The 144,179-nt window shown below is 40.8% G+C and overlaps 1 protein-coding gene across 1 annotated transcript; it reads right to left on the bottom strand.

Moving 5' to 3' along the window:
* Positions 1-63,552: 63,552 nt before the first annotated feature.
* Positions 63,553-123,495, bottom strand: FOXO1 (forkhead box O1). Its single transcript, XM_060786668.2, has 3 exons — positions 122,823-123,495; positions 69,452-70,810; positions 63,553-68,086 (listed from the first exon to the last, which is right to left on the bottom strand). Exons 1-2 carry the CDS (start codon positions 123,360-123,362, stop codon positions 69,461-69,463), a joined length of 1,890 nt encoding a protein of 629 aa, XP_060642651.2. The 5' UTR covers positions 123,363-123,495; the 3' UTR covers positions 63,553-68,086; positions 69,452-69,460.
* Between the last annotated feature and the right edge of the window lie 20,684 nt (positions 123,496-144,179).

Raw genomic sequence — 144,179 nt, 5'->3', positions numbered from 1 at the left:
CTTATTCCTGGAGCAACGTACAGGGAACATACCACACCCTGCTATGTCAGTTCCACTGGCTGCCAGTCCAGTTCCGAGCACAATTCAAAGTGCTGGTTTTGGCCTATAAAGCCCTATTCCAGTGGTTCTCAACCTGTGGGTCCCCAGGTGTTTTGGCCTACAACTCTCAGAAATCCCAGCCAATTCACCAGCTGTTAGGATTTCTAGGAGTTGAAGGCAAAAACATCTGGGGACCCACAGGTTGAGAACCCCTGCCCTATACGGTTCCGGCCCAGCCTACTTGTCCGAATGTCCATCTCCCTCTATGATCCACCTTGGAATTTAAGATAGTCTGGGGAGTTCCTGCTCTCAGTCCCACCTTCTTTGCAAATGCAGTTGGAGGGGACGAAAGACAGGGCATTCGTGGTGGTGACCCTCCATCTGTGGAACTCACTCCCCAGTGAAATTAGGTTGGCGCCATCTCTCCTTTCCTTCAGGAAAAAGCTCAAATCATGGTTTTGGGACCAGGCATGTGGACAACAGGCTTAGCAGCAATCACAGTTGACACATGTGAACAGATAATGAACAAGCATTGGACTAAGTCCTTGAATGTTGAATCGAACTTGAATGCGGCCATATTATTGTTAATAATGATTTTAACTGCCTATTTAAACTGCCTATTTAACTGCCTATTTATTTATTTGGCGGGGACGAGAGACAGGGCCTTCTCAGTGGTGGCCCCTCGGCTATGGAATGCCTTGCCGGCAGACATCACACAGGCACCCTCGCTGCTGACGTTTCGGAGAATGGTCAAGACCTGGCTTTATGAACAAGCGTTTGGCTAAGCAATGCAACTAATTAAGGAAGACGGTAAATGAAACATAGGAACGGCACAACGACTATGAGAACGGATCTGATTTCAATTGAGGCGTTATATATGTTGTTTGTTGATTTGTCCTGTCTGATTGTTAATTGTTGTGGATCGACGTTGTCGATCCTGTTGTTGTATTGTTGTGTTTTAATTGCACTGTAAACCGCATTGAGTCGCCTGTTAAGGGCTGAAAAATGCGGTATAAAAATGAAGCAAATAAATAAATAAATAAATATTTATATTTAATGTTTTAACCAGTGTTTTAATTGTGTTTTATTGCTATGTTGTGTGTTGGCATTGAATTGCTGCTGATTGTAAGCTGCCCTGAGTCCCCCCTTGGAGGTTGAGAAGGGCGGGGTACAAATGTTTGAAATAAATAAATAATAAATAAATAAACCATAGAAAAGCTACTCATTCAAGACTACAACTTTCAGCATCCCTCCAAAACACACACAAGACTTTAGACTTGGGTGCAATTGTGAACAATTTGTACTACTGCCATGTTTTCAAAACAGCTGTAAGGGATACCTGACATTGTATTGGGACAAGGATGTAGTTAACAACAAGTTTGTGTTTTACTTAAAGGCCAAATTACAATCTTGGCTCCATTTAGCTTATCTATGTGTTTCTCTGTCAAATCAATGCATTATCCACATTCTTAAGGTACATGATGCACATATCTTTATGAAGGGCCTGCTTCCAAAAACTGTAAGATCTCTTGCTATCTTGTTCAGCTTTCCAATCCTCCATAGGAGACATCTGCCCAACCCATTTGATGTTTTCTGACATCAAATAAGTGACATCCATATACTTTGCAACCTACCTGTTTCCAAGATCCAAATAGCTTCTGAGTAAGATGTTATTCTGCTATAACTAGTCTTTAAAATAATGTTGCTGCTCTGATTTAAAGCAATCTTCTCCAACATGGCATTCATCAAATGCATTGTGTTGCGATGCAAATCATCCCCAGTCGGTGGCTGGTGACATGGCTCAGAACACATGGAAGTCACTGCGAATGAATGCAGTTTTACACCACTTTTATTGCCATGGTTAAGTGAAATAGACTCCTGGGATTTGTAGTTTGGTGAGGCAGCAACACTCTTTGGCAGAGAAAGCGAAAGGCCTTGCAAAACTACGGCTCCCAGAATTGCAGTGTTGAGCCATTGCAGTTAAAAGTGGTTTCAAACTGTATTAATTCTACAGTCTAAATTGAGGGAGCCTAAACTCAAGTTGGTAAAGAATTTTATTTGGTAAGAGCTGTCTGTAATTACATATTTGCAGGAGCCTGCAAAACCATGGCTCACGGCTCACCAAATGCTATTCAGCCACCACAAGCTCAGGGATCATCTGAATCAGCACAAAGAAATCCTTTTTCCATCTCGCATGAAGCTCCCTTATCTACCTCTGCTGAAAATTTGATCGTATGGAGGCAGAGAAAAACACCCCAGCTAGGTGACTGGGCCGACCCATCCCAGCAATTATAACCCTTGCAGGGATTCATGTTTGTTTTTTTCTGATAGCATTTTCTCAGCTGGTCTTTTAAAAACTTTATATCTTCAGACTGAATGGATATTTTTAGGTTAATGCAACTTTATCCCAAAGAGGACTCCAGTGCCACACATAAAACTATTGCTTTTAAAAAGCAGTATAATAATGCTCACTCATTAAATAAAATGGCTAGAATTATGTTAGGGCCTTGTTTTTTCGCAAAAGGTCTTACATCTGCAGGAATTAGAGTTGTGTAGTTGAATAACTTCTCTATTGGGTAAAGGCGGCTGTTATATTACTATGGGGCAAAGCAAGCAAAATGTCCAGTACACATTGCTGTGTGATATACATTGGTGTGCATCACACTCTGCTGTATATTTCACACTAATATCTCATTATACACCCTTGATATTCAGTAAAGGAATTCTTGGGGTGCATCTACACTGTAGAAATTATGTAGCTTGGCACTATTATTTATTTATTTATTTATTTGATGCACTTATTAACCGCCATTCTCAGCCCATAAGGGCGACTCATGGCGGTGTACAGTACACATAAAAGACAATTACAAAAAAGCCAGTTTCAACAACATATAAACTATACAACAATTACAGACTACACTAAACATCCGCTTCGTCTCTTAGTGGAATCATAGCCAGTCTCATATTCCTTGTTCCATTCCAGTTCTCATTACTGTATTGTTTAGCACTTAATTAAATGCCCTCTCGAACAGCCATGTCTTAAGGCTTTTTCGAAAGGACATTTCTGGCTCAATGCCCTCTCGAACAGCCATGTCTTAAGGCTTTTTCGAAAGGACATTTCTGGCTCAATGCTATGTAATCATGAGAGTTAGCATTTTACAAATTCTTAGCCTTTTTTGCCAAAGCGGGCTAGTGCCTCTCCAAACTACAAATCCCAAGATTCTATAGCACTAAGCCATGACAGTTAAAGTGATGTCAAATAATAATAATAATAATAATAATAATAATAATAATAATAAGAAACAACTGGAAAATCTGACACGATATGAGGACTTAAAGATTGAACTTCAAAGACTCTGGCACAAGCCAGTAAAGGTGGTCCCAGTGCTGATCAGCACACTGGGTACAGTGCCTAAAGACCTTGGCTTGCACTTAAACACAATAGGCGCTGACAAAATTACCATCTGCCAGCTGCAGAAGGCCACCTTACTGGGATCTGCACAGATTATTCGCCGATACATCACACAGTCCTAGACACTTGGGAAGTGTCCGACATGTGATTCAATACAACAGGCAGCAGAGTGATCTTGTTTGCTGTGGACTCAACTTGTTGTGTTTAATAATAATAATAATAATAATAATAATAATAATAATAATAATACACTCAGGGGCGGCTCAACCCATTACGCAAAGTAAGCATTTGCAGTATAGTTGGTTTTGCCCAGGGGCGCTCTTGGAGGAAAATAGACCTTGACATATGCGAGTTGTCGTTACTAGGATGTATAGTTCACCTACAATCAAAGAGCATTCTGAGCCCCACCAATGATGGAATTGAACCAAATATGGCACACAGAACCCCCACGACGAACAGAAAATATACCTCAGTGATTGGTTGGGGGGTGGGCGCGCCAAAATACTGTTTGCTTACCTTGAAAATTACCTAGGGCCGCCTCTGAATACACTTTATTATATTCTGCTCTATCTCCCTGAGGGGACTCAGAGCGGATTACAGTATACACATATATAGGCATACATTCACTGCTTTTTCTACAGTAACAACAATGATATACAATAAAAACAAAGACAAAGATTAACCTTTCCATCTTCCGGCATCTGGAGGCGATGCTCAACTCTGGCCATGGGAAGGTGCTCCTGTTCCATTTTTCCATGCTGTTTCCGTAGACCATCCTGGTCGTGTTTTGCCAGCATGGCTGCATGGGTGCCTTTTACTTTCCTGCTGAGGTAGTACATATTGATCTACTCACACGGCATGTTTTTGAATTACTAGGTTCGCAGAAGCTAGGGCTAACAGAAGGAGCTCACCCTGACCTGCAGCTTCGCACTGTCAACCTTCAGCAAGTTTTTTGCACCTAGCAGTTTAACCCGCTGTACTACCAGGGCCCATTATAGAATAGCTTCATTCTACAATGACTGAAGTGCCTCTGCTACATGGTTAGGTATATGTAAAGGTATTTAACAGTGAGTGGTTTTGCCTTGCTGTAGAGAGATGTATATTTTTTTTAAGCAAACAAGCCTCTTGTAGGAATTGAACCCGCACACTGAAAATCTTGTCTAATACTTTTTCTTCACTTCCAAATCTGCTAATAAAAATAGCTATATGATTTGAAAAAAGATAACTTGCACGAGAGTTATCTTAACTAAAACTTGTCTCTCTGTACTTGCAAAATATTCATCAGCTTAGACACAACTTGCTTTGTTTAATTTTTTGTTGATGCCCTGGGGGTTTTCACACCACACAATTATAGTGCTATTATTCCACTTTAATTGCCATGGTTCCACCCTATGATATCCTGGGACTGGTAGTTTGGGGAGGGATATTTAGACTCCTGAGCCAAGAAACTCATCTGGTGCCTTTGACCAAAATACAAACCGCACGATTCCAAGGGATGCAAACATGGTGGGTAATGTGATATCAAAGGGCTGTATATGAAAGCCCCCATGTATTGTGATCAGTCTCGCCATTCATTCATAGGAAGCCATCAGTTCTGCTGTCTCCCACATTCAGTATTTGAAAAACACAAGTCCTTGTCAACCGATACATGAAGACATCTATTGCTCTTCTTTTCAAATGGATAAAAAAGAAAATTCTCATATATCTGCACTAACAAAATTGAAATAGGGACAGCTATCCTCGCAGGAAGCAGACTATACATTACTTACTGTTAAAGATCAGGAGTTGGTCAGAAAATAAAGCAACCTAATTCAACACTACAAATATCTGAATATCCAATATTATAAAAGTTGTGGGTTAAACTCTTGTGCTGCTGAACTGAATATTGGCAGTTCAAATTCATGAGATGGGGTGAGCTTCCATCTGTCAGATCCAGTTTCTGCCAACCTAGCAGTTCAAAAATGTGCAAAATGTGAGTAGATAGATAAGTACTTCTTTGGCGGGAAAAGGCAAAGAGACGCTCCAAGTAATCTTGCCAGACACACAACCAGGAGGTGACAACACAGGCTCCTTGGTTTGAAAATGGAGAAAGCATCTTCCCAAAGTCGTAGATGAGCACCGTCTCCAGAAGCCGGAAATGAAAGGAGAAGCCTCTACCTTTGTGCTTGTGTCATTGTATATGATTGTACAAGACACTGAATATTCACCTATGTATGTAAACGCTGTAATCTGCTCAGAGTCCCCTAGGGAGAAGGGCGGAATATAAATAAAGTGTATTTATTTATTCGTAAGTACCTAAAATGAATCAATCTTTTGGTTTGGGTTTCTCCCAGATTTGATTTTTTAAAGATCTCTAGTATTTTAAAAATGCAAATTTGGGGATGTTCTTGCCAAACAAACAAAAAATAGACAAAATCTTCATGTTTACACCTTTTCTTGGCCTAGTTAGTATCACTCACTTCTACTGTCTACAGGTCAGAGGATTTGAGGGGATCTGGGTGCAAGTGAACAGTGACGGTTGTAGACCAGTGCTACTTAAAGTGGTGATCAAAGCCATTCATCAAGCTACTCAAAGCCATTAACTATTGATCAATGGTGGAGTTTCCAGCTAAGAAAGGAACACTTGATAATAATATGACAAAGATGTTACTGGTCCCTGGAATATAGATGTGTATGGAATGGCTTGAAAACATCACATCTCCCAAGTTTTTGTGTGTCTGAGGGCAGTCCACACAGCCATATAATCCAGAATATCAAGGCAGAATAACCCACAATATCCGCTTTGAACTGGGCTATCTGAGTCTACATTGCCATATATTCCAGTTCAAAGCAGATAATATGGGATTTTATTCAGCTGTTTGGAAGGGGCCTTAAAGAACGTTTCCCCAGACTGCTGCCCACCATATATTTTGGGCTGCAACTTTCATAGTTCCTTACTATTAGCCATGTTGCTTGAGAGCTGTAGTTCCAAACATTTATGAGGCACCAGGAAGATTTGGGAAAATACTATCTTTTGTTTATTTCTGCTTGGAAAGTAGCAATGTTCATTTCTAAGGGACTTGATTTACTCCTAATGAAGTGCAACTGTAGATTGCTTAGGATGGCATCAAAATGCATGTGACATGACATTTTCCACTTATGGTTGTACAAAGAGCTGGGGGAAGTCTATGTGCTGCATCTTGCAATGACATTCATGCACATATTTGCTTTGCTGCATGTTCAAACAGTCTCCACCACCAGCCCACGCACAGCTGTGGTTAAGGAGAAGAACTTCCAAGGAAGATAGCATGACCTCCAGGTAGAATGGGGCCTCCATTGCTCTCGTTTTAGAAAGCAGACGTGCCAAAGGCTGCTGGTAATAGTAAAACAGAGGCTTTTATCTTAAAGTCTTGGTACAATTATGTTTATGTAGCCATGAAGTTGGGTTTTATGGATGTTATCCCATAAAAGTTGGGACGGGATGGGACAGAAGACGGAGAGAAATCATCTTCTGATCTCTGTATCTGCATGAAAAAAATGTGGGATGGGATCTGTCAGGTTCACACTCATTGTATCATTTTGGTGACGTAGATTAACAGACGGATCCTACAAAGTAGCGATGGCCTGGAAATTTCCCCAAATCCAGTTGCCGGATCCATTTATCTTTTTGTTGTTTTTTAATCTACTCCATAGAAATTATGCTACTCCAGGAGAGCCCTACTTTGCTTTTGCTTGATTATAACCTTTCAAAATTGCACATTTGGTGCCATTTTATTCCACCTTTTTAAAAACCTTAGTAATCCATAAAAATTCCATAGAGTAATAAGTCCTTTGGCACTTCTTTACATTGAAAAAAGATAAAATATCCCATATTAATTGGATTCTTAAAGTGTTGATTTGAATCGTGATGATTACATTTTGTATTATGAAACATTAATTTTTAGAACTACTGTTATTATACTACTTAAGGGTTTTCCTGCCTATTGTAAAGTTCTCCCTTAACAATTAATGCAATGGGCTATCCTTAATAACTGAATTTGCAAAGCTGACCCAGTTTTCCCTAACATCATCGGGATGATGGTTATTCCAAATCCATTGTTGTGTCTCATCATGCATTGATAAAGGGAAAAGAGAAAATGGCAATAGAAACAGGGCCATGAAATCAAGTAAATGGCAATAGCATAAACTGCAGAAACAATACAGATGATGATGGTGATGATGATGATGATGATGATCATAATAATAATAATAATAATAATAATAATAATAATTAAAAATACATCACACAGTCCTAGACGCTTGGGAAGTGTTTGACTTGTGATTTTTTGATACGAAATCCAGCATATAGATCTCGTTTGCATTTGTGCTTTTGTGTAAATAATAATAATAGTAGTAGTAGTAGTAGTAGTAGTAAAGATTGAACTGCAAAGACTCTGGCACAAACCAGTCAAGGTGGTCCCAGTGGTGATTGTCACACTGGGTGCAGTGCCTAAAGACCTTGGCCTGCATTTAAACACAATTGGTGCTGACAAAATTACCATCTGCCAGTTGCAGAAGGCCACCTTACTGGGATCTGCACGCATTATTCACCGATACATCACACAGTCCTAGACACAGTCCAACACAACCGCCAGCAGAGTGTCTGCTGTGGACTCATCTTGCTGTGTTTCAAATAATAATACTAATAATAATGCTGGTTGTTGTATTGGATCACATGTCGGACACTTCCCAAATGTCTAGAACTATGTGATGTATCAGCGAATAATGTGTGCAGATCCTAGTAGGGTGGCCTTTTGAAGCTGACAGATGGTAATTTTTTCAGTGCTGATTGTGTTTAAGTGCAGGCCAAAGTCTTTATGTACTGCACCCAGTGTGCCGATCACCACTGGGACCACCTTGACTGGCTTGTTTGCCGATACATCACATAGTTCTAAACACTTGGGAAGTGTCTGACGTGTGATCCAATACAACAACCAAAGTAGTGATCTTGTTTGCTGTGTACTAATCGTGTTGTGTTTCAAATTATTATTATTTATTTATTTATATTCCTCCCTGAGGGACTCGGGGCAAATTCCAACATAACAATGGCAAACATTCTATGCCATTCAAACCATCACACGATCGAATAAATATATGCCGCAATTTGACATGACACCTCTACAACTAACATAGTATAGGCCTTTTGTGCCTTTGAGTATGCATTTTAGATGCAATTCTTGCATTTATTTGGAAAATCAAGATAGAACCATTAGGTAATTTGAAGTAAGCCTCTAATTTAACTGTTTTTTAATTATTTGTTATCCACATGAGGTGCTGATTTATCAGGGATAGAAGAGGAAAGGGTGTGGGAATACCAGGAGGCCACTGCGCTTCCAACTGTGTTGTGACCCTCAGAACGTTTATTTTCCATTTTGTCTGTCTCCACGTGCAGGCATCATATGACCTAATTATTTTCCAGATCAGAGAGACCCAGTATCTCTAAACACGGATTAAGCCCACGTTCTGTTTTTCTTTTGAAACATAACACAGTCTCTAGCAATTTTTTCAGGAACGATAGGACTCATTCCCTCTAGCTGTTGATATGTGGCTCATAAAAAAAAATCCTCATACCTATAGGACAACATGTTGGTACAGCACAGTTATCAGAAACGTGCACTCTTTACACATTTTAAGATAACACAGAAAGCAAAATATATCCCTTCCTCTCTCAAAAATAAATTTGCCTGCATATATGTGGACAAAGGCAAAATGTGTTTGAGAAGTTGATACAAGAGTGCAAAAGCTAAGTTGACCTATATATACAGGAAGAGAGTGCAAACATCTTAGCAGAAAAGGATAGACATTGATTTTGAACAGTTGATTGAGTATCAGCAATGTCAATAAGAATAAATATCTGCAAAAATCAAAACCTAAGAAAGCAAAGACTGTTCTTAATTCTTTAACATGAATAACAACCGAAAAGCTTCCTAAAGTGAGCTTGCCCATGTAGACAGACACACCCTGATCTAATTAGATTTCAACCCAGACTCCTCTAGGTCTAAGCAGATCTGTGGTTTTGTTGTGGGTGGTGATGCTGGTGAGGAAGCCTTGTGGCATGCAGCACAATCTCTCTTCGCGCCTTCTTTCATTCTCTTAGCCTACCAAGTAGTCATCCCAAATACTTTGAAGGCACCAGATCCCATCTGGTCTCAGAAGCTAAGCAAGATTGAGTTAGTGCTTAAATGGTGGTCCACTGAGGAACACCAGATGTTGGAGCACATTTTGCATGAAGCCAAATCCCCTTTTGAGCATTCCTTGCCTTAAAAACTCTATGAAACTCTATGAGGTCACCATCAGTCAATGGATTTTATTTATCGTGTCATCAGCAACCATACCATTGGATGACTTGAAGGCAGAAAAGCACACCAACTGCCCATCCTTGCAATCATATCCACAGAGATGAAAGAAGGCTAGGGCAAGATCTGTGGTGCTGTGGGAGTGAGAAAGCAAATCCACTGCTGATTTTACCACGCTTCTCTGAAGCTAGGATACAGCACCAGCACAGCTTCCACTCAGCTTGAAGCAGCTATGGATAGACTGGCAGGAAAATCACATAGAATCCTAGAGTTGGAAGAGACCTCATGGGCCATCCAGTTCAACCCTCTGCCAAGAAGCAGGAAAATCGCATTTAAATCACCCCCGACAGATGGCCATCTAGCCTCTGTTTAAAAGCCTCCAAAGAAGGAGCCTCCACCACATTCCAGGGCAGAGAGTTCCACTGCTGAACTGCTCTCACCGCCAGGAAGATCTTCCTCATGTTCAAGTGGAATCTCCTTTACTGTAGTGAAGCTATTGTTCCACATCCTAGTCTCCAGGGCAGCAGAAAACAAGCCTGCTCCCTCCTCTGTATGATTTCCCCTCACACATTTATGCATGGTCATCATGTCTCCTCAATGGAGTTTCCTATTATCAATGGTTTTGCATATGCTCATAATGTCTCCTCTCAGCTGTGTCTTCTAAACATGCCCAGCTCTTTAAGCCACTCCTCATAGGGCTTGTGCTCCAGACCCTTGATCGTTTCAGTTGCCTTCCTCTGGACACATTCCAGCTTGTCGACATCTCCCTTCAATTGCAGTGCTGCCCAGAATTGGACACAGGATTCCAATCAAGAACAGATCTGCTACCTCCATTTTCTTCAACACCTTTTCAATTTAGGAAAGAAGTGGCTGATCAGAGAAGGGCTTGTGTTGAAAGCTGTGGCAGGACATATTCTGCTTTAATTTGGGCCTGTTAGGGAGAGTGAAGAAAGTGTTTCAGGTGACGGTTGCTGTGTTTGACTGGCAGCCCCTGGCTTTGGTCCTCATGTAATAGTGAATTGAGCCCCTTATATTGGCTTATGGCTAATAAGTGCGCATTGGGGAATGCAGGCAGATTCTACTGCCATTCCCATCAAGTTTCTGCAATATGGGGTAGTTGGAGGGGGCATCTTGTCTTCTACCTCATTCATTTGACTGCTTTTTAGTGAAATAAGCCACTTTCAGTCAGTCGTGACACTAACACAACTCAATTTTTGAACAAAGGATAGATTATTTGGGTATAATTTAGATAACTGGAAGATCTCCTGCCATCGATGGGAGGTTTACAATGAAGAGGAAAGTTTTCCAGTGGCTGAACCAGAAAAGGGGATTTTTGGCTGATCTCACTCCTCATAATATAGACTGGAATTCTGTATCACCAACTTAGCTCCCAAAACACCTTAGCTATGTGACTGAGTAATGTCTCACAGTCTGGTACATAAATGCTCTCATTTATTGGGCATCAGCTGCTGAGAGCAACAGGATCCTGTTTCCCTGACAATTGGGAAGCAGCTGACCCCCCCCCCCCCCAAACAATCTTCAGGACGACAATCAGAAGCACGGCCACTTTTAGGCTTCCCTTGCATTTGAGAGAGATCCTTATTTACCAGTAAATGAGGATTAGGAGACTTTCACAGACCTACTGCATGTGTTCTCTATACTAGGGAATAAATAGGAATCACACATGTGAACCAGTCCCAAATACATAGGTAAAGGGAAAGGTTTCCCCTGACATTAAGTCTAGTCATGTCTGACTCTGGGGGTAGTGCTCATCTCCATTTCTAAGCCGAAGACCCAGCATTTTCCGTAGATGCCTCCAAAGTCATGTAGTCAACATGACTGCATGGAGCACTGTTATCTTTCCGCAGAAGTAGTACCTATTGATCTACTCACATTTGCATGTTTTCGAACTGTTAGGTTGGCAGAAGCTGGGGCTAACTGTGGGAGCTCAGCATGCTCCCTGGATTTGAACCGCTGGCCTTTTGGTCAGCAAGTTCAGCAGTTTAACCCGCTGCACTACCAGGGGCCCCAAATGCATAACTCCCATAAATTCCAGCTGTGATACCCACCAGTATCTCCTGTAAATCTCCCCCAAGGACACTGGAGATGGAGAGAAGTGGCACTGTTTGCTCACATCTACCTTCTTTTCCCACCGGTGTGTGTGGGATAGTCTGCAAACAGCTTCATTTGGGGAATGCTGTTGCTAGTAGAAAAAGAAACTTGGATCCATCCCAGTGTGGTTCACCAAGAAATCAGTGCACAGTTTGTTTTGTGAACTATTGGTTACAATGAGACCATTGATTGAAAATCAGCTGTTTTGGCTGGTGATTTAAATTAGAAGTTTTAAAGGATTTTTTGGCACAAGGACTCCGGAGTCGCATTAAAGCTCAGCAGCTACTTCATGATGGAATTCATGACACAGGAATTAGACAGCATTTTCATGTTAAGAGCTGCTAACCAACGGCAAGAAGAGGCAACTGGGAGTATGAACTGGACTAGAATGTGGCGCAGCAGAAAATGACGTTCATAATATTGTATTGCGGAAAAAGAAAACTCAACCCACCTTGGCTCAGCTGTGTTGCTGCCCAATTCTAAATGCTCGATTCTCTGCACATTTAGCACAGCCAGCTGTTTTTGGAAATTCTGTTAAAAGTCATACTTGCTTCAAGCTGTAACAGGCACCAAGTCTATTCTGTTGGCAAGTGACACTGCTTGAGCATGCCAGCGGCAAACCAAGAGCAAAAGTCTCTGACTGCACCTTGCTACCTTTTCATATTGGTTTTGCGTGTGTTTTCAAGATGTAAGGGAGAGATAGATCAGATGGGCAGATCACCTACTAAAATATGCTCACCAAAGTGGGGATCTGGAAAGCCCACTTTGTCCTTTCCAAGGCCACTTTGTACTTTTCAAAGGTACACTCCTTTGGAAGGAGACTGGAGACTTATTTGTAGAGTGTGTTTTGTAAACAGAGTAGTGTGGTTCAGTGGTTTGAGTCTTGAATTAGGGCTCAGCGAGCTCAGAATTTAAATCCCCACTCAGTCATGGAAACCCTCTGGAGATCTCGAGCAAGTCACACTCTTTCAGGTTCAGATATTGAACCCTCTCTAAACAAATCTTCCCAAGACAGAATCACTTTATTATTTATTTTAATTTAATTTATCATGTCAGAAGCAAATTGAGAATACAGTTATAATGTATTAAAAAAACACAAAATTGAAAACTTAGCATTATACTAATTCTCCCCCAACCAGAAGTGCCCCTGGTGTCGCTGTGAGAAGGTCCTCCATTGTGTATATGGCAGAGCTCAGACTGCATTGTGGTAGGTGGTCTGTGGTTTGCTCTTCGCCACACTCGCATGTTGTGGACTCCACTTTTTGGTCCCATTTATTAAGATTGGCTCTGCATCTCGTGGTCCCAGATCACAGTCTGTTCAGTGCCTTCCAAGTCGTCCAGTCTTCTGTGTGCCCAGGAGGGAGTTTCTCGTCCGATATCAGCTACTCATTGGGATTCCAGGTTTAGACTGCCACTTTTGGACTCTTGCTTACTGAAGTGTTCCTGTGAGTATCTCTGTAGATCTTAGGAAGCTGCTTCTTGATTTAAGTCATTGGCATGCTGATTGATATCCGTACAGAATATGTGCCGGAATCATTTTATCATGACTTTACTATAGTTGGTTGATTTACTCATACTTTGGAGTCTGGATGTTGTTAGGACAACGAACAGCCTCATTTTAAAGCCAACACTCCAACTAAGTGTGGAAGCTGTGAGACACAACTCACAGCTTCCACATCAAGTCTTCTCCAGGTAAGCAGCCAGCACCTTCAAATGTTGTTTGCTTCAGGAATCCAAAAGCTCATATTTCTGAGCTTTGCAATCATCAATTCAAGGTAGTCCACCTTAAATATTTTGCATCATAACAGGGACAGGGTACAACATATTGACGCTGTGAAAATCAATTTTACTTCCAGCTGCTCTGAGAATTGCAATTTATCTCAGAAAGAAGAGGGAAACCTGAGGGCAGGGAGACGCTGATATATGTGGAATTAATCAAAAAGTCACACTATATTACTGTGTGCTTACCAGATGAAAAGGTTTGGAAATCCTGACCTAACCAGTTCCAAACTTCAAACTATTGAAAAACAACAGACTCCAAAGAGGCATAGGCCCACGTATACACTGATACCCCATATCAGGATTATCTAAGGTTATTTTTGAACCAGGTTTTCCCCTCTTGGAATATATATGTTAATTTTACTCAAAATTAAATGCACACCTAGTATTTATTTATCATGTCAGACACGAGTTCAGAATACAGTTATAATGTATAGGAAAAACACAAAGTTAAAAACTTGGCGTTATACTAAATGTCTTTTGACCAGAAGCTGGCCACTTGGTGTCTCTGGTGTCACTGTGAGAAGGCCCTCCATTGTGCATGTGGCAGGGCTCAGGTTACATTGTAGTAAGTGGTCTGTGGTTTGTTCTTCTCCACACTCACATGTCGTGGACTCCACTTTGTAGCCCCATTTCTTAAGATTGGCTCTGTATCTCGTGGTGTCACAGTGCAGTCTGTTCAGCACATTCCAGGTTGCTCGATGTTTTGTGTACCTAGGAGGGAGTTTCTCATCTGGTATCAGCCACTGGTTGAGGTTCCGGGTTTTCGCCTGCCACTTTTGGACTCTCGCTTGCTGAGTTGTTGTGCTGAGTATCTGTGCTGGGGGAAATGAGAGAAGCCTCCCCATAGGAACATAACACATCCAAGCAGAGGTGGCCCTAGGTAATTTTCAACGGTAAGCAAACAGTATATTGGCACACACACACACACACCCCGCCCCAACCAATCATTGATATATATTTTCTGTTCATCATGGGAGTTCTATGTGCCATATTTGGTTCAATTCCATCATTAATGGAGTTCAGAATGCTCTTTGATTTTAGGTGAACTATACATCCCAGTAACTACAACTCGCATATGTCAAGGTCTATTTTCCCCCAAAAGTGCCTCAAGAGCACCCCTGGGCAAAATCAACTGTACTGCAAATGCTTACTTTGCGTAATGGGTTGAGCCGCCCCTGCATCCAGGCATCCCCTGGGCAACATCTTTGCAGACGGATGATTTTCTCACACCAGAAACAACTTGCAGCACATCTGCTCTAGGTTCCGGGTTTTGGCCTACCACTTTTGGATTCTCATTTGCTGAGGTGGTCCTGTGAGTATCTCTTTTGATCTCAAGAAGCTGTTTTTCAATTCAAGACATTGGCATGCTGACTGATATCCAAACAGAGGATGGGCCGGAAATGTCAATGCTTTGTCAATGCACTCCTAGTGGAATAGCCTCCCTTTGTTGGTCCCTCTCTCTCTGTATATAGTCCCTCTTCTCCATCAAGTTTTTGGGAACATATACCCTATGCTGTTGACTTGATATGTAAGAAACAGAAGGAGAGTGGCTTCTTGCCTTCATCCCACATACCAGACATGGTGCAGACTGAAGAGAAGCAATGTGGTGCTGAAACTCTACGGTTGGACCTTATGGCTCATAGGGCTTCTTCCAAATCGATGGTTCTGTGATTCTATTATTCTTAGACTGAAGTTTGATCATGCAGTATAGCTGCTTGAACATCGAACTACAACTCTAGAGACTAGGGTTCAATTCTCCACCTCCAGAAAATCCCATTGTGGGGTCAATTTAGGAGACCCTTGAATTGGAAACAACTTGAAAGTAAACAAAAACAAGAATTGAGGAGCAGAACCAGGACTAAGATGGATTTCTGTGCCCTGCGCAGGTGAGCCTGAATGCATTTTATTTCCTTTAGAAACATCTGAGTGTTGACATCTAAATAAATAAATAATCTTTTAAAAAGAAGGGCTTCCTTTCAGAACTGAGTTAATGTGAAACCCAGACCAATTGATCATTTCCCCCGAGAGAAAAATGCTCAGCTGGAATGTTAGTGTGAAAGTGGAGACTTCAAAAAAACGGAGAGTTGCCCTCTACATCCTCTCCTGCTCCTCCTTCCAATATGGAAAACATGTGTGAATGGCTTCTGCACAACTTTGTAGACTGAAAGCTCTGATGTCATCATGGTGTCTATTCCCCTCGCTTTGGGAAAAGATGTGTAATGGCATCAGATTATATTAAAATAGCTTTCCTCTGAACCTTGCTTTTGTGGAGAGAAGCCTAGGAGGAGGTGTCGCCTGGATCCCCGTCTCCTCTGTCGTTTTTTAGTTTGCTTGCCCTGTTGCTTGATCAGACGATTGGTAAACAAATCAAGGTAGTAGTAGGCTGCTAACTCTTTTCACCGGAATTTACCCAGTCTGACCCTAGAAGGGAGTCTGAAGGGGAATCTTGGTGTAAAGAAGCAGCTTCAAATGCAGCAAAACAAGATCCTCACAGCCTCTCAGGGAGCAATTGTGCCCATTTCCTGCCACACCTCCAACAGATACTAGAGTTTAAATCATGTATTTCCTGTTAACTGTAGTGTGCTAAAGGCCATTCAAACTTAATTTGATATATGTTTCCTTGAGCATATATGCATGCATAGTAGATGTTTTGGAATATGATCTCTGAGCCACTTCCAAGATTCAGCTGTTATCCTAAGATTTGTATCTTTCTCCTTATTTGACATCTGGAGACAATCCAGAATAATAATAAAAAAGCGCTGATGCAAAATATAAGAGGCAGACAACACATATCCGCCCTTCTCTCCACCTCCATGAAATAGTCCTGAGGGAGGAAACAGTGATCCTCCTGCTCTGTGCTCCGGATTTGGTGGAAGGAAAATAAAAAAGAGTAAAGCTGGAATAATTTGCATTATTCATGTACACCTTCCAGTTGCTTCAATCTGCCGGAGACAGATCTGATCAATCCTCTGCCATCCCCCTTTTCAGCTGCTTTAAAAATGTCCTGGTTTCTCTCTGCCCTCCCACTTTTCCTCTTTGTTCCTAGCTTGCAAACTGAATTCAAGTGGAAAAGTAATTTGCATCCAATTCACTCAAGGGCAGGCATGAGTAGTGGGCAGAAGCTTGCCCTTCTCTGAAGATTTAGGCAAAAGCAAATTGCCGCAGTCTCTCTTGGCTTGAAGGTTCTTTCCCATTATTAACTTTTTAGACAATGCTTTTGGAAAATGAGTTAACAGGAAGTCATTGGTGATTATATGTTTTTAATGATTTTACATGGTTTTTATAATGTGTGTTAAATGTTTTTAATGATGTTTTATGAACAGTGTGGCATCGAATTGTTGCCAGTTTGTAAGCAGCTTCGAGTCGCCTTTGGGCTGAGATTGGTGGCATAAAAATGCCGTAAATAAATAAATAAACTTTTGCAATCTTGACCACACTCTGATGTTGCTTAGCCATGTGTATCCCTGTTTCCATATGTGAAATGTTGGAAACTATGTTCATGCCATAACGATGAGAAGCTGCAATCTCTCTCTCTCTCTCTCTCTCTCTCTATATATATATATATATATATATTGCCATTCTGCATTGCTAGTAGGACTTTCAGGGGACCACCTCTGTTGCCATATATATAGATAGATTACAGCTTCTCATTGTTATGGCATGAATATAGTTATAGATATATGGCTTTCTCATGGCAACAGAGGTGCCCCCCTGCAAGTCCTATTAGCAATACAGAATGGCAAGGATAGTACAATTTTTGTTTTCTCAGGGCCCTTCCAGACAGGCCCTATATCCCAGAATCTGATCCCGGATTTTCTGCTTTAAACTGGACACGAGTCCACACTACCAGATAATCTAGAATAAACAGAAAACTTGAGGTCAGATCCTGGGATATTGGGCCTATCTGGAAGGGTCCTTAGAGTGGCATTCTAATGGGGATTTAAGAGTGCTGTTATGTTGGTAATAACAATAGAAATCTTGTTATAATGATGGACCTATTTACACTATAGACATATAGTGTTATGAATCCACTTTAATGGCCACAACAATGTCTAATACCTCACCAAACTACAAAGCCCAACATTTTCTGGGATAGGACAATGGTAGTCAATAGTCTTGTGCATTTGTATAGAATCACTACCCATTTCTGTTTTTTTCATTCGTAAGGCCCCGTTTTCATTTTTGAGCACCTCTCCCAAAAATGGACGCCTTTCCAAATGAGCTTTTTCATCCCAGGTCCAAAAAAAATGAATATTTTTTGTCTTATTGCAGTAATGGATGGGCTTCCCATGCTCCCCTTCCCCTCAGTTTTAGGCGCTGGCAGGCATAGGTGCCTTCTGGGCTTGCATGCCACGCACGCACTCTCTTTCCAAGGAGAGTGTGTGTGTGGCTTGCAGGCCCAAGTGTCTGCCAGTGCCTGCAGCCAAGCGCCGAAAATCAGGCGACCCAACGGTTACCGTTGCCACTTTCCTTTCGTTTCACTAATATTTTTTGTACAAGAGGGGAATGTACCGTTTTGTGCCAAATGAAACAAACAGTACAAAAACACAAATTAAATGGCTGAAACGGTTACTGGGCCCATGACTACTAGTTAAACTGGGATGAGCGTTATTATTGTGTTGTGTGAATGCACCCTCAGTCTTCAAGCATTTTCTGCTTCCTCCCCTGCCCTGTGCCCATGAAAATGCTTAGGTCACCTGGCAGGGTCTTCTTTGTTTCTGCAAACTCTTCCACCATTCCATCTGAGGACAGCGCACAAAATATTGTGACTTCAGCATCAAGTCAGGGGGTTGTTTTCATCCTTGCGTTCCCCTAACTTATCAAGACTCACTTTTAAAATAATAATAAAAATAATAATCTCACCTCATCTGGAGAGTTCAAAACCTTGCACATATTTTTGTGCTTTTTGGACTGCTACACCTTTAATATATTGTCTTTTAGTCAATACAGCTACATCTGTTTTTTTTATTTATTTCTTGGCCATTAGGGAGTAGGCTGGAGCATCTCCTCAAGAAGGCTCCTTGGAAAATCTTTGGAAAGCAAGCAATGAGAATGAAAAAAGGGAAAAGATCTCTTAGGTTTAAATAGCCTTTGGAATGCTGAAATGTATTTTATGAGCTGCCTCAAAACAACTGGCGACCTGCAGCTGTGACTCACTCATTGACCATGATGTGAGCCACTGTGGCTTATTTAAGAAGAGGGGCAGGAGGGAAAGACATTTAGCAAATAGACTTTTTGTCTTTTTTTTTTTCTGATGCCCGCTTAAATTTCAAACAACAGGCTGAAAACAAAAGTTTCACAGAAACCAAGTGCTTGATGGGCTTAAATGTCTTAGCCTTTGAGCCTGCTCTGTAGCAGCCTAAACAAAGTCAGTTTGCACTGGCATTCTCTTTTGGCAGGCATCGCTCAACCATTAGACCTGCAACAGAAATCAGCAAGCTGCAGCTGCTGTGCGGGATCAGAGTATGCTGTTCCCAGTAACATCCTGGCTTGTGCAACGCAGTCATGAACCAAGATACACCAGCAGCAGCCTGAGGATCAGCAAAAAGAGGTGATGGCCAAATCAGGGTTTATTAGGGGAAACCATGGCAGGAGATCCTGGAAGTTGTTGCCTCCCAAAAAGTAACTATCTGAATACAAAAAAGTTCAGGCTGCAAGAATGGTATTATAGACTTGTGACTTGAAACAAACACACAAGAAAACCTGCCCTTCCAATAGGAAACTGAGATGTTCTACTCATAGTCAAGGAGAAAATCCTGCCTTCATTGGCAGCTTCTGTTACTTGGAAACAGAGGGTGTAACACCAAAAAACTGCCAGGCCATCAAATGCTAATCAAGGTGGTCAGTTGAAACATTCACACCTAGCTCCAGCAGACAAGAGTTCTTTCTCCCACCCTGGTCATTCCACAGATATATAAACCCAATGTTAGTAGTTTCAACAGACCTCACTACCTCTGAGGATGCTTGCCATAGATGCAGGCGAAACTTCAGGAAAGAATGCCTCTAGAACATGACCATATAGCCCGAAAAAACCTACAACAACCCAGTGATTTAAGCCATGAAAGCCTTCAACAATACAGAGTGTGTAATAGTTACTTTTTTGCACTGTAGCTCTCAGAATCCCTCCATTAGTTATAGTCAGATTCCAAGAATGGGAATCTGAGAAAAAGGTCCCTCTGGGCCTGATATTCAATGATACACTTCTACAGCTGTTCCCCTGTGGACACTTATTTTGGGAAAGTATGAGCTATTGTAGTGGATCTCTCAAATAGATCATCTGATGCGCTAGTCAGAAGTTTAGTTCATCAGCCCATTCCATACTACCCACATACATATTTTCACTTTTATTATGTATAATAATAATAATAATAATAATAATAATAATAATAATAATAATAGATCACATCCTCAGCTGCTGCAAGAAGATTGCGTAGACAGATTACAAGCAGAGGCATAACATCATTGCTCGGATGATTCATTGGAACAACTTATGCCACAAATACCATCTGCCTGCAACAAAGAACTGGTGAGATCACAAGCCGGAAAAAGTTACAGAGAATGAACATGCCAAACTCCTCTGAAACTTCCGGATTCAGACAGACAGAGTTTTGGAGCATAATACTCCTGACCTCACAATTGTGTTAAAAAACAAAATATGGATTGTCGATGTCACAATCCCAGGTGACAGCAGGATTGCAGAGAAACAACTGGAAAAGTTGACACGATATGAGGATTTAAAGATTGAACTGCAAAGACTCTGGCACAAGCCAGTCAAGGTGGTCCCAGTGGTGATCGGCACACTGGGTGCAGTGCCTAAAGACCTTGGCCTGCACTTAAACACAATCAGCGATGACAAAATCACCATCTGCCAGCTGCAGAAGGCCACCTTACTGGGGTCTGCATGCATTATTCACTGATACATCACATAGTCCTAGACACTTGGGAAGTGTCCGACGTGTGATCCAATTAAACAGCCAGCAGAGTGTCTGCTGTGGACTCATCTTGTTGTGTTAATAATAATAATAATAATAATAATAATAATAATAATAATAATAAATAATCTATACACAATATAGATGTGTGTGTGTATGTGTGTGTGTATTCCCCAGTGTTTTTAAAACGAATGAGCATTTTCAAGCTCAATGTATTTCCAGTCTTACACAGAGTCAGGCTAGATGTTAAGGAACATGCTTATGTCCTATAGTAGACCAGTTTTTCCTCCTACAAAAGGATTCCCCCAGAATTGCTTGTCTCAGCAAGCAGACATGCAAATTGAGCTTTTGTTTATCTTCCACAAGACAAAGCACACTAAATTGGGCTTAATCCTCCCTTCTTATGGTGAAGCCCCAATAAATTGAAAAAAACGGATATCCTGGCCAAAGCAATTATTTGTATGGGAGGAATTAGTTCTCATTAGTGCCAGTGGAAGCTTCCATTCTGGGGCTGATAGCAGCTGGGGAAGAGCGACCCAGGCACTATTCTTGAGATTATATACAAGCATATCTCACTTAAGAAAGCTCTTGGCAAAGAAGCCTTGCCCATCAAAAATGAACGCAGCGGCTACATCTACATTGCAGAATAAAGGCAATTTGGCGTCACTTTAACTGCCATGGCTCAATGTTATGGAATCCTGGGTTTTGTAGTTTGTTGATGGACCAGGATTCTTTAGCAGAGAAAGCTCAAGATCTTGTAAAACTACAAGTGGGGTCAATCTGCATTCATTCTGCAGTGTAGATCCAGCCAGAGACTTCAGGACAGTTGCCCTTTCTCTCACCCTCTCATGGTAGTTGTTGTGACAATACATGGAAGAGAAAAGAAGAGTGCTATGTAGGCCACTTAGATATCGCTGGTATAAAGATGAATATGTATGTAGAATTTACCAAAGGAATAAATCAGTTCAAAGATTTGGTCTTGCCTCTTTCTTCTTTTCGTCTGAAGTTTTCTTCAGAATGGTGGCTTGTGTTTCATACTCAAATATACACGGAGATACTGCTCAGAGAGCTCTGCCACCATTCACTTTCCATTGGGACCACAAAAACTAGTAGAATGTTGATTAACACACACACACATATAAATAAAAATGTAATGTTCATTTATGGGATTAACATAACTCAAAAACCACTGAACAAATTGACACAAAATTTGGACACAAGACACCTATCAGGGCAACAAGTGACCATCACACATAAAAACACTGAAAAATACAGTAGAAGAGACTTAAAAAGCCAGAAAACAAAAAATACATTACAACGCATGCGCAAAACCACACACACACATATACAAACACACATATATACACATATACACAAATATATACACACAAAAACATATACACAGACTGGGCCACAGCAACATGGCAGGGGACAGCTAGTGTGTGTGTGTGTGTGTGTATACACAAGATAATCAACATTCTACTGCTTAAGTTTTTGTGATCCCAGCTGAAAGTGAATAGTGACAGAGCTCTCTGAGAAGTATCTCCATGTATATTTGAGTATGAAACGTGTGTGCGTGTGCTTGTGTGTGTGTGTGTGTGTATGCATGTATGTGTGTGTGTGTGTTACCAACGAAGGAGCAGGAGGAAGAAAGAAGAAGAGGAAGAAGAAATGGAGGAGGAGGAGGAGGAGGAGGAGGAGGAAGCAGAACAGTGTAAAATTACATAACTGAGGATGCATCTGCACTGTAGAATTAATATAGTTTATATACCACTTTCTGGAACAGATTTGAGGATGCAACATGCTTTGGTGGCATGCATTATATAGCATGCCACCAAAGCGTCAAACTGCATTAAATGATAAATGGTCAGTATAGATCAGTTCTGGATAACTGTTCCAGGGGAAAAGTCATCTTTTCTGATCCCTGGGTAGCTTTTCTCAAAATGAGCCACTCTGAAAAGGTCATCATCATGGTATCTGTTGCATTACGTTACCTTGGCTTGGTTCAGTAGCTTTCGCATCTCATAAGAGATATTTGTGAATTTACAAGGCTCGTTGTGAATTTCTCTTTGGCTTCAACCGGCGGTATTGTTTTGACGCACCACCGTGTCTCCCTGCATGGGAAATGAGCAATAAAGCAACCTGATGACGACGGTGCATATAAACTTTGTATAAAGCTGACTAAAAGAGCAAGTAGTGTGTGCGTGCCAAGCCGAGTGATGGATACTGAGCTCATTTGCTGACATGGCTGGTTATATACACTCAGTCTGTGATACCCTGCATACAAACACAAACTTCAAAAAGGTCTTCCTACTGAGATTAGACTGAACTTGTGAACTTGAGAATTTAAAACACAGGCAAACAAGATAGACACCTTTTTCCATGATAAGTCTTCCAGGAGTGAATTTCCCTTCTGAGAGGAAATTCCAGTTGTCCTATCCCGTTCTTAGGTGGTGCAATGAATTAAACCCTTGTGCCGGCAGGACTGAAGACTGACAGGTTGGAGGTTCGAATCCGGGGAGAGCACGGCTGAGCTCCCTCTGTCAGCTCCATCTCCCCATGCGAAGACATGAGAGAGGCCTCTCACAAGGATGGTAAAACATAAAAAAAAATCCAGGCATCCCCTGGGCAACGTCCTTGCAGATGGCCAATTCTCTCACGCCAGAAGTGAGTTGCAGTTTCTCAAGTTCCTCCTCACACACATGTACAAAATCCTATTCTTGACTAGCAGTCATTTGTAAGTCAGATGTTTGTAACTCGAGGGCTGCCTGAAACTGAATGAGGCAAAACCCAAAACTGACACAGATTTGTCTATCTGGACCCAGGTTTCTGAGTATTTAGCTCTTTTTTCTCTCATTTCAATTACGTGCTTTTTCTCTTATTTTTCACACCTACATAGCAAAATACTGCAAGCATTTCTTATGGTGCATTGAGTGTGGAGGTAGAATGGAAGATATACATCTAGTTAATAAAATAAAAGCAGGTAAAAAGCAATCCTATTGTTATTTTCTAATACAATTTCTGAGAGCCAGGATGGTGTAGTGGCTTTTGTGTTGGATGAGGACTCTTGGAGACAGGAGGCACATTTATACTAACTATTCAATGCAAAGAGAACCTGCACACAGAGTTGATCCAAGGTAATGCAGGTAAGACCACCTTGAACATGGCCTTGACCTGCACTAACCCAGGGGTCCTCAAACTAAGGCCCGAGGACCGTATACGGCCATCCAAGGTCATTTACCTGGCCCTCACTCAGGGTCAACATAAGTCTGAAATAACTTGAAAGCACACAACAACAACAACAACAACAACAACAACAACAACAACAATCCTATCTGATCAGCCAAAAGCAGGCCCACACTTCCCATTTAAATACTAATAAGTTTATATTTGTTAAAATTCTTCTTCATTTTAATTATTGCATTGTTTTAAGTAGGGTTTTTTTTTTGCACTACAAATAAGATATGTGCAGTGTGCATAAGAATTCATGCTTTTTTCAAATTATAATCTGGCCATCCAACAGTTTGAGGGAATGTGACCTGGGCCTCTGTTTAAAAAGTTTGAGGACCCCTGCACTAATCAAAGTAGGAGGTTGCTTCAAATTCTGCTGCAGAATTTAGAGCAACCCGTGACATTGGGAGCATGTAAACACTAGGACAACTATTTACATGGGCATAATGTGTTTTCCAGGTCTGGGCAGTCTATGGGCATGGGATGGAACATACCACCCCCTTCTTTTCTCCTTGTCATGGTGGTCTCCGGGCACAACATGGGTCCTGCCATCCATTCGCTGTTGCAGTGACATCAACCAAGACAGTGATATCAACCAAGACAACTGGGAAATTGGGAAATTTGGAAAATGAAGGGAGAGAAGAGTGGGTGGTTTGTCCTCCCCCCCCCCCCCCGCCCCAGTTGACATCTCTGCAGACAATGAGGGGCCAACAGGACCCATGTTGTGGCCAGAGAGTGCTGTGACAAAGAAAACAGATGGGGATGGTAAGGGTTTGTTTACACTGGGTGGTGGAGGTGGCTATGTAATCCAATCCTGGGGCTGATTTGCTATTGGACAAGCCAGATCATCCTGGGATAATAAGAGGTCAGTGTAGATCTATCCCAGCATTCAAATTTCCACCCAGCCATGGAAACCCATTGGGAGGACTTGGACAAGTCACTCACTCTCTCTTTGCCTCAGAGGAAGGCAATGCCAACCTCCTTTGAGCAAACCTGGTGAACAAAACACTATGAAAGAGTCGCCATAAATCAGAGTTGATTTAAAGACATGTAAAGTTGTTTTTCCCCATAGTCACCCACAGATGTGAGAGCTGGACCATAGGGAAGGCTGAGTGAAGGAAGATAGATGCTTTTGAGCTGTGGTGTTGGAGGAAAGTTCTGAGAGTGCCTTGGACTGCGAGAAGATCCAACTAGTCCATACTTCAGGAAATAAAACCTGACTGCTCATTGGAGGGAAGGATATTAGAGGCCAAGATGAAGTACTTTGGCCACATCATGAGGAGACAGGAAAATTTAGAGAAGACAATGATGCTGGGGGAAATGGAAGAAAAAAGGAAGAGGGGCCGACCAAGGGCAAGATGGATGGATGGCATCCTTGAAGTGACTGGCTTGACCTTGAAGGAGCTGGGGGAGGTGACGGCCGACAGGGAGCTCTGGCATGGGCTGGTCCATGAGGTCACAAAGAGTCGGAAACGACTGAACGAATGAACAGTAACAACAAAGTTGTTCACTAAAGTAAACTACTGGATCCATGAAGTTTACATGGGTGTTAACTTACTGTTTAGCAATTTAATTCAATGGGTTTTCTTAAGTATGGAGTAACTAATAGGATGCAGGCTTAAATATTGTAATATTTAAATCCCTGCTGACTGAACTTGAAAGAATCTGCAAACTTGTGTTCAAGAGTTTTTTTATATAAAGATGAGCAAAGCTCAGATTCCCACAGAGACCATAATTCACCAAATTATGTTTAACTGTGTGTGGTATGATGTCAACTACGCTAATTTCTAGACCACTAGAAATGCAAGCCATCTTGTTTCCTTCAGAGATTTGCTTTTTCTTAACCTTGTTCCTTGACTTCAGTTTGGTTTCCAGAGTCTTCTCTTTGCCTCCTCTCCAGCATTTTATACATTTGGACGAGAATGCTATCTAATTCCTTCTCAAAAAGATATTGTCCAGGATTGTAACAGAACATTAGATTGATACCTCCCTAGGAGTTTGAAAAAAAGAGAAAATGTTATTTTTGTTGCCCTCTGATGTGTCAGCAGAGCATATGGTTAAATCTCCTAAGATGATAATAGGGAGAGAGGCTATATTAAGCAATTACAGTAATAGCAACCTTGTTAAGAATGAGTTACTTGATATGAGACAGGAGCAATAACAGTGCCCACTTTCAGGTACGTGTACAGGCTTGTGTTGCTGCAGAATAAAGCACCTGCAGTTTGCCCACGGGATTAACCCACGGATTCCTGGGAGACAATCGAGTGGCGTGTTTTCCATTGCCTTCTGACTCCTCCAGAGCAAGGAAACCTCCATGTGTTAGTATAGCAAGCACAGAAGCAATGCAGAATTTTAAAATGGAAATGGGGCTGCAGTGGTTCTCAACCTGTGGGTCCCCAGATGTTTTGGTCTTCAACTCCCAGAAATCCTAACAGCTAGTAAACTGGCTGGGATTTCTGGGAGTTGAAGGCCAAAACACCTGGGGACGCACAGGTTAAGAACCACTGAGATAGGGGATGCTTTTTTGCTTCACCATTGCATGTAATGGGACTTCAGCAGCCACAGATTTTGTGTCCATGGAGAGTTTTGGATCCAAAGCGGATTCTGAAGCCACACTGTATGTTCTTTCCTTTGGGATTCAGGTATATTGGAATAATCTAATAATATTTGCCTTAATTCTTACAAGCATGATAATAATAATATAATAAACTTTATTTCTACCTCGCCACCATCTCCCCAAAAGGAGAATCAAACACAGTGGGCGGGCCAAATGCATGACATAAAATGATAAATCTCTGTATGAGACAATAATATAATAATAATAATAATAATAATAATAATAATAATAATCACTTTATTTGTACCCCGCTACCATCTCCCGAAGGGACTCGGTGCGGCTTACATGAGGCCAAGTTCACAGCACATCAATAAACAAAGGCGATAACAAATAATCAATACAAAACAGTTAAAATAAATTAAATTAAAATAAAATAAAAATTCAAAAACAAAAAACACAATAAGCAATAAGCAATATCAACAACAATAACATACAGCATTTAAAAACCAATGGCCAGGCCAAATGCAATAATTAAAATTTTAAATGCTGGGCATGAACAAGGTAGGTAAGCTAGGATAGGGTTTTCAAAGAAAGATGAGGGCGTGCAGACAATCCTAAATCAATATTAAAGTGCATTTGAGGACATATTGCTAAGAGTTTTCCTATTCTGGGAAGGCACACTGGAACAACCACGTTTTCAGGCTCCTCCTAAAGACTGCCAGTGTTGGGGCATGTCTAATGTCCTTAGGGAGTGAATTCCAGAGTCAAGGGGCCACCACCCAGAAGGCCCTCTCCCTCGTCCCAACCAATCGCGCCTGCAAAGAAGGTGGGAGCATGAGCAAGGCCTCTCCAGATGATCAAAGAGATTGTGTGGGTTCGTATACAGAAATGCAGGTAGGTCACGCAGGTAGGCAGGTCCCAAACCGTTCAGGGCTTTGTAGGTAAGAACCTGCACCTTGAATTGGGACCGGAAAATGAACGGCAGGCAGTGGAGCTCCTTCAACAGGAGGGTTGACCGCTCCCTGCAAGAAGCACCAGGTAGTAACCTGGCTACTGCCTGTTGTACCAATTGAAATTTCCAGGCCGTTTTCAAGGGCAGCCCCACGTAGAGTGCATTACAGTTACAGAGTGCATTATAGCAAAGGGTATATTTGTGGGGGAGGAGCTCTTAGGGGACGGAACAGTGGACTTTCAATAAGGTGGGGGGGGGAAGTGCAATGTGAGGAAAACACTGTGGGTGAAACAACAGGAATGGAATATATGGTCATGATAACACACAGAAGGCATAAAACTGTATGGAAAAATACAAACTATCAATAAACTGACATTCCTTACACATAAAGTACAAACATTGAAGTGATTTGCCTTACAAGTAAAACTCATTGAGGTTATTTATTTACAATAAAAACACAGTGAATGGAAGAAAATACAAGAGAAATGTAATCAATAACATAAAAACAAATAGGAAAAATCAGCAACATAAGTATGGATCTCCTTATCGTTAAAATCCTGGGACTTCATCACATGCAAGTTCCACCCCATTTCCACACACTTCTAAAACAGTTCATAGACGAAGTACCATGGAGGACATCATATGATGGAGACAGACTTCTGGCTGTCATCTGTGGTGTTTCGTCAGTGAACTGTGTCAGACGTGTGGAGAACTGGGGGGAACTGAAGCTGGGGCGAAACTGTCTTCTGAGCTCCAGATGTGCTTGGAAATGAAATAAAGTGATTCAAAACACATGGAATGGGCTCTGTCAGATTTGCCCGTGTTGTATCGTTTCAGTGACGTAGAGGAGTGGATGTTCCTATGGGCGGTCTCCCATGCTCTACTTCTTTTTCAAAATCCTTCTGTATGAGTCTGGAATAGTACTTTTTATTTAAATAACGTAATCTTAAGGAATAGCTTAATTGTTAGATATCTCCATTTTGCTTTCGCAACATTTTCTCCTTCATAACAATCTAAGCTTTCAAAGTTGTGCTATTACTAGCTTTTTAAACATTTTTGTCCCTTTTTGTTTTACCAACTACACAAGTCAACAAAATAAAAAAAGAGCAGTACAGTTTAAATCAAATTTTATGCTGATTTTAAATATGTCTTTATTTTTCCATCCCAACAACTTTTAAAAATATGACAAATGGTAAATTACAGCAGACTATTGTAAAGTCTGCACATTTCACACCATATCCTGTAACACAAGCCAACAAGCATTTTTCATCAGATATGATTTTAGGCCATTCTCATATAGTTTTTTGCGCTGAATTCGGATTTGTTTTTATTTTTCTCTATTATGTAGATTTTGCAATGTGACTAAACGAATAATTAATGCATTTACGGACTGATATCAATTAGATTCTATTGATAACAGTGTGTAAATGCATTAAACCTGGGAGACACTAGGCTGGAGAGAAATGCAAGGGAATAGTGGGAGACATGGATTCATGTCAAGCACTATGCTGGGTTTTTGTCCATATTAAAGATCCCCAGTCTCTCCCTAGGACTGAAAATACTCAGTTTCATCTCTGCCATTTCTCAAAAGACTCTCAGTCTCTTTCCAATCCCGTCTCCAAGATAGCTCATTATTTATGTATATTCCAAAATCCAAGAAAAGCCTCAAAATCCAACCTACTTCTGGTCCTGAGCATTTTGGGGGAAAAAGGAATACTCAATCTGTACCACTGAAAGAGGGAGACCCCCATATGATCATTATATGCAGACACAAAAATCACCTAACTGTATCATTGCTAGCACGAAAAGAAGAGCAGCATAAACCCAGAGTAACGTCTGCAAAAGTACGCTTTGCCAGCGATGATTAATTTGAATAGCAACCACAGGGTGTGAGTTTCTCATACCCTGAGAGAGGAAGGAGGGAAATCAGACCTCTCATCAGCTGTGGTTGCATTGGGGCAGGGTTGCTTTGAGGGCATTATGCAACCTTGTTGGCTTGATCTTCTTTTCTGATGAACCTTTATTGTTGATCTAGATGAAAACCGATTTCTACAAGTATAAAAATAAAACATCTGCAGCAATTTGAGAGCTGTTTAACTGCAATGTTAGAATGAGAAACAGAACTAGTTTCTTTTTTCTTCTGAGAATACTTCATTGGATGCTCTTAGATTGTAGGTGAACTATAAATCCCAGCAACTTCAACTCCCAAATGTCACTGTCTATTTTCCCCAAACTCCACCGGTGTTCACATTTGGGCATATTGATTATTCATGCTAAGTTTGGTCCAGATCCATTATTGTTTGAGTCCACGGTGCTCTCTGGATGTAGGTGAACTGCAACTCCAAAACACAAGGTCAATGTCCACCAAACCCTTCCAGTATTTTTTGTTGGCCATGGGAGTTCTGTGTACCAAGTTTGGTTCAATGCCATTGTTGGTGAAGTTCAGAATGCTCTTTGATTGTAGGCTAACTATAAATCCCAGCAACTACAAGTCCCAAATGACAAAATCAATCCCCTGCCAACCCCACCAGTATTCAAATTTGGGCGTATTGGGTATTTGTGCCAAATTGGGTCCAGTGAATGTAAATACATCCTGCATATCAGATATTTACAGTACGATTCATAACAATAGCAATATGACAGTTATGAAGTAGCAACGAAAATAATTTCATGGTTGGAGGTTTCCCCAACATGAGGAACTATATTAAGGGGTCATGGCACTAGAAAGGTTGAGAACCACAGCTCTACTGCGACTCTATGGCCGACTTCCTCCTATAGCAGTGGTTCTCAACCTGTGGGTCCCCAGGTGTTTTGGCCTACAACTCCCAGAAATCCCAGCCAGTTTACCAGATGTTAGGATTTCTGGGAGTTGAAGGCCAAAACATCTGGGGACCCACAGGTTGAGAACCACTGTCCTATAGAATCATGCTGAAAGACCTACAGATGCCTAGAGACATATTCTCTCTGTGAATTTCTAAGTCTGGTGGATGATGAATCTAGGGTTGTGCTGGAGAACCTAAGATTCCTAGAGAGAATATATCAATCAATTACACTACGCAACACAATTTTTGTTCCTGGGTTATAAATGTCATTTCGTAAATGGTTCTCTCATAAAAACATTAAAACGTTCTATTAAACTGCAAAAACTTTGCTTTTGTGGAACATACTGCAGCATATGTTGTTATACTTTTTCAATGAATATCTCATCAAGTCTCAATCAATTCAACATAGTTTGTGGCAGCCACAAAAACAAAGTTTTGGAGTATAAAAACTACTTTCAAAATAGGAACAGAACATTTTTCAAATTTTGTTACATAGTGATATGTGAATGCAGTGTTCCCTTGCTACTTGGTGGTTCGGTTTTGCGGTTTTTCAATAAATATTAATTTAATATATATATCGCGGTATTTTTGATCTTTCACGGGTTTTTGCTGCTGCCACTCTCCAATATACTTTCCCTCCTCAGTCCTCCCTCCCTCCAGCCTTGAGAAGGGCAGGGTACAAATGTTTGAAATAAATAAATAAATAAAACAGAAAAAAGGTTTATTTTAAGTTTATAATGACTTTAAAATAATGTATAAATTTTAAAATAATATTAAAATAAATATAGTGTGATTTACACTTATCGCGGGTGGTCCTGGAACGTAACACCCACAATAAGTGAGGGAACACTGTAATTGATTTTGTAAAAGTTCAAGCTGCAAATGTAGAAGGTTGGCTGTCAATGCTTAAGAGATCTACGTAATTGATGGTGACCACTGTCTAGGAAGTTTTCCCTGTTTTAGATAGAGTTGTTTCATGTATTTTCCTTGTTCTAGATATGGTTGTTAGTATGACCATGGTAAGATCCAATGCTGATAGATCTAGTTGTGTTTCATTGGCTTTACAAGCTTTTTAGCTTTCTCTGCCAAAGAGAACGGGTGCTTCACCAAACTACAGCTCCCATAATGCAAAGCGCTGAGCCATGACAATTAAAGTGGTGTCAGACTACACCAATTCTATAGTGCAGATGCATGCAAAAAGACGTTTCAATGACTTCACACTCCAAGAGTTATAGTTTAATTGCACTATGCCACTTCATTGCAGAATGATGGCTTTGCACAATCCAATACATACTGTACATTCATTTATAATGTGCAACACATGCAGCTGTGCAATTATGTACAATGTACAACATGTTAGTGCTATGGTGTGCAATTAATTTCCTGACCATGCATCAGTCAACACAATACATCAACATGCACAAGGGAACCTGCACATACTTAAGACACCAAGAGAAAGACAGACTAGAGTTTTGCATTGTATTGTACTGCGTTGTGTTCATTGTATTATATTGCATTGCTGATAACTGATAATGTTATTAGCATATATAAACCCATTTTGTTTTGATCAGAATGCAGTTCTCTGTAACATGAATTATATCATGTTGAATTGTTTGCTTTTTCTTTCTTACTTGGGTTTTAGCCAAAATCTCACAAATTGGCAGCCTCCGTACTTTCCCCATCCCTTGGTTGCCAGATCCCTTCAATGTGCAGGCTTCCCCTGCCCCTCAAATATGTCGCTTAGTTGGCATCCACTGGACAATTTTGAATAAAATGCTTCTTAGCCAGTTCTGAATCAGCATTCCATTGGCAACTGGGATTAAGTGACATTTACCCGGGAAGAAAGACAGTGAATCTACATGACAAATGCGGTCTTGTTCCCATTGGAACAGAAAGGGAGAACCGAATCCCAGTTCAAAACAGCTGCATCAAAGACAAATGGTGACATGGCTTGGGAAATGTAAGCCATGCCAGCCTAGTTCTTACCCCAAGGGATGAAATACTTCGCAGAAAAATACTCCACCCACATGCCATCCAAATTAATGGGTGAAAGGTTTTGTAACACTGGTAGTTAAAAGTTGTACATCTTGAACATTCATTTGCTCCTCTAATCAATATGCTACAGTTAATATCTCAGCTTTTCACTGAATCCACGAGAAAAGACCAGTTATACAGAAATACAGTGTATTTTTCTATGCTGCATATTTGGTAGCTTCAAATTACTCTCCAACTAATCACAGACATTGCAATACCTGATCTGACAGAAAAATAAATTAGAAAACTGGGTTAAAATCGGTAAGTTACTGGGTTGTAGGTTTTTTCGGGCTATATGGCCATGTTCTAGAGGCATTCTCTCCTGACGTTTCGCCTGCATCTATGGCAAGCATCCTCAGAGGTAGTGAGGTAGTGAGGATTAACGCCTGCCCTACCAATAGGAAGCTGAGATGTTCTACCCACAGTCAAGGGGAAAATCCTGCCTTCATTGGCAGCTTCTGTTACTTGGAAACAGAGTGTGTAACACCAAAAAACCGCCAGGCCATCACATGCTAATCAAGGTGGTCAGTTGAAACATTCACACCTAGCTCCAACAGACAAGAGTTCTTTGTCCCACCCTGGTCATTCCACAGATATATAAACCCAATTTTCCTCGTTCCAACAGACCTCACAACCTCTGAGGATGCTTGCCATAGATGCAGGCGAAACTTCAGGAGAGAATGCCTCTAGAACATGGCCATATAGCCCAAAAAAACCTACAAAAACCCAGTGATTCTGGCCATGAAAGCCTTCGACAATACATTGGTAAGTTAGTTTCTGAACTTGCTGTCCTCTTAGCTGACAATGTTTTGAAAGGGTCTTGGAGAACTAAAAATGAATTTTTAAATGTACATACTGTCTCATTGGGAACCCCCAGTGGTGCAGCGGGTTAAACTGCTGAGCTGCAGGTTGAGCTCCTGCTGTTAGCCCCAGCTTCTACCAACGTAACAGTTCAAAAACATGCAAATGTGAATATATCAATAGTTACCACCTTGGCGGGAAGGTAACAGCACTCCATGCAGTCATGCTGGCCACATGATCTAGGAGGTATCTATGGACAATGCCGGCTCTTTGGCTTAGAAATGGAGATGAGCCCCCCCCCCCCCTCCACCAAGAGTCGGACACAACTAGACTTAATGTCAGGGGGAAACCCTTACCTTACTGTCTTATGTTGTTGACACACTGGCAAGATTCAATAGTCAAGTTGGTACATTCTGGTTTACTGTGTTTGACACTGTCAATTCAATCTAATCATGGTGTGTTGTCCAGATCCAAACCATAACTAGGTGTCAAGTTTGCAGTTGGCGTATAAAGCCTGGTTGTTGTTGGGTTTTTTTAAAAAAAAAACAACAACATTTTTTTTGTTATCTCTGAATCCCAAACTATGTCTGGGCCCAAGCTTATTTACTTAAGCTGCTTGCTCTCAAAACAGGGGCTGCCAAAATGAGTAGAGAAGAGACCACAAATGGGGAAACAAATTGTGTTTAGTAGCTAGTTTAATCATCATCATCATCATCATCATCATCTTTATTTATACCCCGCCACCATCTCCCCAAAGGGGACTCAGGGCAGCTAATATGAGGCAAATTGACATACATTACGATTTATAATAGTAGCAAAATTGCAATAATAATAATAATAATAATAATAATAATAATAATAATAAACTTTATTTATACCCTGCCACCATCTCCCCCAACGGGGACTCGGGGTGGCTTACATGAGGCCAGACCCAAACAACAAATCACAGCAAAGTAAAAACAAAAACATAAGCAACAAGCAACAACATATAAATACATTAGCAATATAAAATTACAATCACAGTGACAATGGGCAGACCACATGTGCAGAATAAAATGATTAAAAACTCAAATGAGATAAAAGGAGAAGCAGGTTATTTGCAAGGGGAGCTCATTAAAAAGGGGGTTTTGGAACCAGGCTTTCCCATGAAGTTTATGGGGCAATTCATGGAAAAACAACAAGCCATGCTTAAAGTGGGTATAGTTTACAGGAGGATTTGAATGTGCCAATAATCTGTGTGCATATGCACATGATTGTGTGGGCACCCTCACATCTTCAGCAGAAAAGCATATCAAATGTGGTAATCTAGCTATTAGTCACAGGCTGGGTCACACAGCATAAAACCTAACCTCCCATCTCTTACTTTGCCTCGTACCAAACCTCCTCACTTCCTTTCTCAAAGTGATAAAGGCAGGAGACCTTGAGAAAACCCTTTGGGACAGATGTTCTCTTTCAGTCCAGTCCTTCAGCAAGTAAAAAGCAGGTCTGCCAAAGGACCAAGTACATATTGCATGCAAGAAGAGTCAGGCCAAGGGGTGGAGTGACTGATACAATTGCAATTCCAAATCCACACTTTTCCATATACAGGACACAACTGTATAGAGTATTTTTTTTCTTTTTATCCTTAGTATTTTTATACTTTTTGGCCATCCTTTGTACTTTTATAATTTTTAGTTATAGTTGTTGTATTATTTTATTTATTTATTTGCCATACTTGTACCCCACCCTTCTCAACCCCAACAGGGGGACTCAAGGCGGCTTTCAATGGCACAACATCGTGCCTCAACAACAATTACAACAATTTCAAAAATTGCAAACATATTAAATAGAGTTAAAACAGATTTAAGTTTTAAAAACTTAGAAAACACGTCATCCAAAGTTCATGGTCTGAGTCCGTTCCAGGTCAACTTACACAAGGTTTTGATTCAGAATACTGCATTGCCCTAGTTGGAGCCCCCGGTGGCGCAGTGGGTTAAACCCCTGTGCCGGCAGGACTGAAGACCGACAGGTCACAGGTTCGAATCCAGGGAGAGGCGGTGAGCTCTCTCTATCAGCTCCAGCTCCTCATGTGAGGACATGAGAGAAGCCTCCCACAAGGATGATAAAACATCAAATCATCTGGGCGTCCCCTGGGCAACATCCTTGCAGATGGCCAATTCTCTCACACTAGAAGCGTCTTGCAGTTTCTCAGGTCGCTCCTGACATGACAAAAAAAATTGCCCTAGTTTCCAAAGGCCTGTTCACAGAGCCAGGTTTTGACTCTTTTCCTAAAGTCTAGGAGGGAGGGAGCTGCTCTGATGTCGCTAGGGAGGGACTTCCACAACTGAGGGGCCACCACTGAGGAGGCCCTGTCTCTCATCCCTGCCAGCCATGCTTGTGAGGCCAACAGGATAGAAAGCAGGGCCTCCTCAGAAGATCTTAATCTACATGCTGGTTCATAGGGGATGATACGTTTGGACAGGTAACCTGGGCTGGAAGCTTTTAGGACTTTATAGGCTAAAACCAGCACTTTGAATTGTGCTCGGTAGCAAACTGGCAGACTGTGGAGCTGACACAACAGGGGGGTTGTGTGCTCCCTGAGTGTCACACCAGTGAGCAACCTGGCTGCCGCTCGCTGTACTAGGGCAATGCAGTATTCCAAACAGTCTTCAAAGGCAACCCCATGTAGAGTGTGTTGCAGTAATCTATACGGGATGTAACCAGAGTATATAAATTTTGTCAGTACAGATGTATTGTTGTTGTATTCGGGCATTGAATGTTTGCCTTTTATGTTTGGAATCCACCCTGAGTCCCTTTGGGGAGATAGAGAGGAATATAAATAAGTAAATAAATTATTATTATTATTATTATTATTATTATTATTATTATTGACCACTGTGGTGTATTAGTTTAAGATACTTATTTATCGTTATCGTTATTGTGTTTATTAGAATGTTATTTTATGACTGCATTTTGTTTGTTTTTTTAAAATGTAATATTGATGATGTTGTTGTTATTTGTTGTTTATTTTTTGATTTTATTGCTGTAATGTGTTGTCCGGGCTTGGCCCCATGTAAGCCGTTCCGAGTCCCCACAGGGGAGATGGTGTGGGGTATAAATAAAGTTTATTATTATTATTACTTACATTTTCTCTTTTGTTTTTCTGTAATTTTTCCCTACGTGCTGTTTTATACTTTATACAAACTTTTTGTGGTAATAAAGTAGTTAAAAAAAAAGAGTTACTCATAGTATCTGTCACCAAAAGTAGGAGGCACCTCCTTCAAGCCTCACTACTCGGACTCACCCTGATAAGCTGATATGGGGCAAAGCACCCAGCTTCTGAGCTTTCCAAAAGGGTGATCTTAGTACCCTGTGAGGGCGTCATGATAGGATTTCCCCCTCTATCACTCAGGCAGCAGAAGACTTTGACCTTTCAAAACAAATCCCCTCCCTTGTGCCCAGAGTCTCTGTCACTGATGACAACTACAACCTATTTCCTTATTGCTTCACAAGGCTGACTTCATCTATCAGCAGGGAGGTGGTGATTAGTAAAACCAGGAAAGCTTTGAGGGATTGCCTGAAGCCCTCGGGGACAGCTCCCTGCCATCCTAGATAAATCATGCAAAAGCAGTGCGGCTTTCCCATTCTATTTTTATACCTTGCAGGTAGAGACAAAATAGTTTCCACATTCAGAAATGGGACACAGAATCAGAAATCCCATTGCAAAATATGCCCTGGTTGTTTGTTGGGTAACAGCAATGATAATGTGGGGTACGGGCTCAGAGTTCGGCTGGCTGAGTTTTAGTTTAAATTTTTAAGAAGTTATGAAGCAGATAGGGTTCAGCCTCTGGATAGATCTTTTTAAGTTCAAACTTCAGCTCAGATTCACCAACTCACTAGTTTTGGAGCCATCAAAGTTTATTGTGCAACGGACAGTGGCAAAATGGCGCTACCTAGAAGAATCCTCCACCTTCTGCAACTCTGGAGCAGAGCAAACAACTCTGCGTCTGTATGCTTGCCCACAATGCCCTGCCTCATGCACAGAACTATTTAAAGCTATAGACAATGCCGTCGCTCTTGCCTGTTTTTGGTCTAAAGTTATTTAGCCTCTTGTGCTCCCTCTATTTTATCAGTTTTATACTTATTTATGAAATGCTTTTGACAACAAAATGAAGTTCAACAGTGACAAATGCAAGATACTCCACTTGGGCAGAAAAAATGAAATGCAAAGATACAGAATGGGGGACAATGCCTGGCTCGAGAGCAGTACGTGAGAAAAAGATCTTGGAGTCCTCGTGGACAACAAGTTAAACATGGGCCAACAATGTGATGTGGCGGCAAAAAAAAAAAGCCAATGGGATTTTGGCCTGCATCAATAGGAGCATAGTGTCTAGATCTAGGGAAGTAATGCTACCCCTCTATTCTGCTTTGGTTAGACCACACCTGGAATATTGTGTCCAATTCTGGGCACCACAATTCAAGAGAGATATTGACAAGCTGGAATGTGTCCAGAGGAGGGCGACGAAAATGATCAAGGGTCTGGAGAACAAGCCCTATGAGGAGTGGCTTAAGGAGCTGGGCATGTTTAGCCTGAAGAAGAGAAGGATGAGAGGAGATATGATAGCCATGTATAAATATGTGAGAGGAACCCACAGGGAGGAGGGAGCAAGCTTGTTTACTGCTTCCATGGAGATTGGGACAAGGAACAAAGGCTTCAAACTACAAGAAAGGAGATTCCATCTGAACATGAGGAAGAACTTCCTGACTGTGAGAGCCATTCAGCAGTGGAACTCTCTGCCCCGGAGTGTGGTGGAGGCTCCTTCTTTGGAAGCTTTTAAACAGAGGCTGGATAGCCATCTGTCAGGGGTGATTTGAATGCAATATTCCTGCTTCTTGGCAGGGGGTTGGACTGGATGGCCTATGAGGTCACTTCCAACTCTTTGATTCTATGATTCTAAGTGGAGTAGGGATATTCCTGTGCAATTTGGGAGTAATGAAAGCTGTGTTGAAAGGGAGGGAAAGAGCAAAGTTAGTGGGTGCAATTCTTGGATTGAGATGCAGAAGTGGAGAAATGCCAATTCCTTGGATCAAAGAGACAAGGCAGCTATTAGAAGGGAAAAACAGCTTTTCTAGCTGTTTATCAGTAGAATCTACAGCTCTTCCATCAGTAGTTGCTGGTGGCCTCCAAGTTGGTATCCAGGTTCTGAGCCTGGCATTAAAAGAGTTCTCCAAGGTGCTGAACCCTGATATGATGGGTCCAGCATCTTGGATAATTCCTTTAAATGTAGGCATTATCCAAGATGCTGGAAATAAGGAATGGATTCACTTTCCCACTGACATAGGAGACATCAGCCACCACTGGACACTACTCTTGACTGAGTCTAAAAGAAGGGTTAGAAAGTTGAATTCAAAGGTTATAGTGGCAAAAAAGAGAAGGCAGTTCCAGATAATTGCTGGCCATTATTAAGGTGCTGGTTCCCAACTCTTCTGATATTTGATGTCATAGTCTTTTCACTGACTTTGGAATCTACTCTCAGAATAAAAACTAAATTAAAACTTGTGCGCCCGCTGCGTCCGTTCCTTGGGAAGTCTGACTTGGCCACGGTGGTCCACACTCTGGTTACATCCAGAATAGACTACTGCAACGCTCTCTATGTGGGGCTGCCTTTGAAAACTTCTTGGAAGCTTCAATTAGTCCAACGGTCAGCAGCCAGGTTGTTAACTGGAGCGGCGTACAGGGAGCGCACTACTCCTTTGTTGCGCCAGCTCCACCAGCTGCCGATTGGTTTCCGGGCACAATTCAGTGTGCTGGTTTTATCCTTTAAAGCCCTGAACGGTTCTGATCCAGATCACTTGTCTGAACATATTTCCTGCTATGAACCATCACGAAGCTTAAGATCATCAGGAGAGGCCCTGCTCTCGATCCCACCACTCTCGCAAACGCGGTTGGTAGAGACGAGAGACAGGACCTTCTTGGCAGTGGCCCCCCGTCTATGGAACTCCCTCCCTAAGGACATCAGGCCAGGCATTTGATTAGATGAAAGTGACAATAGGAAAGGAATTTGGGTTTGTGACATTGCATTTCCCAGCTTGATTCTTGATTTTTGGTTTTACTGGCATTTGAATATCATTGGTAAATGAATTTATTGACTGATGTGTACGATGTTTTAAGATTTTTTTTACTGTTTTATTTTATTCATATGATGTATATGTTGCAAGCATCGTTGATGCCTTTGTGAGGCCGCCCTGAGTCCCCCTTGTGGGGAGAAGGGCGGGATAGAAGTGTACGAAATAAATAAATAATAAATATATTATTTATTATTGCTTCAATACTGATGGTCTTTGCTTCTTCCAGCACACTGACATTTGTCTGCTTGTCTTCCCAAGAGATTTGCAGGATTTTTTGGAGGCAATGCTGATGGAATCGTTCTAGGAGTTGCATGTGATGTCTGTAGATAGTCCACGTCTCACAGACGTATAGCATATATGTACCAAGGAACAGAAAAGAAATGGGAACTGAATATAGATGGGCAAAGAAGTGGACTGACTGATAACCTCTCAAATCCTAGATCCTGTAGATCCACACTCTTCAATGTCAACTTTCATGTTTTAAACATGACATAAATTCACAAATCAGGAGAGGAAATGTAAGGAGATTATATAACATTTTGTAGATGATAGAAATGCAATTCCACTTTGCTGAAAAAAATTGATTAATGCACTAATTTGGTGTTCATTCTTTTGAGGCACATTTATAGTAGCTCCAACAGCAGTAGGCAACTGCGAGAGGGTTTGGAAGCAGCATTCCCCCTCCAGCTGTATATATATATACCACAAAAGGCTGTTGCTAGGTGAAGTGGCCCTCTGTGATGTCACTGGAATGGCTATTGCTAAGTGAAGTGGCCCCTGGTGATGTCATAGTGAAGGAAACTGACATGTGTATGAGGGAAAGGAAAGGAGGAACAAGAGTGGGAGGGGAAAAAAGAATAAGGAAGGAAGGCAGGAAAGGAAGGAAGGAAATAAGGAAGGAAGGAATCATAGAATCAAAAGAGTTGGAAGAGACCTCATGGGCCCCTGCCAAGAAGCAGGAATATTGCATTCAAATCACCCCTGACAGATGGCTATCCAGCCTCTGTTTAAAAGCTTCCAAAGAAGGAGCCTCCACCACACTCCAGGGCAGAGAGTTCCACTGCTGAACAGCTCTCACAGTCAGGAAGTTCTTCCTCATGTTCAGATGGAATCTCCTTTCTTGTAGTTTGAAGCCATTGTTCCGCATCCTAAGGAAGGAAGGAAGGAAAGAAAGAAAGAAAGACTGGAAGACAAAGGCAAGGGGAAAGGTATGAGTGGAGGGGAGGAAAGGAAAGAAAGAGAAAGAAGGAATGAAAGTAGGGGAGCAGTGGCCCCTTCCACATCCATCAACACCCGGGCAACACCAGGTATATACAATAATCATGTATGAAAATAAACTTGAATATGCAAAGGCATGTGCATATGTCCAGTAGCGCAGTAGGTGAAAGCACTGAGCTGCTGAACTTGCTGATCAAAAGGTTTGAATCCAAGGAGCGGCGTGAGCTCCCGCTGTTAGCCCTAGCTTCTGCCAACCTAGCCATTCAAAAACATGCAAATGTGAGTAGATCAATAGGTACCACTCCGGCAGCAAGATAACAGTGCTCCATGCAGTCATGCCGGCCAAATGACCTTGGATGTGTCTATGGACAATGCCGGCTCTTTGGCTTAGAAATGGAGATGAGTACCGACACAACTGGACTTAATGTCAGGGGAAAACATTTACTTTTACTTTTACCTATGTGCAAAAGGCAAAGGAATCCCATCCTGAACTGTTTCAGTTTCCCGGTTGTCATAATAATACTAAATTTTGGTGGTACAGGGACATAAATTCCAACCCAATTACACTTTGAAACAAGGTATATGGAAATCATGTGTCTTCTTTTAAAGTCAAAATATACCTTGCAACTCCATGCATGTTTACTGAGAGCAAACATCATTGATCTTATTTCCGAGGGAAACATTAACAGAATGGCACCATGTGGCACTTGTGCGTTTGTGTGTGTTCGTTTTATCTTTTCAGTTTAGTGCTTCCTTTCTGTCTCACTTTGTGGATATTAAAAAGGCATTATGAAAAGAGCCTTCGCAGTCCAAGCCTATTCAGCATTCAGGTTCGATGAAGTATTACCAGTTGTTGAAAGAACGAATCCTTTCTGCATATGTCAAATGCATATTGTAGTAACAGAGAAACAGCCAACGTTCGGTGACTGTCTTTGTGACTCAGTGTATATTCAGCAGTAAAGATACTGGGCTTGATCCAGAGTGGATTAGTCATGCATTAGTGCCACAGAAATTAATGGAACTTCCGTTAGTCATACTAAACTGGCCCATTTGATTTGATGGGATGAAAGCATGAGTAACTTAGTCAGAATTGTGCAATTTTACAAAGCTTACTGAAAAAACAAATCATTATGGGACATACATACTTCAACAACATTTTATATTTTATACACGTGAATATGCAAATGTGTATGGGGGTGTTTGCCTTCCTATTCTGAAGTTCCAATAAAACTAAACTGCATACGTTAAATCATGCATTTTTGCTGAACTGGAAAGTATTCATAGCTGTGTGATGTAAAGCCCTAAATGGCTCTGGCCCACTTTATCTGTCTGAATGTGTCTCTCCCTATGAACCATCAAGGACTTTAAGATCATCCCGAGGAGGCCCTTTTCTCAGTCCTGCCACCATCGCAGTCGTGTTTGGTGAGGACGAGAGACAGGGTCTTCTCCGTGGTGGCCCCTCAGGTGTGGAACCCCCTCCCTAGAGAGGTTAGATCTGTCCCTTCCCTCCTAACTTTTCATAAGACACTTAAGACTTGGCGTTCGCAGAATAGACGGTTTTTATTGGCTTAGATGAGATTGTATGGACTGCATTTTTGGACTGATTTGGAGCACATTTTAAACTTGGCGAACTGTTTTTAAATGTATATTTATTATCATTTTATGTAATTGTGTATTTTATTGGTGTTTTTATATTGTTGGAAGCCGCCCTGAGTCCCTCTTCGGAGGTTGAGAATAGGACGGGATACAGATATTCTAAATAAATAAATAAATCTACAACCTGTAAAAGCAAATGCTCCAAACTCAAATCCACGAATCACAGAAAAAGCTTAGACTGTCATAGGGAAGTTGGGTTTTAGATGGAACACATGTATTACGAGAAACTAGAGAGCTGGCAAACTGTACCAACATCACACTCATTAACTCAGGTGTAAATACTTTTGGAAAGGCATGATCTTTTAGCTCATAACCTTTTGGAAAAATGATGTCATAACCTTTTGGAAAATGGCATTCATTAACATTTGGGAAAATCAGGAATCTCCCTGAGTAGACTTAAAAACATGCTTGAGGCAACTTACTCCTTAGTGGTAAATAAATATTCACTAGTATTCATGCAAGGCAATTACGTTTCAGCTGTTAGACTGATAAACCTACATATCTCTTTGAACTGTTAGGGACAAAGATATGCCAATGCACAAAAGTGTGTGTGTGTGTACAGTGTTTGAGAATATTCTTTCAGTTGCCCAAAAAATATCTACTCTCCCTTAAAACATCTTGGTTTAAATCATACTCTCAAAAGACAAAAATAAGCAGAATTCTTTCAAAGTAACATAGTTACTTTTTTGTTTACTCACAAACTTCATGTATTAAGCATACAGGTACATTGCTATTAGTCCAGTTACAGAAAGAATTTGAAGTGGTTTTTCTGTGTAGGCATCACAGGACATTTTTCTTATAATCAGCAGTCCAAAGTCCAAAGCAACTCTCTGGTCTGAGAATCTAATAGCGTCTCTGTTCTCTAAAACATTCAGTTTCTACTGATTTCTAAAAGCATACTGTTTCTACTGACTTCAAAACTGTACTGTTTCTACTAGCATCTGAAAGCATACTGTTTCTAAAATGGAGTCTGAGTCCTGAACAATCCCAGACCTGATCCCATGGTCTGCAGCTCCTCCCACAACAAAGAGTTAAAGATAAACCACAAGCCAATACACACATATACAATACAGTAAGCAATCTGAATTACATACATAACAAATAACTAGTGGAGGCTTGAAGAAGGTTGCTATTTCCCACAAATACCCCTCTTCTTCTATACAGCTTCCCCCCCTAATCCCTAGTGTTTGTGGTAGAGGGCAGAAAGAATATAAGTAATGATTCATTCCAAGATTGAGAAACAGGTTTCCTGACAGGCACTGTTGGGAAGAATAATAGAGTAATGGAAATTTTACACAATCTTTTCACAGTATTACATTATTCTGAAGTATTGTAGAGGAATTATTTTGTAGAGAAAAGCACGTGGGTGACCTAAAAACCCATCTTTTTTTTCTTGCCAGAATTCTCTATCACAGTGTATATTGCAGTTGACCTTCCACAAAAGTAGAGGAAATTGGGATTGAGAAAAACATGTTAGAGAGTAATCAGTGGAGGCTATAAAAAAATCAAGGGTACATTTTTATTTCTATTGTCCATCCTGCCATACTGTCCAAAAGCTGCTTTCTACGCTATCAAATATCATTTGTGCCAGGTGACTTACATAGCAGTGGGAGAACAAATATTTGCATTTTAGTCTGCAGTTTAAAAGCTGAATCCAAGATGCTGAACCCAATCTCCAAATGAGGCTTAGCAGCTTAAATAGCTTCATTAAAGTTCAAACTAAACCCTAGAGGGGATTCAGCACCCCAATGGCATAGAAACTATGTGTTGCCATTGACTACCTATCACTATATAATTATAAAATCACAACAATGAATTAATTGAGTCCAATATCTACACTATAAGTTGATTTTTTCCAGTCTGATGGCCATTCATGGAAAACACAAGAATGGCCATCAGACTGGAAAAAATCAACTTATATCCCCATACCAAAAAAGGGAAATGCGAAAGACTGCTCAAACTTCCGTACAGTGGCCCTTATTTCTCATGCCAGTAAGGTAATGCTCAAGATCCTGCAAGGAAGACTCCAGCAATACATGGAGCGAGAGTTGCCAGATGTTCAAGCTGGGTTTAGAAAAGGTAGAGGAACGAGAGACCAAATTGCCAATATCCGCTGGATAATGGAGAAAGGCAGGGAGTTTCAGAAAAACATCTACTTCTGCTTCATTGACTATTCTAAAGCCTTTGACTGTGTGGATCATAATAAATTGTGGCAAGTTCTTAGTGGGATGGGCATCCCAAGCCACCTTGTCTCTCTCCTGAGGAATCTGTACAAGGACCAAGTCGCAACAGTCAGAACTGACCACGGAACAACAGACTGGTTCAAGATTGGGAAAGGCGTACGGCAAGGCTGCATCCTCTCACCCAACCTTTTTAACTTGTATGCAGAACACATCATGCGATGTGCGGGGCTTGATGAATGCAAAGCTGGGGTGAAAATTGCTGGAAGAAACATTAACAACCTCAGATATGCAGATGACACCACTCTGATGGCCGAAAGCGAGGAGGAGCTGAGGAGCTTTCTAATCAAGGTGAAAGAAGAAAGCGCAAAAGCCGGGTTGCAGCTAAACGTCAAAAAAACCAAGATTATGGCAACAAGAATGATTGACAACTGGAAAATAGAGGGAGAAACCGTGGAGGCCGTGACAGACTTTGTATTTCTAGGTGCAAAGATTACTGCAGATGCAGACTGTGGCCAGGAAATCAGAAGACGCTTACTTCTTGGGAGGAGAGCAATATCCAGTCTCGATAAAATAGTGAAGAGTAGAGACATCAGACTGGCAACAAAGATCCGCCTAGTCAAAGCCATGGTATTCCCTGTAGTCACCTACGGATGTGAGAGCTGGACCTTAGGGAAGGCTGAGCGAAGGAAGATTGATGCTTTTGAGCTGTGGTGTTGGAGGAAAGTGCTGAGAGTGCCTTGGACTGCGAGAAGATCCAACCAGTCCATCCTCCAGGAAATAAAGCCCGACTGCTCACTGGAGGGAAAGATACTAGAGACAAAGTTGAAGTACTTTGGCCACATCATGAGGAGACAGGAAAGCCTAGAGAAGACAATTATGCTGGGGAAAGTGGAAGGCAAAAGGAAGAGGGGCCGACCAAGGGCAAGATGGATGGATGGCATCCTTGAAGTGACTGGACTGACCTTGAGGGAGCTGGGGGTGGTAACGGCTGACAGGGAGCTCTGGCGTGGGCTGGTCCATGAGGTCACGAAGAGTCGGAGACGACTGAACGAATGAACAACAACATCTACACTACATTTGTTGGAAATAGCAATCTTCTATAAGCCTCCTATACTAGTTATTTGTTATATGTATAATTCAGAGTACTTACTGTATTGAATATATGTGCATTGGTATGCAGTGTTCCTTAACTCTATGTTGTGGGGGGGGGGGGGAATGGGACTGCAGACCATGTGTTGAGATCTGGGACTATTCAGACCTCAGACTCCATTTTAGAAAGACAAACACCATTAGATTCTCAGACTGCACAGACTCCACATATCTCTATTTTAGAACAGAGATATGCTTCAGACTTTGAACTGTTAAGAGCATAAGAAAGATGCCCTGTGTTATCTGTACAGAGAAACAACTTCAAACCTATCTATAACTGGATTGATAAGCAACGTACCAATACAATACAATACAATACAATACAATACAATACCTGTATGCTGAATACATGAATGTACCTGTATGCTGAATACATGAAGTTTGTAAGTAAACCAACTATGTTATTTTTTTTAACAAAGACTACTTCTATTTGTCTCTTGAGAGCATGATTTAAACCAAGATGTTTGAAGGGAGAGTTTTTGGGCAACTGAAAAGAACACTTCTAAATCTCTGCTGTTTTGTTACAATGGCATATCTCTGTCCCTAACAGTTCAAAGAATTATCCAGGTATATCAGTCTAACAGCTGAGAAACCTAATTGCCTTGCATACATACAAATGTATTTACCACTGAAGAGAAGATTTTACTCAAATGAGTTTTTGGCTTTTCACTGGAAGAGCATACTTTACAAAAGGGTTATGATTGTCTAAATGGTAGTGAATGCCAATTAATCTCAAAAAGGTCTTGCTTTTGAAAGGTTTTGAGATTCTGGTTCTCCAAAAGTTTATGATCTAAAAAGTAAAAAAAAATAGATTAGAAAACCTTCATTGATAAATCTTCCCAAATTACAACAGTCATTTTCTTATCAGAAAGGAAACTCAGCTCTTTCCTTGAAAAGTCTCTTGACAAGGTGGGGATCTGAGAGGATTCATTCGAATCCAGGAAGTGGCGTGAGCTTTCGCTTTCAGCCCCAGCTTCTGCCAACCTAGCAGTTTGAAAACATGCAAATGTGAGTAGATCAATAGATACAGCACCGGTGGGAAGGTTTTTGTTTGTTTTTTTGGTCGTGTCAGGAGCTCAAGTAGCTTCTGTTGTGAGATAATTGGCCGTCTGCAAGGACGTTGCCCAGGGGACGCCCAGATGATCTGATGTTTTATCATCCTTGTGGGAGGCTTCTCTCATGTCCCCGCATGAGGAGCTGGAGCTGACAGAGAGCTCACCCGCCTCTCTCCGGATTCGAACCTGCGATCTGTCGGTCTTCAGTCCTGCCGGCACAGGGGTTTAACCCACTGTGCCACCGGGGGCTCTTGGTGGGAAGGTAACGGAGCTCCATGCAGTCATGCTGGCCACATGACTTTGGAGGAGTCTACTGACAATGCCAGCTCTTCAGTTTAGAAATGGAGATGAGCACCAACCCCCAGAGTTGGACACAACTGGACTTCATGTCAGGGGAAAACCTTTACCTTTACCTATTGTTTTGGCAATCTGATCTACGTTGTTCTTTAACAAGGAGAATAATTTATTGGAGTACCACAACAAAATAGAACTCATGGGTTTTTGTACACAAAATTATGCTCTCATTCACTATTTCACGCATAAACACCTTTCTCATTTTTGCGATAAAATTTGAAGGGATGTATCTTTTGTTGCTATTCAAGAATTTGGCAACTGAAATCTTTTGCAATCAGTGTTGACCCATCTAGTAGATTATGATCCATATTCTGATCACTCGTGGTTCAGTAGTTCCACATTTCCAGAAACTGATCGTTTTATAGGTCAAGGAGAACAAATAGGGAGTGGGGAAATGGCTAACTCACTGTCTATACTGGTTCATTCTTGTGGCAGAAACCAATGGCTCAAATCCTGGATCACAGGTTGTGATTTGTGGCTTTATGATGATAGAGCTACATCGCTGACACAGTAGGCAAGTATGTTAGAATTGCAACATTGTGCAAGGAGCACAAAATAAAAAGTCCTGCTGTGCAATGGTGGCATCACAAAAGGTGGGAACATTTCTCCAGTTAGACTCAAGTTTCCCATGACGTTTGCCTTCTTTCCACCCTAAATTTCCAGTGCCAAACTGCTCTGTTGGGAGCCATTGTCCATCCTTCGGCTTTCCTTGCTGTGCTACGTTTCTAATGCAGAGCCAGTGTGATGTAGGCCCCTTCCACATAGCCATATAACCCAGTCCACCATTTCGACTTTGAACTGGGTTATCTGAGTCCACACTGCCATATAATCCAGTTCAATGTGCATGTTATACAGCTGTGTGGAAGGGACAGTAGGGATTTAAGTGTCGGATTAGGACACTAAAAAGCAGGATTTGAATTCCCGCTTGACCATGGAAATCCACTGGGTGACCTTGGGCAAGTCTCATTCTCAGCTTCAGAAGAAGGCAAAAGAAAGCCCCTCTGAGCAACATCCTGTGATAGGGTTGCTTTAGGGTTGGCATAAATTAATAATGACTTGAAGACACACAACAAGAACAACGATAACATTCTCAACTACGTTCCATCAAGCGGTGTCCCATTACACCTGAACTAGATATTACTAATCATGCCATTCTGCATTCGTGAGTTATGCTTTCATCAGACATGCCTAAATATGTTCAGCTGTATATTTGTTTTATTCATTTAGCTTCAAAAGTAGATGTCTGATGAAGATTATACAGAGATAATTTGCAACTGAATTATGAACCGTTATCCAAGAAAAACAGCTCAAGGCAAAACTATACTTTGGCCTAAATCCTCTACTCTGACTGGATTTGCCTATTTGTTGACATTTTATCTATTTGATAATTGATTCAGCAGGGTTTTGTCTAGACCAGCGGGATTCCAGCCATTGTGTTGAGCATCCCTTAACCAAAATACTTGGGACCAGGAATCTTTTGGATTTCTGATTTTGAAATACCTGTATTTACATATGCCTGGGGATAGGACTCAAGGTGTAACACAAAATTAATTCATGTATCATATATAGCCTGAGGGTAATTTTAATACATACTTGTAATAATTTTGTGCATGGAATAAAGTTTGCGCACACTGCAGGATCAGAAAGCAAAGGTGCCACTATATCAGCCACCCATGTGGATTGTTTTGGATTTAGAAGTATTTCAGATTCTGGACAAGGGATGCTGCAATTCTTTTTTTTTTTTGGGGGGGGGGGAGTGTAGGTTTAGTATTAATTACTTTTTTTCATGTCAGGAGCGACTTGAGAAATTGCAAGTCACTTCTGGTGTGAGAGAATTGGTCATCTGCAAGGAAGTTGCCCAGGGGGCAGGCCCATATCCAGGATTTGGATTTGGGGGTGGGGGGGCTGAGTTTGATTCAGGGGGTGAGGCTCTATCCTAGCAAACCTTTTGTATCGTTATGCCAATACCCCCATGCATATAGGATATATTGAGCATGGTGATCAGATCATGATATGAATAAACATATCAGTTTAAATAATGTACCAGCAAGGCCTTCTCACGGACCACCATGAGAATTTGAGGGGGGGGGGGCTAAATCCCCTCAAGGCTACATGCCTGCCAGGGGACGCACGGATGTTTTGATGTTTTACCATCCTTGTGGGAGGCTTCTCTCATGTCCCCACATGGGGAACTGAAGCTGACCGAGGGAGCTCATCCATGCTTTCCCCGGATTTGAACCTTTGACCTCTCGGTCTTCATCACAGTCACACAATGACACCATTAAGCCTAGAATTTGGAGTTGAAGAGACATGCCATAGAAAAGAGGCCATTTACTCTTGCCTTTTGTACCATGTTCCTAAACAAAAATGGACAACTTCTCCCTTTGGCATGCATTCAAAAATAGAGGGTTCCTCATACAGTTTGATCTCTGTATCCATAAGAGATACATTCCAAGATCTTTCAATGGATTCCTGAAAACACAAATAATAGAAAGCCTTATATTTTGACAATATTTTTGCTGGAAAGGAGACCCAGTGGTGCAGCTGCTAAACTTGCTGACTGATAGGTTGAAGGTTTGAATCCAGGGAATGGAGTGAGATCCTGTTGTTAGCCACAGCTTCTGCCAACCTAGCAGTTCAAAAACATGCAAATGTGAGTAGATTAATAGGTACCACTTTAGTGGGAAGGTAATCATGCTCCAGGCAGTCATGCCAGCCACATGACCTTGGAGGCATCTGCGGACAACGTCAGCTCTTCGACTTAGAAATGGCAATGATCACCACCCCCCAGAGTCAAACACGACTAGATTTAATGTCAGGGGAAACCATTACCTTTACCTTTTGCTGGAAGCATACCATAGGATTGCATTGGAGGGCCTTGAGGGGCACACAAACACTTTTGGGGAAAATATTTATGGGGTGTGGGTAAGTGAAACTGGCTATCAACTTCATTGATGATGGGGTCATGCTGTAGTATCAGTCAAAATGGTTGGACCTCTATTTCATTGCAACACTTTTTATTGGATTTTCTATTACCGGTATATGAAAAAAAAAGACAAGAAAAAATGCTGAGAAAACATGGATATATTACAGTTGGAAAATGACAATATCTGGTCACAGCAACCAGCATCTCTTCCTTCAAAATTCTTTGAATGAGGCAGGACCATTGAATAGAAATGTCATAATTTGGAATCAGCTTCAGACGCAACACAGTGTCCTCTCAACCTGCTTTAGCAATGAAAAATGTTGGAAACGCAGTCCGATAAGAAACAAAGAGTATTAAAATTCTGAAAGAAAAGCAGAACCTCCCTTCTGGGGATTTTCACCACCCCCACAGAATATCTAATCCAGATAAAAATAGATCCAAGAGTCACATAGCTGAGCTATGAACGATCTTGCTATTTTCCCAAATCTAATTTGATTGTGGTTGCTTCAGACTGACTAAATGGCTCATGCACACTGGGCCTATTATTGGGTAAGATCAAACTGAAAACATCTCACCGCAAAAGCTTAAATGAGACATCAGCAGGAGCAAAAAGAAACAAGTGTAGAAGAACATTTAGGTAAATATAAAGTTTAATAGAGTCAAAGTGGTAGCTGAGTTAGGATGCATTCTATACTATATAAATAATTCAGTTTGACATCAGTTTAACTACCATGGCTGAATGGTATGGAATAATTTGATACACAGTTTGATTAGGCTTCAGTATTCTTTGTTAGAGGAGGCAAAAGACCTTGTCGAACTGTAGTGTGTATCATTCAGATCAGGTATGTAGCCGGGGGGGGGGGGGCTTGAGGGGCTTCAGCCCCCCCCCCCCCCAAATTCTCATGGTGGTTCGCGAAAAGGCCTTACTGGTGCATTATTTAAACTGTTATATTTATTCATATCATGATCTGATCACCATACTCAATATATCCCATATGCATGGGGGTATTGGGGTAACGATACAAAAGGTTTGCTAGGGTAGACCCTCTTTCACTCAGACTCAGCCCCCCCCGAAACCCCCCTGAAAAAAATCAGCCCCCCCCCCCCCCCCCGAAACGAAATCCTGGCTATGGGACTGATTCAGATGTTTGTTTATTTTGAAGGAATTATATTATTTTGGAGAAATGAGTGAAGTGTTTTTTCAGAAATATAATGATAATGATAAGTAGTTAATAATGGACAGGGTCTTCGAAAAAAATACTGTTTACCACTAGCTTTCCAATTATTATTTAAGGCAAACAACACATATATTTCTGTGGGTGTGTCTCTGGGCATTTTAGGGCAGCCCAAAATTTCACTGGGTTTCCTTAGGCAAGTACTAAGAGGGGGTTTTGTAGGTTCCTTCCTCTGAAATATAGCTCACAATACTTAGTATTCATTGGTAACCTCCCATCCGAATCCTAACCAGGATTAACCCTGTTTAGCTTCCAGCATCAGGTGGTACCTGATAAATATGTGAGGGGAAGTCATAGGGAGGAGGGAGAAAGCTTGTTTTCTGCTTCTCTGGAGACTACGATGCCGAACAATGGCTTCAAACAACATGAAAAGAGATTCCATCTGAACATTAGGAAGAACTTCCCACCTGTGGGAGCTGTTCAGCAGTGGAACTCTCTGCCCCGGAATGTGGTGGAGGCTCCTTCTTTGGGGGCTTTTAAACAGAGGCTGGATGGCCATCTGTCAGGGGTGCTTTGAATGTGATTTCCTTGCTTCATGGCAGAATAGGGTTGGACTGGATGGCCCACGAGGTTTCTTCCAACTCTAGGATTATGATGCTATGATTTAGCTAATCAGCACACAGAAGATGACAATCTGTTGTGCTAATTCAATCCTCTGACAATATATCGGAACTTTGGTATTTATAGTATTTTTTTTCTCAACACTCTCTAACATGTTTTTGCTCCCTAGTGAATATTTTAAAGGTCATTCAGGGAGGTTGAAATGTTCTTCCATTACATTTGGAGTACTCCCATTTCCGATGTCAGAAATGTGTGGGTACGTTCTTTTTCTGCATAGAGGCTGGGCATAAAAAAGAGACATCAGTATCAGGGTGGATGAAAAATGTTGGCCCGATTAGGACTAATTTGAGGATTAAACCATTTTTCACACAGCCCGAGACTCAAGGGTCATCAACGCATGCCACAAATGGTGATGCCAGTCCAGAATGGGGATCAGCTGGCATATGTCTGAACTGCAAAGCACTGAGCTGGTGCGGTGGATAGATGGCATCTGCATGGCCGGAAATGGATTGACACTTTCCTCTCTCCCTTAGCTGACAATATCGTCGCTCTGGCTATCATCATGACAGGTGTCAAGCAGCTAATACCACAATTTTCATGCCTGGTAGTTATCACGAAAGCCAGAGTGAGGGAAGAAAATAAGTGCCATCCCTGTCCCTGGGCTGACGGAGCCCAAGAAAAGCAGGATAGTGGGGTGAACAGACACAGCTTCTACCAAAGCGGAAATGATCCAACTAGTGCAGTGTTTCTCGACCTTCCTAATGCTGTGACCACTTCATACAGTTCTTCATGTTGTGGTGACCACCATAAAATAATTTTAATTGCTACTTCATAATTGTCATTTTGCTATTGTTATTAATCGTAATTTAAATATCTGATATGCAAGATGTATGCAGGATGTATTTTCATTCACTGGACCAAATTTGACACAAATACCCGATATGCTCAAATTTGAATACTGGTGGATTTGGGGGCGTGATTTTATTGTTTGGGATTTGTAGTTGCTGGGATTATAGTTCACCTACAATCAAAGAGAATTCGGAACTCCACCAACGATGGAATTGAACCAAACTTGGCACACAGAACTCACATGACCAACAGAAAATACTGGAAGGGTTTGGTGGGCATTGACCTTGAGTTTTGGAGTTGTAGTTCATCTAAATCCAGAGAGCACTGTGAACTCAAACAATGATGGATCTGGACCAAACTTGGCACAGATACTCAATATGCCCAACTGTGAACACTGGTGGAGTTTGGGAAAATAGACCTTGACATTTGGGAGTTGTAGCTGCTGGGATTTATAGTCCACCTACAATCAATGAGCATTCTGTACCCCACCAACGATAGAATTGGGCCAAACTTCCCACACAGAACCCCTATGACCAACAGAAAATACTATGTTTTCTAATGGTCTTTGGGACCCCTCTGACACCCCTTCATGACCCCCCCCCCCGGGGTCCTGACCCCCAGGTTGAGAAACACTGAACAAGTTTTTACACTGTCCCAAAATGCAGGTGAGATTCAGGGAAGCTCTGGATCATCCTGCAACTTTGTAAAATACAGGACAAAGCTGCATTAATATGAATGAACTCTATGCATCATGTGGATGCCATGGAGTCCATTCACTCCTGGACCAGCTCAAATGTCTAGTATAAATGAGCCCCAGTCTCCCTTTTATGTCGAATTCATTGGACATTTCCCGGTACTTCTCCTTGTATGCAGAGGCTGGCCCCTTGCCATGCATAAAATCCAGAAAGGCATTGTGGCCAGAAGGCTACTTGGGGTGGAATGGATGTTGCCATCTGCAAATCTCTATCTTCAGAATTCTGTGGGAAGGCTGGTATCTTTTTCAACTTTTTGGCCCTTGAAAAAACTTTGCTTTCCTCGAAAGAAAGAAGTAAATAAATGTTAATCTCTCTCACGCACACACACACACGCACACAAAAGAGGAGTCTGGTCAACCATGGTTCCGCCCACCATGTGCAACATTGTGCCGCCATGCACCCAATTGGGCTGCAGATCTGGCTGGCATATCTCTCCCAGGATGGGGCTCAATGGGACCATTGTTTCTGCCTGAACAGCTGCCATCCAACTTACAGAACTGGCTACCCATTGGAAGCCGAAGGCTGCTCTGAAGGGCAATGCACAAAGACTCTTTGGTTGGGAGGAGGCCTTGTCAAAGACCAGGAAGAGATCTCGATTCACAGTAACACTTTGTTGTAGGCTGGGCATCGGGGAGACTAATGTGACCGACAGAGCGTCCCTCTCTCGTCACTGCATTTCACCTCGGGGTGCCAAAATGAAAACTGGGGAGCGCTCCCGTACTCTTAACAGTTGTGTAGAAGAAATTCAGCAAGTGTCGCTTGTTACCTGGTTGCATAAGCAACAACAACAACAATAATAAAACTTTATTTATCCCTCACCACCATCTCCCCAGGGGACTCAGGGCAGCTTACATGAGGCCAAACCCAGCAATACAACAATGCAAATATACACATCAGAATACAACATAAGGAAATAAAATACAAATACAAAAAAAAAACCCAGTATAAACACCTCAGATAATATAAAATCACAATATTTGAACGTGGAAAATTGGTCACAATGGGCAAGGCCAGTTACAGAAATTAAAAGTTTAAAAGTTTAAAAACTCTTGGTGAGAGAGCAATGTAATCTATTTGGACAGGGGATCTGAGGGACGAAGTAGGGTTTAATTGCACTAACAGGTAAAATAAAGTGCTTCCGAGGGCATTTTATGTCAGGGATTATTGTTCATTCATTCATTGAAGGCACACTGTAACAACCAAGTTTTTAGGCTCTTCCTGAAGACTGCCAGGTAGGGGCTTCCTAATTTCTCTGGAAAGCGAGTTCCAGAGCCGAGGGGCCACCACAGAGAAGGTCCACTCCCTCGTCCCCACACAAGATGCACTTGTGAAGACGGTGGGAGCGAGAGAAGGGCCTCTCCGGAAAATTGAAAGGATCATGTAGGTTCGTAAAAGGAAATGCGGTCACGCAGGTAGGCTGGTCCCAAACCATCCAGGGCTTTGTAGGTAAGAACCTGCACCTTGAATTGGGACCGAAAATAAACGGCAGTCAATGGAGCTCCTTAAACAGGGGGGTTGACCACTCCCTGTAATTCGCACCAGTTAGTAGTCTGGCTGCTGCTCATGGGACTATTTGAAATTTCCAGGCCGTTTTCAAGGGCAGCCCCACGTAGAGTGCATTGGAATAGTCTAGTCTAGAGGTTACTAAGGCATGGACCACCATGGCCAAATCCAACTTCATGAGGTCAGATTTCATTTCAATACCTTCTGAAATGTGCTCTTCTATATAACCATTAAAGATATACAAGCCCTCTTTTGATTTCAATCTGGCAAGCCATATTTTACCTGCATTTTTATGACTATTGGCTGTTTGATTTACACTTCAACCTGGTTAGTCTGGCAGATAATGCTCCTTCCTCTTTCTAGTTTGACTCCTTCCTTCATTGCAACCTTCTCACTTTCCCTGTGAGAGCCACGGTGGTGCAATGGGTTAATCCCTTGTGCCGACTGAACTGCTGACCTGAAGACCTGATGTTTGGCGGTTCGAATTCACAAGATTGATTTATTCATTTATTTACTGCATTTCTATGCTGACTTTCTCAGCCCGAAGGCGACTCAAGGTGGCTTACACTCGCACGATTCGATGCCACAATGAACATAAACAAAATTAAAACAAAATTAAAAACAATTATCACACATTATAAAAACCCTGTAAAAAGCATTAAAAGCATAAAACAGCAGTAACTTCAAATTAGCTCATTTTCCAAAGACATTGTCAAGCCGTTCCATGTTCATTTTTTCCTGGGTTCCATATTTATCCATTACACTGCGTTTTCAAAGGCTGGAGATGGAGTGAGCTCCCATCTGTCAGCCACAGCTTCCCATGGGGACAGGGGAACTATTTCCAAGCAACTTCAACTCCCAAATGTCAGGGTCTATTTTCCCCTAACCTCTGCAGTATTTTCTTTTGGTCATGGGAATTCTGTATGCCAAGTTTGGTTCAATTCCATGGTTGTTGGAGTTCAGAATGGTCTTTATTGGCATGGGAACTATACATCCAAGCAACTACAACTCAGGGTCTAGTTTCCCCAAATGTCTCCAGTATTTTCTGTTGGTCATGGGAGTCCTGTATGCCAAGTTTAGTTCAATTCAATTGTTGGTGAAGTTCAGAATGCTCTTTGATGGCACTATATATCCAAGCAACTGTAACTCCCAAATGTCAGGGTCTATTTTCCCCAAACTCCACCAGTGTTCAAATTTGGGCACAATGAGTATTCGTGCCATTTTTAGTTCAGATCCATAGTTGTTTGGGTTCACAATGGTTTCCAGATGTAGGTGAACTACTCCCCTAAATCACTGTCAATTCCTCCCAAACCCCTCCAGTATTTTTTGTTTGACATGGGAGTTCTGTGTGGAGGTCTCAGTGGTCTGTGGAATTAAAAGCTGAATCGGCTGAAGGTACTGCAAATCCCATCATCTGTTTTCCATACTCCCCCAAACATTTTTTCTGATTAATCATGATGCTTTAATTATGTTGAATTTGTAACAATGAAAACACATCCTGGATATCAGATATTTACATTACAATTCGTAACAGTAGCAAAATTACAGTTATAAAGGAGCAACAAAAATAATTTTATGATTGGGGGTCACCACAACATGAGGAACCATATTTAGGGGTCACAGTGTTAGAAGGGTCGAGAACCACTGCTTTAGGAGTTAATGTGTGGTCTAATTTTGTGACATCCCAATTCCAAGCATGCTTCCAAAGGATTGCTTGTTGTGCATTACCTGCCTCATTCACAAAAATGTATTGGGGAAGGAGTAGGATGAAGATCATCCAGACCAGGACTTCCACTTGTAACTTTTCTATGTTTTCCATTGTTTTTTTCCACCATTTTTGTTTTATAGACATGGTAGTTAAGTAGAAACAGCATCTTTAGTCAGGATGTAGAACTTCCCAGTCTTTGAACATGGTCTCAGTGATCTGTTGATTTCAGGCAACATGAAGGGAGATTGCAACAGTGCTTCCCACATGTTTCTGAAAGCAAGTCTTTCATGCATCACGCCTTTTCTAAATGAGGAACACAGATTTGACTCTACAATCAGTTACTATGCAGTATTTTCACTGATTGCGACTATGGAAAAAACAGCATCTCCAGCATCTGTTTATAGGCTCTCAATCTCTGTTGCACATAAAGTAAGGACCTGCAAATAGATGTTGGAGATGTCATTTTTTTTCCAGAATAGTCTGCAATCAATCACAGTTCTGCATAATAACCGATTACGGAGTCAAATCTAACTTTGGAAGAAAATTGTTTTTTTTGCACTTAAACTCATACTTCGTAACGAAACAAATCTTATGGTAAGGCATTCGAGCTCTCTGGCGGAAGATTCTAAACACTTCGTGAAACTATAATCCCCGGGATTTCATAGGATGTTGCCATGGTAGCTAGAGTAACAACAAATTGCTGTAATGGTATGGTGCAAAACAGAAGTTAGCGTTGATTCCTCTCCCCTGGGGGACTTCCTTGCAATTGTAAGTAGCAACGTATGTCCTGATACAGCCAATTGTTCATCTCCCCTGAGATTTAAGCCGTCCTAAACAAAGCTTTTCTTTCCTCACAATATGCACAGCTGCAATTTATTGCGAGAAGGCAATCCCAAAGCCATTCTAGGGATCACTCTTGTCCAGGGCATGTGCGGAAGTGTAGAAGGCAGGAGTAGGAAAAGGTCCCAGGGAACCCCAAACACAAGGATCCTGAGGCAGGTTATTCAAAAGAGATGTGTTAAGAGCAGAAATCTAAGTGTGGGTCAAACTACTTAGGATGTTTCCAAATAAGGTGCTTTGACTGGCCTCTTTCAACATAAAAAAGCAGGATTGCAGGCAATGGGGGGGGGGGGTGTATTACAGACCAGTGTGTAGCCAATCATTGCTCAAAATCACCATTTCCCTAGCCATGTTTCAAAGTTATTCCTTGCATCCTGGGGAAGAGGTGATGTGGGTCCCAACCAAAGTGCTGGGAGCACATTACTAAGGCATTGAATCTTTGCCTTTCTGTATGTTGGAATCCACTCTAAGTCCCCTTGGAGAGAAAGGGTAGAATATAAATAAAGTATTATTATTATTATTATTATTATTATTATTATTATTATTATTACTACTACTACTACTACTACTAGATAGACACTTTTGAACTGTGGTGCTGGAGGAAAATTCTGAGAGTGCCTTGGACAGCAAGAAGATCCAACCAGTCCATTCTTCAGGAAATAATGTCCGACTGCTCACTGGAGGGAAGGATATTAGAGGCAAAGATGAAGTACTTTTGCCACATAATGAGAACACAGGAAGATAATGATGCAGGAAGATAATGATGCTGGGTAAAATAGAAGGAAAAAGGAAGAGAGGCCAACCAAGGGCAAGATGGATGGATGGTATCTTTGAAGTGACTGGCTTGACTTTGAAGGAGCTGGAGGTGGCCACGGCCGACAGGCAGCTCTGGTGTGGGCTGGTCCGTGAGGTCAGAAAGAGTCGGAAGCGACTCAATGAATAAAGAACCAATTTTTTTAACTGACACAAAAACACAGTATGTCACAGCAAACGAGATATATATGCTGGATTTCATATCACAAAATCACAACTCGTACACTTCCCAAGCGTCTACGACTGTGTGATATATTTTTGAATGATGCACGCAGATCCAAGTAAGGTATCCTTTTGCGGTTGACAGATCATGTTTTGTCATTGTTTATTGTTTCCAAATGCTGGCTGTGATCTTTTGGCACAGCACCCAGTGTGCCAATCACCACTGGGACCACCTGTACTGGTTTATGCCAGAGCCTTTGCAGTTCGATTTTGAGGTCCTGGTAACAGCTGAGTTTTTCCTGTTGTTTTTCCTCAATGTGACTATCACCTGATATGGCGATATCAATAATCCAAACTTTTTTCTTTTCCACAGTTGTGATGTCTGGTGCATTGTGTTCCAAAACTTTGTCGGTCTGGATTTGAAAGTCCCACAGTATTGTGGTGTGTTCATTTTCCACTACATTTGCAGGCTTATTTTATTTATTTATTTACTATATTTATATACTATATTTACTATGATTCCACCAGTTCTTTACTGCTGGAAGGTGGAACTTGTGACATAAGTTCCAATTATTATTATTATTATTATTATTATTATTATTATTATTATTTCAACTTCTTTTCTCCAAGAAAAAAAGTTGTTTCAAGTAGTTTTCTAAGTTGACGTAATGTGACTTTTTCTCCTCTTTTGTGCCCATGTGCTCGTTTCCAACCCACTTTAATAGCCATTAATCTCTCACTTAATGAACTCAACATAGATTTTATTTTAGCCTCAAATTACAGAAGGAGAAATGTAGACAGGTGATATATAAGATATATCAAATCTTGTTAAATTCTATTAAGTACTATTTTGGTTGCCTACATGACACCTGTGAGATGCTAGGAAGCTATATAAGCTCCACTAGAGAGCTACCAAAAATGTAATGGTTTTACGTCAAAAGAGACTGGATGTACACGTTGAGTATGCCTCATCCGAAATGCTTGGGAGGGGAATTATTCCATATTTTGGAACACCCCTCCCCATTTCAGAATACTTGCATATAAATAATGAGATCTCTTGGGAGTTAGGATCTAAATATGCATTCATTGATATTTTATAGACCTTACACACAGAGCCTGAAGGTAATTTTGCACAATATTTTAAATATTTTTGTACATGAAATCCATATACTGAATGCTCAAAGGCAACGGTATCACTATCTCAGCCATCCATGTGGGCAATTTCAGATAATGAAGTATTCTGGTTTTGGAATTCCAGATAAGGGTTGCTAAACTTATACCTTATGTATTATCTAGGAGCCTATACCTAAATCAGTTCAGAAGTTGCTTCTAGGTATCCAGGGACTTCAGGACCATGGTGCAAGATAAAACTGGTTTACCTGGTTTTATCCAATGCTAGCTGTGCCCGCCACGCATTGCTGTGGCCAACCTTCCCTCCATCTTTCTCTTCTTTCTCTCCTTCCTTCCCTTTTTTTCTTTCGTTCTCTCCAATCCAATCTATCTATCTTATCTATCTGGAGGATTGATGGGAGTTGCAGCCCAGGAATAAGACATTGGAAATATGTAGGAATTGGGATGCTCTCAAAGAAATCCAAGGAGAAGAAAGCTTAGAGCTTGTAAGCAGTGCATTTGTATCATCCTCCTCTCTTAAAGGGCCTGGTCGAGGGGATGCTGGGAGCTGTAGTCCAAAAGAAATTGTTTATATGCTATGGTTTGTTATGTTTGCCAGGGGGAATTGTTTTTGCACATGCACTGCATCTTTTTGCTTTTTTGGCCTTTTAAGACACTGTTGTGTTTTCAGTGTTTTTATGAGTGATGGTCACTCGTTGGCCTGACAGGTGTTTTGTATCCAAATTTCATGTCAATTAATCCAGTGGTTCATTTGTTACTCCCACAAATGAACATTACATTTTTATTTATATAGATTAGAAAAAGTTGGGGAATGCTCTGGAGCTTTGGTGAAACCCCAGAAAAGCCCCACATTCTGGAGTTAGTTTGCGCACTAATTCGAACCTGTCCACTGCCCACATGGCTTGACACCAACATTTCTTTTTACCTGCCATCTGCAGCACACAGAAAAGGGGATGAATTACGGCCCTGTCATTATTGTTGCTGTAGTAGCCAGCCAGAAAGTTCTGGAGATATCCTGGCCATCACTGGGCACCTCTGCTGACATCAACAAATGTGGCAACGTGATCAAGGAGAAGGAGAGGAGATTGCACAGATACTTACTGGGTGATGGCCAGGGGCTCTCCAACCAGCTATGGCAGCAGCAAGAACAACAGGTCAAATAAGAGTGACCAAACCAACCTTAGCCCAACTGGATGGTTCAGTGGGTCGGGGCAGAAGGTCCAAGCAGCTTCATGGAATCCAAGGCTAGTCCAAAGCAGAAATACCCCAGGCCAAATTGTGCTGCACACGTAGATGCACTCTTGGGGTGTGAGGAGCCTTTTCATCATGCATTTGGCCCTCTGTGCCGTTCAGGCCCATGGAAGGAGTTTTTTAACAAGTGAACAAAAGTAATTTCCTGTTTTTTAAGGCATCTGCTGGACTTAAAATGTCCCAGGAGTTCAACAAAAAACATGATGATCCCCCACCCAATCCCCAGAGGCCATTTGGGAGCAATTTCTCTTTCCAAGAGAAGGAAAATGACCCCTGGGGCCACACAAAACAACCCTCAAGGATGGCATGTGGCCAGTGGTCTGCATCTGCCCACCCTTGTTCTAAGTCAATAGTTCATGTTGACAGCAGCCAGTTGATGTTAGGACACTTGGCTTGCTCTACTTTTATTCACAGGACTGAAACCAAAAACTGTTATTCCCCAAAACCGGCTGCACTAACACACGTTTTATGAGATCTAGGATTATTTTGAAACCAAAGAAATACTGCCTTCCCTGAAAAAAAAATAGAGGACATTTCCAAATGAAAGCCAGCAGTTTTGTCTTTATTTTGTATTTTTGTGTGCCTTAGGTTGCATACATCTAATATTTTTGAGCACAACAGCTTCTCACTGGATGTTTAATTTTTATTGGGCCAGTTTTGGTTTTACACATTTTAACAGCACAGGAGGGCTGCTCTTTAGACAAAGATATCATTCAGTTGGATTGAAGCTGAACGCAGCCAAAGACAGAAGTGATGTCAGTATGGGATTCTGGGGATCTCAACAGGCATCTGTATTCTATCACAACACTTGAAGGGAGGATCCAGAATTATAGGAGAGTCAGCTATTTTATCAGATCCAGGTTTATAGCACCCACAGTTCTTGCTTCAAATGGTTTAATCAGTGGTTTAAAACTAGAACATTTCCTCTGCAGAGGAAAAAGAAGGAAAAGGATAGAAAGGGAATTGGGTGAGGCTTGTTGGGCATTCGTGTACAACCCAATGTTCATTTGAGCTGGCGTTTACATCTGATTTGTATCAATTATTATTATTATTATTATTATTATTATTATTATTATTATTATTATCATCATCATCCCAGTTTTATTTCTTGATTGAAACACAAAGCAAGAATAATTCTTCCATATCTCTGGGGCTTTTTGAAATGAGGACACCAAAATGAAAGATAAACACAAATACATTTGGTGTCTGATTTCACTTAAGAGTGGCACAGATGTGTCGACAGCATACAATTCGGAGCTCTACAGATATTGACATCCTTGCTTTAGGCTAACAAGTACAGACAGAGTGCTGAGAACCACTAGAACAGGGATCCTCAAACTAAGGCTCAGGGGCTAGATATGGCCCTTCAAGGTCATTTACCCGGCCCTCATTCAGGGTCAACCTAAGTCTGAAACAACATGAAAGCACACAACAACAATCCTATCTCATCAGCCAAAATCAGGTCCACACTTCCCATTGAAATACTAATAAGTTTATATTTGTTAACATTGTTCTTCATTTTAATTATTGTATTGTTTTAAAGTGTTTTTGCACTACAAATAAGATATGTGCAGTATGCATAGGAATTCATTTTTCCCCCAAATTATAATCTGGCCCTCCAACAGTTTGTGGGACTGTGACCTGGGGCCCTCTGTTTAAAAAGTTTGAGGACCTCAGCACTAGAGAAAAGTACACAAACCATCCCAAGACTGGAGGTGAAGCCAAGACATTTGGCCTGAAATCTACTCAGACATGGCCTTTTTAGACAGCCTTTAGCAAATTACTCATTCTTAGTGTTCCTTCATCTTCTACACATAATAAAAGTAAACATTGTGTATGTGTGTATATGACAGAGGTGTCCACTTACACAGACAACCTCCTGCCTCCACAACCAGCTCTAACCCTCAGTGCTGAGAAGCCATCAAAGCATTTCCCCCAAGGACATTGCAGGTTACAGTGAGCACCATGAGCATGCCTCCTAACCCCTGCCAATGTCCTCTCCAAACACCATACTGCCCATCATCCAAGTGAAGGTTGTCTTTCACAAACATAATACTGCCCACCACCCAAGTGAAGGCTGTCCTCCACAAACACCATACAGCCCACCATCCAAGTGAAGGCTGTCCTCCACAAACATCATACTGCCTACTACCCAAGTGAAGGCTGTCCTCCACAAACACCATACTGCCCACCACCCAAGTGAAGGCTGTCCTCCACAAACACCATACAGCCCACCACCCAGGTGAAGGCTGTCCTCCACAAACACCATACAGCCCACCACCCAAGTGAAGGCTGTCCTCCACAAACACCATACAGCCCACCATCCAAGTGAAGGCTGTCCTCAACAGACATCATACTGCCCACCACCCAAGTGAAAGCTTTCCTACAGGGACAATTTCATCCTAGATTTCATGTGTTTCCTCCACATCCCAGTGTTTCTGACTCTCCCCATTGGTGTGTTATTTGCATGACCCCACCCACTGCCTCTCCCTTAACCCTATCCTATCCTTTCCTATGGCACACAGCACACAGAGAGGAATTGATCAGCAACTGAACATACTGAGGGGTTTTGGGGGACTGACTCCACATGATGGATGTTGTAGTTCACTCTGCATCAAGTCAGAGCACTGTGGACCCCCCCCCCTCCCCCCGACAATGGCCCTGGACCACATTTGGTACACACAACCCCTATGATCAACACAAAAATATTGGAGAAGTTTGGGAAATTCACCTTGATTTATAGGAGTTGTAGATACTGGGATGTATAGTTCATCTGCAATCAAAGAGCACTCTGAACTCACCAATGATGGACCTGGCACTAAATTGGCACACAGAACCCTCATGACCAACGAAACATATTGGAGGTCTTTGGAGAGATTTATAGGAGTTGTAGTTCACCTACATCCAGAGAGCAATGTGAACCCAAACAATGATGGATCTGGACCAAATATGCCCAAATTGGAATACAGGTGGGTTTTAGGGGGAGTTGTAGGTAGGAGTGATGTGAGTTGTAGTTTTTTTAATTGTAAAATAAAAAAAACTTGACTTTTTCAAATAACCCAAGCAATGCCAGACACCAGAGCTAATCATACATAAAATGGGACACATTATATTCATCTATTTATTTATAAAATATATTAGGACACCTTTCCAATAAAAATGCCCAAGGCACCATACAAAAAAACAAGCCAACCTACTGCACAAGATCACTGTGAAGACAAGTTAGAAGCACAGTAAAGCCATCTGCATAATTATGTGAAGGATTACAAATAGAAACAAATAAACAAAACTTTGATCAGCATACAAATAATCATATGAAAGACAACACCTTTAAAGCAGTGTATTTACATTTATGGCTTTATACAAAAAATTATTTTTTATGTCTGGAAAAACATCAGGCACTTTTCCACCAATGTCCAAATGATCATCTGCAGTGTGCAGCATTATTGTGTTCCTACAATTCGCACAAATGAAGTATTTGTAGCCTTCTCAGTAGCGCTGCTTCATCCAACGGTGGGTAGGTACAAAATTAAGGAGCTATTCTCCACTGAGGACTTTAATGCAGAATTGTATTTCTTTGCTTGGATGAACAACATTACTTTTAGTAGTTACATTTTAAAAAATACCTTATTTAAAAATTATAAATTAACAAGCCTGAAAAATCCATGTGAACTTAAAAAAAAAAGAATCGTAACACCAATTTGAACAAGTGCAAACTTAAGATTGCAATCCTAAAACACACTTACTAAAGAGTAAGCCCCACTGAGTACAATGGACATTACACCCAAGCAAGTGAACAGAATTGCGTTATAAGACAGTTAAAGAACTGGTCCACTTTCGCCATCGATTTGTCTCTTTTTAAAAGGAACTTCTGTTGAATTGTCAGCATTCAAAAGCACAGCATTAGCTTACCACTATACACAACTTGTCAGTTTATCAAAGCAGAGGTCTCATTAACGCAACCATTAATACAAGATACAATAGAAACAATACATTATACGGGAACGGTTCTATTATAGAATATACTTTTCACAAGGCAGAGAGAGGAGAGGAAAGCTCCCAAACCAGGCTGCTTGGTTCAAACCATCCACACACTTCACAAAGACATAATTTACATTGTTTTCCCCCAAAATGAAGGAACTAGAGAAATGAAGATCTGTGCAAAAGCACATTTTATCATCTGCCACAGATTTTTTTTTTGTTTCATAATACCATCTTTCATTAAATTTCCAGTTTTCTCAGTGCCTCCAAGAATAAGCCTCCTTGCTGCCCTATAAGTGTATCAGTGAACTAGACCTGAGCTATTTTCCCACTCGGGACCCTGTTTGGACTGAGAAAATTTTATGTGACCTCAGGTACATGGGTATATACAACAGGTATACAAATCAAACATTTACTGATGATAAAAAAACAGCATTTGCAAGGATTGCTAAACAAGCTGATTTTCCTTTTTATGAAGAACAGCTCAAGCACTTTCTGCAGAGTCCACTGTAAACACTGCACTACTAATATGTGTAAATGTCTAAAACAGCCACTAGGTGGCATTCAGAAAACTTTTACCATTGCCAATTTTTCAGGACCCCAACATTGAGCTAAGGGGACCCTATTTGGGGCTAGGACTCACAGCTTAAGAAGCAGTGCACTAGATCCAGGTCACATAAGTTGGGGGGTTTCAAAGGAGATGGGGGTTATTACACATCTGGACAGATGATATCAGAATCCTATCTATACACAGTTTTCTCCGATTTATAAACACAGGGGATCATTTAAACACATTTTCCCTAAGGAAGCCTTCCAGGATTGCAAAGCAGAATAATTCAATTCTGAATGTCTAATGTATTTTGAGGGCCCTTCTCTTATCACTGAGGTGCTAGGGGTAACGAAAATAAAACTGAACCTCAGAATATACTGTCATGAAACTATAACTGAGCATAAGGATGTCAAACTTTTAGGCTGCTATACCCACATCTAATTCTTTTATATCTCCTCCTTGTCCGCAACCCACCTAGAAGTCGGGACTCCTGATTCATCAAACTGATTGGAAGGAAGTTAAGTCACCAGAGCATCCCAAAGAGGAAAAAGAAGAGACGCAAGGTAACAAACAGCTGTCTCTCTGTTCTTCCAAAACATCTGAGCATGAAAATTTCACAATCCTGGGAAAATTTTGAATTGCTCAGCTAACAAGTAGGGAGAGGACTGCGAAGAGGAATGATGTCCAATGAACTAGTAGGCCAATGAGAAACTAGTAATATAGCTCACAATCTCAGAAGTACACAAAGTTATTTATCTACATGTGAGCTTGCTCATATAAACCTCTTCCAAAGGAATATAGTTTGTCCTCCACATTTGCAGGCTTAATGTTTGCAGATCTGATTATTCACGGATTTGATTAAAATGTTATTTCTAGGAATGTCTAGGTCTTCCAGTGCAATTATATGGTCAGCTTCCTCTAGTTCCTTCCTCACGCTGGAGGACCTAGATATTCCTAGATACAACAAGTCTCTTGGACTGCCTGTGTGATTCTACGGTCAGCTTCCTATGGAAGTTGACCATATAGTCACACAGCAGCATCTAGAACAGTGGTTCCCAACCTTGTTTTGACCAGGGACCACTTGACCAGGAAGCACTCTCTAACATTAGTACCAAAAGGGTTACAAATCAATTTTTGGTCAACTTTAGATTTGATTTGGTTATTTGGGGTGCCACTGCTGTCGTTCCTTCAACCCCAGCACCCCTTCCCTCCTTCCCTTCCCCATCGCCTCACAGTGAGGGGTCTGTGCACGTATTGACATGGAGCCCTGGAGGGAGGAAATTGTGGCCATGCGGCCCTGCTATGCCTGGTGCAGGCGGTGGACCATGTAGCCCGGGCACCTTCATCTCGCAGGTGAAGCAGGGGAAGAGCAGGATGTACGTGCCCTCCCAGGCACCCCTGCTTCCAGGCACCACATAGGGAGAGGGGGGAGGAGAAGCAGCAGACAGAAGGCTTCGTGTTGCACCTTTCGTGGGTAGTCAGCCTCTCCCCTCCCGACATTCCCATTGCCTCAGCACTATAAGAAGGTTTTGCGAGAGCAGTCACACTCATTCCAACGGTGTAGTAAAGGTGAGGTCGTGGACCATATTTTAGTACTTGCGGACCACTGGTGGTCCATGGACCACAGGTTGGGAACTACTGTTCTAGAAATACCTACAGAGGTTTTCCCTTAGGTTTTTTTTTTAAGCAATGTTTTCATTTGCAGTTTTTCACTTTCCCAAGGGTTCTGCAACTCTTAACTCCTGCAAATGTGGTGGGTTGACTGTAGATAATTAGGGCTTTTGTCAAACAACATGACTTATTGAAGGAATATGCCATTAAGAATCAACTAAAACTATTAATATATATTACAGAACTATATAATTATGATAATCATATAATTAAGACTTCCCTGTTTGTGGCCAAGGTTCATTCCTACAAAGTATATTATTACACCATAATATAGTTTAAACCTGGTCCTAGCTTTTTAAGATTTTCAATAAAAATAGGAGGCTGTTAATATAAAGGGAGAATGAGAAACCCTACAGTTAAGAATAAATGAAGTTGAATGTATTATTATTAATAATAATAATATTAAGCTGTGAAATTATTGTCCCAGGGTAAAAAAAGTCATGAAACTTCCACGATATAAATATGAAGACCTGTACATACAAAACATTTTAACAAGACTTAACATTTGGGGACAGTCAGTGTTAATATAGTAAAAGAATTTATCTGTACATGTATATAATTACATATAACTCTTGTGCCAGAAAAAAAAATGTTCTTTACACGGAGAAACCTTCTTTTTACAAATCTTACAGGGTGCTAGTATAAATCTCTCTCTTTCTGCTTATTAAAATATTGTATACAAAGTACTATGAATTTTGCTAGCTATCTTGGATTCGGTAAATATTAAGGAGCTTCTATAACAAAGTAGAGATGTAAAAAAATAGGTATATGGCTATTACAAAATTTTACATCAGCAAAATTTATCAGTCAATCTGGAAGTCAGCCCCACGGTAAATCCACCACATGATGAAAAATAATGGTGGCAAAGCTTTCAGCCTTTTCTCAGATGTGAAAATCTGAATTGCCAACAACTTTGGTTTGATCATATTTTAATGACATGATCTTACACATAAGGTACAGTAGTTTTAATACACTTCGGGCAACTAACAGAGCTGTACACAGCTGTGTGTGAGATGAGTAGATCAAAAGTAAGCCTGGATCAAAAGCAACTGAAGGTATAAAAGACTGCCAGAGTATTTTAAGGTTGTTTTTTTTGATATGACATATTCCTAAAGAATCCATTTTACTTTTGAAGTTTATACTGTACATAGTCACTGCACAACATGAAGTGCAAGTATGTTCTGCTTTTCTATGGCATTGTAGTGAGTTTGGCACTTTCAAATAAAGACACTTCCAACAACACATTCCTTACAGCAAAAAACAACCTGCAAGTAACTGGCAAACTTCCTGTGCAGGAAAAGCATCTATCTGGCACCAAGTCCAACAAGAAAAACAAAAATATTACAAAAGAAATGGCAAAAAAAGCGCTGAAGGACATCTTTGGACTCCCTTGCTCGGGTCTTGCGGTCAGAGATGTCTGAAGTATTTTCAAGTGTACCCTAGGAAAACAGAAAATATAATTTGACACAAAGCAACATCGTGAATGTAAGACAAAATGTTATGCATATAGCAATAAGACAAGGGAGAGAACCTTTTCCTCTGTGGCCCCCTGAATCTGGATCAGGAAAGCTTGAAAAAGAATCTCAAGACCTGGCTCTGCCATTGCGCTTTTGGAGAGTAGCCATACAATCTTATGCTATTGCTCCCCTCAACGCTTTTGTCCTTGGAGTACACCCCCCCCCCCCACTTGTACGAAAGCCTGTTTACTACCCCGTTTCCCTATGAGCTCTCCCTTGCAAATAATCTGCTCCTTTTATCCCACCCTGAGTTTTTCATCATTTTATTGTACATGTGGCCCACTCACTGTTATCGTGATTGTTCATTGCATTCTTATGTTTTGTGTTCATTGGTTATTGTATTCATCATGTTTTTTTGTATTTTACTGTGTTGTTGCTTGCGTTTCGGTTTTTATTTTGTTGTATTTCACTGAATTATAATTTGTTGTCTGGGCTTGGCCTCATGTAAGTCGCCCTGAGTCCCCATTGGGGGAGATGTTGGCGGAGTATAAATAAAGTTTATTATTATTATTATTATTATTATTATTATTATTATTAGAAACACAACAAGATGAGTCCACAGCAGACACTCTGCTGACTGTATTATTATTATTATTATTATTATTATTATTATTATTACTAGTAGTAGTAATAATAGTAGTAGTAGTAATAATAGTAGTAGTAGTAATAGTTGTTGGTTTGTTTTGGGTTTTTTTTGTCGTGTCAGGAGCGACTTGAGAAACTGCAAGTCGCTTCTGGTGTGAGAGAATTGGCAAGGACATTGCCCAGGGGACGCCTGGATGATTTTTGATGATTTTATCATCCTTGTGGGAGGCTTCTCTCATGTCCCCGCATGAGGAGCTAGAGCTGATAGAGGGAGCTCATCCGCCTCTCCCCAGATAGGAACCTGCAACTTGTCGGTCTTCAGTCCTGCCAGCACAGGGGTTTAACCCACTGCGCCACCGGGGGCTCTAGTAATAATAGTAAATGCCTAAGAAAATCAACAATGAGAGGAACTCTTTTTTCTTTATTTTTGTAAAAGAAAGGATATCAATGTTTTATCAAAGGACAGCTTTTTCCTGTAGCCCAAACATTACTGTGGAAGAAATGCCATCTGCAGAATTCTGCTCTATGATACAACATCTAAGACACCAAATAAGGCCCTCTTTCTGGCATATCTGGACTTCATTTCCCATCAGTCCTAGTGCACCTAGCCAATGATGAAGAATGATGGGAAGAGTAAAGCAGAAATGTCTGGAGAACCACAGCTTCCCCACTGATTGAAACAAGAAAACATGGGAAACTCACCTTTCATCCTTATCCTGACACCCAACTGTGTGTTGTTGTTTTGACCCCATGTGACAAACTCTGGTTAGGCAACACACCGTCAAAGTTAAAATCCAATGTTTCCTCGACCATGAGCTCATTACGAATTATTGACTCCATATCACAGTCCAATCGTTCAATCAACATATCATCCAAGTCACTAGGGAGCTTCTCCTGGTGGAAAGAGACAATCCCTACTCTCCCATAACCGTTGCAGCTGTTCACAGTGGTGTAGGGGTTGTGGCTGTGCATCTGCATTGGGTGGCTCATAGGCACTTGTGCGGAGGTTTTCGCTGGGGGCACTCGGTTTAAACTTGATGCATGAGACACGGTGCTCAGCGTGAGCGACAAAGTGTGGCTGTTGACTGCTGAGGTTGACTGGACAAGTCCTTGGTGAGGATGAGCATTGGTGGAGGCAATGATTTTGTTATGGGGCTGCTGGTTGCCATACGGCGAAATTGTGGAGTTATTGGCCATTAAGACGCTTTGTCCAAGGACTTGGCTACTTGGCTGGGAAACACGAGTATCTACAGATGTCAAGATATCATTGTGAGGAGGTGAATCAGAAGTCAGCAGTTCCTTCAAAAGTCCTACAGGGCAGGGACCATATTGACTAATGGGTCCATAGCTTGATTTGCTGTCTTGAATTGTTTGCATTGTTATCTGTGGCAAAGAATTCATGCTGGGCTGGGCATATGTGTATTTCCTGTAGTCTGAGTTTGGTGAATTTATACTCGTGCTTGGCGAAGCATATGAATAACCAGGAGATTGTTGCATCATGGTAGTTGGTGGAGACTGAGTTGATCCCGTCAAAGATGTGTTGGGGGATAAAAGATTGAGGTTATCCAAGAGGTTCTCCATGTTTTCTGAACTGCTTATTTCAGAAAGGCTGGGCAGAGTTGAAGCCATTTTGGTTGCTGATGGAGGGTACACCATGGAGTGTACATCTTCTTCTCCAAGGTCATCTTGTTCCGGCAGGATTGGAGAAAGCCTCCCACTAATTGTACTTGCATTAGAACTGGCTCTAGGCCTAAATGTACCCCAGTTATCAAAATCATCATTGCTGTGGGAGTTGGGACTTGCAGGCCATTTTGAAAACTGGGTGCCTGAGCTGTCACCATTTCCGTCTTGACTTGCCTGAAGAGCCGCTTTTTTCTTCGCAGCCCTTCCCCTGCTTTTTGCAAACTTGCTGCTGTTGTCCATGGAAGCAGCCCTTCTCCTGGGAGACTTCCCACTCTTGCCTCCCTCTGGGTTCAGCATCCACCAAGAGCTTTTCCCTGTTCCTTCATTCTGAACTCGAATAAATTTGCTGTGTAATGAGAGGTTGTGACGGATAGAGTTCTAAAAACATAAAAAGAAACAAGGTGTAAGAAAAATACGGATTCCCCCACATCCTGCCATTAATTTTCAGTAGATAAATTATTCAGCTAAATGCATGATATCTAGAGAATCTTATTTTCCTTTGCAATATTGAGTTGTCCCCATATAAAATTCAAGGTGTTTAATGTTGTTTTGAGCAAAGTGAAAAAGGACTACTGCAGCCAGTTGCCAATTAATAGGTAACAATTAATAGGTATAGAAACAGATTGGGTTACCATCATGAATGCTTCTTAAGATCTTTAGGACTTAAATACCTATGGGTTTCAAGTCACAGGAACAACCGCCTTTAAATAAAAGCTGGTGGACTCTATTGATTCTGCTCCCTGGCAAGCTTCTCAAAGGTAAAGTAGATGTTTAAACCATGCAATCCAATACATTTCTTAAGAGCAGTGGTTCCCAACTTTTATTTTTATTGGACCAGGAACGACTTTGACCAAGGAGCACTCTCCCACATTAGTACCAAAAGGGTCACAAAACCGTTTTTGGTCAACTTTAGCTTTGTTTTGGTTATCTGGGGTGCTGATTCAGAAAACTGCATTAGATATACCAGCTCTAGTTTCTGATACAGAACATATGCCATCCAGTAGTCACCATCTGCTCTCCCACCGAAAACCATATTGTAGGCCTGGTCAATCCATGGTTCTAAATGGTTCTAAAGTACTTACAAAACTAAAGTTCTGGTAGTGAAAATTTCAGAACTCCAAAAATCTCTCAAAATATCATTATAAATGGCAGTTCCTAATTGGTTCTATCATAAAAATCACCAAAAATGAAATAATAAATCAATTTTGAAAGTTTTGTTAGAGTTCTGAAATTGTCACCACCAGAACTTTAGTTTTGTAAGTACTTTAGAACCATTTAGAATCATGGATTGCCCAGGCCTAATATTTAGTTATTATCAGGCTGAAAAATGTGGTATAGAAATAAAGCAAATAAATAAATAAATAAATAGTTAGCCTCAAAACGATAAGAGGGTTTTGCGAGACCAATTGCTCTTGTTGCAACAGTGTAGTAACGGTGAGGTCGCGGACCACATGTGGCAGCTAGATGAAATGCTAAAAGCAAGGGTGAATGTGCAAAGCTACTCTTAGAAAGCAGACTGGATAACAAGTCAAGTTGGTTGCAGACTCTCAGGAGAAAAATCCTGGATGTGCCTCCTAAAATAGATCCATTGGGTGATTGGTGATGTACAAACCCAGCTTTGCTAATTGTATAAAAATATACATTTCCTTTACTTGTATCTTATAAGCAATCTGAGAGTGCCAATAAATCACAAAAGTGGATATATCCAATCATTAACTTGTAAATCTACTAAAGAAAGTCTTCCATTGTTTCCGCTCAATTCTGGGATGCTGAAATAATTAAGTCACCAGCAGTTCTTCATCTCGCTTCCTGGCAGGAGGTTGGACTGGATAGCCCACAAGGTCTCTTCCAACTCTATGATTCTATACCCATCTTTAAATAGTAACCCTCATTTGGCAATATCTTTCGCATTTACTTCAAAAAATAAGTATACGCAGGGTTCTGTACAACTTGAGAGCCTGGATAGAAGGTATAACCTGGTCACTTAAAATCCTGCCAACTCACTTCTACCACCTATGCAGATAGTATTTGCTGCTATGAAGTCCCATAATCTGTTCTGTTGCAATCACCAAATATTCAGTTTAAGAGCTGAACTAGATGAGGATGTCTATCTTAATAAACAAGCACTTTCTTATCAAGCAAGTGTATATCAAGGAAAGGGCTGGGTTTCTACATCACACATAAAACTAAGCCCACGGGACAAAGGGTCATTCTGTTGACACCCACACACCACTGCTTCTTCCTACCTGTCTCCCTCCTGATACTGGAAATGAGCCGAGAAAATTGCTTAGTATATCAGACTACAGTAAAATCAAGAGAGGGAGATATTGCTTTCTGTGTGTTCTCCTTCTCGTGTGAGGTGGAGAACACTTGCTTTATGAGCAAGTGTGTAAGCACAAGAAAGCTGTTCTGTAAAACATGCTGATTAAAAAAAGCAAATAGCCCTGTTTCAAAATATTGTTTAGTATACATCATATAGCCAACCTTAGTGCAGCTATACGGTTTAGTGTTTAGGATGAAAACAATCGTTATCTCCTGCCCACACGCGCTCCTCCAGAACTTTCAATCCATCCACACATGGAAGTGTTTAGTATTTTACAGAAGCTACAGGCGTCCTTAGTCATCAGAAAGTTACAATCTAGTATTCTCTCACTAAGGACATTCAAGGTCACTCTTGGAGTAGCGAAGCCATCCCCTAATTCTGCCAACAACAACAAAAGTTCCAAACAGGAAAAGGTTTGCAGCAAGTGCCTGTTACATAAATTCCTGTTTTTCATGCAGTCGGGAGGAGATTAAAGAAATGATGATTTACTATCTTGGAAAAAAGTGTGGAAGGGGAGTAAATATTGCAAAAATATGAAGCACAGTTAATGATGTTGTGTCTACAAAGCTTTGCCAAATGTAGACATAACCTGATAATAGTACAGCTTCAAGCACTGGAACTTGGCAACTGGGCAAGCAGGGCAGTTGCAAATTGAAAAGCTGTCACTGCAAGCAACTATATAACTGGGAATTGCATTCAACAATACTGAGAATGTGGAATGTTTATTATTTCAGTGTTTGTTCTAAAAATGAGATATTTCGTTTCGAAGCAGGACCAGAAACTCAACAGTTCCTACCCAAAAGCACACCTTAGACAATTATTTCCCAGCTGCCCAATGAACTTCTAGCATCCACACATCCAGGTTCAAAGCTTTGTATGCAGACTACCTGTCAATCAGGTAATTCTATTTACATAATTAATCTGCAAGCACAGAACCTAATTAAAACACAAAAGGACATTATCTATGCTGCTGCAAATTTGTTATTTATTCATTCAACTGCTTCCAACTCTTTGTGACCTCATGGACCATCCCAGAGCTCCCTGTTGGCCGTCACCACCCCCAGCTCCTTCAAGGTCAAGCCAGTCACTTCAAGGATACCATCCCTCCATTTTAACTTTGCTCAGCCCCTCTTCCTTTTTCCTTCCATTTTCCCCAGCATCATTGTCTTCTCCAGGCATTCCTGTCTTCTCATTATGTGGCCAAAGTACTTCATCTTTGCCACTAATATCCTTCCCTCCAATGAGCAGTTGGGGTTTATTTCCTGGAGTATGGACTGGTTTGATCTTATCACAGTCCAAAGCACTTTCAGAACTTTCCTCCAACACCACAGCTCAAAAGCATCTATCTTCCTTCGCTCAGCCTTCCCTATGGTCCAGCTCTCACATCCGTAGGTTACTACAGGGAATACCATTGCTTTAACTATGCGGATCTTGGTTGCCAGGCTGCTGCTAATGGCTTCCTTCATATCTGAATTTCAGTTTTATTTCAGTCATATCAAAATATGTGAACTTCTGTGGTTTCACATTGATGTGGTATTAGGGGTTGTGCCACAGTGATCAGAATGTGGAAGGATGGGTGCTTTGTTTTGTAAGGGCTGTATTCGGACCCCGGGCCTTAGTTTGAGGACCCTTGAACTAATGTATTAGATACATTTGTGTGTCTGTGTCAGGAGTGACTTGAGAAACTGCAAGTTGCTTCTGATGTGAGAGAATTGGCTATCTGCAAGAATGTTGCCCAGAGGATGCCCAGATGTTTACCATCCTGTGGGAGGCTTCTTTCATGTCCCTGAATGGGAAGCTGGAGCTGACAGGTGGGAGCTCATCCTTTCCCCAGACTCAAACCGCCAACCTTTTGGTTAGCAGTCCTACCAGGACAAGGGTTTAACCTACTGCGCCACAGGGTAACAAACAGCCTATATATATTTAACCCTTTCACGACTTTGTAAGCTGAGCATATGGGTCTAAGTCTATATTTTCCTCCCATGTGTACCCAGACTGAGCTGCAGATATTCAAAGATCAAGGGAGCCAGTTGTTACACGGAGCTACGAAAGCTGCCATTTAATTGTCATTCCAGGCCATGTAAACACTTTGAAAAGATCACGTTTTAAAAACCGTATTCCTTTTAAGGTCAACAAAGAAAACATTTTAAACTCCTTTGGTTCAGGCTTTGTTCCTATTTCCTGAAACCCCAGATGCATAAAACAGGAATGCAATGGTTCTTTGTGATGGGCCGTGAGCCAAGAAGTCCCATTGTTTTCAATGGAGGCAACCGAGAATTGGCATGACAAACTGGAAATGACACTGGAAGTGGAATTGGTCAGGCATCCATTCACACTCTCCCTCCCACCTTCCCCTTGCAGGATGAGTTTTCTCAAAAATTCCAGTATTGTATTACAAGCACCAAGGAGGAAACACGCTGTTGTAACAAGGAAGACAAATGCCGATTACCTTTGTCTCCTACTGAGACTCAAAGATGCTCAGAGCAGCTTTTACAGGCTGCCTGGGGTACCACTAAAACTAGCTCAAAGTGTAAAACTGGAACAGGCAGCAACTAAGTTCATCAGGCACACAGACTGTATAACAAACCAAATTTTCATATACAAAAACATAACACATAGAATTAGGATTTGTGGCACTAATTGAGCGAAGAGTTTTATTTGAGCAGCTATAAGAAGAGCACAGTACAGTAGACCCTTAGTATCTACTCAGATTTATTTCTAGGACCCCATCCCCAAGATACCAAAATCCAAGTCCCATTAGACGCGGGTGAGTCAAAAAGTGTTTCCTCCTGTGTCATAAAAACGTTACGAATGAACATATAACAGCAGAAATTGCTAGAGATCATAGCCTTAATTGTCCTCTACTCAAAACTATCGTTCAACATAATCACTATCAATTTGTAAACATTTGCACCATCATTTAACCCTAGCATCAAAGCCATTTTGGAAAAATTCAGGGTTTTGCTTTGTGACCCATGATTTTAAAGCTGTTTTAACACCATTCAAGTTATTGAATCTGAAACCATGTAGGTTGTCTTTCAGAGGACCAAACAGACAATGTACGTGGTTTCAGATTCAATCACTTGAATGACGTTAGAATGGCTTTAAAATTATGGGTCACGAAGCAAAACCCTGAATTTTTCCAAAATGGTTTTGATTCCCGGGTTACACAACAGTGCAAATGTGTAAAAATCCCGAAAAAACCTACAACAACCCTGTGTAAAAATCAGTGGTGACTATGTTGAACAGTAGTTTTGTGTATAGGACAGTTCAGGTTATGATCTGTAGCAACTTCTGCTGTTATATGTTCATTCATGTCTTTTTATGACACAGGAAGCAAAGCTTTTTGACCCACTCATGTATACAATGGCATAATAAAATGGTACCCCTTATATAAAAAGATAAAATCAAGTTTGCTTTTTTTTAAAAAAAATGCTTTTTGAATATTTTCATGCCACGGATGGTTGGTGCAGAATCCATAGGATATGGAGAATCAACTGTTACACTATGTAACATTTCCTAATTGTCATTTCCTAATTGGTTCTAGCATAAAAACATGGGAAAAGTTTATAAAACTGCAAAAACTTTGTTTTTGTGAGACATCCTGCAGCAGATTTTGCTATAGTTTTTCAATGAATATCCAACCTAGTCAACATAGTTTGTGGCAGCCACAAAAACGACATTTCTGGAATATTACGACTACTTTCAATGTAAGTACTACACAATAAAACAGGAATAACACAACCAGGAACAGAAAATATCTGAAAATATTTCAGATTTTGTTACATGGTGTTATCAATCCTTTTGTTTGGCTCCTTGCTGTTTTTTATAGTACTTCAAAGAACAATGCTACTCCTTCACTTTTCTAACCTTTTACTTGTTTATAATTTGCAAAAATTATTTGGCAAGCAACATCGTTTTCTAGTTTGAAATGTTTGTTTTTGTTCCTTCACGTTATTGTCTACCTAGTCATATCTTCTTTCCAGGCTTTTTTGAGCGGGCAAAAGGAAATTAGCAATTTCAATGTTTTTTCCACTATGGTGGGCAAAAGGTAGATTGCACTCCATTACCAACTTGTTGAATTTGATAAATCGGGAGCATAATAGTTACCCCATTACTGCAATGATGTTTAAGGAATTGATAGGTTGCCTTACAAAAATCACTATCACAGGAGGAGGAAATAATAAAAGTTAAATTTAACTAGCTATGTTTAACTGGTTTATTTTATGGCTAGTTAAATGAAATTTTTAACTTTTGCGTTTAGTATAAATGTATCAGTATCCTTTAGCTGTTGTGAGAAGCACTGTTATAAGGAGAAGCACTTCTTATAAGAAGCACTTGTAATAAGAAGCACTGTTATAAGAAGAAGCACTTGTTGTAAGAAGCACTGCTTGACTATCAAGCAAAAAGTGGGTGCTACAAAATACCATACAAAAGCTGACTGGCACAACCTGGGGATCACAACCAGATACAGCGAAGACATCTGCCCTTCCGCTTTGCTACTCTGCTACTGAATAAGCAGGCCCACAGTGGAATACATCTCGCCACATTAAAACAGTGGATGTGGCTCCTAATGAGACATGCCGCATTATCACCGGATGTCTACTCAATTTGGTGTTAAATCCCATGCTTTAATATAGCGTTCTACAAACGACACCATCCTAAACTATCAGGCAACTGGTAGGATTTTTAGTGCAATACAGGTAGTCCCTGAGTTACACACATCTGATTTACAAACGACTCGTAGTTACGAACAGGGGTGAGGCAGCAAGAATTGAGAGAAACATACTCCTCAGAAGGGGAACTGATTCCTGAATGAGTTATCATGGGAAAATGTGTCTCCACTGAAGCTCACCAATCCTTGTTTCCACGACAAGCCCATTTTTTCAAAATCCAATGGACACAGAGACAGAAAGTGAGGTGAAATACTATGAACAGGGCACAGACGACAACAACAACAACAACAACAACAACAACAACAACGCTTTATTTATATTCTGCCTTTCTCCTAGAGGGGACTCAAGAGCGGATTATGCATATAAACAAACACAGGCAAACATTCAATGCCTTTTTACAAAGAAATACAATGACACACAAATACACAGACAAAGGCAAAGGCTTCTCCTTTCATTTCCGGCTCTGGAGGCAAACAAACACCACAGGTGTTTAACCCTTCCCTATGCTATCCAAAGCTTTTATATGTGTGTCTGTGTGCACGCACACACTTGACAAATGTACCTGTAAAATGTATCATTTTTCACTTGAAAATGTACCTGTTCCAACTTACATACAAATTTAACTTAAATAAAAATTCAAAAAGAACAAACCTACAGGACCTATCTTGTTCGTAATGTGGGGACTGCCTGTACATCTGGAAAGAACAGGACAACTTATTATTTTTTAAAGAACTTTTTTGAAGGAGTTCTTTTGAAGGAGTCAAAAACAAAGCGAAGCAATAAGAGGTAGTGACAACAATCAAATATTATATTCCTTGTAAATGACTACACCCTAGCGATTAGATTAATAAGAGAAAAACAAATTCAATTCTACCTTTCCTAATATTGGTGAAAAATCTGATTTCCTCATTTCTATCTAGCAACATCTATACGTTACATTTGTTGTAAAACTAAACACTCCTATGTTTTATGGAGCACTGAGTGGTTGGCAGGATTTCAGTACAGAGAATTTAAGTAGGCACAGCAGGTTAAACTGCTGAGTTGCTGAACTTGCTGACTGAAAGGTTGGTGGTGCAAATCTGGGGAGCGAGGTGAGTTCCCGCTATTAGGTAAATCAATAGGTACTGCTTTAGCAGGAAAGTAATGGCAAGTTTACAGGTTTACAACCACTGCACATTCATTCCCAGACATGGGAGCCACAGAGAACTGCAAACAAGGGCCCAATTCCCATTCCTAACACCCTGGGGATGTGAGACACAAGGACAGAGAAGCAGCTGGAAAGGGCTAAAAAAGGGAACATTGTACCCCAACGTGTCTTACACTGAAGACGTACCAAGAGACATGCTCCCAAGTCTCTTAAATTCCTTTCTATCCCTGATTTGAAACAAGGCTGGGGTCGTTCAATTTCCAGCACCTACATGCCTGCAGGCTAAACAAGTCACCTTTGGTTAGTTTTTCAAATTAAAAAAGTGGAGAACACAATTAATTAAATAAATTAAAATATTTAAATCCTGGAAATACTGAGGACTATTAGGTGCTGTTTTTATTTTTTCTGGAAGAACTAGGAAACCCCTGATTTATGGGAAGAGACTAGTGTGGGAAAGGAAGTATCTTTACTTGTCTTCTGAGAAAAGCAAAGTGAACCCTGGCATCAACTGGAGGGAAACCTAAACTGCACCGCCTTTCACCTTTTGGTTAACAGACTATTAAGCAAAAACTGGATTGGCTATTATTTGATGGAGACAGCAACATCCAGTGCCCATGAAGATAAATTACAATAGAAAAATATTTTCTCTTGTCTCCATTTTGGCAGCTGTCAGAATGGCTTCAGAAACCAGAGCTAAGACAAATCCACAAAGGGCAAGAACGCTTCCGTAGACCAACCCACTACAATTTTAGTAATGTGGACACAAACTTCCTCAGAATTACTTGCTTAAAGTAATGATGAATCTCCAGACCCTAACAAATAGTCACCAAATCTGGATTTTCTAGGAAAACCCGGGGTATTATTAAGAGACATTTTATTTCATGCATTTCATTCCTAGAATATATATTAATACCCACTCAAGTAGAACTACTTTTCCATTAATTTATCTAGCTGTTTGAAGTGAAATCAATAGTTCTGATAATCACCATTAATAACGGTAGAATTCTCCATGTTGCTCTGTTAAGCAACCAATAGCTGCCTAAAGTTGTTTAACTGTTGTTGTTAAATGCTCTCTAAGTAACTTTTATGGTGTCCATAAGAATGAGAGACCTCAAAGATCCCTAGCCACGTTTCATTTCTGATTATTTTCAAAGTAAAAGACTTCGGGAATGGCTTGTCATTGCCTTTTTCTGTTCAGTGCTACCACGCTTAGCCAGCTAGGATGCTCCTGCTCTCCCTGTGAGATCCTTCACCAGAGTCACTCCTAGTACTACCACTGCTACCCAGTGGTTCGAAATGTAAAATAAACCACGTTTAGTTCACGTTTGATGAGCCCACACACTGCCTTGCCAGAAAGAGAAAATATGCCATGCAGGTGAACAGTAAAGAACCAGTATTTTACTCTTATTAATTCAGAACAACGTAAATACAGGGTTGTTGTAGGTTTTTTCGGGCTATATGGTCATGGTCTAGAGGCATTCTCTCCTGACGTTTCGCCTGCATCTATAGCAAGCATCTTCAGAGGTAGTGAGGTCTGTTGGAACTAGGAAAAAGGGTTTATATATCTGTGGGGAAAAAAGGGTTTATATATCTATATATTTCCACAGATATGTAAACCCTTTTTCCTAGTTCCAACAGACCTCACTACCTCTGAGGATGCTTGCTATAGATGCAGGCGAAACGTCAGGAAAGAATGCCTCTAGACCATGGCCATATAGCCCGAAAGAACCTGCAACAACCCAGTGATTCCGGCCATGAAAGCCTTCGACAATACAACGTAAGTACAATATGATCACTCACTAAATGTCCTTTTAGAAAGATTTAAAATGATCTTTCTTTCTGTGTCCATATGAGACACCTTTTATTTCTGCTTCTCTCTTCTTCTCCCTCCTGACCTTTCGAAAAAGAGTGAAAACCTGGCTCTGAGCAAGCGTTTGGAACCACAGCATGATCAGAAAAACTCAAATCAGAAAATGAACTAGGAACAGCTAAGACAATGGAACTGTTGAGGATTTGAACAAGACGACATCGTTTTTATAATTTTTATTATTCATTGCTTGTATGGTTTTTAAATGTATTGTGATTCCCCCCCCCCCTTTTTACCAATGTATGTATTTTTATATATGGCATCTAATTGTTGCCAACTTGTATGCCACCCTGAGTCGCCTTCAGGCTGATATGGGCAAGATACAAATGTCGTAAATAAATAAATAATAAATAAGACTGAACCAAAATGTAACAGTATCCAGTAGTCCCATGCTCAGCCATCACCCTGTGCATTGCCTGACCAATCAGCTTCATGTATCTTATTTTACAGCTGACATGCACACTCTCACTGATTGCTTGCATGCTCGAATACCCAGTATATGGCATATTTAGTCTACCTCCTCAGCAAAGTCCTGTCTCACGTGGGAGATCCTATCAGTGAGCAGCAGTGTCACCAGCACTTTCTTGCCTTTCAGCAGCACAAAATCCCACCAACAGAGAAAGCCAGTGACATCAGTTTGAAATGTAATGAGCACAATTAACCCATTAGCAAAAAGGAAAGTGTTATTGTGTTCCTTCAAGCTATTTTTAATTTGTGGTGACCATAAACAAAACTGATCACAGCATTTTCACTGCAGAATGCGACTTGTCTACCATCACTCAATGGGTTTCCCTAGCCAAGCAGGGAATCGAACCTTGGTCTCCAGAGTCATGGCTCAATGCGCAAAGCACTACACCAGGCTGGTTCTCTAAAGAAAACTGTTATAGCAACCTCCGGATGGAGAGTATGGCAGACTGACATATTTTGTCTCACACTCCAAAGCAGCGAAAGCTAAGCAACAGAATAGCTCGCTAATTAGCTGCTAATTAGCCGACAGAAGTCACAGAGAACTTGAGATGGCCCACAATATGTTAAGATATGCAGTGAGACTGGGAAAGACATGTTTGGATGGGAAAGATTGCGGAAGGGGAGACATTCCAGGAGGGAAAAGAATGTTCTCTTTAGGGTGAGGTCTGCATCCAGCATTGACGTACCATTTAATCAATGACATGAGAAAATTCGGGAACTGGGAAGGGGGGGGGGACACAAAAAATAAATATAAATATATATTTTAATTTAATTAAAATGAATGAATGATTTGTATTTATAATAGAAGGTGCTGGTAGCTAGTGGCTATAGCATATGGATTGGAATTATAGGTGGTCAAGAAGACTGCTTTGGACTATGCTATAACCAAAATAAGGTAGCGTGGTTATAAGATGTCAGAAAATTGTTTAGAATCTATAAGGGGATTGCAGATGTCTGTGGGAAATATACAGAGAGAGATTATATTACATCGGTTAGATATAGTAATTTGAATACTATAATAATAATAATAATAATAATAATAATAATAATAATGGGAAGTGTTCAACTTGTGATTTTGTGATACAAAATCCAGGATATATATCTTGTTTGCTGTGTCATACTGTGTATTTGTGTCAGAATAATAATAAAAATAATAATAAAGACTCTGGCACAAGCCAGTAAAGGTGGTCCCAGTGGTGATTGGCACACTGGGTGCAGTGCCTAAAGACCTTGGCCTGCACTTAAAAACAATTGGTGCTGACAAAACTACCATCTGTCGGCTGCAAAAGGCCACCCTACTCATATCTGCATGCCTTATTCACCGATATATCACACAGTCCTAGACACTTGGGAAGTGTGCGACGTGTGATCAAATACAAAAGCCAGCACAGTGATCTTGTTTGCTGTGTACTAATTTTGTTATGTATCAAATAATAATAATAATAATAACAATAATAATAATAATAATAATTCTTTATTTATATCCTGCTTTTCTCCCTAACAGGACCCAAAGAAGCTCACAACATAATACAATACAAATCAAAGCACATTTAACATAAAATACAAGACAGACATCATATAAAGCATAATAATGTCCACAAATAAGATATAAATTAATATAAATTAATATTAAGCATTAAAATATTTAACATCAATTACTATTATTGTGGGGACCCATCAAGTAAATAGTATATTTTGCTAAGCTCAGTGGTGATAAACATGAGCCAGCGAGAAAATTAAAATATTAAAATTACTGTCCCTGTTATCTTAAAAGAGTTATAGAAAAGGTTAACATATGTAGGGATGGATATTGGATTTGATACATTTATCAGATATGGACAAAAGATTTGATTGGGTAAAGATTTATCAGAATAGCTACAAAACCCATTCTTAAACCCCGTTACAATTTGTTTGTGTGGAAAAAAATAATCAGTGATTTGTCATTGATAAATAATGAGAAAAGAGTCATGGAAGAAGTGAATCTTTATATTTATAGACCGAGAAGCTATGAATAGCTGCATGCACCTGTAACTTCTTCTTTCTGTTTTCTATTTCCTTTTTCTTTTTAATTTGTGTAAGTTTTATTGAACTCATAAAATTTTCAATAAAGATAAGTTTTTTAAAAAATTTAAGAGAGCTGTTATAGGAGATAAGATATAGGAGATTGTCCCATAGCATGAACAAGACTTCATGTTAACTATGTACATTGTTGGATTGGGATCAACTCGGGCTCCTTCCACTCAACTGCATAAAATGCACATTGAACTGGATTATATGGCAGTGTGGACTTAGGGCCCTTCTGGAAAGGCCCTATATTCCAGGATCTGATCCCAGGTTTTCTGTTTATTGCTGATTATCTGGCAATACGGGACTGTGGCGCAGTTGGCTGGGAGTCAGCTGTATTAAGATCACTACTGACCGAAAGGTCATGAGTTCGAAGCCAGCCTGTGTCAGAGTGAGCTTCCAACCAATTTTTTGTAGCTTGCTGTCAGCCTTTGCAGCCCGAAAGACAGTTGCATCTGTCAAGTAGGAAATTTAGGTACCGCTCATGCGGGGAGGCAAATTTAACTAATTTACGAGGCCATAAAAATCTCTAGCAAGCATGCAAAGAATGAGGAAGTACTTTATCAGTGTCACAAATGGACGGTGAAGCGACAGCTCCCCTGGTGGCCAGAATACCCTAAAGAAAAGCTGGAATGTTAAATTGCCTCTGTGTCTGTCTACATATGTTGTGTGTCTATGGCACTGAATGTTTGCCATATATATGTACATTGTAATCCTCCCCGAGTCCCCTGCGGGGTGAGAAGGGCAGAATAGAAAAACTGTAAATAAATAAATAAACAAATAAATAAATAAATAAATAAAATCCACTTTAAAGCAGAAACCCGGGGATCAGATCCTGGGATATAGGTCCTGTCTGGAAGGTCTCCTAATTAACTGAGGCCCCTTTCACACGGCGATATAAAATCCACATTGAACTGGATTATATGGCAGTGTGGACTCAGATAACTCAGCTCAAAGCAGATATTGTGGATTATCTGCCTTGATATTCTGGGTTATATGGCTGTGTGGAAGGGCCCTCAACAACTTCATTGGGTAACCTTGGGCCAGCCTGGTCTCACTCAGGTTGGCTTTCCTCAAAGTGGGTATGGGAAGATAAAATGAGGTGATGATAGAAAGCAATTTACGACTCCTTGAGTTTACTGGGGGAAGGTAGAACAGGCAAACGTAAAGGCAAAGGTTGTCCCTTGACATTAAGTCCAGTCGTGTCCAACTCTGGGGGTTGGTGCTCATCTCCATTTCTAAGCCAAAGATAGACACCTGCAAGGTCATGTGGCCAGCACGACTGCATGAAATGCCGTTACCTTCCCGCCGGAGGTTGGCAGAAGCTGGAGCTGACAGCGGAAGCTCATGCCGCTCCCCGGATTCGAACCTGCGACCTTTCGGTCAACAAGCTCAGTAGTTTAATCCATTGCACCAGCGGGGGCTCCCAGGTAGGACAGAAATATATCTAATACATAAATCAAAATTACTAAACAAATAGTTTCCAAAAGATAAACCAATTATCCCGTGATTTGAAACCCAAGATAAATGTGAAGACATGAACTGAAATCCAAGTTCAGGGTTTAACTACTGAGTGTTACTTCAGCCATTCTGTAAAAATAAGGATCTTACACTGTAAAAAAAAGGAATGAATGGCTACAACAACTCCCAATTCGTTCATCACGAGAACAATGGCTCTCAGAGGAAGGAAGGTGGTTCTGTCCTGCTATCTTTACTGTAACCAACTTGGACTAGATATCCCTCAAATCCTTCCTGGCCGTGGCAACACCCGCTCCTCTTGGTCCTTTTGAACTGGGCAGCATCTCACAAGAAAAAGGAGGAAACATTGCAGACTTTAAATTATCAGCAATAGAATGAGTAGAGGAGTCTGCAGAAGTAACCCAGACAAAGGTTATCACATTCCTTAAAGATGCCGGAAGGAAGTAAGAGGAATTTCCCTCACCCCTGGAATGCTGATCAGCTCTGTCCCGAAGAAGCAAAAAGTGGTGGCAGGGAATTGTGCTCCAGCCCCAGCCTATTCCAAGTGGATGACGGCAAATGCGTGACCTCTCACCCACAACAGTGCGCTCATGTTCATGCCTCCATTTGTTTGAGCCTCTTAAAGGAGATGCTCAATCAGAAATGCAAGCCACAGAAATCAGATATTGTTTTATTTTACATAAATGTACTGAGGTTTTTTCAGTTAGGAAAAGAGGTGCTTCAATCAAATTTCGGGACACACACAGGACAGATACAAGGCATTTGGGGTCCTTCCCCACTTCTTAATTGTGGCATTATAATAGGGAAGGTAACAGTGCTCCGTGCAGTCATGCCAGCCACATGACCTTGGAGGGTCTATGGACAACGCCAGCTCTTTGGCTTAGAAATGGAGATGAGCACCAACCCCCAGAGTCAGACACGACTGGACTTCATGTCAAGGGAAAACCTTTACCTTTACCTTAATTCCATTTAAACTGCCACGGCTGCAACCCATGGACTCCCGGGACTGTTAATGTGGTCAAATGCTCTTCTGTCAACAACACATTCTCTGATTCCAGGGCAGATGAAGAAGAATCATTGCACTTTAATTATATAGCGTGAAAGGAATCCTGGTGAGCCAGGTGTTTTTATCCACAGATGAGTGATGTAAAGAAGATATACAAGAAGACAGGCTTCAGTAGTCCTTAAACGACTCTCCATAGATTACAGTATACATTTATGTGAAAGTTGAGGGCAAGTTTGGAGGTCAAAATTATGGCTTTTCATATGATCCAGAGATAAGGAGCCCCCAATGGCACAGCAAGTTAAACCGCAGAGCTGCTGAACTTGCTGACCAAAAGGTCAACAGTTTGAATCCAGGGAGCGGGGTGAGCTCCCGCTATTAGCCCCAGCTTCTGCCAACCTAGCAATTCGAAAACATGCAAATATGAATGGATCAATAGGTACCACTCCGGTGGGAAGGTAATAGTGCTCCATACAGTCATGCCGCCCCATGGCCTTGGAGACTTCTATGGACAACACCGGCTTTAGAAATGAAGATGAGCACCAAACCGCAGACGGGCACAACTAGACTTTATTTATTTACAACATTTCTACCCCGCTCTTCTCAATCACCAGGGAGGAGGGGACTCAGAGCGACTTACACTGGCAACAATTCGATGCCGCAACAAATATGACAACTATAACAGCAATATAAACAATAAATAAAACAATAGATTAAAAACAATAAAAAGCATTATTATCATAATCATAGAAACACTTAATAGATAGGCTGATCCGCATTTATTGGGCTTATTTTTAATAATATTTCTAGAGTTATACTGTACATTGGGTATATAGGGTAAGTATACCATCATCCCCAAAGTTCAGCTAAATATATAGTTCCTTCCACTGGTCTGCAGCACAGTAAACCAACCTGCATAGGAGATAAACGGCACGACAAATTTATCACCTTATCCCATCTCCTTTCCTAGTACGGGCTGAGCTAGTCTGACTACCACCTGTGCTTAAGGAGGTGATGCAACTGAGATGATAATAGCCAACAAAGCAGATAACAAGTCTACACAGGAAAGTCCTCCACTTTTCAAGAGATGCCTGCCTCCCATTAGTTCAAGCACCAAGAAGAACTATTTGAGTCCTTTTATTATCTGAGGCCTCCAACAGTAGAAAGCATCTGACAATCTTCCACAGCAAACCACCACTTCTTACTCCACTAAGACACCTAAAGTAACATTCAGCCGACAACGAAATCCGTGACAAATGTATCAACAACTACACAAAATAGATTTAAAATTAGGAAAGCAGGTGTCCCAAGCGCATTCACCCTTTAAACTGGGCCGTCAATGAGCATCCATCTGCTTCCTGTTACGTGTTAAAAAAGAATAACGTTCATCTCACTCAGTCAACCATGCATATTAGTCTTACAGGAAAGAAAATAACAGATTTTCAAGTAACATCAGGTACTGTGGGATCTATTTTATTTTCAACATCATATTTTGCTATTGATTACAGTGGACCCTCGGTATCCAAAGGGTTTAGTTTCAGGACCTTTAATGATATCGAAATCCATGGATGCTGAAGTCCCATTACATACGATGGCATAAGAAAATAGCATTCCATACATAAAATTGCAAAATCAAAGTTTGTTTGTGTACATGTGTATATATGTGTGTTTGCATATATATATATATATATATATATAGAGAGAGAGAGAGAGAGAGAGAGAGAGAGAGAGAGATGGGTGTATATGTGTGTGCATATGTGTGTATAAGTGTGTATATATTCGTGTATTTCTGTGTTTATATGTGTATATGTATATTGTGTATATGTGTGAGCTTGTGTATATATGTCTATATGTATATGTGTGCATATGTATATGTAAATGTGTACGTGTGCATGTGTATATTTGTGTGTGCTTGTATATATGTATGTGCGCATGTGTATATGTATATGAGTGTATGTGTATATGTATATATAGTTTATTTTGGGGGGGAGGGTTAAGTCTGTTCTGCTGGGTTTTTTGTGTGTGTTTTAGAGATGATGGACACTCATTGGCCTGATAGGTGTATTGTGTCCAAATTTGGTGTCAATTCATCCAGTGGTTTTTGAGTTATGTTAATCCCACAAACAAACATTACATTTTTATTTATATAGATTATAATTATTATCATTTTAATAATAAAATTGTAATAGTTATTATATTATTAATTATAATTATAAATTATTAATATTAAATGGAAATTTTACCAGTTCACGCATACCAGAAAGAACTAGCACAATAGATGTCAAACAACTGCAAATACACACTTTTTTTCTGATGCCAACCTGAGGGCCCTTTCACACTACACAGTTATAAGCACCATGATTCCAATTTTAACTGCCATCACTGCATCCAATAAAATTCTGGAGTTTGCATTATAGTTTAGTGATACACTACACAACTCTGGCTAAGAACTGTAAATGAATCCACAGGATCCTATAGAAGGTAAGCGGAACTGTAATTGCAAAGTGTGAAACAGACTTAAGAGTTAAACAGCAAGAAGTATAAATAGGAAAAAAGTAGTACAAGATCAAGTTTTGCTCATTCAGTCAAATACTGTCAGACAACAGTCAGCCCCTATTTTGAGTGGGCCAATTCATTAGCTGGGCATCCGTGGACCAAAGTGAGTTCCCAGCCAGTACTTTGAAGTGACTTGTTATGGGTGACAAAGGTTACTGTAACAATCAATATCAAGGTCATATTCCACCTCTAACACAATGAGGAATAACTTGTGATATATGTGTAACTATAGTTACAACATGAAGACTTGATGTACTAGTAAGAAAATCATGCTAGGGAACATGGCAGGCTGTAGGAAGAAAAAGACTGGATCACCTAATCATGGAACCTGTCCAAGAAGACAAATTGGTATGTCCACAAATATCCATGAAGTTATTAAGAGACACGGTACATTTGAATGTATTGCTCCCCATACTGAAATCAATCCACATTGCTTCATTTAATAAACAAGTAGAAAGTCAGCCTACTGACTCAATATCCTGAGCCTTTTGTCAACAGTGCAGTATGGGATGAGTTTTTAAGCACCATGTTTGCCAAAACAAAGGGAAAGGGCTTTTGCAATCTACATGGTTGATTAACGATAATCACAGACTCACAATAAATCAATAAGAAACCAAGCCTTACAATTTATTCTCCCTCCACAGAGCCATTGTGAAATGTATCACAAACAGCATCATAGAATCACAGAGTTGGAAGAGACCTCATGGGCCATCCAGTCGAACCCCCTGCCAAAAAGCAGGAAAATCACGTTCAAAACACCCCCAACAGATAGCCATCCAGCCTCTGTTTAAAAGCTTCCAAAGAAGGAGCCTCCACCACACTCCAGGGCAGAAAATTCCACTGCTGAACAGCTCTCACAGTCAAGAAGTTCTTCCTAATGTTCAGATGGAATCTCCTTTCTTGTAGTTTGAAGTCACTGTTCCGCGTCCTAGTCTCCAGGGCAGCAGAAAACAAGCTTGCTCTCTTCCTCTCACACACTTAGACATGACTATCATGTCTCCTCTCAGCTTTCTCTTCTTCAGGCTAAACATGCCCAGCTCTTTAAGCTGCTCCTAATAGGGCTTGTTCTCTGGACCCTTGATCATTTTAGTCACCCTCCTCTGGACACATTCCAGCTTGTCAACATCTCCCTTCAATTGCGGTGCCCAGAACTGGACACAATATTCCAGGTGTGGTCTAACCAAGGCAGAATAAAGGGGTAGCATGACTTCCCTAGATCTAGACACTAGACTCCTATTGATGCAGGCCAAAATCCCATTGGCTTTTTTTGCCACCATATCACATTGTTGGCTCATGTTTAACTTGCTGTCCATGAGGACTCCAAGATCTTTTTCACACGTACTGCTCTCCAGCCAGGCATTGTACCCCATTCTGTATCTTTGCATTTCATTTTTTTCTGCCAAAGTGGAGTATCTTGCATTTGTCCCTATTAAACTTCATTTTGTTAGTTTTGGCCCATCTCTTTAATCTGTCAAGATCGTTTTGAATTCTGCTCCTGTCTTCTGGAGTATTGGCTATCCTTCCCAATTCGGTGTTGTCTGCAAACTTGATGATCATGCCTTTTAACCCTTCATTTAAGTCATTAATAGAGATGTTGAACAGGACCGGGCCCAGGACGGAACCCTGCTTATGTCACTCCGCTCGTCACTTTTTTCCAGGATGAAGAGGAAGCATTGGATGGTGAACAATGCACCAGATTATGAACTTTCATGAGTTGCAATACAAAATCTATGTCATGTCTTCCAAATTTAAAGTGCAGAGACAGAAAAAGTTGAAAGGTATAGGTTTTTCAAAGAAAGCTTTGAGGGCCATCCAGAAAACATTGCAAGTGGAATCTGCAACAAACCACTACAGCACGAAATGCCCATGTTTTGTTATTTATTTATTTCACATACACGCGGCACCAGTCAGCATTCTCTAGCCATGAAACATACCCAGTCTTCCTAAAGCTATTTTTAGGGTCCCCTTTACATTTTTTAAAATTCACTTTTTGCATTTCTGCAAATTATGAGGTTCCTCCGATGCATACCAATGAATCCCTATTGTACACAGCGATATCATTTCGGCTATAAAAGTTATTGTCCTTGGAGAACTGAAGAATGACAAGGCAATTTAGGAAGATACCGAAGCTGTGAAATTCTCAGAGAATTAAAGACAGTCCCCAAGTTACAAACAAGATAGATTCTGAAGGTTTTTTCTTAAGTTGAATGTCTATGTAAGTCAGAATAGGTACTTTATGTCCCTGTGACAATTGGATTTTGAAAATTTTGGCTTGTTGTGGTGAATTTTTTTTAGTGACGACACCTTTTCTCCATGATAATAACTCTTCCAGGACTGAATTCCCATCTAGGAGTAGATTTTCCCCACTTCCTGTTGCCTCACCCTGTTTGTAAGTTGGATTTTTGTAACTCGGTGACTGCCAGAGTTATAATGATTTTAATAGCAGACATATTATGTGTGATGTTTTCCGAATCCTTAATTTGTTTGTAAAAATAATGCCCTCACAGTTTTATCATGCTGCAGCAGAAACTGTGTATAATGCGGTGTTATGCTGTATGCATGCACATATACATAACCAAGCAGAGATGCTTCTTGCTGAAAACCTCTCTGGAGTTTGCTACTGAAGCACCTGAAGCCTCCAAAGTGGAAGCTAGCAATGGCTGTTAAAAAGATCTGTATTAGCGTACTATGATTAAGAAAACAAGTCTGAGCTTTCTTTGGCTAGAACTTTAACTTAATTTTAGAAGGCACTCAGTAATTACTGAACTAAAATTTGGCGAGAACACTGGGGACAGTCATGCAATACTTGCAGAATTTTTCCAAGGGATACTGCGATGGCCATCGGGACTACCGCCTGCTGAATTAATTAGGCATCCTGTTCCATTTCCTCAAACTAAGATTGAGAAATCTGATTAGTTAAGAAGCAAAGCTTGGAGACATTTATAGCTAATGCCTCTAGTAATACAATCAGTCCTCAATATTCACTGCAGTTGGGGGCACAGGACCCCTGTAAAAATGGAAAATTGCAAATGAAGATTGTTGAAGGCTTTCATGGCCGGATACACTGGGTTGTTTTAGGTTTTTTCGGGCTATATGACCATGTTCTAGAGCAGGGGTCCTTAAACTATGGCCCAGGGGCCAGATACAGCCCTCCAAGGTCATCTACCCGGCCCTTGCTCAGGGTCAACCTAAGTCTGAAACAACTTGAAAGCACACAACAACAACAACAACAACAACAACAATCCTATCTCATCAGCCAAAAGTAGGCCCACACTTCCTATTGAAATACTAATAATTTTGTATTTGTTGAAATTGTTCTTAATTTTAATTATGGTATTGTTTTTAAGTGTTTTTACACTACAAATAAGATATGTGCAGTGTGCATAGTAATTCATTCCTTTTTTTCAAATTATAATCCGGCCCTCCAACAGTTTGAGGGACTGCAACCTGGCCCTCTGTTTAAAAAGTTTCAGGACTCCTGTTCTAGAGGCATTCTCTCCTGACGTTTCGCCTGCATCTATGGTATGGCAAGCATCCTCAGGATTTTCTTTTACCCAAGAGAATATTTCTCTATGGTCAACTGCTGAAAGCTAACCACAAAACTGCACTGGAGGACCTATGGAGTCCCAGAGAGGTAGATATTCTCTCTAGAAATGTCTAGGTCCTCCACCATGACTGGAGGAGGTTGACCATATAGTCAGTCAGACTGGAAGACCTAGGTAATCCTAGACATTAAATCAGTGAATAATCAAATCCGTAAAATCCTCATGTTAAGGAGATGACCATATTAATACATTAAAGGTTATAAAGACTTTATGCAAATCGTAAGTTATAATTATACTGCAAATCAAGGATAATTATAATTCAACCCATGACCTGTTTACACCTGCCAGGCTACTATTGAAGACTTTTTATTTCCACCCCAAAGTGCTTCTCCGTCATTTTGCTCACACACAAACTTTTGTCATATTCCTTTCTACTTTTTTATCTCAGTAAACCGTAGAAGAATATTTTCTACAACAGACAATGTGCTTTTGCAACATGAAATAAGCATTGTCTTCTCATCACACTTACATTTCATCGCATCTTTTCCTAATGAAGAGATCTGCTTAAAAGCTTACCTACAAATTTGGGGTATTTGGTTACACCTAATAAGATCAATCTGACCATGGATTTGGTTATTTTTTAGTTTATTTATTGTGAACCATCACAGCTCACTCTGCTTTACCTCTAGAGCATGGCCTATATGATGTTCAAACATGGTCTTTTAGAAATGAGAAGCATCCTGTTTGTAGCTCAACTGTAATGAGGAGGTAACCCTGGGCTTGGCACCCACATTGCTGCTCTAGTGTCCCCTTATTATGTTGATTTAAAGGGCCTGAGGGTCAGAAGGTTCTCAGTATGTCAGAGCTGAAATAATAAATGGCTTATTTTCCATCCTGGTAGAGGAAATACATCACAACCCATTGTGGTGCACTCACAGATGCTGTTTTTACAGGAAAGTGTAAAAATAACTGCATCGGCTTGCCTTGCTACTCAGATTCAAACAAAGCCCCTTACTACAATTGACACTGGAGAGAGAAAAGGCATGTTTTCAAAATGCATTCAGTAAACTTAGAAAGAAGGAGTAGCTGAAGAGAGAGAAAAGTAGATACTGGTTTAAAAAGTAGGAGGAACTCTGACAAAAACATAACTTGCCAATGCTGGACAAACCAGTTGGCAAAAACCACTGCCACTTAAGTCTAAGAAAAACCTCAGATGTAGGTTGCTCTTGCCTTAGTGCAGCTTTTTGTGTGTCAGGAGCGACTTGAGAAACTGAAAGTCACTTCTGGTGTGAGAGAATTGGCCGTCTGTAAGGACGTTGCCCAGGGGACGCCCAGATGTTTTGATGTTGTACAATCCTCGTGGGATGCTTCTCTCATGTCCTTGCATGGGGAGCTGGAGCTGACAGAGGGAGCTCATCCGCGCTCTCCCCAGATTTGAACCTGTGACCTGTCAGTCTTCAGTCCTGCTGGCACAAGAGTTTATTAACCCACTGCGCCACCGGGGGCTCCTCTTAGTACAGCTGAAATAGTACTTCTTCTACAAATCCTAATTTATGCTAGAGTACTATTGGGGATTTATGCCTATTGATCTACTTTTTAACCACTTTAAGGAGGTGTCCCAATGCTAAAGGTTTCTGGGAAGCATCACAATTGCTAAATATTGACTGGCCAAGGTGGTTTCGCTACAAAACTCTCTTGTATTTCTGCTGAGCTGGCTACCTCTGTATTCTTTCCTTGGCAACCTGGACTTCACACTCCACCAAGTTTACAAATGACCATGAACTAAGGCTGCAATCTTATACCTACTTACCCAGAAGTAGGATATGTTCGATTTAATTAGACTTACTTAGAAACACAGGGTTGGAAGACCCTTCAAGGGCCATCTAATTTAACTCCCTGCAATGCATACATGCACAACAAAAGAATTTCTGAGAAGGGAGCATCCAATGTATGTTAAAAACCTTCAAAGGAGAAGAGTCCATCATGCTATGAGGCAGTCCTAGTCCACCTTGAAACAGCTCCTGCAGTCAATAAGTTATATCATCATCATCATCATCATCATCATCATCATCATCATCATCTCTAGGAAGTAGCCCAAACATTTCCTTGTTCTTAGCCAAACCCGCTTAGACACACACACACGCGCACACACACATACCTTATTATTTTTAACTTCTTGACAAAACCTGACCTTATTCTGAGCTTCAACTTTCCTGACACTTTCCCTGTAAGTTCTTGTATTCCTTTTTTGGTGATTTCTCCCATCTTTGATTTCTTTACATGTCTCTAAATCTCAGCTCATCTGAAAATTGTTTGTCCATCTACCTGGTTTCTTTACACACTTCCTACTTTTCTTCCTCACTGAAACTGTGCCTTCAATAGCCCTCTTTTTGGAAAACTGAGAAATAGACACTGAGAACTGGAAAGCCCTGGCACTCCAGTTGAAGGTCAGCTATGACCAGCAGTGCTGCAGAATTTGAAGAGGCATGAATGGAGGGCGAAAGAGAGAAACATGCCAAGAGGAAGTTGCGTCAAGCCAACCCCGACCGGGACTGCCTTCCACCTGGAAACCGATGCCCTCACTGTGGGAGAACATGAAGGTCAGGAATAGGGCTCCACAGTCACCTACGGACCCACCGCCAGGATACTACATTTGAGAGAACCATCATCCTCAGACTACAAGGGATCGTCTAAGTAAGTAAGTTTTGGAAAACTCCCATGTGTCATGAGTTCATTTCCATTTGAGCATTTCTGATCATGGGATCATAATTTCCCTAAGCTTATTTAAATCAACTTTTCTGAAGTCCGGAGCACATGCATGATTATATTGGGCTTCCCATTTCCTCTAAATAACACATCCCAAGAAGATATGATCACTCATATCAAAGGAGTCCATAACTTCTACACCATGGACCAGTTCAACTCTGCTGCTTAGGATCAAAAGAAAATAACTGATCTCCTTGTTGCTCCTCCATTTTCTGAACAATTATCCTGTCTACCAGCTGAGTGAATAATTTGTTGGACTTGCCATTCTTAGGAGTATTCGGCTGCAAATATCAGGATCACCCAGTGCTGCTGTCTCTCTTCTTTGAATGCGTGGTTTTAGGAATTTGTCATCAAAACCTTCGGTCTGGCTTGAGGATACTACACCCACATAATTATGTCACAGTTGTTTCCCTCATGTGTAATTTTTATCCATATGCTCAACTTGCTTTCCATGCTCTAAGCCAGTGGTTCCCAAGTTTTGGTCCTCCTGGTGTTTTGGGTTTCAGCTCACACAATTTCTAACGGCTGGTAAGCTGGCTGGGATTTCTGGGAGATGAAGTCCAAAACATCTGGTGGGATCCACTACTCTAAGGCATGGATCTCTTCACTGGTATACACATCCTTGACATATAACAGCATTCCTCTTCCTTTCCTATTTGGTATATTTTTTAGGAATATCATATACCCCAGTTACTACATTCTAATCAGTACTACTTATTAAATCACATTTTCCTTCTTATAGTAACAGTCTATGGCCCCCCTTCCACACAACTGTATAAAATCCCACATTATCTGCTTTGACCTGGGTTATATGGTAGTGTGGACTCAGTTAACCTTGTTCAAAGCAGATATTGTGGATTATCTGCCTTGATATTTTGGGCTATATGGCTGTGTGGAAGGGCCCTAAGTTCATCTTGTTCATTTCCCATGTTCGATGCATACATATAGAGACATTTAAGACTGTGAGTCCTTCTCACCAGCTGCTTTCTACCCACTACTGGGCTTTTGGGTTTTCAATGCCTATTGTTAGATAATTCTCTATGCGTGTGCACACTTGTGTATGCATCTCTGGTCCCTTCTATACAGATGAATAAAATCCCAAATTGTCTGCTTTGAAGTGGAATATATGGCAGTGTGGACTAACCCAGTTCAAAGCAGATATTGTGGGATTTTCTGTCTTGATATTCTGTGGAAGGTCCCATAGACAATGGATGGATGGAACTGCCTTGAAAAGCAGAAGTTTCACGTAATGCACGACACTGTACTATCTAACCCATCAATGGTCTTTCCCATAACAAATATTTTGCTGTTTTTAAAAAACAACTCGCTTTCGATGAATTTTCTTTGCATTATTCTTCCCTGCAGGCTTACTTTATTCCACTGTGATAACTACTGATTAGAAATCAATAGTTCTTCAATCAGCAAGCTTCTTTTCTGTGTGAGGATGATTACATATTTGCATGTTTTCTTTTATGGTGAAGTAATACTACTGTAGACTCCCAATTAACTGGCGCCCATAGGAAATGGTAGATGACAGATAAATGTTGTTTCTACTTGCTTGAGAGTTACTATTAATAATAAGCCTAATGAATACTGTGCACCATATCAAACCATTCCATAAACTCTGTATTAATACTGAAATACCATAATTAAGGATTATGCATTTATGGCCATAATTAAGGAGCCCCCAGTGGCGCAGTGGGTTAAACCCTTGCGCCGGCAGGACTGAAGACTGACAGGTCACAGGTTCGAATCTGGGGAGAGCGCAGATGAGCTCCCTCTATCAGCTCCACATGCAAGGACATGAGAGAAGCCTCTCACATGGATGGTCAAAACGTCAAAACATCCAAGCGTCCCCTGGGCAACATCCTTTCAGACTGCCAATTCTCCCACACCAGAAGCGACTTGCAGTTTCTCAAGTCACTCCTGACACGAAAAAAAACCCCAAAACCCCATAATTAAAAGAAAATTAAAACAAAGACAAATTTAACTTAATGTAACTTAGTTTTTACTGCTTTACTGTATCATAAAAACAGATTTTTTATTTAAAGGATTATTTCTTCAATTTGTTTGCCCATTGCTTGAATTCTAATTAACCGAGAGTCTACTATATTCTGATATTAAAGAAAGAAAGAAAATAACACAAGGAATCCAGTAATTCACAGTTCCCTATCCCATCAGCCTGCATATATATATGAGTAGAAGACAAAAGCACCTGGACTGATCAGGAAGCAATAAAACTGGTAGAACCTACAGACCACAACTTCATTCGAAAACAGTAATCTTTCAAGGACTTTATAATGTTTGTTCTGTTGTGCAATGCATTGATCTTCAGGAAAAGGGAGGAGGAAAACAATGCAGAATACATTAAATATAATAATTTGGCACCAGTATCATCTGAGATATCTGCAAACAAAGAAAACCAGCTGCAGAGAAAAAGAGCTAGTGTGGTGGCAACTACAAAGGTGAATGGAAATTAGTTCAGCACTGATATTCCCAGATGCTTTTGAAGGAATTCTTTTATGATGCCCTGGAGTGTGGTGGAGGCGCCTTCTTTGGAGGCTTTTAAACAGAGGCTGGATGGCCATCTGTTGAATGCAATTTTCCTGCTTCTTGGCAGGGGGTTGGACTAGGGGCCCTTCCAGACAGGCCCTATATCCCAGGATCTGATCCCAGGTGTTCTGCTTTAAATTGGATTATATGAGTCCGCACTGGGTTAAACAGAAAACCCGGGATGAGATCCTGGGATATAGGGCCTGTCTGGAATAGATGGCCCACTAGGTCTCTTCCACCTCTATGATTCTATGAGCATGTGTAGGAACTCAGCATTTTTTCCCTGCCTTGCCCAATGAGACCCTTGACCCTTAATGGGTTTCTATCCATATAATATTCTTGCTCTTGGCTGCTGCAGTGGACTGAACTCCCATTTTTTCAACCACAATTACTTCTGAGCTGTAGGAACAAAGTGGAAAGGAGCTCATGAGTCAACCACAGCTGGAAAAAAAGAACAAAAATCAAACTAATCATAAGAGGGACACTACTACTGATGCAAGGGACAAAACGTTTCGAAAGAAGAACTCCCCCTTTAAAGACTAAGAGTGGGCGAACTATGAACCAGCTATACATTTTTTTCCCAGCATAGAGATGAATGGGGCAGAGAAAACTGCAAGCTTTAGCTGGTTACAAAGGGGAGGAAATCATCATTTCCAAATGTTACCAAATATACTGAGGACATGAAAATGTGTGAAATCGTTAGGAATCAGAATTCCATAATATAATTACATTACTTTTTTAAAGGATAAATGATAATGATAATAGGATTTAAAAATCAAACTGCAAAGACTCTGGCACAAGCCAGTCAAGGTGGTCCCAGTGGTGATCGGCACACTGGGTGCAGTGCCTAAAGACCTTGGCCTACACTTAAACACAATCGGTGCTGACAAAATTACCATCTACCAGCTGCAAAAGGCCATCTTACTGGGATCTGCACGCATTATTTGTTGATACATCACACAGTCCTAGACACTTAGGAAGTGTCCGACATGTGATCCAATTCAACAGCCAGCAGAGTGTCTGCTGTGGACTCATCTTGTTGTGTTTCAAATAATAATAATAAAACTTTATTTATAGACCACCTTCTCTCCCCAAGGGGACTCGGGGTGGTTTAAACACAAAAAAGGCAAACATTCAATGCCCTACGCAAATACAAACATATCAAAAATAATAACCATAGGCTTATGAAAACACAGAATTTAACATCAAAATGAAAAATAGAAAAACAGGGTTACTTCATCTCCCTGCCTCAAAAAAAAAAGTCAACTTTCTATCCTGTAAAAACAACTTTAAAATGTATATTATTATTATTATTATTATTATTATTATTATTATTATTGGAGTCCCCGGTGGCGTAATGGGTTAAACCCTTGTGTTGGCAGGACTGCTGACCAAAAGGTCAGTGGTTTGAATCCGGGGAGTGGGGTGAGCTCCCGTCTCTCAGTTCCAGCTTCCCATGCAGGGACACCAGAAAAACCTTCCACAGAATGGTAAAACATCCAGGTGTTCTCTGGGCACCGTCCTTGCAGACAGCCAATTCTCTCATACCAGAAGCAACTTGCAGTATATTCTCAAGTCGCTCCTGACATGAAAAAAAATTATTATCATTATTAATGTTTCTTTATATCCCACTTTTTCTCTTCACAAAGGCGGCTCCATGAAATGCTTTATTTCCTTGGTTTAATTGACAGCAAGAAGAAACCTTATGGTGGGAAGAATGACAGGGATGGCATTAAGGACAGATGCATTTTCAGCAAACAAGTGGGTTGATTCATTCATAGTGCTCAATCAGGGTTTGGCACTGTAAGAAAGGACATTGTAGTCACATGCATCCTTTTCTTTGGTATCCTTTTTATTTGAATCTAAATCAACAAATAATGGTTTGCATTTGTCCTAAACACCAGAATTTGATCCTTGACTGAAATCCTAGTTTGTAGGACTCAGACAAGAATTAATAATGAAAATCATGAAATAACCAATTTGAGTAGGAAAAAAATGAGAGGAAAAGAATGAAAGCACACAGATTTTGAACATTTTATTGCATTTATATTCCATAAACTTTATCAGGTATTTGTTGACACAAATCAACAAATAAAAGATAAATACAATAGCAAAAATTGTCTTGATTTTGTTTCCTACAACTTATGGATAACCTATGCATGTCAGACCAAGAAGATTCCCAGACATCAACTGCCCTGCTTAGACCTTGCAAATCAGAGCATTTTTGCCTTTGTTGGCTAAATCAATCCACTGTACTGTGGCCTCCCTTTTTGTATTGCCTTCTGCTTTACCAAGTATTATTCTCTTTTCCAATGACTCACATATCATCCCATGATACGCCCAAAGTATGAATGCCTCTGGGGAGCAAATAGAGCAGATAGAATTAAAAAGGTAAAGGTTTTCCCCTGACATTAAATCCAGTCGTGTCTGACTCTGGGGGGTGGTGCTCACCTCCACTTCTAAGCCAAAGGACCGGCGTTATCCGTAGACACCTCCAAGGTCATGTGGACAGCATGACTGCATGGAGTGCCATTACCTTCCTGCAAAAGCATTACCTAATGATCTTCTCACATTTGCATGTTTTCGAACTTCTAGGTTGGCAGAAGCTGGGGCTGACAGCGGAAGCTCTTGCCTCTCCCCGGATTTGAACCTGCGACCTTTCAGTCAACAAGTTCAGCAGCTCAGTGGTTTAACAAGCTGTGCCACTGGGGGCAGATAGAATAACCAATCAATAAATGAGGAACAGTTTTTTTTTAAATAAAAACATACATGTAAGTTGATTTTCAAAGACTAAAAAAAAATTGGAAACCCATGAACTTACCAGGGATGCTAACCTGGGGCAAGTCTACACTTGCTGCTACTCTGCCTGTGCATATAAAGTTTCAAATGCACAGGTGCAAATATCTCAAGATACAAATTTATCTACATAACAATGTTATTCCTCATCTCAAGATCTTCTCCAGGTTCTCCTGACATGCCTTCTTTAGTATGCTGGAAGAAAACGCATCAGAAAGAGGGCCATTTTGGTCATAATGCTTAGAATCTGCATCAGTTTCTCAGGAGAGGTATACTAACCACTTCACTGGTCCACTTCAGGCAAACAGCAACAACACAATAATAATAATAATAATAATAATAATAATAATAATAATAATAATAATCCTCTTTCTCTTCTTCTTCTATGCCAGGGGTCCTCAAACTAAGGCCCGAGGGCCGAATATGGTCCTCCAAGGTCAGTTACACGGCCCTCGCTCAGGGTCAACCTACTTCTGAAATGATTTGAAAGTACAACAACAACAACAATAATAATCCTATCTTCATTTTAATTATGGTATTGTTTTAAAGGTTTTTTTTGCACTACAAATAAGATATGTGCAGTGTGCAAAGGAATTCATTCATGCTTTTTTCAAATTATAATCTGGCCCTCCAACAGTTTGAGTGGCTGTGACCTGGCCCTCTGTTTAAAAAGTTTGAGGGCCCCTGATCTATGCAAACAGGAAGTAAAATTATATATGTATATAGCTATGATCTTTTTCAATGTGTGTGTGTCCCCATCACTACCACCACCTTCATTTTGCAGATATTCACCTCATGGGTGAAGCTGTAGACATCTTGCAACAGGCTTCTTTTGGCATTTTTGAAAAGGTGACAACACATAAACTAAAATGTATTCCAAACAACACAGCAGCACAGTGTGTAGGAAAACAGGTTGTTCTACAAAGAGGAGTCCAACCAGTTCTAGATTGGATTAAACTCTCTCCAAAGGCTACCTTCCTAGCTTGCGGGTCCCTCCTGGACTCACTCTATGTGGAAACACAGGTGGCTAGAAGTGTTGTTTCATCATTATCAGCTACTATCCCTGTCCAGCTACAATAGATCTTGTCACAGTTACTCATGTCCTAATTGTATCCAAAGTAGCCAACTCTGCTCCTATAGGTGGTTCAGATGCTCCAGTTGATATAGAATACATAGCCTCTCTACATCAATCCAGAAGTTGCTCTTGAGCATCCAGTCAACATCTCAGGACTTTTGGCCCCTAATATGGGGTTAACACAATTTTACTCAGCATTTGCAGAAGTTGGGAAATAGCCCAGAATTTCTGCAAGACTCCAGAGCAGCCCCACACTTTAAGGTTGGTGTGAAAAGCTGGACCAGTTCAAATTCAGAACCAGTGCCACTGTTCATATGAATCTGTTTCATATGCACATTGGCTCCAGACTGTACTGCATCAATTCCACACTGGCTAATACACACACACACACACACACACACACACACACACACACACGACATTTATATGCCGCACTTCTCACCCCGAAGGGGCAGAGCGGCTTACAAGATATATATACATACAATATATTATATTAACATAGTACAATATCAGTATTATATATTACTATATTGTACTGTAACATTATATTGTAATATTATTAATAATATTACATATAATATAAAATATATAATTATAATATTGTATTATTATTATATTGTATTACATTATAATATTATAAATACTTATATGTATATACAATATATTATATTATTAGTAAAGGAAGGAAACAAGTAACATAGTCACTTCTATTTCCAATTCAAGACATTGACATTGATCCTTAATACACTCAATAGTTTGGGGTCAAGTTGCACATGGGGTCCTGCACATAGTCCCTGGAAGGGAAATTATTTCTGTGAAGGGAAATTATTTCTGTGAACAGGAGAGAAATTGTCTTTTTGGTCTTGATCCCCATACTTATGGAACAGTTCCTCTGGGAGATATAATTGTCTTCCCTTTCCTGTTTCCTTTAAGTAAGGCCATTCCAAGAATATATATATTTAACATTTCAGACTGCTTTTAATTGAGAGGACAGCTTAGGTTTATGTGCTTTCCTTGGGTTCTCTTTTTAGATCTTACAACTACCTGAAATGAATTATAATATCTCTCTTTCTTCTCACTGCCTTCCTATTTTAACACTGATTTGTTTTTGATTCAAATTATAATATATTCCACTGTATTCCACAATATTTTATATGCTACTTAGAGAAAATATTGCATTTTGAAAGGCAGCTTTGAAATAAAATAAACTGAAAAGTTTTGATACACTGCATTTTATATATATATTAAAATCTTCCCTTGTCTCTTATTGTCACTATCTGCCTTCACTCAAACTCTGAAACTCGTGGTTTGTAAACAGATGCACCCTCTGATAAGGCATCTGAACTTGCAGAGCAGAGGGCAAAGAGGCACGTTGTGTCCTCCCAGGCCTCATTCCACAGGCAATCTATTTGTCCTCTCTGACCGATTGGAGCTGGAACTTCAGTGAGTAATAACCAGATTCTCTGTTCCTCTGCGTGTGTCTCTTGCCTTCTGCTTTGAAGACATGTCCGTGACCCTACCTATGCTTTACTGACTTCTCTCCTACCTGCCTTCCATCTCCCTTGCTTACCTAGTTGAATGTCTATGCCAGCATTTTCACAATGGACTTGTGCTGTCGCACGCTGGGCCTGTACATTAGACTGTACACAGGACATAAATTCTCTGTGCCCAACGGGACGCCGGGGCTGCCTCAGAATAAAGGCCCTTAGATTCCCCCAAACAGAGTCTTTAGAATGCTTAAAGTAAGTCCAACAAAGTTCTTTTATTAAGGAACAAACAGGAACAAACAGGTACTTTAACGGTTTTCTTAACAGACTATAGGCTCTTTCAATCTTGTCCACTAGGAACAGGCACTGTCTTCTTAACTGTAACTAACTGATGGGGAAATCCTAGCTTCTAATCTGGGCAGTCTGTACTTGCCTCTGTTGACGTGGAGCCCCTGCACCCGGTACCAACTGCGTCTGGCTTCCGCGAGTGACCCTTGCCTCAACAGAGCTTTGTAGACCTCCAGGGAAAAAGAAGGAGTTCAGGTTGCTGTGATGGCCGGCTGGAGTCCCTCAGCCAAGCTGTGGCTGTATGTCTCCTGGCCAAGCCGTAGGGCTGTATAACCCCGGCCAAGCTGTAAAAGATGAAGCTTTTCTACAGGAGCCACTTTGTTCTATGTCCTGTGCGAAAGGCTTCTCTGTGAGAACTAACTCAAAATGGCTTTTTCCCCTCCAAAACTCAAAAAGGGGCCGGACCAGGGAACCAGATATGAATGTTGCAAATGGCCACCTTGATTAGCATTTAATGGCTTTGCAGCTTCAAACCCTGGCTACTTCCTGCCTGGGGAAATCCTTTATTTGGAGGTGATTAGCTGGCCCTGATTGATCCATGTCTGGAATTCCCCTGCTCTTTATTTACTGTTTCAATTTTAGAGTTTTTTTAATACTGGTAGCCAGATTTTGTTCATTTTCATGGTTTCCTCCTTTCTGTTGAAACTGTCCACATGCTTGTCTATTTCAGTGGCACATTTAACACATTTAATTATGTATTTTTTAATAATCATATATGTAATTCTATTTTACAGTTTATATACTATAGGTTTTAATTTACTCATTGTTACCATTTTTAGCGTTAGCCACTTTGAGTCTCCTTGACAAAAAGCGGGAGATTTTATTTATTTATTTATTTATTATGTTGTGTCAGGAGCGACTTGAGAAACTGCAAGTCGCTTCTGATGTGAGAGAATAAGTCATCTGCAAGAACGTTGCCCAGGGAACGCCTGGATGTTTTAATAAATAACAAAAAAATAAACACAATGACTCAGTAGTCACTGATTTATTTATTGTTATTTATTATCTGTATTAATCTCCCAACCGTGTATATTTAAATACAAGGTTGGTGTGAAACCAGTAGAGAAGGGAGCGATTTAATGTATGGATGATTACATCTATAGTTCTGGAACTGGTTTGAGAACTAGGTAGTGCCTATCCCCACTAAAGACTGGCCTCAAAACAGTTCAAGAATCTATAATATCCATGGCTTCATGGCCACAGAGAAAGCCATGGATATTGTATTTTCCCTGGCTGCAATGTGCATGTGTGGATTGCCAATTCCACCATGCAATATCATTTTCACTTAATAGTAACAATAATAACAATAATAATAATAATAATAATCTTTATTTGTACCCTGCTACCATCTCCTCAAGGGACTTGGTGAGGCTTACATGTGTCAATTAGGTGTGCTGATGTACATTGAGACTGCATTACATAGTTTTTCTTGACTTTGCCTGCCTCAGTTTAAAGCTCTTAAGGCACACTGCTGCCAGTGTTTGCTGCATGCATCATCTAAACACCATGCATTAAACTGCATTAAGTGGTCAATGGACTTGCTGACCAAAAGGTCAGTGGTTTGAATCTGGGGAAAGCAGATTGAGCTTCCATCTGTCAGCTCCAGCTTCCAATACAGGGACATGAGAGAAGCCTCCCACAATGATGGTAAAATATCAAACATCTGGGCGTCCCCTGTGCAACGTCCTTGCAGACGACAAATTTCCTCACACCAGAACTGACTTGCAGTTTCTCAAGTCACTCCTGACATGAAAAAAGGACTCCATGTGCTCACCTATCTACAGCCCTGTGCTCACATTTGCCCATAAGAACCTGCCAGAGTTTTACTATCTTCAGGAGAAAGTTTTCTCTCCATCATCACTTTTCCAGGCTCATCTTAAATAGCTCTTGGCCTATAAAACTCCAAAATGGGAGAGGTTCTCACTGGTTTCTTTTTTGTGGGCAGACAAAGGTCTTCCTACTCCAAACAGACTACAGACTTTAACTGGTTGGGATAGAAGCCTGTGCAGAGGGGTTGTTGTTAATTAATATTTGCTTTATTTATTTTATTTTTCAAGTAATGATTGTTGGAATGATTGTGGAATGCTTTTTCAACATTTGGACCACATACCATTCCAGCTTTTTTGTTTTAAGCTATATTGCCACCCATTGTTATCAGAGTTCACAGATCTCTTGAAGTTCATCCATGGACAGCAAGGGTTTGTGGACCAAAGGTTAAGAATCACTGTGCAGCACTCTTTTCTCAATGCTCCACCCTTCCATAATATCTATTCTTAATGAAGTTCCATTCAATAAAAATCATTTTTTTTAGACTTTTCAATTGCACATTAGTTTGTATTCTATCTTCCGGGTAATCAGGGCTAGTTTAAATGCCCAAGAGCTCCTGATTTTACCCTCCCCAAAACTAGAACTTTCCCAATGAGTCAGGAAGGAGGGGAAGAGAAATGGTCTTTATCATCTCTGCCTTCAAGTCTCTACATTGGAAACCATAAGCGATTTCCCTTCATTTTTTAATTGTAGAATGGCACTGTTATTACATCCTTTTAAAAAATGAGAGGAAATCTATTCACCCTTCAAACAGGAAGAAAAACTGACACCTGCAATTTAGAAAGGCCATTCAACAGTCAAATCAGAGGCCATTCATTAGTAATCCCCCCCCCAACGCAGCCTAACAGGAAGAAACACAAAACACAAAGCCAAACAGCAGGCATAGCATCTTATTTAAAGGTACAGAGTTTCAGACAGTAGTAATATTGTGTTGTCGAAGGCTTTCATGGCCGGAATCATTGGGTTGCTGTGAGTTTTCTGGGCTGTATAGCCATGTTTCTTATGTTTCACCCACATCCTCAGAGGTTGTGTGGTTTGTTGGAAACTAAGCAAGTGAGTTTTATAGTGTCTGTGCAATGTCCAGGGTGAGAGAATGAACTTTGTCTGCTGGAGGCAAATGTGAATGTTGTGAATTTTGCAAATGGCCATCTTGATTAACATTTAATGGTCTTGTAACTTCAAAGCCTGGCTGCTTGCTGCCTGGGGGGAATCCTTTGTTGGGAAGTGTTAGCTTGTCCACCTTGACTAGCATTTAGTGGCCTTGTAGCTTCAAAGCCTGGCTGATTGCTTCCTGGTGGAATCCTTTGTTGGGAGGTGTTAGCTGGCCCTGATTGATTCTTGTCTGGAATTCCCCTGTTTTTTGACTGTTGCTTTTTCTTTACTGTCCTGATTTTAGAGGGTTTTTTAAATACTGGTAGCCAGATTTGGTTCATTTTCATGGTATCCTCCTTTCTGTTGAAATGCTGGACCACTCTAACAACTACCATGGCAGACTACACAGTGAATCCATTGAAATCCACAAGCATGACAATTTCAATAAAAAGAGTAACATTAAAAAAAACAGAGGAATTCCAGACAAGAATCAATCAGGGCCAGCTAATACCTCCAAACAAAGGATTCCCCCAAGAAGCAATCAGCCAGGCTTTGAAGCTACAAGGCCACTAAATGCTAGTCAAGGTGGACAAGCTAACACTTCCCAACAAAGGATTCCCCCCCAGGCAGCAATCAGCCAGGCTTTGAAGCTACAGTTATTATTATTATTAACTGCATTTCTATACCACTTTTCTCACCCCTGGGGGGATTCAAAGCGGTTTACAACATAATAAATGGCAAATTCAGTGCCTCACATATATACAAAAATATCACATATCCAAATCAATAACATATAACTGTAGAAAATAACCACCAAAACTATAAAAACATCAAGCATAGACATAAGCATGAAACATATTATTGCTACAATTAACAATGTAGACCCCTTCTCCCCCCCCCCCACTCTCTCTCCATTGCGTTTCAGCCCTTCTTTTTATACCCTCCCTGCTCCCCCGCCATCCCACCAGACACAAAGTTATTTAGGTACAGATTGAATACAAAATGGGGAGGGTAAAAGGCCACTAAATACTAGTCAAGGTGGCCAACTGCAACATTCACAGTTGCCTCAAGCAAACAAGAGTTCTTTCTCCCTCCCTGAACTTTCCACAGATATATAAACATCACTTGTCTAGTTTCCAACAGACCCCTCAACCTCTGAGGATGCCTACCATAGATGTGGGCAAAACGTCAGGAAAGAATGCTTCTGGAACATGGCCATACAGCCCAGAAAACTCACAGCACTCCAGTGTTGATATTGTTTTGCCTATTTCCATATCAGAGTGTGCAAGACAATTATTCTAATAATGCCCAGTGGAATTGGTCAACCATGATTGCTTGTAGCTGCTTCATGAAAAAAATGACATTTCGACACAAAAGGTCTAATACATAAAAAAAATTTGTTATTTGTATGTGCACTGGCGATTGGTAAGAATCTCCTTTCTTTTAAAGGACATCCTGGAAATAGGGCTAGATTTCTAGTAGCTTCACTTGGATGAGTCACACCTATGGCATCTTGTAATATCTATTCATTTACAAAGCAAATTGGAAGCAACTTGATTTCCTTCCCGGCTCTGATGTGCAAAGAGGCAAAGAAAGATTAACACTTTGTTAGAACTCGTTTGCCTTTCAAGCAGACACTATGAGTGCATCTACACAGTAGAATTAATGCAGTTTAACACCACTTCAAGGCTCAATGCTATGGAATCATGCAAATTGTAGTTTGGCAAGACACCGCCACTCTTTTGCAAAGAGCATGTAAAACTACAAATCCCATAGCATTGAGCAATGGTGGGTAAAGTGGTGCCAAACTGCATTAGTTCTACAGTGTAGATGCACCGCAGCCTAAGTCTGATGTTTCAAGTCCAGTCCATCAATACTTTTTATAGATATCCAAAGAGCAACCCACTGTATGTCGTATTTTAATCAACTATAGACTACCTGAACTTTCTTTTACCAAAAGGTCTGCACTGAGGGCCTCTTCATTCTCTTTGCTGACTTCCAGTTCTGTCCATTATGACATACAATGAAAGATACTATAGTCTATTAGTACTGAAGCTCTTCAAGCTGTGTAGCAGTGAATAAGTGTCAAAAGTACATTCATGTCCTCACTCTAATTAACACTCACAGGCATGGCTTCCAGATAAAGAGCAGCTTCTTAAATACATCTGAATTTAATATCACACTTTATTTGACACAACACGGACAAGTAAAAAAAAATCCCTGTATGTATATTCCTCTATTTTGTAATGTATTGAATATTTCTAAGGGTTTTTAAAACCTTTACATTATTTGGGGGAAATGCAAGGCAACGTTTATTTAAACTGCAGAAGGGACGTCAGATTCCACCTGTTTATTTACAAATAGAGATCATACAAATATGATGTATGTTCTTACCATACGTCAAGGAAACCACTGACCACATAGGGAAACTGATGAAGAAATACAACCTCCAAACTATCTACAGACCCACTAAGAAAATCCAACAAATGCTACGTTCAGCAAAGGACAAGAGGGATCCTCTCACCTCTGCAGGAGTCTACTGTATAACATGCAGTTGTGGACTAGTCTACATAGGGACCAACAAATGCAGCATTGCCCAAACACGAATCAAGGAACATGAAAGGCACTGCAGACTACTTCAACCAGAGAAATCAGCCATAGCAGAGCACCTGATGATCCAATCTGGACACAGCATATTATTTGAGAACACAGAAATGCTGGACCACGCTCACAACCACCATATCATACTACACAGAGAAGCCATTGAAATCCACAAGCATGTAGACAATTTCAACAGAAAGGAGGAAACCATGAAAATGAACAAAATCTGGCTACCAGTATTTAAAAAACTCTAAAATCAGGACAGTAAATAAAGAGCAACACTTAAACTGGGGAATTCCAGACATGAAATAATCAAGGCCAGCTAACACCTCCCAATGAATTGTCCACATGCTTATGTATTTCAATGGCTTCTCTGTGTAGTCTGACATGGTGGTTTTGAGAGTGGTCCAGCATTTCTGTGTTCTCAAATAATATGCTGTGTCCAGGTTGGTTCATAAGGTGGACAGTCCGCTAACACCTCCCAACTAAGGATTCCCCCAGCCTGGCTTTGAAGCTGCAAGGACATTAAATACTAACCAAGGTGGCCAATTGCAACATTCATACTTGCCTCAAGCAGACAAGAGTCTTTCTCCAATCCTGGACATTCCACATATATATAAACCTCACTTGCCTAGTTTCCAACAGACCTCACAACCTCTGAGGATGCCTGCCATAGATGTGGGCAAAACACCAGGAGAGAATGCTTCAGGAACATGGCCATACAGCCCAGAAAACTTACAACAACCCATAGATTTTACACTTTCTAAACATATAAATCCTTCTATCATCCTTCCCCCGGAATCTCTATGCTTAAGAGATTCTGTGGGTTTTGAATAATTATAGCTCATTCTCACATTTCTTCTGCAAAGATGCTCATTGGAAATGAACAATCAACCATTAATATTCTCAAGGCACTATTAGACCTCAGATTGACCAAGCTTCTGCTCTTCGGGGTTTAAAGCTCTTGGATACCAAGTTTTATCCTCTTGGCTCTACTGTGTGAGCCCCAATGCTGCAAAAGCCCATCTCCAATATAATTGGGCTGACCACGGGACCTATTTTGTTTGCCCTTCATCACTAGAAATGACTTGTTGTCATCACTGTCCTGCTCCAGATTTATCTAGCTATAAAGACAGGAATAACATTTAACTTCTGTCTTCTGATGTGATTTGAGCATCGCCATCAATCTCTGGCAGAGATTGCTAAAGTGCTGAAAGCAAATCACCTTTGCAATAAAATTAATAGAGCACAATCAACACATCTGCAATAATTCAGCTCTGGCTTTAAGTTTAAGGGGCAATGGCCATGGCAATTTAACTTCAACTTGCAATGCGTTCTGCATGAGCTCTCCTGGGTAAGACAGATACCTTGTCTGAGCATCCAAAAATGGACAAAATATATCCTGCGAGCTTTCAAAGTCCAACTGGCAAAAGCATTTTAAATCACACAGGACAAAATGACAATGTTAGAGTGAAGGGCTTACATAATAATAATGATGATGATGATGATGATGATGATGTCACCATACCAGGTGACAGCCGCATTGAGGAAAAACAGCAGGAAAAGCTCAGCCGCTAACAAGACCTCAAAATCGAATTGCAAAGGCTCTGGCATAAACCAGTACAGGTGGTCCCAGTGGTCATCGGCACACTGGGTGCTGTGCCAAAAGATCTCAGCCGGTATTTGGAAACAATAAACATGGACAAAATCACGATCTGTCAATTGCAAAAGGCCACCTTACTTGGAAGGAGCCCCCAGTGGCGCAGTGGGTTAAAGCCCTGTGCCAGCAGGACTGAAGACCGACAGGTCGCAGGTTCGAATCCGGGGAGAGGCGGATGAGCTCCCTCTATCAGCTCCAGCTCCACATGCGGGGACATGAGAGAAGCCTCCCACAAGGATGATAAAAACATCAAATCATCCGGGCGTCTCCTGGGCAACGTCCTTGCAGGCGGCCAATTCTCTCACACCAGAAGCGACTTGCAGTTTCTCAAGTCGCTCCTGACACGACCAAAAAACAACAACAAAAAACCTTACTTGGATCTGCGTGCATATTCGAAAATACATCACACAGTCCTAGACACTTGGGAAGTGTTTGACTTGTGATTTTGTGATATGAAATCCAGCATATAGATCTCATTTGGTATGACATACTGTGCTTTTGTGTCAGTAAAATAATAATAATAATAATAATAATAATAATAATAATAATAGGTACAGTGCCTAAAGACCTTGGCCTACACTTTAAAACAATTGGCACTAAAAAAATTACCATCTGTCAACTACAGAAGGCCACCTTACTGGAATCTGCATGCATTATTCGCCGATACAACACACAGTCCTAAACACTTGGGAGTGTCCGACGTGTGAGCCAAAAAAACAGCCAGCAGAGTGTCTACTGTAGACTCATCTTGTTTTGTTTCAAATAATAATAATAATAATAATAAACATTATTATTATTATTATTATTATTATTATTATTATTATGTAGGTCCCTGACTTATAATAATATTAATACTTTATTTAGGAACCCATGGTGGTGCAGCGGGTTAAACTGCTGAACTTGCTGACCAGAAGGTAGGCGATTCAAATCCAGGGAGCTGGGTGAGCTCCTGCTGCTAGCCCCGGCTTCTGCCAACCTAGCAGTTCGAAAACATGCAAGTGTGAGTAGATCAATAGATACCACTTTGACAAGAAGGTAATGGTGCACCATGCAGTTATGCCATCCACATGACCTTGTAGGCATTTATGAACAACGCCGGCTCTTCGGCCTAGAAATGGAGATGAGCATCACCCCCAGAGTCAGACACAACTAGACTTAAGGTCAAGGGGAAAACTTTATCTTTACACTTTATTTATATTCTGTCCTTCTCCCCTAGGGGAATCAAAGCGGATTGCAGCACTTACATACATAGGCAAACATTCAAAGCTGATCTAGAGGAACATCAATGAAAGCAAATGCCATTCTTCTCTTTGGTCATATGGCATTGGGATACAAAAGTGTCATAAAATGTAGGCAATAACATTTAAACTCCTTTAACAATAGAAAAAGAAACAACTGTCCTTGAGATCCAAGTTGGGTAAGGCTACCTGTCCATTTCTTAGGCTGAGCACACTGGTTTCTAAAAAGTCTCTATACTCTTGCATCTGAGGGGGAAAAACTTTAGGTGCTGTATAGGTATTAGTAAAATGAGTTCACTTGACACACGGCACACATATTCCATAACATGATTGCTCTTTCTAAACACATCTAGATAACATGTGTTCTGTCTGGTATTGCAGTGAGTATTTTTCACCAGTACAGATTAAGAAGAGTTTAAAAAAAGCTTTTTTGTGTGTCAGGAGTGACTGGTCAGCCCAATTACTTTGGAGATAGGATTTTGCAGCATTGGGGCTCACACAGTAGAGCCAAGGGGGTAAAATTAGGTATCAAAGAGCTTTAGGCCCCAAAGAGCAGAAGCATGGTCAATCTGAGATCTAATAGTGCCTTGAGAATATTAACTGCAAGTCGCTTCGGGTGTGAGAGAATTGGCTGTCTGCAAGGACGTTGACCAAGGGATGCCCGGATGCTTTTGATGTTTTTCACCATTCTCTGGGAGGCTTCTCTCATGTCTCCACATGGGAAGCTGGTGCTTACAGAGGGAGCTCATCCACACTCTCCCCAGGTTCGAACCTGCGACCTGTGAGTCTTCAGTCCTGCCAGCACAAGGGTTTAAAACCCACTGCGCCACCGAGGGCTCCGCAAAAAACAAAACAAAAAAAAAACCTCTGCCATCATTAGAGACTAATTGCAAGCGACTATCAATCTCTGTGCCACCTGAGGAGTAAGTATCATGATACAAGGGAGCTGCAAACTGTATGGCTCAATATAATCTAGCAGTTTGTGCTCCATAGAGCCATTTACCACCCCCTGGACATTGCATATTGCTGCCAAATTGTGTACGGTTTTTCTCTCTGGCTAGCACTGAAGTATTTCCTAGGCTATTTAAGATGATTGTATTTTCCTAAACATGACCAAAAAGTCAAGATTAGGATGAAGAGGGAGACAATGCTGACAATTCATGTCAAAGGTCTGGGGGTTCTACATTGTTTCTTAAGGGAAGCTATCGTTTCTTTCACCCCAGGGAGAGAGAGCCATTGTGTCAAATGTAACCAGGAAATTCTTTCTGTAGACAAAGGACTGTCAATGGAGTACTTTCTTATGTCACTGGCAGATACAGAGTATATAGGGGAAGGGAAGGATTTGTGTGTCGGTTCATGTTCTGCTTTAAACTCCTTTAGAAATCATACACAATTCTCCATGATTCAGGGTGACTCTAAAGCTTTGAGTGGGATCTTGTACCACTTTTGCGACTAACTGAGAACGAGCTTTCGTAAATGAAGTCTAGTAGACTTAGGCTATGTCTACACTTGCCCAACCTGTGGTGCGTGGACCACCAGTAGTCTGTAAGAACTAAAATATGGTCCATGGCCTCACCATTACTACACAATTGCAACAAGAGCAACAGGTCTCACGATACTCTCTTATAGTGCCAAGGCTTATCAAATATGGTTTTATGTGGGTGAGCAGATGGAGACTACTGGATGGCATATGTTCAGTATCAGAAACTAGAGCTGATGTGGTCTATCCAAGGCAATTTTCTGAATCGGGACCCCAAATAACCTAATCGAATCTAAAGTTGACCAGAAACTGATTCGTAACCCTTTTGGTACTAATGTTGGAGAATGGTCCCTGATCAAGTGGTCCCTGGTCAAAAAAAGGTTGGGAACCCCTGATCTAGGTTAAAGCGCTCCCCAGAGCCCAAGGGCATACTGAGGCCACAGCCACCATGGCACCTCCGCCCACAAGCAGCTCCCTTTCAGAGGCTTGCTGGTAATGTCACATTACTGGTCACATGGCCAGACGCCCTGATGAACATCACCAGATACAACATTGCCAGCAAGAAAGCTGCTTGTTGGTGGTGACGCAATGGTGGGTCCGCTGGAGGTGTGGACAGTAGATCGAGGTAGATCCAACCCTATCCAACTGTCTACGTCCCTGAAACTATGGGATCACTTGAAGCAAGTGAGTGGAGAGTGCAGATACAACCTTAATGCACAAATGTTTATGCTATCAACTTCTTTCTCTCAGTCTCAAAGATGCTACAAGATCTCTCTGTATACTGATCCAGACTAACATGGCTCTGTCACTGAATTCTAACACCTTCAGGCCCAACTGACCCTTCCTTCATCCTCCTCTGAAGTCCTCTACATTTTGCAAAAGTGTTTCTTTCTGGAATTATAACAGGATAAATCAAATATTAAGAGGGGCTGTGTTTCCCATAAACATAAGGGAAAATAAATAATGATTTAAAAATAGTTATATGTTGTTTTAATGCTTTTAATTTTCTTGATACATTTTTCTAATTTTGTGTGTTGCCCTAGACCTCATTTGAGAAAAAGGTGGGATGTAAATTAGAAAAATTAGAAAAAGAAATAATAGATCCGTCCATCAGTTGCCGATATATACACTCATGTATTAATGCCACTGTTTTGTAAACCAGTTATCACCTACACTTATTTTTCAATACAGAACTACATTATTAGAATGTATTAACCAGAACTCTCATATATGTGTGTGTGTATATAACTATGAAAAAATATGCGTTTTCCACAAATTCTAAAATATATAGCCATTTTGAAATCTGCACTAGCATTTGTATTTCCTGTATAACATGTCATGGGTATTCAGCCAAAACATGGACCCAGACTCAATCCCTGTCCTCCTGGGTTTCTTCATGTTGTCCTACCAACACTTTAAATCAAGAAATAGCTTCTCAGAGATACTTGCAGGAACACCTCAGCAAGCAAGAGTCCAAAAGTGGCAGGTTAAAACCGGGAAACTCACATCAGTGGCTGATACCAGATGAGAAACTACCCCCCTGGGCACACAGAAGACTGGGCGACTTGGAAGTTGCTGAACAGACTGGCACCATGAGGTGCAGAGCTAACCTTGAGAAATGGGGCTACAAAGTGGAGTCCATGACATACGAGTGTGGAGAAGAGCAAACCACAGACAACTTACTACAATGCAGCCTGAGCCCTGCCACATGAACAATGGAGGACACCAGAGGCACTCCCAAGTGGCCAGCTTCTGGTCAAAGGAAATTTAGCATAATACCAAGTTTTTAATTTTGTTTGCAGTTTTTCTAATCCTTAATAACTGTATTCTCAATTCGCTTCTGGCACAATAAATAAATATTGTCTAAGTTGGTGAAAGCTCAATGGATGGAGAAAATACTGCCATAGTCTGAACAGGTTAGAAAAATTAAAATTAGAGGTCTTAGAAAAACTAATCCATAGTTCAAAATATAAAAACAGTTGGATACAGGAGTTTCAAAGATAAAACCTGTTTTTCCATATTTGTCCTGAATTCACAGGAACAAAATTTTGAACAATTTGTTCCAATAAATTAAACTACCAAAATGCTGTACCAGAATAAAGTCACAAGGTAGTACAGAACTTTAAAGACACAGGATTGTACCTAGTCAAGGTCCCGCTGCTTAAAAGAGCTCTTTGGCTCACCCAGAGCTTCAACAAGCAGAACGAAGTAGGGAATGATATAGCAATAATTTCCCTTCCTTTTGCAGCCCTCAAAGTCTCCTCCCACACTGTTCCAAAAGAGCAAGTTTGGGAAGGGCAGGGTGAAAGGGAATTTGCTGGAAATCACTTCCCTCCTCGCTTTTTAATGGAAGCCTCCACCAGACGAAAGAGTCTTCCGTCAGCAGAGAGACAACCAATTGCTTCCAACCCACACGCAGATGTCACCGTTTCTTCATTTCTCCTAAACACACCAAACACTGTACTTTCCATAACATTTCAGTATTCCACCGATGAACACCACGCTTTATGAGAAGGCAGCACAAGCAGTTCGCGTTGGGACAAGCTGCAGAGCAGAGGTCCTGTTTGTTGTTTTGGCTGCAACAGACTAAGCCTTGTGACACCTTAAAGGCCAAGAAATATACTGTGGCCTAAGAATTGCCAGACCAGACTCCAGTTTAACAGAGACAGTTAGTGAAATGGGTTTGGACCCAGAAAAGCTTCTGCCACAGAAAAATCTGCCTTCCTAAGATGCCACAACACAAATAAACTAACTCATTTCACAATGACATTGTGATCCAAAAGTATAAAGAACTATACCATGAAAGCGAGCTCGGGAAAGCTTCTTAGTAGGAATTTGAAATTTATTTTTTAGGTCCTGATTTTGGGTGGGGGAAGTATATAATCTGAGTAATTAAATCATTATAATTATTTGTACTTATTATTACAATGGATTGCTATGAGTTTTCCGGGGAGTATGGCCATGTTCCAGAAGCATTCTCTCCTGACATTTCGCCCACATCTATGGCAAGCATCTTCAGAAGCTGTGAGGCACTCACAACCTCTGAGAATGCCTGCCATAGCTGCCTTCTCATAACATAGCTGCAACTGTGAGGGCTATAGAATACATTTATTTAACATCATCTGAAGGTCTTAAGAGGTAGTGAAGATCACATACTCCCTGGAAAACTGACAGCAACCCAGTGATTCTGACCATGAAAGCCTTCGATAACACATATTATTACAATATTTCATGTAATGAAGAAATCAGCTCTGCATGGGATACTATGAACATCTCCACACACAAGCCACTACTTTTACATACAGTTTTTGCATACTGCAGAGATCTACTACTCCATTCAAATTCCTTACTATACAAATGATAAAAAGCTCCAACATACTGGTAACAAAAGTGAACAATATCCACTGAAATTATTTTTGCATAGGCCTTGTCTCCTTGTGATCTTCACTACCTCTTAAGACCTTCAGATAATGTTAAATAAATGTATTCTATAGCCCTCACAGTTGCAGCTATGTTATGAGAAGGCAAGCAGTTACCGTATATACTCGAGTATAAGCCGACCCAAATATAAACACCGAATTACACCACAAAAAACTGGAAAAACTTATTAACTCGAGTATGAGCCGTGGGTGGGAAATACAGCAGCTACAGGTAAATTACAAAAATAAAAATAAAAATAGATACATTACAATAATTGAGGTTAAATTTTTTTGAATATTTAATATTTTGAGTAGTAAATCTGTAATTTATGATAAGACTGTTCAACTCTGATTACCTATATACTCAAATATAAGCCGACCCAAATATAAGCCGACCAGAATGATTCCAGCTTCGGTTTAGCAAAAGTCAAATATGTAAGAGATCCAGTGTTGTGTAGTTATTTGAACACTGGATTATGACTCTAGAGACCAGGGTCTGAATCCTCACTCAACCCGATTTTGAATTCCCACTGGATGACCTTGGGCAACTCAGAGAACGGAAACTTCAACCCCCCTCCAGCAAATCTCAACTATGTTTGGTTGACCTTAAGATTACCATAAGTCCGGAACGACTTCAAGGCACACAACAGCAAGTACGTAACAATTATAATTATTTGTGCCTAATTCAATAGAGCCTGCTAGTCGTATCCACCAGTGTAGATTTATCAGGGTAAAAATCCATTTTTCCTCCAACTCAGTAAAAAGAAAATATTCTCTAGTTTAATTTCGATTGCACCTATCAAAAGCTTGAATATCTTCTGTTTGTAACAGTACTGCAGATTATGGTTGTAGTGTACTGAACACTATGTAAATAGATTACTTACATAGGCAGATTGGGCTTGTACAAATAAACAAGTTCCATACATTTATTCAGAGCTAAACACAAAAACAATTAAACTGTGTACTGAACAGTTACTTATGCAGTGTTTCTTTGTACAATATTCACCCCCTGAAGCCCTTCAGGAGATTGGCATCAGTATAACCAGTCTAACCAAGGTCCAAAGATCCCTAAAATCTGGAGAGTCACAGATTCGTCATCCTTGATAGATATGAACTATTTCACAGTGGCCATGCACTTGCTACCTTGGGCTTGCTCGTCTCCCTTTAGACCTTTGGCATGATCTAACTGATGGACATGAGTTCAATCAACGACTCAAGGAATAGTAATAAACATACAATTAAGATATGTTAGAAGCTTAAGTGTCTGGAAATCAAAATTTACTTTGTTTACTTAATGTATCCCCCCATTAACTCACACAAATAATTCAATACCTCGACAGTATGTTTGTTAAAATCAGGACAGTAAACAAAAAGCAACATTCAAGAAGCAAGGGAATTCCAGACATGAATCAATCAGGGCCAGCTAACACCTCAAAACAAAAGATTCCCCCAGGCATCTATCAGCCAGGCTTTGAAACAGCAAGGTCATTATATGCGAATCAAGGTGGCCAAGTGCAACATTCACACTGGACTCAACCAGGCAAGAGTTCTTTCTCACCCCTAGACATACCACAGATATTGTCAAAGGCTTTCATGGCTCGACTCACTAGGATGTTGTAGGTTTTTTTGGGCTATATGGCCATGTTCTAGAAGCATTCTCTCCTGACGTTTCGCCTGCATCTATGGCAAGCATCCTCAGAGGTTGTGAGGATGCTTGTGAGGAACCTCTGAGGATGCTTGCCATAGATGCAGGTGAAACATCAGGAAATAATGCTTCAAAAACATGGCCATATAGCCCGAAAAACCTACAACAACCCATACCACAGATATATAAACCTAATTTGCCTAGTTTTCCAACAGACCCCTCAATCTCTGAGGATGCCTGCCATAGATGTGGGCAAAACGTCCGGAGAGAATGCTTCTGGAACATGGCCATACAGATCAGAAAACTCACAGCAACCCAATGATTCCAACCATGAAAGCCTTTGATAACACAGTATGTTAGCCATACTTTTTGCTTTCAGACAGGAGTGGGGAAAGCAAAAGGCAAGCTCCATTTCCTCCTCAAAAGCAATCTCTTGCCAAATCCTGTTGCCATATCTGTCACCACCTTCTTCTTTTTCTGCCTCTGACCCTGGGTTGCCCAAGTAGTTATCTCTAGCAATTGGAGTATCTGTTTCTGATTTATTTACACTCATTCGACTGTATCACTGGAAATCTGTAGCTCATCTATAATTACTTTGCATAATATATTAATCACGTTGCATGACCTCCTTTTACCGATAAGGACCATGGAAAAAGAATAGCCACCTGCATTCAGTCATCAGACTGGTGTGCTTTTCACCTTTTTACAGTGCGAGGAAAACCTAAACATCAAACATGTTCTATGATATACTAAGGGATATCTGCACAAAGATATAGTGTAAAAGTAAACAATGGTAGCAATTATTTCCTTTCCAAAAGGAAGTCTACAATTTTGGAGAAATTTGGAGGATTTAAAGGAACACCTTTAAGTTGTACAATCTCACCAAACTTGCTGAATGTCTGAGCCAGCAAATGCCAGATTCTGGGGAAGAGGCACCAATAGCACTAAAGCAGCAATATTGGATATATTCTTGTGTACACCTGGCTCTACAAGACATTTTATTTATCACTCAAGACACCTTTCCCTTGGACGGCTGAGCGATTCACCATCATCATGTCTTCACTATGCAGGCCAGATTTGCCTCCGCTTTCAAGGGGCCTCTCAAATCTGCCAGAGGAAATGACACAGCTGTACTTGCAAGCCAGCTGTCTACCGAGTTACACTTCCAGCTCTAGCAACTTTTGACAAAGACAGGAAGGCACACATGCACGCACGCACACACACACAAGCTCCATCTCGGGACCTGTCCCCCACTCTGATCTCCAAAGTGCCCAGGAGCCTCTTTCCCATCCCAATGTCCGGTGCTGAAAAGTGGCTGAGCAAGAAGACAACACAGAAAGGCATAATTTCCTCCTCCAAAGCCATATCCCCGTAGTTAGATCAGTGGCACAGAAAAGGAAAATGAGAGAGGAAAGATAGGCAGATCACAAATGGGGGGACAAGACAGATAGACCACAAAACAGAGTGCAAACCAGCTGGAAGACAGACTCCTGATTTATAGAAACCAGAGGGATGAGGAAATCAATCATCATTATTGTCATCATCGTCATGGTTGGCTATTACTTATCTGAAATGCTCAGGACCACAAAGGTCCTCTATTTCCAATTCTGGAGCGGGGATTTCGGAATACCTGCATATAAACACTGAGGGCCCTTCCACACAGCCATATAACTCAGAATCTCAAGGCAGAAAATTGCACAATATCTGCTTTGAACTGGGTAATCTCTGTTCACACTGCCATATATTCTAATTCAAAGCAGATATTATTCAGCTGTGTGGAAGGGGCCAGAAATATCTTGGAGATGGTAGCCAAAATCAAAGCACAAAGTTCTTTATGTCCCCCATACACCTGACCCACATTCCCCAACAGTAATCATATATACAATATTTGTAATAATTTTGTGCATAAAATCAAGTTTGTGAACCACCAGGTAGCGAAGGTAGACAATGTGAGAGATCTGTCATTCTGGATAAGGCATGCTCAGCCTGTAAGCATAAAGTGTCATGATCGCTGTTGCTGAGAGCAACATCATCATCATCATGTATCATCATCATCATCATCATTATACAGTGTCTCAGAAGTCACCATAGGTAAAATGCAAAGGTTTCCCCTTGATGTTAAGTCTAGTTGAGCCTGACTCTGGGGGTGGTGCTCATCTCCATTTCTAAGGCAAAGAGCCGGTGTTGCCCATAGACGCCTCCAAGGTCATATGGCCAGCATAACTGCGTGGAGCACCGTTACCTTCCCGCTGAAGCAGTACCTATTGATCTACTCATATTTGCATGTTTTGAACTGCTAGGTTGGCAGAAGCTGGGGCTAACAGTGGGAGCTCACCCCGCTTCCCGGATTCGCACCACCGACCTTACAGTCAGTAAGTTCAGCAGAAACTGTAGTTTTATGTTCTTTTGTTTTAAAAAAATTCATTGCAATGTATAGATTTTTTATATATTTTTTTCCCATGTATGAAGACTTGTATTGTTACCCTGTATTTTTTCATCTTCCCATCTATGGCAGCAGCAAACAGGGTAACAAATAATGACAACAATGACAACAATAATAACTGATTAAACCTACTGCATGGTGTTACAGGTCGTAACTGATATTATGAGTTCTTTTTGCATGCAAGGTATTTAATCAGTAATCATAATAAGTCAGGAGGTGCTGTGGTTTTTAACTTTGAATATGTTGTGATGGTTTTTAACTGAGAACTTTAAAATACTGTTTATATTTAGTCCTGTTTTAATGTTTGCATATTTGTCTATTTTAAATTGTATGCGGATGCTTAAAGCCACTTTGAGGGCCCTTCCAGACAGGCCCTATATCCCAGGATCTAATTTCAAGTTTTTTGTTTATCCCAGATTATCTGGCAATGCGGACTCATTTAATCCAGTTCAAAGCAAAAAACCTGGGATCAGATCTTTGGAGATGCTTTTGGCCACCCAGCCTCTGTTTAAATCCTCCAATGAAGGAGCCTCCACCACACTCAGGTGCAGAGAGTTCCACTGCTGAACAGCACTCACAGTCAGGAAGTTCTTCCTCATGTTGAGGTGGGATCTCCTTTCCTGTATGTAGTTTGAAGCCATTGTTCCGTGTCCAAGTCTCCAGGGCAGCAAAAAACAAGCTTGCTTCCTCCTCCCTATGACTTCCCCTCACATATTTATACATGGCCCTCATCTTGTCTTCTCATATATGAGAAGATAGGCCTAAGATGAAAATCATGATTCTTTATTGTTACAGGTTGGGGATCCCATAATTTAAAAGTGTCTGCCATATTCCCCATTGAATTAGAGCCCTTCTACACAGCTATATAACCCAGAATATCAATGCAGAATAACCAACAATATCTGCTTTGAAGTGGGTTATCTGAGGGACCTTCCAGGCAGGCCCTATGTCCTTTGAACTGGATAATATGAGTCCTTACTGCCAGATAATATGGGATAAACAAAATACCTGGGATCTGATCTGGAACATTAATAAATTGATTCAATATTTTGCATGCAAAATAGTAATAATAATAATAATAATATAGGGCCTGTCTGGAAGAGCCCTAAGTCTCCTACAGGAGAGATAAAGCTGGGTATAAATAAATATAATAATACATTAATATTTTGCATACAATATTATTTTGCATTAATAAACCGATTCAATATTTTGCATGCTAAATTATTATTATTATTATTATTATTATTATTATATAGGGCATGTCTGGAAGAGCCCTAAGTCTCCTGCAGAAGAGATAAAGCTGGGCATAAATAAATGTAATACATTAATAATACAATAATCATTTTGCATGCAACATTAGTTTGCATTAATAAGCTGATCCAATATTTTATTTATTTATTATTTACTATACTTGTATACTGCCTTTCTCAGCCTATAAGCAACTCAAGGCGGTTTACAAATAATTATTCTTATTCTTATTCTTATTAGATAGGACCTGCTGGAAGAGCCCTAAGTCTCCTGCAGAAGAGATAAAGCTGGGTATAAAGAAATATTATAATACATTAATAATTATTTTGCATGCAACATTATTTTGCATTAATAAACTGATTCAATATTTAGCACGCAAAAATATTATTATTATTATTATTATTATTATTATTATTATTATTATTATTATATGGGGCCTATCTGGAAGAGCCCTAAGTCTCCTGCAAGAGAGATAAAGCTGGGTATAAAGAAATATAATAATACATTAATAATTATTTTGCTTGCCATATTATTTTGCGTTAATAAACTGATTCAATATTTAGCATGCAAACATATTATTATTATTATTATTATTATTATTATTATATGGGGCCTGTCTGGAAGAGCCCTAAGTCTCCTACAGGAGAGATAAAGCTGGGTCTAAAGAAATATAATAATACATTAATAATGATTTTGTATGCAACATTAGTTTGCATTAATAAACGGATTCAATATTTTGCATGCAAAATAGTAATAATAATAATAATAATAATAATAATAATAATAATATAGGGCAGTCTGGAAGAGGCCTTAGTCTCCTGCAGGAGAGATAAAGCTGGGTATAAATAAATATAATACTACATTAATAATTATTTTGCATAATAATAATAATATAGTTCCTGTCTGGAAGTGCCCTAAGTCTCCCACAGGAGATATAAAGCTGGGTATAAAGAAATATAATAATACATTAATAATTATTTTGCATAATAATAATAATATAGTTCCTGTCTGGAAGTGCCCTAAGTCTCCCACAGGAGAGATAAAGTTGGGTATAAAGAAATATAATAATACATTAATAATTATTTTGCATAATAATAATAATATAGGGCCTGTCTGGAAGCACCCTAAGACTGCTGCAGAAGAGATAAAACTGGGTATAAATAAATATAATAATACATTAATAATTATTTTGCATGCAACATTATTTTGCATTAATAAACTAATTCAATATTTAGCATGCAAATTATTATTATTATTATTATTATTATTATTATTATACAGGGCCTGTCTGGAAGGGAGAGATAAAGCTGCGTATAAATAAATATAATAATACACTAATAATTATTTTGCATGCCATATTATTTTGCATTAATAAACTGATTCAATATTTAGCATGCAAATTATTATTAATTATTGTATAGGGCCTGCCTGGAAGAGAGGCGGGTAAGAAATAAAACCATGATGATGATGATGATGAATGACAACAGTAACCATAAAGTTTGCCCTGCTTGGTCTGAGCCAGCCTTGGCCCTGGGCCCTGCTCTGAGAGGGCTGGTGGTCCTAATTCCCGCGACTGGGCTTCACCTTCCATCCGGCGGAGCTGTTGCTGTCGCCCTTGTCCTTGAAGTAGGGCACGTTCTTGACCATCCACTCGTAGATCTGGGCGAGGGTGAGGCGCTTCTCGGGCGCGCTCTCGATGGCGCGGGTGATGAGGTCCGCGTAGGAGAGGTTCCCCCAGGCGTTGCGCCGAGAGGAGCTGCTCTTGCGCGGCCCCGACGACGACGAGGACGAGGAGGCTAAGGGCGGCCCCGCCAGGGAGGGCGCCGCCTGGGGCTGGGACTGGTGCAGGAGGCAAGGGAAGTCCCCGCAGAGGCAGCCGCCCTCGCCGCTGTTGCTGCTGCTGGCGCCTTCCAGGAGGCTCAGCAGGTCGCCCCCTCCTCCTCCTCCCCCTCCTCCCCCACAGCAGCGCGAGGGCGAGGCGGCCCTGGCCGGGGTCTGCGCGGGGCTGGAGGGCGCGAGCTCCGGGCGGGGCAGCGGCCAAGTGCAGGAGCGCGCGCGGGGCAGCGGCTGGAAGTCCGGGTCCGTCTCCACGGAGAGCAGCGGCGGTGAGGGGGCCTCGGCCATGGCCAAAGCAGACAACAGAGAGACTGACTGCTCCGGCTGGGGCAACTGCGCAGACTGGCACGCGAAGCTCCTGGGCCAACAAGTGGCGTCTCAGCCGCCTTGGCTCGCGACGGCGGGGCCCAATGGCCGTCCTGGAACGCCCCCGGGGGCGGGGCTTGGTCCTGCAGGGCGGGGCTTGGCCCTGGAAGAGGCGGAGTCTCCGCTCCTGGGCCCAGAAGGCGCGCGGGAGGGGTGCAGAGACTCCCTCAGCAGCTAGAGCGCTGCCAAACCGTTAATTCTGCACAGTGTAGATGCGCGCCAGAAGGCCAAAGGGGTGAAAATGTGACAGGAGGGACAAAGATGAGGGCAGAGTGAAGGAGGAAACCATGCGGTCCCTATCACATCTCAGACTGCAATGTAATCTAGATTGTCAAATCAGACAATCCACATTATAGAATCCTAGAGTTGGAAGAGACCTCATGGGCCATCCAGTCCAACCCCATTTTGCCAAGAAGCAGGAAAATTGCATTCAAAGCACCCCCAACACTCGCTGGAACTCCTCAGCAAGTTAGAGTCCAAAAGTGGCAGACTCAAACCCAGAACCTCAACCAATGGCTGATACCAAATGAGAGACTCCCCACTGGGCACACAGAAGACTGGGCGACTTGGAAGGCGCTGAACAGACTGCGCTCTGGCACCCCAGATACAGAACCAACCTTCAGAAATGGGGCTACAAAGTGGAATCCTCGACATGCGAGTGCGGAGAGGAGTAAACCACTGACCACCTGCTGCAATGCACCCTGAGCCCTGCCACATGCACCATGGAGGACCTTCTTGCAGCAACACCAGAAGCACTCCAAGTGGCCAGATACTGGTCAAAGGACATTTAATCAACTACCAAACTCACAAATTTTGCATTTTTCTGGGCTTTTTTGCTTTGTTCTGTTAGAAATGTAATATAATCGACTGGTTGCACTGACACGATAAATAAATAAATAGCCCTTGGATGGCTATCCAGCCTCTGTTTAAAAGCTTCCAAAGAAGGAGCCTCCACCACACTCCAGGGCAGAGAGTTCCACTGCTGAACAGCTCTCACTGTCAGGAAGTTCTTCCTCATGTTCAGGTGGAATCTCCTTTCTTGTAGTTTGAAGCCATTGTTCCATTGCATCCTAGTCTCCAGGGAAGCAGAAAACAAGCTTGCTCCCTCCTCCCCGTGACTCATTATTTCCTTCGAGCTGGATTATATGAGTATACACTGTCATAGAACCCAGATTATCAAATCAGATAGTCCATATTACCTGCTTTAAAAATGGACCATACTGCCATAGAACCCAGATTATTAAATCAATCCATATTCTCTGCTTTGAGTTGGATTATATGAGTCTACGCTGCCATATAATCCAGATTATCAAATCATATCTTCTTTCAAGTGGATTATATGAGTCTACATTGCTATATAATCCAGATTATCAAATCGCACGGTCCATATTATCTGCTTTAAAATGGATTTTACGAGTCTATGGTTCCATCTAATCCAGATTATCAAATTGCATAGTCCATATTATCTGCCTTTAAATGGATTTTATGAGCCAATGCTGCCATATAATCCAGATTATCAAATCAAATAATCCACATTATTTCCTTCCAGATTGATTATATGCATCTACACTGCCATATAATCCAAATTATCAAATTGCATAGTCCATATTATCTGCTTTGACCTGGATTATGAGTCTATGCTGCCATTCAACCCAGATTATTAAATTGCATAGTCCACTTTATCTGCTTTGACCTGGATTATATAAATCTACACTGCCATATAATCCAGATGATCATATCAAATGTTCTATATTATCTGCTCTAACATGGATTATTTTAATTAATTAATTGATTGATTATTTCAAACACTGGGGGGGGGGGGGGACTCAGGGCCGCTTCCAATTGGCAACAATTTGATGCCACATAATAAAATCCAACACACCAATAATTATAATAGTTGAAAACATTAAAACAATATACTTACAGTCTACTGAACTATTACCAGTCTGGTGGTCATTATCTATTATATGAGTCTACACTGCCATATAATCCAGATTGTCAAATTGCATAGTCCATATTATTTGCTTTGAGCTGGATTACACGAGTCTACGCGGCCATATATTCCAGATTATAAAAACATTTTGGGAAGTCACTTTATTTCCATGGAGTTTATTCTTGTTGGTTTGGAGACTAGTTTTCTAGACTGTTAATGTCATTTTGATTGTCAGTTCTAGTTTCAGCTGTATTTACATGCATCCCAACTTAGGCCCCTTCCACACTGCCATATAAAATATAGATTATCAGCTTTGAACTGGATTATATGGCAGTTAAAACTCATATAATCCAGTTCAAAGCATATAAAGTGGATATGGCAACAAGCTGGGTTGCAGCTAAACGTCAAAAAAACCAAGATTATGGCAACAAGAATGATTGACAACTGGGAAATAGAGGGAGAAAATGTGGAGGCCGTGACAGACTTTGTATTTCTAGGTGCAAAGATTACTGCAGATGCAGACTGTGGCCAGGAAATCAGAAGACGCTTCCTTCTTGGGAGGAGAGCAATGTCCAGTCTTGATAAAATAGTAAAGAGCAGAGACATCAGACTGGCAACAAAGATCCGCCTAGTCAAAGCCATGGTATTCCCTGTAGTCACCTACGGATGTGAGAGCTGGACCTTAGGGAAGGCTGAGCGAAGGAAGATCGATGCTTTTGAGCTGTGGTGCTGGAGGAAAGTGCTGAGAGTGCCTTGGACTGCGAGAAGATCCAACCAGTCCATCCTCCAGGAAATAAAGCCCAACTGCTCATTGGAGGGAAGGATAGTAGAGGCAAAGTTGAAGTACTTTGGCCACATCATGAGGAGACAGGAAAGCCTAGAGAAGACAATTATGCTGGGGAAAGTGGAAGGTAAAAGGAAGAGTGGCCGACCAAGGGCAAGATGGATGGATGGCATCCTTGAAGTGACTGGACTGACCTTGAAGGAGCTGGGGGTGGTGATGGCCGACAGGGAGCTCTGGTGTGGGCTGGTCCATGAGGTCACGAAGAGTCGGAGACGACTGAACGAATGAACAACAACATGGCAACGTAGAAGGGTCCCAAGACTTACAAGGAGGATGCATGCATCATTGAGCAGAGGAGATAGAAGTAAAGGCATGTGCAACCAGACTGAAACAAATGTTCCTGGAGTAGTAGTGCAGGCTGATGGCTTCCACAATACGGATGGAAAGAATATTTGAAAATATTCAAACTTGCAAAATCCGCATATTGTTGCTTTGCACATAAAACAGCATTTTCTGAATGAAAAGTAATATTTTAATGTAAAAATAAAAATAGTACTTTTGGAGCAGAAAGTACAGTAATGGGGATTTATTTTGTGTAACATTTGTACATAGTTGACAACAACAACAACAACAATAATAATAGTAATAGTGTGTTACCAACTCTCCTTACAACTCAACGTGCATAGAGAACAGCATTCTCTTGCTGTAACAGCATTCTCTATGCAAAAATTAATATTTCTGCTTTGAAATAATAGCTTCTGTACAGAAAATTGTGTTTTCTGTGCAAAACAATCACATGTGAACATTGTGCAAAAATGTCTTGAATTACACTATGTAACAAAATTAGAAAAAGAATCCGTTCCTGAAACTGTTATTTCCTGCTTAATTGTGTGGTATTTATTTATTGACTTCATTTATATACCATTTTTCTCACCCCTGGGGGGACTCAAAGCGGTTTCCAACATATTCACGGCAAAATTCAATGCCTTACAAAACAGGAAAACCTAACATAAAGCAACAGTAACATAAAGCTATCAATTAAATCATAAAATGTAACTACATTAAAACATCAAAACATGGGATTAAAAACATATTAATATAAACATTAAAATCACATGATCCAAAAGCATGGTCCATGCCGTTCCAGTATAAAATAATAATTGCCCATAATCCGCATTCATTTTTTGACCTGCTTACTGCCCAAATGCTTGGTTCCACAGCTATGTTTTTGCTTTTTTTCTGAAGGTCAAGAGGGAGGGCGTTGAGCTAATTTCGTTGGGGAGGGCATTCCATAGACAAGAGGCCACCATGCCTGCGAAGGAGGCAGGACCGAGAGCAGGGTCTCCCTGGACAATCTTAGCCTCCATGATGGTTCATAGAGGGAGTTATGTTTGGACAGGTAAGCTGGGCCAGAACCATTTAGGCTAAAGCCAACATTTTGAATGGTACTTACTTTGAAAGTAGTTGTTATGTACTTCGTTTTTGTGCCTGCCATTTTGAAACCTTTCACATGCCATTTTTAATCTTTTTTGCAGACCGTAAAACCAACATTTTTGCAGTTTAATAAACTTTTCCCGTGTTTTTATGATAGAACCAATTAGAAAAATGACATTTATAACCTAGGAACAAAAATCATGTTACACAGTGTTATCAAAAGCATTTTTTCAAACTTTTTCTAACTTAAGTTGTGTTGTGAGACCCTACAGTGAACTCATAATGGGATTTTCTTGTGATTATAAGTCAGAAACAATTGGAAAAGACACATCATCAAAGTTCTGCCTTCCCTTGGAGCTTATCAACAACATTGTGGCTCTGTCAGTGCTGTGCCGCTGTTGGGTTGTTGGAAAATTTATTGTTTTCCCACTTGATATAAGTTGTTAATGACCCCCATAACACTATGGTTTAGTAACCACTCAAGGCAGAAATTCCTTATTCCATTCCGTTGCAATGTTAGGAGGATTGTGGGAGCAATTGTGGGCTATTTCTGCCTTGGGGATTTCCTGGGGATCTCCAAAAGGAAACCCCAGGCTGCTTTTCATGGTTAGACTGGAAGACACCAAGGGATTCTCTGTTCTCCAGCATGCCTTTTACATTGTTTTTAAAAATGGTCAAAGTGGTTTAGTGTACATTCATTTCCCCAATCTTGGCAAACAGCAGGCACTTCCATGATGGCATCATTGCACAATTGCAGAGGAACTGCAGCCACCAACGTAGAGGAAATAATAGTGATAGTAACAGGTATGACAGTCCTTGCCCTCACCTTGTGGTTACTACCTTTCACCTCATTCCTTTTCGTCTTCAGGAAAACAACCAGGCCTCTTGCTATCACTGCAGCCAATTGCTTTCCAACTTCCCAGTAATTACAGTGCCACCAAAACTTTCCTCAGGTCAACACTTTACCTGTCACTTAAGCATGTGAAAAACCTTACCCATCACAAAAGCATGTGAAAAACCAAATTATGGACCCTCTTCATTATACAGTTACATTAATACCAATGAACAGGAAATAGGTGTAGCTGATAGAAACCGTATTAGGTGTTACAAGACTCCAAATGCACATAATTAATTACTCAAGATGTATATGATTTTCCTCCAGGACCACCAGCTGGAGACAAATCCAGGAAGTTGATGAATCAATATATATGTACATACATTTATATCTATCTATCTATCTAAATTAATTGGAGGTGCAGCCATTGTGTTTGCCTTCATATCCCAACAACCTTAGGTGTAACCAGAAGCTTGCGTAATACCTCCTGTGTTATGCCATACTGCAGGGTTTTTTAATCAGTTCTCCTTCTTAAACCAGAATGAATAGAATGGTGGAATTCCACTATTATTACTATGGTTAAGTTGTGGAATTGTTTGTAATCTGTTTCAGGAAAACATCACCAATGTTTTATTGTTTGCCTACTGGTATATAATGTACTGTAGTGATGCATATTTGTTGTTTCTCTCTCCTGTGCTTTCTCAGGATGGATCTATACTCCCTTTATTCTAGTATATGATCCTAGATAATCTTCTTTTCCCAGATTATCTGGCAGTGTGGACACATATAATCCAGTTAAAATCAGATAATCTGGGATCAGATCTTAGGCTATAGGGCAGTGTAGATCCAGCATCAGATGCATTCAGGTGGGCTTCCAGACGCAGATTCACAATTTTCAGGATAAGATACTGCAGTGGGCTTACGGTACCCATTAAGTTTAGCTTCTAATATCCCCTGTGGATGCCAAAATCATTGGATGCTCAAGCCCCATTTATATAATGGTGTAGGGAAATAGTGTTTCTTATATAAAAATGGCAAAACCAATTATTTTTGGATTTTTTAACTGAACATTTTCAAGCCTTGGATACTGGAACCTGTGGATGTAGAATCAATGAATATCAAGGGCCAACTGTGCTTACATATTATATTACTTCTCCCTATCCTTTGACCAAGATATACTCCCTTTCAGTTACAGTATGATATAATACAGAAGGATCATATCATAAAGTCTTAATACCTGTCAGATTATACAATACTCAGATCAGGCCCGTAGCCAGGATTTCGTTTTGGGGGGGGGGGGGGGGGGTGGGGCTGAGTTTTTTTCAGGGGGGTTTCGGGGGGGGTGAGTTTCGGGGGGGCTGAGTCTGAGTGAAAGAGGGTCTAGCCTAGCAAACCTTTTGTATCATTACCCCAATACCCCCATGCATATGGGATATATTGAGTATGGTGATCAGATCATGATATGATAAACGTAACAGTTTAAATAATGCACCAGTAAGGCCTTCTCGCAGACCACCATGAAAATTTGGGGGGGGGGGCTGAAGCCCCTCAAGGCCCCCCCCCCCCCCCGGCTACATACTTGACTCAGATTCATCTTTTTTATTTCTCAGACTACACACATTTGTATACAGAAGTCAAAGCTCAGTGGCTTTGCATGTTTCAGGTTTCCCTTGTACATTTCAATGCAATGCAGAGGTGGTTCAAAATAGGTTACACCTACAATTGTCACAGCACAACATACATATGCATTTCACTCACACTACTCAATCACCCTGCAGAATAGTGTAGTTGTTCAACAGTGGTTCATGAATGGGCCTTGTTGTGCAATGCACAATATAAACTTTTTGCACATCCATGGATGCAATAATTTTGCATATGAAACTCTACTCCTGCTGCAATCAACTGAGTTCTGCTATTGTACAATGTTGAAATACTGTATTAGAATTGATGGTACATGATACTCTACTAATACAGGTGAACTGTTAAGCCATATTCCCAAGATTGGATGACTCTTGTGGTCACTTCCAACACTATGATTGTATGATTGTTTCATGACTAAAACTTGAGGTACCTCAGTTTCTCTGGAAGGATCTGTGACTTATGAGTATTTTCAGGGGAATAGTTCAGGGGAATACTTCCCAACTTTGCACCCAGTTAAACTCTCCTTCCATCCTGTCATTCTTAATATTGCACAGAGCGAGACGCTGGAAAGTGTTCATACCTAGAATTCTAGTATTTGCTGAGTTCACATTCATGTGTTAACTCTGTGTGCTGCTTTTCATTGGATTCCTATAGTGTGTTTATAAATGCTCAACTGAAGGTTTAACTTACTACAATGCCAGGAATTTGGGGAGTGAAGAATTTGGGAGACAGAATTCCTATTTGATGGACAATGCCTTTATTAATTCATTCATTTATTTCATTTAGTTGTCTCTTTGATCCAAGGGTGGAACCCAAGGTGGCTTCTATTAATAGTTAATTTGAAAACAGTTTACCATAAGATATACAATCACATTTTAAAACATTCTAAGATCAATTAAGAACATAGACAAGTTGAAAAGATTTACTAAAACATCCTATTCTTTTATTGCATTGTTGAAGGCTTTCATGGCCGGAATCACTGGGTTGTTGTAGTTTTTTTCGGGCTATACAGCCATGTTCTATAAAGGCATTCTCTCCACTACTGTTCCATTATCCGGGCAGAGGCCACTAGGGGGCACTCGAGCGAGAAGGATAGCCCATTTTACAGGGCTAGAGTTGAAGGAAAACCATTTTCCCTATTTTCGCTAGTTATTCTCCCTCCCCATTTACCACATGATAAAGGAGAGTTGTTTCCAGACAGGGACATGGGTGAGGGCAGGGCCGGCTCAACCCATTACGCAAAGTAAGCATTTGCAGTATAGTTGATTTTGCCCAGGGGTGCTCTTGAGGCGCTCATGGGGGAAAATGGACCTTGACATATGCGAGTTGTAGTTACTGGGAGGTATAGTTCACCTAAACTCAAAGAGCATTCTGAACTCCACCAATGATGGAATTGAACCAAATATGGCATAAAGAACTCCCACGACGAACAGAAAGTATATATCAGTGATTGGTTGGGGGGGGGGGGGAAATACTGTTTGCTTACCATTTAAAATTACCAAGGGCCGCCTCTGGGTGAGGGTAATCAGAGGAAAACAGGTGGATATGGTTTTACTCCTTCAACTCACCCTCCACCCCCATAAAATGGGCTATCCTTCCCTCTCTCTAGTGCCCCCTAGTGGTCTCCGCCTGGATAATGGAGCAGTACCAAAAACTCTGTTTATAAATTAAAATCTGCCTAAACTGAGATGTCTTTGACCACCAGGCTGACCTCCCAGGGAAAGGCCATTTCAGAGGATGAGATCAGCTCTCCTCTCCTCAATCTACATCTTTTGAGGGGGTTTCTCAGGAACTAGCAGACAACTGAACGTTGACAAGAAAACGGTACAATGCTGCAGATACTGCAATGATTCTTACACAAGTACCTCTCGTCTTTTACTTAGTTGTCATTCTAAAACTATTCCACCATTCAAGCTGGCCTATGATATGTCAAAAGAGCACACATTTATGCCATAAGACTGGATTGCAAACTATCCGTTACGTAACCAACCCCCTAGTCATACAACACCAACCAGATATCTGTCATTTTTTTCAGACTTAGTGGAAAATTCCTAGAAACAGAACCACTCTTCTTATTCTAAAATTCTCTCTTTGTGCCTTCAAGCTGTTTCTGACTTATGGCAACCCTAAATCAACCCTATCACACACAGGGTTTTCTTAGCAAGATTTGTTCAGAGTGGATTTGCATTTGCTTTCCTCTGAGGCTGGGACAGCGTGACTTGCCAAAGGCAACCCAGTGGGTTTCCAGGGCTGAGCTACCCAATGCTCCAACCACACTGTCCTCTTACCCTTCACCCAACAGACAGCTTCCTCGTCCTCATTCCAGTCATGAGTAACTGCACGCTGCTTCCAACTGCATGGTGCATCATGCAAATACAACTCTTGCCTGATACTATTTTTGTAGTTATCTTTCTCTAATGCTGGTCTCTCCAATGAGTAGCAGTCCTCAGCCACTCTACATTCTAGCTTTGCTAGACTCTGAAACTCACAGTAGGTTGGATCCAGACATGCATAACAAGCCTCAGAAATCAATGACTTAGGGTTCAACTACACTGTGGAATTAATGCAGTTCAACGCCACTTTAACATCTATTGCTTTTGGATTTTTGAAAATATTTCATATAGGTGAAATGGTTGAATGGTTCATATAGATGGTTGAATCTAGGATGCAGAATCCGTGGATTTGAAGCCTCCTACTGGATACGTATATGAAAAATCGAAAAATTGAATCAAAGATACAATTAGCAACAACCTTTTGTACTTCTATGACAGGCACCTGTCTTGTTGGCAATTCTAGAGGGAAATCATACTTCTATGTTAGAGAAGCAGGGAGTATAGCTTGAGAAATTCCTAAGAAATTATTCTGAAATTGCTTCAAGGCTTTCCAAGCTGTGCTGGTTTTCAAGAGTATGATTTGTCTATTCAGCAGAAGAGTCTAAGCTGAGTCAAAGTATAATAGAGGTGATCTCCTCGCTCTGCAAAGGAAAAGGCACTTTGTGGGTTATGAGGCCAAATAAAGGGCGTGATCCATCTCCATCAAAGTCATTATGCACCTTGCAATTAAATGCAGTGAAGGGTAGAATTAACTCATAGCACCCAAGCAGAAATGGGTAGAGACAGCTTAGAGAAGAGGTGGATGACCTTAGCAAGCATCCAGCATCTGGTACAGGTTCAGTATCCCTTTTCCGAAATGCTTGGGAACATAAGTATTTTTGGATTTCAGAATACCCGTATTTGCATATACATACATATTTTATTTTATTTTATTTACTTAAAACATTTATATTCCGCCCTTCTCACTCCAAAGGGACTCAGGGCAAAGCACAACATATAAATGGCAAACATTCAATGCCAGACATAAATAGACCTTGCACATACATAAACATTAAAATCATTTATCTCGACGTTAAACTCCATTGTTTACATAATGGGATATCATGGCGATGGGACCCATATCCATGCATGAAATTAATTAATATTTCATATACCCTTAGCCTGGAGGAGATTGAATATGATATGATAATTGTATGTATTAAACAAAATTTGCACATATTGAACTATCAAAAATAAAATATAAAATAGTTCTTACTTACAAAATTTGCTGCACTCAATTCTCCATTTTTATTAATAATTTTAAATATTTCATTAATAATTAAGGCATCACCAATGCAGAAAGTTTCCGAATTTGGCATGGTAGATGCATTTCTGTGACTTTTCATACTGAATTTCAGTTGGTGAGTATTGAAAACGTATCTACATACACAAACTTTCCTTGAATAGCCCAAACTACTATCTGTTTTGTGGCTCACTAATACTGTATGTTACGTTTTTTGCAAATCTCCATAACCTTTTGGACAACATAATCTTTTGGAAGTGTGACCTTTTGGAGATTAATTGGCATTCACACCATTTGGAATAATCATGAACTTTTTGTGAAGTATGCTCTTCCTGAGAAGAGCTGAAAACTTGTTTGACTGAATCTTCTCTTTAGTGGTACATATCCTCTAGTATTCATGCAAGGCAAATTAGGTTTCTCAGTTATGAGATTGATATACCTGGTTATCTCTTTGAACTGTTAGGAACAAAGATTTATGTAACAGATCTTCAGAAGTATTGTTTCTCTGTCTTATGTAATCAATCACTACAAACAGTCTGATGCAGTCTCATGTCTAATGCATAATCAACACAATACTAAATACACACTGGTGCTATCAACTACGCTGGACTGGCCACCATCTCCCAAAGCACTTACTATAAAGTGATTTAAAGATGGGCATAAAGCCAACCTTAAAAACTGTGGCATAGACACAGAGAACTTGGAAGCCCTGGCCCTTGAGCGCTCTAACTGGAGATCAGCTGTAACCAGCAGTGCTGTGGAATTCGAAGAGGCATGAATACAGGGCAAAGGGGAGAAATGTGCCAAGAGGAAGACATGTCAAGTCAACCCTGACTGGGACCACCGTCCACCTGGAAACCAAGAATATGCGGATCAAGAATAGGGCTCCACAGCCACCTACTGACCCACCAGCAAGACACTACACTTTGAGGACCATCATCCTCAGACTATGAGCGATTGCTTAAGTAAGTAAAATGGGAGTCTCAGCCTGAATAGTCCCAGGTCTGATCACATGGTCTGCAGTCCCGTTCCCCCCCCCCCCCTCCGCAACCTCCAACAACATAAGATCTCACAACCTCTGAGGACCTGCCATAGATGCAGGCAAATTTTCAGGAGAGAATGCTTCTAGAACATGGCCCTATAGCCCAAAAAAACTACAACAACCCAAAGGAAAAACTGCATACCGATATACACATATATCATATGGTAAGCAATCTGAATCACATACACAACAAATAACTAGTATAGGTGGCTTGTAGAAGGTTGCTATTTCCAACAACAGCATATTGTGTACACAGTCGTCCTTCTGCACCCACAAATTTAACCAGACATGACTTGAAAATATTTGGGGTGAATCCAAAATACCTTGATTTTGCCACACACTGTGCACTACACTTATGGGTGAGCAATTTCAAAAATCCTCAAGCTATCTCCAGCATTCCTTTTAGATCTTTGCCATTTGCTGCGAGGGACACCATTTTATTATGCCACTAATGGCCCCCTGCCACACGTTGCTGTGGCCCAGTCTGGTGGAAAATTTAGCAATGAGAAAGTGTTGCCTTCTAATATATGTAATTTATGTGGGTAAACAGTATTTCTTGCTGTTTCTTTGTCAGTGTTGATGTAGAGATTGTCTGGTTTGCCTACTCTGGAACATGCAACATATAATTCTCCTAGGATACTATATCTGTCATATACATGTGTGTGTGAATCATATCTATCTGTCCATATCTCTGGCTGGATGGCGCTTTGTCAGGAGGGCTTTGATTATGTTTTCTTGCCCTGGTGAAGGGAGTTGGACTGGATGGTCTTAAGGCAGCATTTCTCAACCTGTGAGTTGGGACTCCTGGGGGGTAACAAGGGGGTGTCAGAAGGGTTGCCAAAGACCAACAGAAAACAGTATTTTCTGTTGGTCATGTGGGTTCTGTGTGGGAAGTCTGGCCCAATTCTATTGTTGGTCAGAATGCTCTTTGATTGTAGGTGAACTATAAATCTCAGTAACTACAACTCCCAAATGTCAAGGTCTATTTTCCCCAAACTCCAACTTTTTTCATATCTCGGCATATAGAGTATTCATGCCATGTTTGGTTTAGATCCTTCATTGTTTGAGTACACAGTGTTCTCTGGATGTAGGTGAACTACAACTCCAAAACTCAAGGTCTGTGCCCACCAAACCCTTCTAGTGTTTTCTGTTAGTCATGGGAGTCCTGTGTACCAAGTTTGGTTCAATTCCATCGTTGGTGGAGTTCAGAATGCTTTTCTGATTGTAGGTGAACTATAAATCCCAGCAACTACAACTCCCAAATGACAAAATCAATTTTTTGGGTGATGGTCATTCCTTGGATTAGTAGGTGTCTTGTGACCAAATTTGGCGGCAATTTGTTCGGCGGATTTTGAGTTATGATGTCACTCAAAACAAACGGAGCATTTATATATATATATATAGATTGTATATAATGGGACTTGAGCATCCACAGATTTTGGTATCGATGGGGTGTGTGTGTGTGTCCAGAATTCTTTTCTGATTGCAGATTAACTATAAATCCCAGCAACTACAACTCCCAAATGACAAAATCAATTTTTTGAGTGATGGTCATTCCTTGGGTTAGTAGGTGTCTTGTGGCCAAATTTGGCGGCAATTCGTCCAGTGGATTTTGAGTTATGATGTCACTGAAAATGAACAGAGCATATATTGGTATCAATGGTGTGTGTGTGTCCTATAACCAAACCCCAGTAGATACTGAGAGCCTACTGTATTATATTTTATTTAATTGTACACTTCTTGAAAGTTTTAGATCTAACCAGTTGATAAATCCTTGTTAATCAGTACTAATATGAAGAGGGAACTGTGCCAAATGACAATTTTTAAGGTGTGGACGTCTGAACAAGATCACGCCCTGGCCACATTTTGTCACCTTGGTTGGTTTTTACATTTTACTCATGCAAGCATCTAATGCCAGGATTGCTCAACTATTGTCATTGCCAAATCATAAGGGATCAGTAACATGACTTACCTGGCCGGATGGGTAACAATGATCCGTTCAGAATCAAGTATTCATGATCATTCCTCATGTTAAATATGGAGCTACTTGAATAATACATTTCTATAACAAACACATACCTTATTAATCAAGTCTGAACTGAACATCGGAGAGGTTCATGACCTGGGTGCAGGGATTTACAGCCCATATTTATGGGTCACGGGTTTTTGCTCCACCACCCCCTCAGCCATCCAAAGCCAACCGTGGAGTAAGCCACTGCCATCTGGACAGCGTATCAAAACACCTTGTTGGAAATGTTACTAAACCAGCGTTAGAACACATTGTTTCCCATTTATTGTTCACGGCTTTGAGTATCCTTTGGCTGGACGACATCCCAACGTTTTATAAATAGAGCAGATAACATTGATTTAGAAAATCTGCATCTGTTTTGAAAGGTGCCAGATGAAGTCAGTCACCAGAAGTAAGAGTGCGATCAGGTTTCAGTTGTGGTTGCATCACTGGGGCCCACCACCCATATGCAAAGGTGAATGTACCTGGGAATAAACACACCATTAATAGCATATGTATTTTCCAGGGTATCATGTTGCTGTTTTGATGTACGGGGAGCCATTATAGTATTACCCCGCATGCTGAATTTCAAGATACGTTCATTATTTGTTTTTCTACTGGGACACACTGGAAGAGATAGGCTGTGCACGAGTTGCCTTTGCAGATGGAATTATTTTCATGTTTGTATCAGAAACTAGAAAGGGCCCATTAAACAGTCATGCCCCCTCTTACTTTTTAAAAAACACACACTAAAGAACTCCCTTTATTTCTGCATTTCACGTGGGAGATTCACAACAGTCATTTGACAGATTCCATAGTTTTCATTGGTCTTTTCCTCCTTTCACCCCCTGATATTGCAATTGTTTAGACATATGTACACCCTTGTCATACATGGTCGCCACTGCCAACATTATATTCAAAGAGTTACAAAAATAAAGGTGTAGACTATAAAGAGATAAGTGGTTAATAGCCACTACTACCTAGTTAGAGTCTTTCCACACAGCCCTATATCCCAGAGTATCAAGGCAGAAAATCTCAAATTATCAGAGTGTGGACTCAGATAATCCACTTCAAAGCAGATATTGTGGGATTTTCTGCCTTGGTATTCTGGGATACCGGGCTGCATGGAAGAGCCCTTACTTACTTAGGAGATCTCTCATTGTCTGAGTGTGATGGCCTTCCAAGTGTAGGGTCTTGGCAGTGGATACATAGGTGACTGTAGGGCCCTATTCCTGATCCACATGTTCTTCCACAGTGAGGAAATCGGTTTCCAGATGGTAGGTGGTTCTGGTCAGTGTTGGCTTGATAAGCCTTCCTCTTGGCACATTTCTCCCTTCTGTCCTCCAATCATGCCTCTTCAAATTCCACAGCACTGCTGGTCACAGCTGACCTTGTTAGAGCACTCAAGGGCCAGGGCTTCCCAGTTCTCGGTGCCTATGTCACCATTTTTAAGGTTGGCTTTCAGCCCATCTTTAAATCTCTTTTCCTGTCCACCAACATTACATTTTCCCCTACAAGTTTGTCCACACACAGTTCTCACTCTGTTCACTGGGGATCATCTGTTGTTCTCCAGATATTGCTGAACAGCACCCCCTCCCCCCCAAAAGCCTCAGGTCCCTTCGATACAACTGTAAAAAATCCTGATTATCTGCTTTGAACTGAATTATATGGCAGTGTAGACTCAGATAATCCAGTTCAAAGCTGATAATGTGGATTATCTGCCTTGATATTCTGGATGTTATGGCAGTGTCGAATGGCCCACACAGGCATGTAGCCGGGGGGGGGGGGGCTCGGGGAGCTTCAGCCCCCCCCCCCCCCAAATTCTCATGGTGGTTCGCGAAAAGGCCTTACTGGTGCATTATTTAAACTGTTATGTTTATTCATATCATGATCTGATCACCATACTCAATATATCCCATATGCATGAGGGTATTGGGGTAATGATACAAAAGGTTTGCGAGGCTAGACCCTCTTTCACTCAGACTCAGCCCCCCCCCCAAAACTCAGCCTGAGGTCTTTTGGCACAGCACCCAGTTTGCCAATGACCACTGGGACCACCTGTACTGGTTTATGCCAGAGCATTTGCAGTTCGATTTTGAGGTCTTGATAGCGGCTGAGTTTTCCCCCGTTATTTTTTTTCAATTTGACCTCTCACCTGGTATGGCGACATCAATAATCCAAAATTTTCTTTTCCACAATTATTATTATTATTATTATTAAACTTTATTTGTACCCCGCTAGCATTTCCTGAAGGGCTCGATGCCGCTTACAAAGGCCTCAACACACAATATAACAATACAAAACCTAAAGCAAATTAAAAACAATTAAAGCAATATAAACAACAAGCAATAAACAATACACTAAGACACAATAAAACTGGGCCGGGCCAGAGTAATGGGTACAGGATTAAAAGTGCTGATGTGACAGGAGGTATGTAGGATTATAGGGCAAGTGCAGTGTGCGGTGTGCAGCAATCTGATATATTGTGTTCCAAAACTTTGTCAGTCTGGATTAGAAAGTCCCACAGTATTTTTGCGTGTTCATTTTCTACTACCTTTGCAGGTTTATGATCCCACCAGTTCTTTACCACTGGCAGTGAATCATTTGGGCCACAGAGTTGTGCCTCTGTTTGTAGTCCGTTAGTGTGATTTTCTTGCAGCAGCTGAGGATATGATCAATAGTTTCATCAGCTCCCTTGTACATTCTGTATTATTATTATTATTATTATTATGTGAAATTGTGTGGTTCCACATTTATGGGGTGTTACTATATTTAATTCTCTTCTAGCTCAGTTCAAATCTGTCCAAAATCCCACTGACGTTGTTCTGAATGCATGGGAATCACACACTCAGATGTTGTGAAACTGTGACTTCCAAATGCCATACCTGCTTAGCCAGGAATGATGGGACAGATGCAAACTAGTGAAGAATGTTGGGACTTGCAGCCCAACATCATCTGGAGGGATACCCAATCCCTACCCCTGATTGACAAGATGAAATAATGAAGCCAAGGGAAATTGTATGCCATGGTCAACGCTAACTGATAAAGCTCAACTGAGCTTCCAAACTGAAATCTGAAACCAGGCTTTCTGGTGTGAATTGAATCCTGTCCATACAAGGTTTGTTTCTACATGTTTTTATTATTAATGATGCATTGGATTGAGGGGAATCTTGACACTAATTGGCATTTCTTGTGCTCAATACAAAGTTTGGAATAAATTCTTTTTGGGGGCTGCATTGCTCTGAAACCCCTTCCTGCAGCATACCTAATGTCTATGTTGGCTGGGGAGTATAATCCAAGCTTTAATGATCATACAAAGCAATTTCCATTTTTCTCAGATGTGCACGTGAACATTTGCTGTCCATATTACTTTAAAAAAGAATAGACTCTTTGGTCTATTTAACATGCAGGCTGCTAGATACGAAGACAGCGACTTCTGAAATTAGTCAGGTTTGGTTTCTCTCTCTCCTTTTTTAATGGTTGGTTTCTGCTTGCATTTGCATGTTTGAAGGGAAATCAAGTGGGTAATTGCTTATGTAGCAATTTTACCGTATCAGACCTTTAACTAGTGGTTCAGATTTTCAGTGGAGGATGGTTACATTTACCACTCAAAGCTGATGACTTGGTTGGAAAAACTGCAGCTGTAGCAAACGTCTGTGAAATCTTTTGTAGCAACCTGAAAAAAAGCGCAAAACTTGCTGAACAATTTAAGGTGAGGGCTCCGCATGAGAATATATTCCAACCGCATGTCAACTTAGTTGGGTATCAAAATTAATTATTTACCATAATAAGAGACAGTCATATTATTTTAAATTAAGTCCTTTTTCGTGTCCGAAGCAACTTGTGAAACTGCAAGTTGTTTCCGGTGTGAGAGACTTGGCCGTCCGCAAGGACATTGCCCAGGGGATGTCTGGATGCTTTACCATCCTGTGGGAGGTGTCTCTCATGTCCTCGCATGAAAAGCTGGAGCTGACAGATGGGAGCTCACCACACTCCCCATATTTGAACCGCTGACCTTTCGGTCAGAAGTCCTGCTGGCACAAGGGTTTAACCCATTGCACCACGGGGGGGGGGGGGGGGCTCCCAATTAAGTGCTGATATCATGCCATTTCCAGACACTCAATACTTCAGACTTTGAATAAACAATGTGATAGTTGTCATACTCAAAAGCAGAGTCACCTCTGACTTTAAACACCACGCCAGTTTAGTAAAATCAGCAACCAGTTTATTGACGAATATCTGTAGCCAAAGCCATAAAAAATAATCAACAGTAAAAAAAGTTCAAAATCCAATTTAGTCCATTAGGTATAAAGGAAAGCAGGAACAAAGAGTCAACAGAAGTCCATGGAACTAGGCACTTGAATCCATAAGCAACACAGGAAGCAAATCTCATAGGTAAAACATGAGCTTGGCAAACCATGGTACATGAAACTCAGAGCAAAAGACATGTAAACTTGGCGTTATTCCGACATTGCCTCAACTGAAACAACTGCCTCTCTTCTGAGCACAAATCAGGCCCAGTGACCTCTCATCCCCAAATCCAACAGACCCTGGCCCAGGAACTGGATCATCATCCCCATTCCCACCATGAACATCAGCATGAACATCAGCCACAATCACAGGCTGAGCTGGCCAATATTCAACGATAGTCTCCAATCTTCATGAGAAAACAGAAAAAGGCAGAACTGCTATATTACCATACAAAATATCTCTGGAAACATTACAAAATCCAACTCGTAGCATTTTTTGAAATTAACATTTATTCCAAAGTAATTGCGTTTTACTTTATATGCTGTCAAAGGCTTTCATGGCCGGAATCACCAGGTTGCTGTGAGTTTTCCAGGCTATATGGCCACGTTCCAGAAGCATTCTCTCCTGATGTTTCACCCATATCTATGGCAGGCATCCTCAGAGGTTATGAGGTCTGTTGGAAACTGGGCAAGTGAGGTTTATATATCTGTCCAAGGTGGGAGAAAGAACTCTTGATTAGCACTGAATAGTCTTGCAGCTTCAAAGCTGGACTGCTTGTTGCCTGAAGGAATCCTGTTTGGGGGTGTTAACTGGCCCTGATTGTTTCCGGTCTGGAATTCCCCTGTTTTTTAAAGTGTTGCTCTTTCTTTACTATCCTGATTTTAGAGTTTTTTTTAAAAAATACTGGCAGCCAGATTTTGTTCATTTTCATAGTTTCCTCCTTTCTGATGAAATTGTCCACATGTTTGTGGATTTCAATGGCTTCTCTGCGTAGCCTGACATGGTAGTTACAATGGTTCAGCATTTCTGTGTTCTCATATAATATTCTGTGTCCAGGTTGGTTCATCAGGCTCTCTGCTATGGCTGACTTCTCTGGTTGAGTTAGTCTGCAGTGCCTTTCATGTTCCTTGATTTGTGTTTGGACAATGCTGTGTTTGGTGGTCCCTATGTAGACTTGTCCACAGCTGCATGGTATACGGGAGACTCCTGCAGAAGTGGGAGGATCCCTCTTGTCCTTTGCTGAACGTAGCATTTGTTGGATTTTCTTAATGGGTCTGTAGATAGTTTGTAGGTTGTGTTTCCTCATCAGCTTCCCTATGTGGTCAGTATTTTCCTTGATATATGGCAAGAACACTTTTCCTGTGGGTGGATCTTTGTCTTTACTCTGGTGGCTTGTTCTTGGTCTTGCAGCTCTTCTAATGTCTGTGGTGGGTTCTCCATTGAGAGCCAAGTTTAGGTGGTTCGGTTCACCTTGGAGGAGGAGGAGGGGTTTGCAGATTTGTTTTGCACAGTTTGCTAGGGCTTTAATTGTGTTTTGTTTGTTTTTTTACTTGCGTGATGGTTGGAGTTTTTATGGAGGCATATGTGCATGTGTGTAGGTTTTCTGTAAACTGTGTGACCCAGTTGTTGATAAATAAATGTTGCGTTTCTTCATCAGCTTCTCGTACAAGTCCATTATGTATGAAAAAACTTTTCTTGTCTTGACATCTCCAAAACTGATTTAACGCACTTCGATGCTACTGTAACTGCCATGGCCCCAGGCAATGAAATCCTGGGAGTTGCAGGGGCTGACCTTGAAAACGGCCCGGAAATTTCAATTGGTACAATGGGCGGCAGCCAGGTTACTAACTGGAATGACTTACAGGGAGCGGTCATCCCCCACCCCCCTACCCCCCGTTTAAGGAGCTCCATTGGCTGCCGTTCATTTTCCAGTCCAAATTCAAGGTGCAGGTTCTTAACTACAAAGCCCTGAATGGTTTGGGACTCGCCTACCTGCGTGGCTGCATTTCTGTGGACGAACCCACACGATCTCTTCAATCATCTGGAGAGGCCCTGCTCTCACTCCCGCCCCCTTCGCAGGTGCGATTGGTGGGGATGAGGGAGAGGGCCTTCTCTATGGTGCCCCCCCCCCCCCCGACTCTGGAACTCACTTCCTAAGGATATCAGGCAAGCCCCTACATTGGCAGTCTTTAGGAGGAGCCTGAAAACGTGGCTGTTCCAGTGTGCCTTCCCTGAATAAGGAAATAATCCCCAGCAAAATGTCCTCATAAGCACTTCCACTACTCGTTGGGTTGCTCTCCCTTCATTTTTTTTAAACCCTCCTACCAGATACATCCTACCTCTGTTCATGCCCAGTGTTTATTTTTTAAATTTTAAACTATTACATTTGGCCCAGCCATAGGTTTTTTAAATCCTTGTGTGTTACTGTTTATTTGTGAGTTATGTTAATTGTATTGTTTTTTGCTTCTTTTTTGTTTTGTTTTATTGATGTGTTGTCGGGCTTGGCCACTCTGAGTCCCCTTGGGGAGATGGTGGCGGGGTATAAATAAATTATTATTATTATTATTATTATTATTATTATTATTATTATTATCCATTCTTTGACATTTCTGATGATTTTTTTGTAATTTAATCTATTCTATACATCATTTTGTGCACTTTTTCTTTTAAATCATTGCCTACTGTACAATTTACATCATTGGTCCACATTTCCCTCCACATTTCCATTTGAACGTTATGCCCCACATTTGAGGCCCGTCTTATCATATAAACTTCTGCCTGTTCATCCTGTCTCTAATTTCAGAAGGCAGACATGTTTAATTATCTGATCATTATCCTTACACAATTCTCGGTAAAAATTCATTTTCTCATTTCACTAGCTAGTTCTCTATCTTGATTAAATCTCTTTCAGTTGCAAATAAGACATCCAATTAAGCAGTTTACCTTCATTAAGAAACATTTCTCCTGATTTTAATTACTAACCATCATGCTCCAAATGCATACGCTCATCATACATTAAACATCTTTGATTTTTAACCCACTCTTTCCCAACTCGTTTTCTGGCTCACAGAGGCTAATATTATCTGAGGGCCTTTCCGCACAGCCATGTAACCCAGAATATCAAGGCAGACAATCCCACAATATCTGCTTTGAACTGGATTATCTGAGTCCATACTGCCATATATTCCAGTTCAAA

The sequence above is a fragment of the Anolis sagrei genome, chromosome 1 (genome assembly GCF_037176765.1).
Source record: "Anolis sagrei isolate rAnoSag1 chromosome 1, rAnoSag1.mat, whole genome shotgun sequence".
NCBI classification, from domain to species: Eukaryota; Metazoa; Chordata; class Lepidosauria; order Squamata; family Dactyloidae; genus Anolis; species Anolis sagrei.
The sequence above is the reverse complement of the archived record's forward strand: the minus strand, read 5'-3'. Positions and strand labels throughout refer to the sequence as shown.

Excerpts from the sequence above, each read along its gene's own strand:
- FOXO1 (XM_060786668.2), bottom strand. The coding sequence starts at position 123,362 with ATGGCCGAGGCCCCCTCACCGCCGCTGCTCTCCGTGGAGACGGACCCG. Across the intron at positions 70,811-122,822 it reads ACAGCTCCGCCGGATGGAAG|AACTCTATCCGTCACAACCT; the intron begins GTGAAGCCCAGT and ends TTATGTTTTTAG.